This window comes from Euleptes europaea, chromosome 3 (genome assembly GCF_029931775.1).
Source record: "Euleptes europaea isolate rEulEur1 chromosome 3, rEulEur1.hap1, whole genome shotgun sequence".
Taxonomy (NCBI): domain Eukaryota; kingdom Metazoa; phylum Chordata; class Lepidosauria; order Squamata; family Sphaerodactylidae; genus Euleptes; species Euleptes europaea.
In genome coordinates, this window is record NC_079314.1 from 36,193,904 (window position 1) to 36,308,890 (window position 114,987).

Consider the following 114,987-nt stretch of genomic DNA (forward strand, 5'->3'; position numbering starts at 1 on the left):
TGTTAGTTCACGAAATGGTTGTGGATATAAACAGTCTTTTTGTTGTGGATATAAGTTAACCAATTCAACTTTTGAAATTTTTCTTGAAGTTTAATCATGGTCTTGATTTCTCCCGTGGGTTCTATCATATCATTGTAGGTAAAATGAACACCCGGTTTCAGTTTAACATTATCGTGATAAGCTTCAGTTGGTGACATTATGGGTGGCGGAGAAGGACTTATTCTCTTTTTGTATCTTTTCCACACTTTCAGTAACACTGTTTTGACATCGCAGTCTTCTAATACTTTGTCTTTTTGAATTTTTGATTTAGAGTCCCACAAAACTTTATGGAAACCTTGTCCCGAATCCGCCCGCTCTAAAATAACATGCCGGCTTTTAGGATGTTTTATCCATTCGGTTATCCAAGTTAGGCAGGCAGCGTGGTAGTATAATTTGAAATTAGGCAATGCTAGCCCTCCTCTTTTCTTTTCGTCCTGAAGGACTTTGAATCTGAATCTCAGTTTTTTCCCATTCCATGGACATCCCTTCTTGTAGCTTTTCAATTTGTTGTACACCTACGGTTGCCAGGTCCCTCTTCACCCCCGGCAGGAGGTTTTGGGGGCGGAGCCTGAGGAGGGAGGGGTTTGGGGAGGGACTTCAATGCCATAGAGTCCAATTGCCAAAACGGCCATTTTCTCCAGGTAAACTGATCTCTATCAGCTGGAGATCAGTTGTAATAGCAGATCTCCAGCTAGTACCTGGAGGTTGGCAACCCTGTGTACACCTCTTCCTCAGTTTTCCAGTATGCAAAAATATTAGAACTGCATTACCCAAACTTCTGATTAACTGAAGCGAGGTTCCTGCATATTAGTTGGAGCAGCATGGAGTTACATTGCAAGCATGTCCCAAAGAGTATAGTAAATTCAGATGTGGATCCTGTTAATTTTGAGAACCAGTGTGTTAAACTGTGGGACCAACCTCCCTTTTATCTCGTAGTCTCTTTTAAAACTTTTGCTTGTGCTAACATCTCAGTATTTAACCTTTTACTTGTGTTAGGTTAACAGAACACAAGAGTTGGCTCGGTTGGCCACTGTGTGAACAGACTGCTGGATTTGATGGACCTTGGTCTGATTCAGCACGGTCTTTCTTATGTTCTTAAATGTTTAGAAAGTTAAATGTCATTTTAAAAAAAATTAAGCCAACAATTAGTCACAAATAGGTTACAGAGATACTGGATAGGATCCAATTTTTTTTTCCTGCTAATGGAAGGGGAGATGTAATTACCTGCTGCAGACCCAATTTGCCCTTCATGTCATTCCTGAAAGTCTGCTTTTCCCCAGGAGCAGCACTTGGGTCAGACCAGTTAGTTCCAGCAGGAGTGGGAGAGGCAGGGAAGTTCTATTTGGCTTCCAGAAGTGCCTTCCGTTAGTGGAAATGAGACCAGGGCTCTGTGGATTTTGATGCAGTTCCTCAGGGCCTGCAAGAATGAGATGTTCCACCAGACCTATGGTTGAGGACAGCAACGGTTTCTTATAGAAACTTTCAGAGAAAGCAAGAGAGATCGAATTCATTGTTCAAACCCATGGGGGCTAAAGTTTTGAACAGATATATGAGGCGCATTTCATTCCTATGTAGAATCTTAGGGACATCCTCCAACTGAAATCTACATGGTTTGTATTGCCAAAGTGCGAAAAATGACAAATCTGAGTCAGAATGAATGCCCTTTCTCTAAAAAATGGCTCGTGAGTGGTGCCTCCAGGGTCCTAGCGCGAATCCTCGCTTTGTGCTCGCTAATACGTAATTTTAATTGGCGGCTCGTGGACCCGATGTACATAAGAAAACACGGGCAAATAATTCCGTACACAACATTTCTGGACGCACAATTCGTGAATTGTTGTAGTTTGTATTTAAGGTTAGAACTGGACGAGCTAACTTCTTTGATTTTTTGTTCTTGGAATTATATGCCTGGTGATGTAACCATTCTGATTTTCATGTAACATACCTTTGGAGTTGTCGTTGGTTGTTGGAATTATATGTCTGGTGATGTAACCACTATTGATTTTCATATAATATAATATACTTTTGGAGTTCAGTCGGTGTTGTATCCTTTCATGCTAATATATAGCAGGTTGGTGAGGATATAAGTGATTATTTGATAGATGTGTTACATTGAGCTGGTGCTGCACATTCTCTCAACCTCCAGGTAATAGCTGGAGATCTCCTGCTATTACAACTGATCTCCAGACTCCCACTGATAATATAATGCCCAGATATAAGGGCTTGTTTAGAACACTATGTATTCATACGCACACACATGGAAGCTTTGGGTACGTTGGCATCCACAACTATAAGAGGCCAACAAATTACATTGCTTGCCTGGTACGGCCTTTCACCAGTAGAGAAAACAGTGTCTTTGAATTACCTTCATCTTTAGGAATGTGGTTTCTAGTTACTAAGATCACAAGACCTAGCACTTGCTTAGAGACGCCTTCGGGCAATATCTATAGGCTATGCTAATTAGAGTGGAGTAGACACCTAATGTGCACTGGTGCTTTTGTGTATCAATCTGCTTGTCAGCAGCCATGGGCCTGCCCTATGCGAATGCATAAATAATTCTGAGCTTCCTTTGTTTCTCTGGTGAGTAACTCTGCATCTTATTTGTGGGTTATTTCACCCCAGGTCTGTGTTTAGCTAAATAAAGAACTGTTTTGCTTTTAACCTCCTCCTAGTTGTCTTTATTGGACTCTATAAGACAACCAGGCACTTCATTAAGAGATCACTTCACCTGGAGAAAATGGCTGCGTTGACAATTGGACTCTGACATTGAAGTCCCTCCCGCAAACCACGCCCTCCTCAGGCTTTACCCCAGAAACCTCCCACCAATGGCAAAGAAGGACCTGGCAACCCAATTTACGCCATCCTTGACCCCTCCTTGCTGGGATTGTTCCATTCTTACTCGGCTGGCAACTGCCACTAGAATGATTCAGGGCGCCAGAAATTTTTAAGATGTTGGAATTTTTAACTGGAAATGTATTTTTTAACGTGTTGAAATGTTGTGTGCCACCTCGAGCCTGGCATTGCTGGAGTGGAGCCTGAGGAGGGTAGGGTTTGGGAGGGGAAGGACTCAATAGGGTAAAATGGCATGGAGTCCCTCTTCCAAAGCAGCCATTTTCTCCAGGTGAACTGATCTGTATCGCCTGTAGATAGGGTTGCCAAGTCCCTCTTCACCACCGGTGGGAGGTTTTTGGGGTGAAGCCTGAGGGTGGGGTTTGAGGAGGGGGAGGGACATAGAGGAGAGGAATGCCATAGAGTCCAATGGCCAAAGCAGCCATTTTCTCCAAGAGAACTGATCTCTATCGGCTGGAGATCAGTTGTAATAGCAAGAGATCTCCAGCTACTATCTGGAGGTTGGCAACCTTACTGCTCAGAGGGGGACCGAAAGATGCAGAGTCACTTACCTTTCAAGACAGGCCAGAAAGACTTCTTCTGTAAGGGGCCACGCCTCCCAAGACATGCAGGTATCCAGCTCCGCAGCTCCGAAGACTTAGCGGCACATCAATCTTTGGAAGAGGGTGTGGCGATTTCCACCAAACCCCACCTCCCATTGCAGACCCCTATTTTGCCCTATATACTGTTCCTGAGGGTTTGCAAACAACCCCCTCCCCTGGAAAATTTTTTTGGGGCGGCCACTCAGAGGACTGCAGCAGGAAAGGCAAGTGGGAAACTCCCAGTCCACAAAGTCTGCAGCAGTTTGGATACACATCAATATTGTGGCAATGTGGACAGTGCTGATAAATTTTAACACAAAAGATCCAATGTAGTGAAATGGTTAAGAGGGTCTGACTAGTATCTGGGAGACCCTGGTTTGAATCCCCACTCTGCCATGGAAGCTTGCTGGGTGACCTTGGGCCAGTCACACTCTCTCAGCTTAACCTACCTCACAGGGTTGTTGTGATGTTAAAATGGAGGCAAGGAGAACAATGTTAGCCACTTTGGGGGGAAAGGCGGGGCACAAAGGAATGACGGTAAGTAAGTAAATAAGTCAGGGCAACCCTTACAACAGCCCTGTGAGGTAGGCTTGGCTGAGAAACGGCATGTGGCCCCAGCTCATGCACTGAGCTGAGAAGGGATATGAACCCAGGACTCTCCCACCCTCGTTTGACACTGCACCACTCTGGTGCTCATATCTCCCCCCCATAGGCCATGTTGCACTCTGCAATGTGACCCGTATATTGCATCGAATCTGCATTACCTTGGTGTAGAATTAAACACAGAAGGCTCACAGCTCTGCTCCATCTTCTTGGAAATTCAAGCAATATTGCAAAACATTTCTATTTTCTCATTTCTTCCATTCGGGGCTTTTTCTCTCTCTTTTGTACCCAAATTAAGCTGAGAGAGAGAAGAGATACTCTGGGATAGAGCATTTGTTTTGCTGTAGCTTTATGTGTTCGTGTGCATTTTCCTTCCACAAAGACAAAGTGCTTGCAGTCAGATACCAGCAACCTTCTTAACACCCCCTTCCTATTTTATCCATGCCTGTTTAGCATTGCTTCTGTACCCACCTTTTGTTATGGCAAGAGGAAAAATGGCATGCTATAATGTTATAAAAGGTACCTCTGAGCATGTACAGAGTGTGTTTCCTCTTCACTCAGCAAACTAGCAGAGTTCCCCAGAGAGAGAGCTTTCTTTAAAAATTAAACCATATTTCCCAAAAGAGCCATATTTTATCTCTTAAACTTTAGACCAGGGCTGTGTACCTAGCTTACTTCTTCCTAGTGGATGCCCAGCCTATTTTAAATATACCATTTTAAAAAGAGTCTTTGATTAGATTGTTATTTTGGATGGGTTTTTTTAAAGATGGGGGGGGTTTAGGAAGATAGAAAAAACCGATTTGGAGACTTTCAAATACGATCATATTAAAGGAAACTCTGTTTACTTGACTGCAAGTTGGTTATGAGACACTTTGTGGCAGTTTCCAACCTCTATATAAAAAAATGTAGGGTACTTGGCCAGGCCTGGTCCACCAAGTTTATAAAATTTATAAATGTGCTTCAAGGTTTGTAAAATTAAGCCTGGCCTAGTCAAAGTGGATACACACAACATTTTTCCCCTCTTCCACAACAACAGAACACCCAGTTAAGTGAGCGGGCTTCAGATTCAGGGTGGACAAAGGAAAATACTGCTTCAAATAATACATCACTGTCTTGTGGAACTCACTGCTACAGGATGCAATGAATGACCTTGCACCTAGATGTGATTTATGCATTTTAATCAAGTTTTATATTTTAACCGTACTGTTTCAATGTTTTTACATTTGCTGCCTTATGGATGCTTGATTGGGCAGAAAGCAAGAATGCAAACATTTAAAATAAATAAACAGCTGGCTTTCGGTAGGGGAGAGACATGGAGGATAGGTCCATCAATGGCTATAGGGTCACAAACCACCCAAACTGATAATTTTAAACCCCTAGAATTAGTGCAGTCAAAATTTCTAAGATCATTATTCAACACCCCAAGAGGTACACCAAATGCGGTCTTGAGACAGGAGGCGGACCTTGGCAGGGTAAGAACGGAAATATGGCCCCATACACTTTTCTATTGGTTGAAAATCCACCTTCATCCCTCTGGCTTAATTCCTAATCTGCTCGCTGCCAATCCCTCTTCTCAATGGGTTGTGAGAGCCACAGACAAATTAAGAGCTATAGGGTTAGATCCAGAACAACTTTTAGAAGAAGGATTAAAAAAAGCAAAAAGTATGGTCCATCAACGTCTTACTGATATTGAGTTACAAATAGAGCATGCCGCCTTACCCCCTTTCTATAAGCATTTGAAACCTAGATCGGCCTTGGCTCTAGTTCCATACCTAGACAATATTAGCAATCCAAACCACAGATGGGCCTTTTCAAGGGCAAGAATTGATGCCTTTCCCTCCTCGGTACTTTACGGTAGATTCCAACGAACTCCCCGGTCTATGAGACTTTGTCCCTGCTCAAATGATTCTGTAGAGACAGTCCCTCATGTTTTATTTTACTGTGCTTTGTATGTTGCTGAGAGAAAATGGTTAATCGAACCTTTATTACAGCGTTTTACCTTAGCCGGAAATTCCTTACACCAGTCTGAGAGCTTTTTCTTGAGATATCTCTTGGAAGACAAGAATATGGGGGTTTCACGTTCGGTAGCAAAATTTTTGTTCATTGCAATTACCATACGTAAGGCACTCACAAACAAACCAGGTTCCCCGCAGTCTGATAAACATTGAGACTTTTTTTTATCACAGTGTAAATTATAATGCATGGATTTTAATTGGTCTATCGTGTATAAGACCTACATAATGTTTATAATTAATTCTTACCTGTTTACATGCTTTGGATTACTTTATATTCCTCCTAAACTTAATATTTTTATCTTCTGTACATGTGGCGGATATTTTGACTGGTCATGGACCGTTTTAATAAACTGACTGACTGACACTGACAGAATGACTGACAATGGCTATTAACCACAACTGCTGAATGGAGCCTTAATGTTCAGAGGTAGGGGACCTCTGAATACCCCTTTAGTGGGGGAAACAAGTGCCTTAATGCAATCGCTCTCTTCCTTTGCCAAGGACAGCATTGATTCTGGATGTCAGGCAAGGAGCAAGCCCTGCCCAGAAACATCTGCCTCCATGTACCAGGGCTACTAGGGCTTCTGCCGCACAGCTTTTTCCCTCACAGACTTAACAATCATTATACCCCCTTCTAAGTCCACGGGGACTTAGAAGGGAGTAACTCTGCTTAGGACTGCACTGTTAACAGCAGTTAGAACTGTGGTTGACATCCTTGGCCCTCTTTTTATTCATTCTCATCTTCAACCAAAACGCTTGTATAATTATATAATCACCAGCATCAGTTCTGTATCTAACCCATAACTTTGTTAGCATTCTTCTAATTCTAAAAGAGTACCATTTTACTGTTCTTTAATGCTGGGCTATAATTAGCTAATAATTGCACTTTAATGATACAGTTTATATCTGACTAATATAAGTCATACTAATTTGCATTCCAGGCAATTAACTTTTTAACTATACTAATTGTTCTAGTCATCTGTTTTCTTGCCATTTTAACCATCTCTATGGTGATGTTTATTTCTCCTTTTCCCCACCATGTAGGGTTGCCAAGTGCCAGGTAGTAGCAGGAGATCTCCTGCTAATTCAACTGATCTCCAGCCGATAGAGATCAGATCACCTGGAGAAAACTAGCTGCTTTGGCAATTGAACACTAAGGCACTGAAGCCCCTCCCCTCCCAAACCCCGCTCTCCTCAGGCTCCGCCCCAAAAATCTCCCGCCGGTGGCGAAGAGGGACCTGACAATCCTACTACCATGGTTATTTAATGTTTCAAGTATTAATAGATTTTCCACAGGCTGAAACAAAAATCTATCACTGTTGATTTTGTATATACCCCACCAACTCGGTCTTTCTGATCCAGGATATGCAAGCCACACACACACACATACACACACACACACATGGTTGCTGAATTTCATATATCTTCAGTGCAAACCTATTTTAGATTACAAACCTGGAGGAAAGGACTGAGCTGAGTTAGTCAGCCTGAAGGTGTTGTAAGATAAATACTAAAATAGCGTTGTTCAGGGATCACCAGATTCATGCTACAATATTGCAGGTGAAGCTTCATACCCAATCGCCCCCAAATACACACACCATTCAAAAAATAAAGCAAAAGCCCACCGATATCTCTTTTTATTAGAGAGGTCATTCGGTATCCATCACTGTTCCAAAGTGGGGCAGTCCCTCAGCTTCTCCACAGGGGCAGCCCACAGTCCGGAGCGATGGCAAAGATCCATTCTCAACAGGCAGGCAGCTCCAGAGAAGACCGACGTGTGGTGGGTTTAGCATAGCCAGCCAGCATCCCGCCCCAATTCCCCTAGCACAAGCAAGTTCCAGCATTCCCCCCTCAGGGAACGGTGCAACGGTCTCCTCATCAGCTTCTGTGCCACATCTCCCACATGAGGGCAGCATTACCTAGAGCTTCTGGACACTTTTATGAGACACTAATTATTTTTAAAATGGCCTGGCTGAACAGCATGCCTCTTCTTTCCCTACTCATAAACTGAAGCAGCTCCGGCTGCACTGAATATTCTACTTTTGGTGCAGGGTTCAATTTCCTATTTTTAAAAAAACCCACACAGAACTAGGCATGGGTCACATTATGCAGAAGGTCACAAGCAACAATAAATTAAAAACTCAGAAAGCCATGAGGACTAGCAGCAGACACCTGCAAATGGGTTAAATTTAGCCGTGCTTATTACACCAGGGGGAGAAGGAAAAGGCCTTCACATTTTAAAAACAAACGCAGTGTAGGAGACATGGGAGAATTCAAGATCAGGGAAATTGTGTGCCCTTCAGAGTAAAGATAATTAAATTAAACCAAGTCATACAGAAGCATTTCTAAGTGGTCAATGGAGTTCTTTACCACACAGAGTGACATCGACCCACTGACGAAACAGATAAAAGTCCCAGCTGCCTTGAATTTGCTAGTGAAAGAGATCTTCTGTGCATTTTGTAACATTTCTGCAGCAAGTCTAAAGGGTCCCGGCATCTGAACCAAGCTGAACTCATTATGGCCACAGGTTGCCTAAAGCTGGAGCAGATCTTCTGCTTCAGGCAGCTCCATCTGAAGGAAACAGAGCGAATCCTGGCTCCAAATACGGCCAGACAGATGGCCTCTTCTCCAGCTACTCCTCCCAGGCGAGAGAAACACATCAACACAGCTCCCTGGAGATCGGCCGTCAGATCCTATTGCGATGGGACAAAAGGAGAGAGAAAAAACCATAGCCAGCAGAAGGAAAAATGGCTGCCCTACTTTACTGAGGCCTAATGTCTCCTGGTACTTTTCTCAGAATTGGAAACTATGCCTGGAAAACAAGACAAATATGAACTGGGAGTAACTTTAGAATGGCTAGATCCTAGAGATTAAGAAGTCTCCAACATTTGTGTGGAAAAAATTTTCCATGAATTTAGAGCAATTTAAAGTGGTTGCCCTCACTGAGTTCTAATATCTTGTGGTGTTTTTCACAGCACTGGAAACTATTCCCAGAAAACTAGGAAAGTAAATGCTTATATATGAATTTTTTCACTAAAATTAGAACACTTTAGACCTGTCAGCCTCTCATTTGCTTCGTTTTTGGTAGCAGTAGAATACAAAGGCGATAAGGTGGCTCATGTGCCTAAACTGTGTTACTGGAAGGCCACTGGAAGGTACACTGCCTCTGAACATGGAGGTTTTTATTTAGCCATCAAGCCCAAACACCGCCAGTGTTCAACAAACAACAATAATAATAATGCATGAATTCACAACTCACACATGGCACAGTGTAGAAAATTCATACTAAGCAGATGACATAAGCTATGGGAGGAAGAGCAACGGGTTCAAGAATGAAACCCATCACTTTTTAGAGCCAGTCATATGAGGTACACCCTGCAGATACTACTAGGATTAGCCAACTCCTTAAAATATAGAAACACAGACCTGGAAGAGACCCCAAGGGTCATGTAGTCCAGCCCACTCCACAATGCAGGAAATTCACAAATACCCACCCCACCCCCCAGCAGGATCCCTGGGCCAACCTGCCCTGGAGGAAAATGCCTTCCGGATCCCAAAGTGGCGATCGGCATTACCCTGGGCATATAAGAAAGAGCAATAAGAGCCTAGCACTGGCTCATCCTTTCCTGCCCTCCTTCTCACAATCTGCCTAAATTCATGAGTCACAAAATCAGCATTGCTGTCAGATAGCCATCTAGCCTCTGCTTAAAAACATCCAAAGAAAGAGAGCTCAGCACCTCCAAGAAGCCTGTTTCACTGAGGAACTGCTCTGTCAGGAAGTTCTTCCTAATGTTTAGCCAAATACTCTTTTGATTTAATTTCAGCCCATTGGTTCTGGTCTGACCTTCTGGGGCAACAGAAAACAATTCCGCTCCATCCTCTGTAATTGTCTATACTCTAATACATGAAGATGGCAATTATGTCACCTCTCAATCGTCTCTTCTCCAGGCTAAACATACACAGCTCCTTCAACTTTTCCTCATAAGACTTGGTCTCCAGATCCCTCACCATCTTGGTCGCCTCCTCTGGACACATTCCAGCTTATCAACATCCTTCTTAAACTATGGTGCCCCAAAATTGAGCACAGTACTTCAAGTGAGGTCTAACCAGAGCAGGGTAAAGTGATACTATCACTTTGTGTGATCTGGACACTATACTTCTGTTGATACAGTCCCAAACCGCATTTGCCTTTTTAGCTACTGCATCACATTGCCGACTCATGTTCAGTGTTTGGTCTACTAAGATCCCAAGATCCTGTTTGCACATACTACTGCTAAGACAAGTCTCCCACATCCTATAATTATGCATTTGAATTTTCCTACCTAAATGCAGAACTTCACATTTATCTCTGTTGAAATTCATGTTGTTAGTTTTAGCCCAGTTTCCCAGCTTGTCACGATCATCTTGAATCTTGATTCTGTCTTCTACTGTACTTGCTGCCCCTCTCAATTCAGTATCATCTGCAAATTTAATAAGCATCCCCTCTATTCCTTCATTCAAGTCATTTATAAAGATGTTGAACAAGGATTGATCCCTGAGGCACTCCGCTTGTCACCCCTCTCCAAGAGGATGGGGAACTATTTACAAGCACTCTTTGGGTATGATCTGTCAACCAGTTACAAATAGATCCTAACAGTAGTAGGATCCAGACCACATTTTAGCAACCTGCCAACAAGAGTATCATGTAGAACCTTATCAAAAGACTTACTGAAGTCAAGATAAACTATTTCCACAGCATTCCCCTGATCCAACAAAGTAGTAACTCTCTCAAGGAAGGAGATAAGAGGTTAGTTAACATGATTTGTTCTTGAGGAACCCATGCTGGTTCTTAGTAATCACAGACTGACTGAGGATTTGTTCTAAAACCTTACCAGTATGGATGTCAAGCTGATGGGTCGGTAGTTACCTGGATGCTCTCCCCCCCCCCTTTCTGGCACCTCCCCTGTTCTCCAAGAATTCTCAAAAATGATGGACAGGGGCTCCGAAATTATATCAGAAGTTCCATTAGTACCCTCAGATGTAATTCATCTGGCCCTGAGGACTTGGTTTCACTTTTAAAAGCTAGTGGTTTATGTAGCACCCCCATGCCTATCTTAGGCTGCAACTCCCATCCTTCATCATGTTCTCTTTTTGCCAGGTTGAGCACTGTTTCCCTTGCTTCCTCGCCCCGCAGTGGGCCTACCACTTCCTGTTCTTTTTCTTATTCTGAACATAACCAAAGTACCCTTTTTGTTGGGTTTAGCATCTCTCGCTCGCCTAAACTCATACTGAGCTTTAATTTTTCTAACACTCTCCCTACAAGCACAGGCTATTTGTTTATATTCATCCTTATTTATATGGCCTTCCTTCCATTTCCTAATTGAGTTTTTAAAAACTTTAATTCTTTATGTATCAATATCGTGGTCATCTTAGCCGCTCTCCCTCAACAAAAGCATGTGACAACACTCTGTTGTTTCAGGTGTGACATGGAAACACAGCCTCCTGGGAGAATTCAAGACAACAAAGAACCATGTTTAAAAGCCTACCATGAAAGGGAGGGGCAACCCCGTGGAAGAGCGCTCACATTATATACAGAAGGGGTCAGGATCAGTCCCCAGAATCTCTAATACCAGGGCTGGCAGTGAGAGCTGGTGCCAGTCAGAGAAGACCGTATGGGGCTGGGAGGACCAAGGAGATGTTCATGGAGGAGAGGGCTATCCATTGCTACTAGTCAAAATGGATACTAGTCATGCATACCTATTCTCTCCAGGATCAGAGGAGCGTGCCTATTATCTTAGGTGCTGTGGAACACAGACAGGATAATGCTGCTGCAGTCGTCTTGTTTGAGGGCTTCCTAGAGGCACCTGGTTGGCCACTGTGTGAACAGACTGCTGGACTTGATGGGCCTTGGTCTGATCCAGCAGGGCCTTTCTTATGTTCTTATGAGATCACCAACAGTGACAAGAGCAGCAGCCATCTGGGGCAGCTTTACCCTCACGGTCCCCACAGTGCTCTTCTCCGCTGTTCTGCCACCATGAGATGAACCAGAAGCCACACTCCAGCTGAAGCTGTCTCTCTTGCACTGTATTCATCCAGGTTGAGCTATGTTGGATACTATCAGTGGCCTAGTAGAAATCAGTGGTCTAGTAGACCAGGAAAACTGACCTAAAATGATCTGATTTGGTATAAGCCATCTGCTGTCCTCTGCCCTTACGTGGATAAGCCCAGGCTAGCTCAATCTCTTCAGCTCTCGGAAGCTAAGCAGGGTTAGTATTGGATGGGAGACCACCAAGAAAGTCCATGCAAAGGCAGGCAACGGCAAACCCCCTCTGAACATCTCTTGGCTTGAAAACCCCACGGAGTCGCCATAAGTCAGCTGTGACTTGACAGCAAAAAGAAAATCTACTCATGAGGCAGAAAGTGATTGCATAAACCATAGGGATCAGCAGAAGGACTTACCAACTGCTCCTTCACCACCCACTCCCTGCCCAATTGCCAGGGAAGCATTCAGAGAGGTGTAATGCATGGGATGAAGCATGTGGAAAGAGTGCTTGTTGACAATCCACCGGGAAGGGGCGCTTTCTTCAAAGTGTCTCTCCTGTTAAAACCATTCATTGTTTGGATGGGATGTGTTTAAGTTTCTAGCTGCAGGATTAAGCCCAGTGTTGCCCCCCCCGCCCCACCCTGAGCATCTGGACAGGAATGGTTAGAAGCTCCATGAAGTCACAGGTATTATGCATGGCAAGCATTGGGGACTCTTAATATTTATGGGTTTCAACAGTTTGTCATCATTCCTGGCCCCCCGTTATGATCATGGAAGAAGCACAGCAGAGGACTCACAGGCAAGTGGCAAGTTTCATCCTACTCAGGGGACTCCCAGAGCATGATTCTAAAGAAATATGACTCTAAACTAACCAAAAGATGATAATCCCCAAAGAGTCTGATGAGGACTGAGCAGGCTCTAAGGAGGCATAGCTCACTGAGAGCAACCAAGTGAAAAAAAGAGGGGAGGAAAAATAAGGATGCTCAATACCATGAAAGTTACAGAATCCTTGAGATTTCCAAAAGGTCGCCCCATCCAGTGAGTCTTTGCGGGGCTTGCTGCTATTACTGAAAAGCCCCTTGGAAGTTTTCAACCCAAAGTGTAAATTAATTAAGCCGTCAAGCAGCCATGGAATGACACCCAATTGTCTGAGCCCATCCTCCGTGTACTCCAACCCTCTACTTTTCTGGTTGAGTTGTTTTCCCCTTTTTTGTTTGTCTCCAACCAGGAGAGACCAGCTGTCCAGTTCTGGTCCTTGGCAGGGCCGCCAGATCCTCCTGGCCACGCCTGGAAAGATCTGGCACTTCTTTTCTCAGACGTCTTGCTAAGAGAGCCCCAAGATTGAGGCTGCGCTCCTGCACACAAGCCACGCTGCACAAGAACACACCCGACAGCGACAGGAGCCCTGGAGAAAATCAAACTCCCACAAGCTTTAATTACGAAATCGAAAGCGGAAATCACAGGTCTTTGCTCCATGCGGCACAGGGCACCCCGGCAGGCTCGCAAAACCACAAAAACCACGCAGCAAGAAGAGAGAGACACAGCAAGCACACACAGAATTCCTCAGCTGACTGGAGGAAAAACACACAGCTCGATAGCACCCTCTTCCGCATCACTCAAGGTGTATGTTTGTGGGATTTGGGCACAGAGGAGGACTATAGAGGTAAAAGGTGCCACTTCCAGAGGTTTTCAAGCTTCTACGGTCATCACATCCACCAGCTGATGAGCAAAGAAGTTGCTACTAGTCCTTTTTGTATATATAAATGCAAAGAGGTCATGGCCTACTTTCCCAAGGCTGGTCTAAACGAATAATTATTTAGGTTTATAGCCCTCTTTTTCTCCCCTGATGAGGACTCAAAGCACTTTACAAAGTCATTCTCCCCTCCGCCATTGTATCCCCACAACAGTCCTGGCAGGTAGGCGAGGCTGAGAGACTTCAGTTCACCTGAAGAAAATGGCCACTTTGGAAGGTGGGCTCTATGGCATTATACCCTATTGAAGTCCCTCCCCTGCCCAAATCCCGCCCTCCTCAGGCTCCACCCCCAAAATCTCCAGGTACTTCCCCAACCCAGAGCTGGCAACCCTAGTTTGAAGTCTTCTGCTGCTTGAGGGGTTTAAAAAAAATGCTTTGCTGCTCTGCCATAATGGGATGAGGATTGGGAAAACCCTGCTCTAGCCACGGATCACCCTGCAAGCTTCATGGCAGTGGCTCTCTCTCAGCTTAGCCTACCCCACAAGGCTGTGGTGAGAATAAACAGAAGGAGGAAGGAAGGATGGATGTTTGCTGCCCTGAGCTCTTTGGAGGAAGGGCGAGATAAAAATATTTGAAAGAAATGAAGGCCCTGACCTGGGCAGCCCAGGGTAGCCCAATCTTGTCAGATCTTGGAAGCTAAACAGGGTGGGCCCTGGTCAACATTTGGATGGGAGACCACTAAGGGAAACCCATGGTCGCTACATAGAGGCAGGCAATGGCAAACCACCTCTGCACCTCTCTTGCCTTGAAAACCCCACCAGGGGTTGCCATAAGTCAGCTGTGACTTGATGGCAAAAAAGAAAGAAAAATAAAGAAAGAAATGAGCTTTTCATAATGCTTGCAAATGATTTTACTTGTTGCTTTTGTGGCCTTTTAATTGTTCCTTCCTACCATTAAATACTTTAAAACTTACACTGTTGTTTTAACATGATGGGTGTTTTTTTTTTTTAACCTTGTCTGCATTTGGCTATTAGATTCTTGTTTTCATGTTTTCAGGGGTATAGACTGGTCTAATAAACATTAAACAGTTCTTGGTTTTTAAAAAAATACTTTATGTTGTTTTCTGTGCCTGTTAAAAGCCACCTTGAGAATGGAATAGGCTAGATGCAGAAGAGAAAGACTTTTGCAAATAACTTTCTAGCCCGCCCATCTCTCTTGGCTCCTTTGCTCGGGAAGCTTCAGAATTCTCACTGCGTAAGTTCTTGTGCGAGGGTGATGCTTCCATGCGCCGAGCATAAGTGGAAGGCAGGCACTCAGAGGGTGGAGAAACTGCCTACGTCTGGACAGCCAATTTTGACGACCTACTACTGCCCTCAGGAACACTTCAGGAGCAAACAAGGTTGCCTATTTGTGAGACTATTTGTGAGGCTGGGCAAACAGCAGCGGCTTTTTATGAAAATTAACAGCATTTTGTAGAAAGACATTCCTCCGCTAGGAAACAACCAGAGGGGATGGAAGAAGAGGGAGTGAAGTGGACTCCCCAGAGATAAGTCGAGAAAATGCATTCAGCAGGAAAGCTTTCTGCTGGATTTTATTACTCTAAGCTGCAGGGAAAAAATCTCAGTATTTTTGTCTACCCCTGAAAGTCCTTGCACAAAGACAATTAGCATGTTGTGGAATTCAGTGTAGTATCTCCCCAGCATGTTATTGCTCTGTGTGCAAGGAAGGTCTTTCTCCCCTGAGCATAAACATCCAAATTTGCACCCTTGCAGTTGACAGTTATATGAGCCCAAGAAAAACACAACCACACGTTGCCAGCAAACTGGCCCATTGCCAGGCTCTGAAGAAATACAACTTGAGAGCTGAATTAAGAAAAGGCGATACATTTTCCTTGCTCCAGAAACAGCCTGTTACATTTCCCCACATCTTGCTTTTTTCACACACGGCTACACCTACTGGTTCTCCTCTCTGGTGACAAGCAGCGTGCAAAGGAAATAAAAAGGGGGATGGGTGGGAATTGAGGACAGAACGTTAGAGACAATTAGAAAATCAGCTGGCCCCCATAAACATACCCCAATGCACACCTGTTTATGCTGGGGGTGGGTGGGAAGAAAGAAGATACCCTGCTGACTAAGGTGGAAGAAAGGCAGGGGCTAAATCACATTACACAGTGCGATTATGGGCTTTTCCACATTCCCTTTTTCCTCATCCTGAAGATCCTGTTTCTTTTGGGGAGAGGGTTAAAGTTCCGCACGTGTTTTGCTCTCTCTAGTGATCGATTGGACATAAATCAGGCTTAAACTGAATGTATTTCCGAGCAGTTTAAATCTGCAGGAAAATACCCATTATTCAAAGCTGTGTAATGTTGAATTGAGCCCTGACCTGGATGGCCCAGGCTAGCCTGATCTCGTCAGATCTCAGAAGCTAAGCAGGGTCAGCCCTGGTTAGTATTTGGATGGGGGACCACCAAGGAATACCAGGGTTGCTGTGCAGAGGAAGGCACTGGCAAACCACCTCTGTTAGTCTCTTGCCATGAAAACCCCAAAAAGGGGTCGCCATAAGTCGGCTGCGACTTGACCGCACTTTACACACACACACAATGTTGAATTGACCACTGGAGGGAGCAAAACACATGCAGAACTTTAAAAAACACACACAGAAAAAACAAGAACTTGAGAGGAGGAAAAAGAAAATGTGGAAAATCTCTGTGTCCTGTTTCCCCCCCCCCCCACTTCTGTCAATAGTTTTGCTCTGGAGGGTCTGTGCAGCTGGGCCATAGTAGGACCATGGTGCATGGGGAAAGGGGGCTTAAGCCCCCCTCCGGCCATTTTTCTGACTTGAAACAGTCCCAGGGAGCTGCCTGTTGCCCCATTAAATGAATCTGTATGCACCAATGAGCTGAACCAGATCCACACAAGTTTCCTCCAGTGAGTAAACATGGGCCATTTCAGTTTGGGAAAACAGCACAGCGCAGAGGAAGTTGAAGCGCAGATCTGAACTGGGCCTAGGGTTGCCAACCTCCAGGTGGTGGCTGTAGATCTCCTGGGATCACAACTGATCTCCAGGCAATAGGGATCAATTCCCCTGGAGAAAATGCCCACTTTGGAAGGTGGACTCTATGGCATTATACCCCACTGAAGTCCGTCCCCAAACCCCGCCCTCCTCAGGCTCCACTCCCCAAACCTCCAGGTTTTTCCCCAACCCGGAGCTGGCAACCCTAACTGGGCCTGGGAATTATGGTTTGTGCACAGGTCTCCCAGGGACACGTGTTTGGGTACGAGGAGACTTTATAACATGGGATAGGACCACTCACAGGGACAGAAGAACAGAAATGGGGGAAAGTGGTTAGTTCACACTTTGGGTCAGGGACCCGAGAGAAAATTTATGGGTGGAGTTACAGAAAAGAAGCTTAGAGCTGAGTGTATGGGGACCTACAGACTGCATCCTGGAGACAGAGATCACCCCCGAAAGGCAGAGTTTCTTGCCCCTTTTCAAGAACCTTGAAGGGAGCAAAATTCAGCCAGGGCTGCCCTCTCCCTAATGGGACATGCTGTGTCTGTGAAAGCACCTGCTTTCTTCAGGATCCTTAAGAGGACAAATGCATCATCCTGCTTGGAACATGGTCACCCCAGGGATAAGCCGGTCGTAGCAACTGAGAGCAAACTGGGGAGGCTTTTGGCCTGCTAGACAAGTAACAGAAACCGTCTCTATAGATGGGCACGGCACACAGCCGCTCTCCCTGCACTCCTGAATCAGCCTGGAAGCAAGCACATGCCATTATATCGGACACACAACAGCATGAGCACGTGCATGCAGTGACAATTTAGAGAGCGTGGTCAGGGTTTGCGTGCAGCTGCAATCCTGCCAGTTAAACCCAGAACCTGTCAGGCCCCAACTGCACAACTCATGGGATGATTTTGCCCAGCCGCCTTCAGTGAAGAGCCCTCTGCTCAAGGAGGTTTTAAAAAGCTGGAAAGGAAAACCCAGCAGGATTCCAATTCTGCTTCTCAGGCAATTCAAGGACCCCCCCCCCCCCCGCCATAATCCCTGATTTGGCCACTTGTGGTAAATTCCTCTCCTCCATTCCCCCAGACAAACTCCTCCCCAGGTTTTTAGCTGCCCCACGGCTGGCCCTAGATTAAGCAAGGAGCAACAAATCAATGGGAAGCAGCAGAAGGCAAAAATAGATGTGGCTCAGTGGAGTGGTAGAACATCTGCTTGGCATGCAGAAGGTCCCAGGTTCAATCCCCGGCATCTCCAGTTAAAGGGACTAGGCAAGTAGGTGATGTGAAAGACCTCTGCCTGAGACCCTGGAGAGCTGCTGCCAGTCTGAGTAGACAATACCAACTTTGATGGACCAAGGGTCTGATTCAGTATAAGACAGCTTCATGTGTTCATGTATTCATGTGCCCCTAAGACTGAGTTACGTGCAGTTTTTAAAAAGGCCCAAGGAAACCTCAGGCAGCCCAATTCAGATTTTTTTAAAAAACCACATCCAGCATGGCACAGAGTTCTGACAAATTCAAAACCCTGAACAGTGTCTTGCAATAGTCTGGTTGGGCCTCCATCACTTGGGTTTTGTTTTGGGCCAGCACAGCAATCAGTAACCACTGAACTACATACAAAACCAACGGGCAGAGAAGAGCTGATCGGAAGCCTGTTAAAAAGATGGTAAAAAAAAAGATGTTTAAAGAGAAAACCCTCAAGCCATCAAAGCCTGGATATTTTTTAGGTTCCAGAGTGAGCTTCGACTTGTGAGGATGGGTTGGAGGTGGGAAAGGAGGGCTGCCCCCTGGGAAAAGAGGAGAAAAGCAAAAGGAAACAAAAAGAGTTGCAAACCGGTTTGAGAAAGGAAGGGACCCGGCTTGTCCACGAGACAGCAAATACCTGCTTAGAGGAAATGAGTCTTAGAAGGGTCAGCGGTACGAGAGGGCAGGGCAGAAACTGTGCCAAGCTTTGTGGTGCCCACTGGCAGGCAGAACTGCTAGTTCTTGAACACAGCTGGTCATATGCACCTGCCATAAGAAAAAACTGTGCAAAAGGGCACTGAGGGAGTTGAAATTCTGAGCACAGGGACAAGAATTGTGTGTGCAGGCATGCTTGTCAAGAAATTCTCTCCATCCCCATGTTTTGGGCAAAGGGGCCTGATCTGCTTGGATCTCTCCCTCTCCCGTAGAACAGCAGCTGGGTGCAAAGGTATGTCCTGAGTGGATCTTCCCCACCAGCCTCTCCTCCCAGTGGCCCCGGTCGGGGAAACTTACAGTGTCTGATAGGTGCTGTCCTTTGATCGGAGGAACTTGATGACGAAGAAGACGACGGCTTGGATGCTGAGGACAAGAACAATCCCGCCTATGAAGCTCGCCGAGTCAAAGCCCGCTGGGTGGAACTTGGGGGGACCAGTTAGTGGAGGGCTGGCTGTCGTACCTTGAGGGAACAGAAGCTGGGGGTTACTGGCGAGATCTCCCCCTCTTCCTTCCTGTCTCTTCAGCAACATTTTCCCCTCCTCTTCCATTTTATCCTCACTTACAAAAAAGGATATTGCAGAGCTTGAGAAGGTGAAGAAAAAAGCAACCAAAATTATCAGGGGGCTAGAGCAACTGCCTTATGAGGAACGGGTAAAACGCTTAGGGCTGTTTAGCTTGGAAAGAAGGCGGTTAAGGGGAGAAATGATAGAGGTCTATAGAATTATGCATGGTATGGAGAGAGTGGACATGGAGAAGCTTTTCTCCCTCTCTCATCATACTAGAACGCGGGGTCATCTGCTGAAGCTGGAGGGTGAGACTCAAAACAGATAAAAGGAAGTATTTCTTCACACAACACATAGTTCAATTGTGGAACTCCCTGCCCCAAGATGGGGTGATGGCTGCCAACTTGGAAGGCTTTAAGAGGGGAATGGACATTTTCATGGAGGAGAGGGGTATTTATGGCTATTAGTAAAAATGGTTACCAGTCATGATGCATACCTGTTCTCTCCAGGATCAGAGGAGCATGCCTATTATATTAGGTGCTGTGGAACACAGGCAGGATGGTGCTGCTGCTGTCGTCTTGTTTGTGGGCTTCCTAGAAGCACCTGGTTGGCCACTGTGCGAACAGACTGCTGGACTTGATGGACCTTGGTCGGATCCATCAGGGCCTTTCTTATGTTCTTATGTACAATCCTGTAGTTTAGGCTAAGGAAGAATGAGCAAGGGTGGACTGAGAAGCCAACACAAGCCTGGGAAAGGGCCATGTCTCCTCCAACAGCTGTGCTCCCTTCGCCTGAGCCAGCCAGAGAGAAAGGAGGTGCCACCATGGTCCTCCTTGTCAGCTGCACCTCACACAAGCTCGCAGGGCAAAGATGGGCATTCTTTCCTCTCCTCTCCAGAAATGCCCCACCTCAACTAGCACAGGTTGAAGCCAGGCACTGCTGTGCCCATCCTCCTCCTCAGCAGCTGCACCATGCTTGGGCTGGCATTGGGGAGAAGCTGGGCATCACTGTGCCCCTACTGCTCCTCACAGGCCAAAGCCATGCGCCACTGCGCCTATGCTCCTGTTCACCAGCAACATTTTTCCTGTGACAGGAGAGGGTGAAGTCGAAGCCACTGTGCCCAGGCTGGCCTTGGCACAGTGGCGGAAGAAAAAAGAGGGGAATAAAACCCAACCTGAAAACAGAAGCTGGGTACCCAAGCTTGGGTAGAAATATATATATGTGTGTGTGTGTGTGTGTGTGTGTGTGTGTGTGTGTGTATTTTTATGTATGTATGTATTTATGTATATAAATACTGAAAATATAATTTATTCAAAGCGCTATGTAAAGGTTAAAAATATTTAAAAACATTAAAATAGCACAATGGCATTTCCTAGGGTTGATATCTGTAACCATATACCAAACGCGTTTCGGCCTATTGGGCCTTCATCAGTGGTTAATAAAAACCATGCTAAGCCTGCACACATTTACAGAAATAAATAAATAATATAATATACAAACAGTTCAAATCAAACCATGCATGTGTATAGATTGTAAAATCTATTACCAATTACTCAAACATCCGGTCAGATTGGTTCTAGTTGTAATACTGGTTTGTATATGTCTCTCATATATGATGTGTGCAGGTATCAACCTAGCAGAGCAGTAAACCTAGTAGGCACAGTGGGGCCATTGAGGAGGATGGGTGCCTTTGGCATAGGGTAAAGCCAGATGCCACTGTGCCTTCACTCCTCCTCACCAGGGGTGGGCAGAGAACAGGGCAACAGCCCTCCGGGATATTCCCCAGTGAAGTAAATGGCCACACCATCCCTGGAAGAATGAAGAAGTTGGTTTTTATATGCTGACTTTCTCTTACCACTTAAGGAAGAATCAAGCTTACAATCGCCTTCCCTTCCCCACAACAAACACCCTGTGAGGTAGGTGGGGCTGAGAGAGTGTGACTAGCCCAAGGTCACCCAGCTGGCTCATGTGGAGGAGTGGGGAAATAAACCCGGTTCTCCAGATCAGAATTCACCACTCCAAACCCCCACTTTTAACCACTACACCATGCTGGCTCTCCTGTGCGAGGAGAGGGTGAATGACTGGCCCAAGGTCAACCAGACAGCTTCCATGGCAGAGCGGGGATTCAACCCTGTGCCTCCCAGATCTTACCCTGGCGCTCTAACCACTCTTATCACACTGGCTCTAACTAAAGTTACTTTAAAAAAAAAAAACTATCCAAGCTTTCAGATAGCAGAAGGGATGGGGAGGGCAGGTTGCCAAAGTGGAAAGGGGTGACACAGAATTTCCTGACCAAACCATTCGTTTCACTTTGCAAGATGAAGAGGGCACTGTTCCTTCCTTTCCCTCCACCCTGCACTCACCAAGTCTATATGGCATCATGCAGGGGACCTGCAACCAAATGCCACTCGTGTTCACGCCCAAGTCAGCCCCGCCGCGTTCAGTGGAGATTTCTCACAGGAGGATGTGCATGGGATATTTAGTTTCTGGAATTTAACCCTGCCAATGCTCTATATGCCCAGCTAGGCCTTTCGGGTCAAAGGAGTAGCCACAGATTGGTAAAGGATTTGCTGCCAAAAGGGTATAAAACAAGTGACTGTGGGTGTGATGAACAGAGGAAGAGCTGAAGCAATTAAACGCAGGCAGGAGAACCAGCATGGAAGCAAACGGGGAGAAAAAACCTTCACTTGCAGAGATAAACGAGCCCACAGCTGCCCATTGGGAGCCTGCGCCGGATCAATAATTCACAAGGCTTCAAGATAGAGTTACTCGCTTTAATTAGCCCAAAGCTCTTTGGTTCCTGGGCTCCTTTTCGGCAGGAAGATTCATTCTCCCTACCAGCACGCAATCCATCTCCTCTGCCTGGTTTCTTTATTAACTGGCCCTTTCCTTTCTGTCTCCAGGCCTGGCTGGTTAAGCTTTGCTGTCTGAGCACCACTGGATTTAGGAGGAGAGTTCCCGGTACCTCTTTTGAGCAACAAAAGCCTAAGCAGCCCCAACATTCCTGCCTGCCTGCCTGCCTGAGAGAGACAGAATGTGTGTGTGTTAGGAAGGGGGGGGGGAAACAGGAGAAATCCGTGGTCATTGTAATTCCTGCTATAAGCCTACTCTGCCACAGAAGTTCACTAGGCAACCTTGGGCCAGTCACTCTCTACACAACCTACCTCTCAGGGTGAATGTGAAGGGGCTGTGGCTCAGGGGTAGAACATCTGCTTGGCATGCAGAAGGTCCCAGGTTCAATCCCCGGCATCTCCAGTTAAAGGGACTAGGCAAGTAGGTGATGTGAAAGACCCCTGCCTGAGACCCTGGAGAGCTGCTGCCGGTCTGAGTAGGCAATACTGACTTTGATGGACCATGGGTCTGATTCAGTATAAGGCAGCTTCATGTGTTCAAGATAAAACGGGGAAGGGAAAATGCACACTGCTTTGGATCCCCATTGGGGGAAAAGCCTGGTAAAAAATATCTAAATAAAAAAAAAACCCGAGGTTTGTGCATAAACTGGAAGATCAGGGTTCAATATATAAACAACAGTTTAAACAAACCATGGTGTATCATGACATGATCATGCAACCTTGATTTTTGGACAGGGTTTATTAGGGCCACCTTCAGATTATTTCAAAACCTCTTCTTGGGGCATTGCTGATTTGGAGCCAGCAGAATTAAAAGCGCAGATCCCACCTCTGCATGTAAACAGGGTACAGTTGCTGTGCATGAGTAATGGCTTTTGTTTAAGGGCATAGCAGGAATCTTGGCCACTGTGTGTTCTCCCCTCCCCCCTCCCCCTGCTCTGCTTTTGAAGCAAGCAAGATGAGTTCTTTGGGTGATTGATAGAACAAGCACACAAAACTAAAAAGAAAACGCTGAGAGGTAAAATGGAAATGTTTTAGTAAGTGCTAGAACAGTGCTGCAGAAGAAGGTCACAATCCTGGACTCTTTGGGGGAGCGAGGAAGGTTAAAAGGCAAAGGCGTATTCTCTCTCTGTTGCCTCTTGTACGTCCATAGAAGCTGTTAACCACCTTTGGTTCCAGCCCTTGCCTTCTGTCTGTCAGGCATACAGGTGCCTCTTACCAGGGGTGCGGATCTCTGGCTCCTTCGTGGATGGCTTTGGGGGCTCTTTAGTTGTTGGGTGCGGCGGCTCCTTGGTGGTCTTTTCTGCCGCTAGGATAAAGAGATTCAAAATCAGGAAACTATCCTTGGAATGGTTGGTACCCAGAAAGCCACATCTTGTTAGCCAAAATGCTCTTTAACTTGGGGAATTAGCAAGCAAGATGGCAAACTACAATATTTATAAAGTGGGAGCAACCTTTGTATACCAGAGCTGGTATTCTGTGACCTTTAAAATAAAGACAGACAAGGGATCTCCGAATTAAGAGAGTTTATGTTGTTTCTTTCATTCAGTGATGCAACACAAACATACAAAGGTTCTAAGAAATAAAGGTAGCAGACTACAGACAGCTGCTCATTTGGCAGGAATCGTTGATGGGGTAATATTTACCGTTCTTGAAGAGGAGTTGTTCAAGTTCCAGTAGACTAAGATAGCAGAAAATAAGAGCAAAGGAGTGGGCAAGGGGTTCCCGTAGACTTGGCCAGCAAGGCGGGAGGGAGCGTGGTCAGGCTGCGCAAAACCAAACCAACAGAGTAACGGCGTAGAAGCCAGGAAAGACCTAAGGTAACATTATGGGCTGGGGGCACTCTAGATATACTGTTTTTCTGGGGGCGAGGTGAGGGGATTTACCCCTCCTAGGTTCCCAGGTGACAAAAGGTGACACAAGGATTAATCTTCGGCTGCCGGGGTGGGGTAGTGAGAATTTGGAAATCTATTCTGATTCCAATGGCTTTTGCAACCCGGGAGGAACCGGGAGATCTCTGCTGAAGTGATTAACATTCTTAAACAAAAGGCACAATCTCTGCAAGCGTCTGGGGATCGCTGCTGCATAGCTGGAGGAACGACTCATCGCTGATATCAGGATCGCTGCTGATTGCCCATTAAGCTGCTGATGTTGCAATGGGAAAGGGGGGTGTTGGCACTGAGTACGTGACTGTCTGCTTTCCACGACATGGCTGCGGCTGGAACAGAGTTTGCACAGGAACATGGAGTCTCTCAGGTTCACTGGAGGTTGCCCTTGCTTCTGTTTCCTAGCTGCCGGCTGCACGGAGCTCACAGGACCGGCCGTGTCAGTTTCAACAGAATGCGCAGCGGCCGTCCCAGTAGCGTTTGGGGTGGGCACGCGGCTGGAATAGTAGTCGTGTGCCTGCATATCGGGTTGCCAGGTCCAGTCCGGGAGTTTGGGCAGCCCGTATGCTTACAATTTGCCCTCTAAATGTACTCTGATACTCAAGTCTATGCCTAGGCACTGAAGGCCCTTCACTTGAGACACCTTGCTAAGTCCCCGATTCTTATTGCACCAGACATTATCTCATTGTTTTTGCTGCAGGGAGAGACTTGGACCTCATTTACTTATTACCACTGTGCCGCAGGATTTCACTTTTGCACTGATGGACATTTCATCTCTCCGACATTAGCATTGGAATTAATTGCATGATCCCAAAATACTAGAAAACCAAGAAAATAAAATTCACTCTCTGCATTAGGTAGGTTAGTGAGTGCCATCACAATATGGCCACCATGAGAACAGTGCCATAACAACATAAGCAAACTGCTGGATCCTTCCCAGGAGGACACATTACAGCACTAAGCCCTCAGACAGGACACAGAAAGTCCAACATTTTTTAATATGGGAACCTTTTCCGTTTCGAATTGACCAATGAGGGCCTTCCCTGCCCCGGGAAATGTCCAACCACCGGGGGTGGGGGTGTTGCAAGCTAAACAGGAACTGTGCACGTCTCCCGCATTTTCTGTTTACATGGATGGATTTGTGTTGCACACAGTTTTGTCCCTGCTTTTCAAGGTAATGCGTACAGTTTCCCCCCAGCCCGGGTCAATTTGATCCTGGCTGAAACGGGGAATAAAGTGGGTTAAGGGAGCAAGCGTTTTTGGCCCAAGATTCCACAGCAAGCTTCCATGGCAGATTTGATGAGGATTCGAACCTTGGTCTCCCAGATCATAGTCCAACACAGTAAACACTACACTGACTCTACACCAAACTGACCCATCTCCCAGCGCAGAGAACAGCTTCTGCCATTGATTTTTTAAATAAAAACAATCCTCCTGCTAAACCAAGAGAGTAGCAAAAAAGTAGCACTGTGGCTAAATGAAACTGACAACCTCGTTTCTATGAAAAAATACATATTATATACAATACAAAAACACTCCTAAAAATACACTGAAAACATATACTGTCTCAGGAGTGTACAATGACAAAACTGAGCAGAAAACAATTCCTAACGTGCCAATCAAATTGATTTTTTAAAAGCAGCAACTGTTACCTTCACACATGGTGGTGATGTTGTAAAAGGAACACTTCTCCTTGGCCGGTTGTCCCTTCCCCACGCAGCTCCCAGTACCTAAAGTGGAGGAGAGGAAGAAAATGTGTAAATAGGTGTGTATGTGTGTGTAGCTGTTAAATAGAGGCCTGCTGAAAGCTTTTTTTCTTATTTGGGTCTACACAACCAGAAACAAAGACAGTCGCCACAGATGATAATTTAAAAACTGGAACACAAAAAGATTGTTTATTTAAGATTTCCAATTTTTTAAAAAATAATTAAAAACAACCCTCCAATATTAAAATGCTCTAAAACAACTGAACCCCAACCCCACAGTCAAATTCAATAAACCAGCACTAAGTTTAACTTTCAATAAGGAAGCTTAATACCAGAAACGAATACCATTGCATGCTAGGTGTGAATCAGTCGGTGGGGGGGGGGATTATGTAATGGGTGCCACCATGGAAAAGACCCTGTCTTGGGTAGGCAGCCACTTAACTGTTGACAGCAGGAACACTTGAAATGGGCCTTTTCAAAAAACATGCAATTAAAAAGCAGTTCCTGAACCCCTCCAGCCCCAATTCCTGTAAAAAAAAGCAACAGGGAAAGGTGGGAGTCTCCACTCTGTGCATACTTTAATGCACAGGAAGTAGGAAGTACTCTGCTGTGCGCATGCTCTAATTTAACTAATGCCAGGAAAAAGAGGTGGAAAGTCCCTGCTCTACCGAGGGGAATAGTAGGCTTTCTGTAGGGGACAAAGCATTCTCCAAAGCAGCTGGTCAGTGGAGAGAGATTTTAATGTATTTTTTTCACTGCACAATGCAATATATTCTGCATATATTCATTCTACAAGAGCAGTCAGTTTGTCCTGGAATTCGGCTTTCTGTTTAATATCCCATGGTGTACCATAAGGATAAGGTTTTTAAGCGCAGGGATTCCCCTGGAAGCAAAGCATGCTGAGCCCAAAACACAAGAGAAGCATTTTGCGATGAAGTAAGCTACGCTGTTCCACTTTACTGCAAATAAAAACCACCAGTCTTGCAGGCCACAGTGCCATTTGGCTGCGAATTGCAACATGACTACATTTGGAGGCTAGGAGCTCCTTCTGGGTGATCGAGTGATTTTTCATTTTGTTTCAACAGCCAATGTGTGGGACCCTGATCCAGAGCAAAGCTGTGGCTTGGGGGAAGGGATTGTCTTATACCCCCCCACACCCTTTCCTGACCTGATACCATGAGGCAGATCTGTTAGTTTATCCTAATTGGGGCACACAGCAGTTCCTTGGACACATTTCAGATCAGGAATACTACACTGGGGCAGGCTGACCCCCTCATCTTAGATCTGAATCAAGACCCTCCACAGCAACTATTTAAAAGGAAAAAATCAAACAAACAGAAACTTGGACTCTCTGAACATAGAACTCCCAGCTTTGCATCCATTGGTTGGAAAGGTAAGTTGCTTCAGGTCCCCACTGAAAAGAAAAGCATGATATAAATATCTGAAATAAAACAGAAATAGATTCTGCCCTCGGGGACATCCATTTCTGGAAGGCCTACTAAATTCTCAGCCTTCTTGCCTTTTTCGTTACATGCCTAGCTCCTCCACCTGCCCGTCGCTTCCGTATTTGCTGGTCGTGTTCCGACACCTGTCATTATTTATTGTATGCGGTTAAAACCCACAAGAGCATTCCATGATGCCACAGTAGCTCAGCCAATCCCAAGAGCAGGGACAATGGCAAATCAGACATACAGCAGATCTTGCCCGTTCTCATGGGCTTGGTCAAAAGAATATTTTTATAGTGATGCTCTAACCTCAGTTCTCCAAGTGCAGTCTCCACTCCCCTGCTGCAGACCCCGAGCCAGGGGTACACAGCAACCCCGAGCCAGGGGTACACAGGCAGAGAGGGAGCAAGTGCACTGGCTCCGCCCCTTCCCACCCCTCGTCTGCAGGGGCAACTGTACGGAGGAACTGGGGACGCAAACCTCAATGATCAGTGACATTCCAGAACCAGGGTAGCTGAGCAGGGGAGGGAGAATTCACACAGCCACTTCCTTAGGGTTGCCAGGTCCCCCTTTGCCACTGGCGGGAGGTTTTTGGGGTGCAGCCTGAGGAGGGCGGGGTTTGGGGAGAAGAGGAACTTCAATGTCATAGAGTCCAATTGCCAAAACGGCCATTTTCTCCAGGTGAACTGATCTCGATTAGCTGGAGATCAGTTGTAATAGCAGGAGATCTTGGAGGTTGGCAACCCTATACTTCCTCCATGTGGTCACCCCGCAGGTGACCATGCGATTGTGCAGAGGTGAGGGATGGGGCCAGTGCACTCACACCCACTCTTCCTCCCCACCCATCCCGTCAACGCATGGGGCTGTCGTGTGCACTTAACTATACGCTCTCCTCTGTGATGTACGAGGAAAAAGCTTCTGCTGCTGCCCCTTCCCAATTCAGTTGTGAAGATATGGGGAGGGTTTTTTTTCTGGGTTGCAATCTGGCAGCCCCAAATCTAAATTATAAATGACAGAGGTGGCACTAAACAACACTGTTCCCATAACGACAAAGCGTGGGAAGACACCCTGCAGCAAAAGAGAGAAGAGTATAAAAAAAAACCCATTCATGGCAGCCACATGTCCCAGAATCAGGTCCTTTCCTCCACAGCAATGTTTTTATGGGGGAAAGTGCTTCTTAGCAAACCCCGGCAACTCTTTCTCAGTGCCCAGACAAAGCATGCCAGCCAGCAGCTGCTGGGACAACTCCACCCTAGGGGAGTTTGTTTCTCTGCCTGCAAAAAAAGCTGCTCCTTCCCTGCTCCGAGCGCTCCCCTGGGACGGTAGTCATGGCAACGAACCAGGTGCCGATCAACAGTGAAGCAGCGCTTGAGAGGCATCTTAGCATTGTGGCCTGAAAAAGTCTGCTTCCTACCTTTCTATCCTTGTGTAACTTTCGTAACATCCGGCTTGATGAAGAGTTCTGCTGAGCTCAAAACTTTGCACAACGTTTTGTGTCAATCAGGTTGGTCCAAACAAAAAGTGGTACACGGACTTCGTTCTTGTCCTCAGGTTCTGTGCGGACCAACCTGACTGCGCCACTTGTTCTATCTCAGCCCAGAGACGCAGCTCTCTCTGGTGACAACGAGGAAGGAACTTCTGAGCATTAGCCAGCGCACTGACTCTTAACGCACCAACGATGTTTTACTCGTACTTTTGAACTGGGCCACACAAAACATACAAAAAAATCTTAGGGGCAAAAATCCTCGACAGGGCAGTGGCCAAAAGTACATATAGGACACAGACCATGGCTCAGTGGTGGAGCTGCTTTGCACGCAGAAGATCCTAGGTTCAACCCTTAGCATCTCCTATTAAAGGAGACTAGCATAGCTAAGATCACCTCTGTTTGGATTTGGGGGATTGCAGCCTGCCAGAGCAGACAGCATTGATCTGACTCAGCATATATCTTAGGATGTCAAAAAGCTTCAGCAGCGTCTTTGGTAGCAGGCAACGTTCTGTTGGACAATTTGAGCTCTTTGCAAGGGTCAGTGGAAACCAACTCTGTGACAAATGCATTCAGGATTTTGCTAAAGGCACGCAGCTTCTGCTAGGGAAAAGAAGTCAACCTTTGCCTTCGCTATTATCAAATCCTAACCAGACCCTGAAGTTCAGAAACAGTTGTTGTTCAAAGTAGCAAGGAGCGCTTCCCACCAGATTCCCAGGTCTGAACGCTACAAGCCTTCTCACGCATCCAGGCTGCAGTGTGCTCTGCGTGGGGCTCCCCTTGAAGGCTGTTCACAGGCAACATACAACGTACAACAAGATGGCACTCATTCAGAGCATGTCAGATACTGAAGACTGATCGATAGGGTTGCCAGTTCTGGGTTGGGAAATACCTGAAGATTTTGGGAGCAGAGCCTGAGGATGGCAGGGTTCGGAGAGGGGAGGGACTTGTACTGGCAGTCAGGGAGGGGAGGGCCCATGTTATCTAGAATCATTGGGAGCTGGATGGTGGTCTGTTTGCCCCAGACCACCCCATCGTCCCTGGGGAGACCCAGGCTAAACAACCAATGCAGAACAGAAATGGGCAGACGGGAAAGTGGGGTGAGACCCCAATTACACCCACTCTCCAGCATCCATACCAAGACCCCTACTGCTATCCAGACACTGGTTTTAGCCTGTACATATGCAGAGGATGAACATCTCTCTCTAAGAATTCAGAAACTCAACCTGTGGAATTAAAACTCTCTTTGAGGCCATGTGCATAGTTTCAAGGGACCGCCACCTATCTATTTTTAATTTTTTAACATGCTACCCTGTCTTTAAGCAGCTCAGGCACACACAGTCCTCCCTTAATTCTCCCAACCCTGCGAAGTAGGTTGGGCTGGGCTTCACAGCTAAGCCTAGATCTGAACCTGGGTCTCCCCAGGGACGATGGGGTGGTCTGGGGCAAACAGATAACATGGGCCCTCCCCTCCCTGACTGCCAGTACAAGGCTACTGAAAGAAGCACCTTGCCCCTAGGGAGGGAGAAAAAAAGACAGTAGTCCGTGGTCAAATAACTTGATTGAGAACAACATCGTCACAACAGGTGAGAGCCCATCATTAATTCTGCAACTAGCCAGAGACAAACAAGGGAAGCAGCTACTACAAAACAGTTTCAGTATCCCAGAAATCTACATGAGTCTTTTATTTGAGATCTCCTTGGGCAATTTTTTTAAGTGGAGAGGTGATTCATTAATATAACGAAGGCCATCAAAATGGCCAAATTATCTCCAGCTGCCTTGGAATTTTAAAAAGCAAACATTGTATAATGAACACCTAATACAAACAACCTCCTCTAACCTTCCCGGCTTGAACAACAACTCATTATTAGCTTAAGAGACCAATGGTCTCTGTATTGTTTTATTTGAGTTTTATTCAATTCGCTCCATTTACTCTCTCCTTCCTGCATTTCATAGTCATTTGACACTATGGTGTGGGGTGTTTGTTCATACTTTCTACTCAAAATGTCTGCTTAGTGAAGATCCACTCTTACCAGCTGAAGAAGTAGACTCCAGTCTCCAAACCAAAGGCTAAAGTAAGATCTTGTTAGCCACAAGATTCCTGTTAATTTGTTTTTTTGCTGCAGACTAACACAGCTACCATTCTGCCTTATAGAGAGAGTCAGCCACTGGCCCATCTAGCTCAGAACTGTCCCCTCTGATCTCCAGAGAAAAGCCCGTCCTAACTCCTGTGGCCCTTTAAACTGGAGATAACAGGGACCGAACCTGGGACTTTCTGCATGCAAAGCGGTCATTCTACCACTGAGCCAGATCTACCATCTGCCACCTTATATATCAAGAGAAACTCCAGTGCAGCTCTACACAACTACCTACCCCCCTTTGGTAACCGCTGGCTGGCTTGCTGTAGGCTCTGCCCCTTAACTCTATGCTTTCTCTCCCTCTTGTACTCCCCCTCCCCCTGTGAGAAATGCCCTCTATCCAAGAATTCTTCCCAAATAGCTCAATCATTTTGACAGTGTGAGAGTTAGAAGCCAGCTGCAAACTAGGAGCTGGCAGGAAGGAGGGGGCCAGGGGATCAGCCATCCAGCTCCAACAATAGCGAGTTTTAGGGTTTGCATATGCTAATGGCTCTGGCAAAAGTAGGACAAAGGTATACCATTGCACACCTTGCGAGAATGTCATGCCTAAAAGGGACAGAGACCACTAAAAACCAAACTTGATAAACCCTTCTTGAAGCATGAAGGGCTGAATGACCCCAGAGGGGGTGTACTCTCCCCCGGAGATGATATTCTCCACACATAGAGAAGAAATCTCTCTTCTGTTCTGAGTAGCTCTTTGAATGGGTACAAGCCATAAGGACTAAGCCTTTACCATAGGGCTCCGCCTTGCCCACATAGCAAGGGACAATGGGGAGAAGGTCCAACCCAGAGAAGTAAGGAAATGCCGAACTTTAAACTACTGTAACTGCAAGTAATACTAGCTTGTCCTAATTAAATACCACTTAGAATAAGTACCAAGCGCAGGGAAAGGGGGCTGCTTGTTTTCACCTTTTCTTTGTGCCCTTGCTCAGCTCAAATACTTGAACAGACCATGTCTGTTCTTTTTATTTATTTATTAAACATTCTTATATTTTGAACGCTGTACGCCTTATCTCTGGAAATTCACCAGGCCTATTTGGTCTTGCTAGCTGAAGTGTGGTAGCAGGGAAGGGCAGCAGGGAAACGCTCCATCCCCCCCTTTTTTTGCTGTCAAGTAACTGCTGACTTACAGCAACCCCATAGGGTTTTCAAAGCAAGAGACATTCAGAGGTGGTTTGCCATTACCTGCCTCCGAGTCACAACCATGGTATTCCTTGGAGGTCTCCCATCCAAATACTAGCCAGTCAGGACTGAGGGTGTGTCACTGGCCCATGGTCACCCAGCAACCTACCATGGCATGAGTGGGGATTTGAACCTGGGTTTCCCAGATCTTAGTCCGACACCTTAACCACTACACCACTCTGGCTCTCTCTCCATCCCTAGAGCACGATAATTCAAAACTGTGAAGTTGTGATAGATCATCCCCATGCTAGCTTGTAGGAGAGAAGTGGGAGGCAGGACCCCTAGACAGCAGTGCACGTATAGAGTGCGCGCCTTGCAAATCCATTTAGCAGGAGATACTCTCCAATTCACTGGTGGCAGGGGGAGTTACCCAGTTTGTGTTTGGCAGACCGGGGGAGCGAGGGGAAGCGTCGGCATCACTGAGTGGAGACTTGGGACAGCAGTGGGGATGTCCAACCTCCCGGGGAACCATCCTGAAGGAACACGGAGGGCTTGCAAGTGCTCCCTTCACACACCCCGCACTGCTTCTTCTCTGAGAATAGGCATCTAACTCTTGACTCACAAAAGTTTACGCTGGAATAAATTTTGTTAGTGTCTGAAGATGTCACAAGACTCCTTTTGGCATTTTGCAAGGACCCAGAGACTGCTTGCAACGAGAAAAGGGAACCCAGGGAACAGACAGAAATGTGCTCATTTTGCATGAACGTAGAGTTCTTTGCAACGGGAGGTCTTCCTCACTCACCATGCTTCTCCTTGGATTCTCTGCAGAGCATCCACACGCAGTCAGTAATGTTCAAGGATGCTGCTCCTTCAATGCATTTCTCGCAGGACTCCAGATCTTTGCATTCTCCTGTGGGAAAAAAGAGAGGGAGATTTTTTCAAGGCATCAGATGCGAATCCTGAATTTGCATTTTGGGTGGGGAAGAGAAGAAGGAAGTTACACAACAAAGCTATTAACAATAAATAAAACTTATGCCAGGATTCACAGCTACTTGCTACTGACCATGTCATGCTCCTTCTTTTAGACCCAAAGGGTTTACATTATTCTTACATCAGACTCACTGGGTAGCCTTGGACCAGTCATACACGCTAAGCCTAACCTACCTCACAGGGTTGTCGTGAGGATAAAATGAGGATGGAAGAACAATGTGAGACACTTTGGGTCCCCATTGGGGGGGGGAAATAAATGTGTGTGTGTGTGTGTGTGTGTTAAGTCCCATCAAGTTGCTTTTGACTTATGAAAACCCTATGAATTAATGACCTCCCAAGCACCCTATCGTTAACAGCTTTGCTCAGGGGTCTTGCACACTGAATGCCGTGGCTTCCTTGATTAAGTCAGTCCATCTCATGCTGGGTCTACCTCATGCTGGCACTACCAGCACGGTGTAGTGGTTAAGAGCGGTGGACTCTGATCTGGAGAACTGGGTTTGATTCCCCTCTCCTCCACCCGAGTGGCGGACACTAATCTGGTGAACTGGATTTGTTTCGCCACTCCTACACACATGAAGCCAGCTGGGTAACCTTGGACTAGTCACACTATCTCAGCCCCACCTACCTCAGAAGAGTGGCTGTTGTGGGGAAGGGAAGGTAACTGTTAGCCGGTTTGATTCTTCCTTAAGTGGTAAAGAAAGTTGTCATATACAAACCAACTCTTCGTCTTCTTTTCCTACTGCCTTCCAACTTTCCCTAGCATTATTGTCTTTCTTCGTGAGTCTTGTCTCGACATGACCAAAGTACAATAGCCTCAGTTCAGTCATAAATAAATACATTTTACTCATGCCAACCCTTGCGGAAGGACCCATGGCTCAGGGCAGAGCATCTAATGTGCATGCGGAAGGTTGCATGTTCCAATCCCTGGCATCTCCACTTAACAGGATCAGGTAAGAAGTGACCTGAAGGACCTCTACCACTAAGACCCTGGAGAGCAGCTGCTAGTCAGAGTAGCCAATGATGTCCTTGGCAGACCAAGGGTCTGACTCAGTATCAGGCAGTGCCATGCATTCGTGTGTGTTTACATCTGACAGCCACCACATGATAACCTTCTTGAAATTGCTCCATGGGGCAGCTGCCATTACAGAGCAAGCCTTGTTTGTACAATGGGTCACCTCCTTGAACCAGGCAAACGCGTTGCATCACTGCATATGTCCAAAGAGAGAAGGGGAGCATATACAGCAGCACAAAGGAAATAATCCAATCTCCTGCACATGGATGAGTCAGGCCCCAAGAGGTTTCAGCCACACGCACGGAGATTCAAAGAGGCATCAGCATGACAGCGGTAATGACAGTTTAAACACTTTTTTGGGATGGAACTCTTTTGTGCAAAGGGATAAAAGCAAACAAACCTGCAGAAGAATCCTGGGGTACTGAATTCTGACTTTAAGGACATAATACCAATTATTTCTTTAGAGCCCTGCTGGGTCAGACCAAAGGCCCATCTAATTCAGTTCAGACACAGCAGAAAACCATAGTTTATATGGACTATGGTTAGTATGGGAAAGCAGGAGTCAGCTCCTGGACAATCATTCGAACCTTGGCTTGATGCAATAAATGCTGGTTTTGCTGTTTTTTCTCTATAGTTTGGGAGGATGTTGCTGGAAACTATCTAGAATTCGTCCGAGATGTTTGTGTTTGTACATCATGCAAAGCCACGGTTAATAATCCAGTGCCAGCTCCTGGCTCAGTAAACTAACTGAGCAGTCAACGGTGTGGCCTTCATTCACACAACCGCCCTAACCCTAGTTATACTATGATTTCATGCAATGTCTGAATTGAGCCTCTGTTTCCAGCTGCAACCAGTCAGGTGTCTCTGAAAGCTCACAAATTGTGAAAGCAATGGGCCCTCCCCTATTCTTTCAGCCTGAGACAGGACTGTCGCTCAAGACACTCTGCCTCTGAATATGGAGTTTCTGCGTAGTTATGGACAGACCACAGATCTATAGATGGCCTCCACTCCAAGAATCTTTGAATTCAGTTAATAGTCTAATTATATCTGTAAGAACGTTACCCACAGGGTTGCCAACCTCCAGGTACTAGCTGGAGATCTCCTGCTATTACAACTGATCTCCAACCGATAGAGATCAGTTCACCTGGAGAAAATGGCCGCTTTGGCAATTGGACTCTATGGCACTGAAGTCCCTCCCCTCCCCAAACCCCACCCTCCTCAGGCTCCACCCAAAAAACCTCCCACCGCTGGCAAAGAGGGACCTGGCAACCCTAGTTTCCCATTGCAACAAGTTTGGTCTATTTGCCAGGACTTTTGATGGGATATGAAAAGCAGGCAACTTTTGGGGGTGGGGGTTGTTGTAATGTTTTAATTACATACTACTTGTAAGCTGCTTTGAGCCAAGAGCAAAGGCAGAGTGTAAATGTTTTAATAAAGACAAAAACTGAGGCAATTCTGTTGAAGTAGTACCACTTATAGTCCGAAGAATATTGGACTTGTGTCCCCAAAGGAGCTTAAAGAATGTTCCTATGCATGCAGGATAAACTCGAGCCAAGCTCATTCCTTCCCGGGCTGTGCTGAACTGCAAATGTTGGCACTGCCAGGACTCCGCCCAGGCTGAAGCCCAGATAAGGTTGTGGTGCCTATTCAACATTTATAGGTTTAATAAATGTTGGATTACAGTTGCCCATCACAGCATTTTATGCTCAACAAGGCAGCTGCCTGGGAGAATGAGGCACCAGAAGAACAAAAACACCACATGCCCTTGTTTCATTCATGCCAGCCTCTGCTCCCCCTTCCCGTTCAATAAAATGAGATGTTAAATTATTCCTTTTAAAAAGTATTCCTTCTTGCTCCTGTTTTTTAAGCACACACTTCTGTTGTATGCTAACCCATAGACCCTCTCACCTATGAATAGGGTTGCCAGTTCCCTTTTCTCCACAGGTGGGAGGTGTTTGGGGCAGAGCCTGAGGAGGGCGGGGTTTGGGGAGGGACTTCAATGCCATAGAATCCAATTGCCAAAGTGGCCATTTTCTCCAGGGGGACTGATCTCTGTCGGCTGAAGATCAGTTGTAATAGCAGGAGATCTCCAGCCATTACCTGGAGGTTGGCAACCCTACCTATGTTTTTTATATAAAATTTGTATTGCTTTTTTATAATTAAACAAAAAAATAATCAAAAATAAAACCATAATACAATACAAACAAACAAAAAACATAAAAAATACAAAATCACACAAAGAGCACTATTACATCCAGTACAAATACAATGTATATTTTCCTTCGTAAAATATATAGTGCCCAAATCTCCACCACCCACCAACAACCCTACCTATGAAAGAGGCATAGAGTTGCCAGCTCCAGGTTGGGAAATTCTGGGAGATTTTGAGGGTGGAGTCTGGGGTTTGGGGAGGGGCCTCAGCCTAGAGTCCACCCTCTAAAGCAGCCATTTGCTCCAGTGGAAAATGACAAAATAGTAGTACCTATAATAAAATACATATGTGTATATATTCAAAACATAAATAACCGTTGGTTTACACAGTATACATATTTTCAGTGTTTAACAGAATTTCCATTAGTATCCACTGTTCAAAAAATAGCTGTTGATTTTTACAATATAAAGGTTTCCAGTGTCTAACAGTTTGTTAATATAGATACAACGTATATATTTCTTTAAACCCATCATACATCTTTTTGTTAGTTATACAAAAGAAAATGCAAAATACAAAGTAAAGCCTAACAGCATTCAAATTCAAAACAATATATTCTCTTATTGGCTTGAAATTTCTAATCAGACTGAAATCTTATCAGCTAAATTAATCAGGTAGTTAATTCATCAGTTAAGAGTTCAGAAAGGTCAAAATGCTATATTTTCTTTTTCAGCTTAAACACTGTATTATTCCTAATAATCTATTATAAGGTTGAAATCTGTGTCTGCTGTCTACTTCAGGTAGTGAAATCATCAGGTAAAGTGAACTTCAGGTAGTGAGATCACCAGGTAAAGAAAAGTTCCCGGGTTTCACTTGTTTCATTACTTCATCAGTGAATTACTATCTATTCCTTACTAAGAACATAACTAGGTGTGTTAATAGGGTAATTACTGCTCTGTAATTCGTTAGAGTTAACAACCTTCTTAAGGATGAATTTTCTCAGGTAACAAAGTTAGTGGCCAAGTTTTGTAGAACAGTATTTAATTACAGGAAATCTAAATAGAAATGAAAAGTTGTAGAGTGGATTGATGGTTTAATTTTATATTGCTGACCAGTTTTTAAAGACAGTAGTATTTTTTATAGTGTTTTAACCAAAAGAAATTGTTTTATACTGCCGGTTTGGATAAGGCAATGTACCTGCAAACATTTTATGTTTGGTCAAAGGACCATAAAACTGAATAAACTAAACTGCTCTGTAATTCTTTCATAAACATTGCTATCTGAAGTTATATTGCATGCTTCTATAGCGTCTCTCATGCAGTACCATCCTTCTTATCTCATTCTTTCTTCCCTCCCACCTCAAAACAGGCAAATTCTGTCTTTGTTTCTCAATGTTGGGGCCCATGTGAAGCATTAAAAGCATCTCTGAAGCCCTGAACAAGGAGGAGACTTGAGGCCCAACTGCCCTTGGTCCTGTCAAATAGATAAATGCTGGGATCTCCCCGCTGAAACTTAGATTTGGGGTGGGGGGAATTCAGATTGGGACGGGGGCACATAGGGAGAGAGGACATAAGAACCTCCTAAACATGTCACTGTCCCAACCTGAACACAGGAAGCTGCCTTATACTGAATCAGATTCTTGGTCCATTAAAGTCAGTGTTGTCTGCACAGACCAGCAGTGGCTCTCCAGGGTCTCAGGTGTCTATGCACATCACCGACTTGCCTATTCCCTTTAACTGGAGATGCCAGGGATTGAACCTGGGACCTTCTACATGCCAAGCAGATGCTCTACCACTGAGCCACAGCCCCTCCACCTGCATAACACACACTCTGTTTTCTAGGAAGCGGGGACACGGACCCTCTGCTTCAGAAGAGGTCAGAATCCGCTTCCTCCTCCCCTCCTCCACAGCAGCCAGAAAGTTCCTTGGAACTGATAGGTGAGCCTACAAAATGAGGGGGCACCAAGGAGGTACAGTCTTTAAGGCAGTTGTCAGAGTTATTTCCAGTATGTACCTGAAATAGGGTTGCCAACCTCCAGGTACTAGCTGGAGATCTCTTGCTATTACAACTGATCTCCAGCCGATAGGAATCAGTTCCCCTGGAGAAAATGGCCACTTTGGCAATTGGACTCTATAGCATAGAAGTCCCTCCCCTCCCCAAACCCCGCCCTCCTCAGGCTCCACCCCAAAAACCTCCCACTGGTGGCAAAGAGGGACCTGGCAACCCTAACCTGAAATGGTTTTCACTCTAGTTTCTTTTGCAAAGGATTTGAGAGAGAGAGAGAAAGAGAATTAACAAACAGTAGCCAATGGGGTTTTTCAGTCAAACACCAGATGTTCAGATTTTGTGTGCTGCTGGTCTCCATTTCTATGAGTAGGCATCCTAAGCAGAGTTATACCTGTCTAAGCCCACTAACTGCAATGGACTTAGAAAGGTTCAACCTGTTTAGGATTGGCCTGTGTGTTGGGACTTTTTGAGTTACAGCCCTCTAGAATTAGTGACCCTCAGAAATGCAAGGACGTGTAGAAATAATCAAAACATCCCCCCCCCCTGAATTTGCTTTTAAAGTGCAGCTGATCATGGTCTCACTGTATTGTTTTGAGGGCACAAGGGTGCTAAAGTTTCAGAACTGCAACACTATACCCAACTTCTGGACTTATCAATTTCATCCCCGAGGTAAACTTGGATGGAAAATGTTGATTGAAGATGAACTAAAATAAAGATGAACTAAAATAAAGTTCTAAAAAAAAAGCTAAGGAGACATTCTTGGAAAGAATTCTACAAGAGTTTACTGTGTTATGCAGTTGCTGCAAACAGGAAAGCTGCATTCAGACAACCAAACGAACTATTATTCATTAGGCACATCAACAGACCTCAGTCCTCGACTTGTACGGTCCCTTCCTTCACTTGGCACAGCAACACTGTGGGTAGTTTTAAACCAGGTAGCTTCTCATGGTTATCTGAACTGGTTCTTTAAAAATGCTGCAGATCATTCCTTGCTTACCAACCAGAATTAAGATGTCATGCTGCATCCTGGTTTTTAGACATGGAACAAGCTGTGATTTCTTCAAGCACCCCCCACACAATTCCGACATCACAATAAACTGCAGTTAGTTTTAAAGGAAGACGTTTATATATCAAAGTACGTGAATCTGCCACAGGGACTCGCAGCCATATTGGAGTTATTTAAAATTGCAATGGGGCCCCCCATTTGGATTGGGACTATGGTGAGTGGTGGTGATCCTGCCTTCCACCTCATGTCCGCTCCTCCCAATCCAAATGCCCCCCATGTTGCTTTTAATGTTGATGTTTTAAATGGAGCTCATACCAAGACCTCCCGGTTACAATATGATTGCGAATTAGTGTTGCCAGGCCTTGTTGGCACCCTGGTGAGAGAATAGGGTTGCCAACCTCCAGGTACAGGTGTTTCTCCAGGTACAGGTGTTTCTCATTATTGTAGTAACCTCCAGGTACTAGCTGGAGATCTCTGCTATTACAACTGATCTCCAGCCGATAGAGATCAGTTCACCTGGAGAAAATGGCTGCTTTGGCCATTGGACTCTATGGCATTGAAATCCCTCCCAAACCCCACCCTCTTCTGGCTCCGTCCCAAAAACCTTCCACCGGTTGCAAAGAGGGGCCTGGCAACTCTATGGGAGAATTCAGGGGGCAGGGACAAGTGGCCTGTCAAACCATAGAGTTTGGGGGGAATCCTAGAGTGTAGCACAGATGTAATTTCTGGTTTACACTGGAAGCAATAGCCAAGCATTGGCATGATGCCATATCACCACCACCCCGTCACGTGGTATCAGGGAATAGGAAGGCTCAGGACAGGAAAGCCTATGGTGAGTCCCTGTGGTGAACTTACATACCTTGTAACGTGTAGTTTGGCCCTAAATAGTGCAAGCCAGTTTTTGATTGACAGCTCTCTTCTGCACAAAAGTGCCAGTGAAGTAGCACCTGGGGGAGAATGAGGCCAGCTGCAAACCTGCCCACTTTTTATACCTGGTAGGTGTTAATCTCAAGGCCACTTCTAAATCACAAAGAATTTACAAACTAAACAACATAGCTTAGCATTCCAGCCTCACTGGTATGAACTGCCCTTCCAGCAGGCTCATTAAAGCTTTAAATTCATGGGTGGGGGGACCACACAGAATGAGCGCATTGGCCTTCCCTGCATTCCCACCACCCATCCAGGCATGCATTAATGCTCAATACTAGAACCGTGGGACTTTTTCTCTCTGTGACAGCCCTGCTTCCCCCCCCCCACATCCATTTGCTGACTCTCAATATTTAAACAAAAAAATGAGTCACTGCTTATTAATAGCAAATCCTGAGCTTTGTTTTATTAAATCTGCCTAGATAATTTTTTCACTCCCCCACCCGAGATTATGCTTTTAACTAGAAATTGCAGAACACCAATAAAGCGGGATTTAGGAGGCAGCCTCATGAGAGCCGCTGCCTCCCAATAAAATCCCATGCCCTTAGGGTGCCATTGGCCACTATAATTTGCAAACAGAAACCGATTCATTCATTTATTTTAGGAAATATGTATGCCATCTCTCCAGACCTGCTTGAGAAGACTCGCAATTAAAACACAGCTGCTGCTTGTGCCCAATCCATCCAAGACTTGGACAGCGGGCTTTCAACAACAGCTCCCGTCCATCTTGCACAAAGCATGGGCCACCCTTTGCTTTGCCCCGGCTGGGGAGGTGCTGGCAGAGGGACCCTACCGAGGGATGGCTGTGATTCTAGGGCCCCATCCTGGACTTTTGTCCTGGGATCACTGAGACTGCTCCGGCATGGAGGATCGAAGATGCAGACAGAAATCAGGACATGAATATTTGCTGCGGACGTGAACAGTGTCTGTGTGTACACTCAACTCATGCATTGGGGCTGGATTGGGGGGAAAATGTAGTTTTGGCCGAGCCATGCATACCACACGTTTTCAAAATGCCAAAGGAGGTATTAGTTTGATCGATACTAATTAAACCAACATATTAGTATTCATAATAATGGTAATAATAGCATTGAGAGGTGATATGATAACCATCTTCAAGTACTTGAAGGGCTGTCATATAGAGCAGTGGTTCCCAACCTTTTTTTGACCAGGGACCACTAGGACTTTTTTGTTCAGTGCAGGGACCCCAAGGTCCAAAATAAAAATTCTGAGAATTTGAAAATAAACTTTAATCATAACTGTTCATTAAACGTTAAACTTAGAATAATATTTGAATATATATATTTTATAATAGAAAACTTTTAATTGAAAATATTAATTTATTATGGGTTTATAACTTTGTTTCGCGGACCTTAATTCAGTTCTTGCGGACCCCTGGGGGTCCATGGACCCCCGGTTGGGAACCAGTGATATAGAGGATGGTGCAGAGTTGCCTTCTGTTGCCCCAGAAGGTCAGACCAGAACCAACGGGTTGAAATTAAACCAAAAGAGTTTTCGGCTAAATATTAGGAAGAACTTCCTGACAGAGCAGTTCTTCAGTGGAACAGGCTTCCTCAGGAGGTGGTGGGCTCTCCTTTGGGGGTTTTAAAGCAGAGGCGAGATGGCCATCTGTCAGCAGTGCTGATTCTGTGAACTTAGCCAGATCATGAGAGGGAGGGCAGGAAGGGTTGTGTCAGTGTTTGGCTCTCGTGGCCCTTTCTTACATGCCCAGGGTATGTTGATCACCACTTTGGGTTCAGGAAGCAATTTTCTTCCAGGCCAGATTGGCTAGGGACCCTGGAGGGTGGTGTTTTTTTTTTTTTTTTTTTGCTATCTTCTGGGCATAGAGTAGGGGTCATTGGGGGTGTGGGAGGGAAGTAGTTGTGAATTTCCCTTGTTGTGCAGGGGGTTGGACTAATGTACTAAGAGCATATTAATTCAGGTTAGCAACATAACTGGTATTTAATTAATGTGATACTCTACTTACAGTATCCAGCGACAACCAGGGTTCATACCCCCCACTCTGCCATGAACCTTCCCAGGTGGTTTTGGACCAGTCACTCTCTGTCTAGTTATGCTTGCAGGGTTGTTGTGGGGGTAATATGCAAAGATGGGACTATGTACAGCACTGTGAACTCCTGGGAGAAGAGGCAGGCTAAACAAGCTTGGTCAGTTTTGTTCAAAGGAGTTCATCCAGAGAACAGTAAATGAAGTCAAGATCAGCTATTTCTTACAGGCCTATAGATGCCATATGATATTATGATGTTGTGTCAGTTCCCTGGGGGTCAGCCTTGGAGGTCACACAACTGAATTGGATGTGTTACGCTGAATATGCAAACCTGAAGCTATAAAACAAGACAACAGTAATGATATATGTTGGTGTACAAAGTAGATTTTTTAAAAAAGTAGATTTTTGAAAAAAGATAGCAAAAGTTGAGTGAAATTGTGTTAAGTCAAACAAGATTACAGCAGAAATGCCAGTTAGGCATTATAATTTTAAATGTGTAACTCAGAAATATTATATAATATCACAGTGCAAATAGAATAGAAGAACTACATAACTATTAAGGTGACCATGCTTTGGGAATATAAGAATTGTTGAACATTAACCCTGGAAGAAGCCCAATTTATGCGTGAATGGAATGTATACAGTGTATGTTGTGTTATGTTATTGTAAAAAACAACAACTGTGATCTATCACTCAAAAGGGACAACTACTCATATTCACTTGGAGCAACCTCACCAATACCCCGTCCCTCCAAATTCCTAAATTCAGGATTCCTATGAAGCAGATGGTTTGCACAGATTTAAAGTCAGCTACCGGTACATCAGATTACAACTCCAAAGAGGTCAACTTTATATTGTCACATGCTGGTTGGTTGCCATAGGACTGGGATGTAGGGTTGCCAACCTCCAGGTAATAGCTGGAGATCAGTTCACCTGGAGAAAATGGCCATTTTGGCAATTGGACTCTATGGCATTGAAGTCCCTCCCCTCCCCAAACCCTGCTCTCCTCAGGCTCCACCTCAAAAACCTCCCACCAGTGGTGAAGAGGGACCTATTGGGAAGACATTAACCCAGGCTGGACCCAGCTGCAGAGGGAAAGCAAAGAGTTAAAGTGCAAAGCTGCAAAGGAGAACCTTTGGTCCTCTGTAATTGCACCTTGACTGAAGAACAGCCTGATCTTATGCATGTCTACTTCAGAACAAACAAGCTCTCCTGCATTCAACAGGGCTTGCTCCCAGTCAAGAGTCCACAGGCCTGGGTTTCGGTTGTGTTGCAAGCTTTAAATGTCGTCTTCCTCTTACAAAGAAGATGGCAGCAAGATAGCTGGATTGCACACTTGTAATGCATACCTAAAAATAAGCCGGGGATTTTGGTTTGCAAATCATGAATCTTTATATCTAACAGCCAATATCTAACACCCCTTGAGGATCAAAAAATCGAAACAACAGGGCTAGCTACAGATATGGTTTAGGATTCTGTCAATATGCCCCCCTCCCCATTTGCAACACAACCCAACCCAAAGATAAGTGATATCTCAACAGGACTGGGGAGGAAACCCTGAAGTTTGGATAGAATTCTGCATTGCCATAGCAACTCCCCAAATATTGCACAGCTCTGAGGCAGCCATGCTGGCCCCAAGCCCCTATGAGGCAATGGTAGCAAAGATAAGCGAGGGAAACAGAATTGAAGGGGAGATGAACAGTTTCTGTGGGGTGGGGGTGGGGGTGGATTTTCTCACCCTGCAAGTCCTTTTAGGTCCCTACTCGTATGAAAGCTCGGGATGAATGCAAACAGTGTGGTTTTGTGTATGTAACCCCAAAGATAGTAGGGTTCTCCAGCCGATATAGATCAGTTCACCTGGAGAAAATGGCCGCTTTGGCAATTGGACTCTATGGCATTGAAGTAGGATTGCCAACCTCCAGGTAGTGGCTGGAGATCTGCTGTTACAACTGATCTCCAGCCGACAGAGATCAGTTCCCCTGGAGAAAATGGCCTCTTTGGAAATTGAACTCTATGGCATTGAAGTTAGGGTTGCCAGGTCCCTCTTTGCCACTGGCGGGAGATTTTTGGGGCGGAGCCTGAGGAGTGTGGGGTTTGGGGAGGGGAGGGACTTCAATGTCCTAGACTTCAATTTCCAAAGCGGCCATTGTTCTCCAGGTGATCTGATCTCTATCGGCTGGAGATCAGTTGAATTAGCAGGACATCTCCTGCTACTACCTGGCAGTTGGCAACCCTAATTGAAGTCCCTCCCCAAACCCCATCCTCCTCAGGCTCCACCCCAAAAACCTCCTGCCAGTGGCGAAGAAGGACCTGGCAACACTAAAAGAGAGGAGAAAGCTATTATTTCTGGGCAGCAGGAAGCTTTGGTTTATTAGGGGACTAGAGCAACTGTCCCATGGGGAGCGGTTAAGACGCTTAGGGCTGTTTAGCTTGGAAAGAAGGCGGCTGAGAGGAGACATGATAGAGGTCTATAAAATTATGCATGGTTTGGAGAGAGTGGACAGGGAGAAGTTTTTCTCCCTCTCCCATAATACTAGAACACGGGGTCATCTGCTAAAGCTGGAGGGTGAGAGATTCAAAACAGATAAAAGGAAGTATTTTTTCACACAACGCATAGTTAAATTGTGGAACTTCCTGCCCCAGGATGTGATGATGGCTGCCAGCTTGGAGGGCTTTAAGAGGGGAGTGGACATATTCATGGAGGAGAGGGGTATTCATGGCTGTTAGTTAGAATGGATACTAGTCATGCTGCTTACCTATTCTTTCTAGTATCAGAGGAGCATGCCTATTATTTTGGGTGCAGTGGAACACAGGTCGGATGGTGCTGCTGCACTCGTCTTGTTAGCGGCTTCCTAGAGGCACCTGGTTGGCCACTGTGCGAACAGACTGCTGGACTTGATGGGCCTTGGTCTGATCCAGCAGGGCCTTTCTTATGTTCTTATGTTCTTATTACACTAACAGAAGAAAAGTGAAGGTTTTTTTTTTTAATGGTTTTGAGCGCAGCTTGGATTGTTTGTGAGAGCCATGTGGGCCTGCTGCTGTGCAGAGGCCTCCTGCAGTGAACCTATAGCCACAACTGAGGAATGGATCTCAGGAGAGGGCTCATGTGCCTTCTTTTGCTGCCTGGCTACTGTGTGGAACTGTAAAATACACCAAGAAGCATAAAATGAAAGGCAAAAACACAGAGCATGGGGGAACAGACTCTCATTGAATATAGGCTGATGTAACAGGACTCATTCTGATATAAGCACACTTTTTTGCTGCTAAAGTCAAGCATGTTCATCAAATGTTCTAACTGGATAACAAAAACTTTTTTTCACTCTCTGTCCAGGAACTGCAGAGCGACCCAGTAAATTCTGAGTGTGTAGTGAGATAAACACTACCAGCCGCACATGCACAGAAAGTAGCATGCACTCACATAATGTAGAAGACTTTTAAAAATATATTTACATATTTATATCCCATTTTTCTCCTCAACAGGGACACAAAGCGTTTGCAACAACCATCCTGTGAGGTAGGTTAAGTTGAGATTATGATTAGGGTTGCCAGCTCCAAGTTGGGAAATACCTGCAGATTTCTGGGGCGGAGCCTGAGGAGGTAGGGGTTTGGGAGGGGAGGGACTTCAATGCCATAGAGTCCAATTGCCAAAGCGGCCATTTTCTCCAGGTGAACTGATCTCTATTGGCTGGAGATCAGTTGTAATACCTACCTTCCTTTATCCCTTAGCAGCTCTTTGATCCATTGATCTTGAGCAGCTTAAATCTAATGTTTGAGGGATATAAGGACTGAAATAAATCCTGCCCCTGACAATGTAGCCTTGGGATAGTTGTAATACTGAAAGATCTCCAGCCACCACCTGGAGGTTGGCAACCCTAATTATGATGACTCTAGGTCATCCAGTGAGCTTCGAAGGTAGAGTGTTCATGCTAGTGTGACTAACCGCTACACAAGCCGTCTACAGCAACTCTGGAGATACATAACCCTGGCAGAGCACTAAATTGGGAGACTGCATCAACAGTGGCTGCCCATTTAAATGTCACATTAAGTGGTACTAACTGTGCATGTCCAAAAATCACTCAAATTTCTGCTCACTATGAATGGTGAAATTATAGCAGTTGTACAGGATGCTAGACTCAAGAGGAAAAGGGCCCCGGCAGGGTGGGTGGGGAGACATGTGCAAAATTCTAGGGCCCCTTGACACTTTGGGGGCCCAGTGAACCTACAAACTGGAGAGGGAGGTGCGAAGCTGCCCGGCCTTGCCAGCAGGATCAATTAGATTTTTTAAATGTCTTACTTGCTGTTCCCGACAAGACCAGAAAGGGGGAGACTCTTCTGGGAAAGCCAAGCATAGACTGCTCAGGATTCCTGCTCCCCTTCCCACCCCCACCCACCCCCAAATATTAAATCGCTCTCAGTCTCACCCTGTCATATCTATTCAGCATATGCTAGTTTCCCCTAAGAGTGCTTCACTACATATTCTTCATAATCCCTACAAAAGGCTACAGGAAAGATCAGTAGGATTATCCCAGACAGGGGATTACAAACAGGAGCAAGAGAATGTCAAGGCCCCCAGGGAGTCCCAACAGCTCACCCAAGACCGCAAAGGCAGGTTTGCATCTTCTTATGGCTCTTGCCCTAAAAAGAAACTCTGTTGAGCTGCTGTACAGAATCACACCTATGAACCCCTCTGCAATTATAAATCAACTCTACACACCTTCTTGCTCTTCGGTTTATAGCCATATTAGGGACATCCATAGGATGAGCAAGAGACCATTTTACATCAAACGACCAGCAGTTTTCTAGTCTTTAAAAAAAAGTTAAAGGATATCCTAACATCGAATAGCAGTGAGTTCTATAGGTCAAATTTAAACCTATTCTCTCCATGAGCAGAGGAGCATGCCAAATATATTAGGTGCTGTGGAACACAGGCAGGATGGTGCTGCTGCAGTTGTCTTGTTTGGGGGCTTCCTAGAGGCACCTGGTTGGCCACTGTGTGAACAGACTGCTGGACTTGATGGGCCTTGGTCTGATCCAGCATGGCTTTTCTTATGTTCTTATGTACTACATTTGGCTTTGCTAATTGGGCAATGCATGAGATTCCGGCCACTGGGTGGACCATCAAATTAAAGCACAAACATTTTCTTTCTGCTGGACACCAGCAGTTAAATGACCCCCCAGAGCACAGAAGTCTTCCGGAGTGTCCCTGCCATTGCGAGCAGCTCTGGGTGAGCAGGAAGTAGATGAGGATGCCCCCTCCACCCCCTGACTTTAATCAGGCATAGGGAGGATCCTTCCTTCTATTTTGCAAGGAACTGGACAGAATCTGCCCTCTAGCCTCGCTCATTCAGAAGCACGCCCCAGAGAATTCAATTTGTGACTTGCTCCTGAGTAACCATGCACACGATTGCAGCCCCAAGGAGGAATTTGGGAGCGGGATGCAACCGTCAGCAGACAACTCCCACTCGCTCTGAGCCAGCCTGTCAATAAAGCAAGTATCCGACCTAGCGTGGGAGTCTCTTCTGTTAAAACGAACCTTTACAACAACAAAAAAGTTAACCAATTACCTTTCCGTGGTGGAAAGTTGAAAAGCTGATGGGCCCATCGCCATGGAGACAGTGTCCGGCTACGGCACTTCTCCGCTTAGCGGTGAGGGACTGGTACAGTAACCAATGACAAAGTAGTACTTTGCTCTCCAGATTTCTGGCAGGTTTTTATGAGTCGAGTTATTTTTACTGCTGTAAGAGCACAGATGCTCGCCAATCAGTCACTTTCCTCAACGCCTCCAAACCCTGTCAGGCTGCATCGGACCACAGGGTAAATAAGCATTAGAACCCCTATAAATCTGTTTCAGCCACCCCACAGATGGGGCCTGGTTCGTATGCAACAAAGTGGGATGCAATAAACTCCCCCCATCACATGCAAGCCTCCCCCACTTGCCTGTCTCACCCCTATCCTACCCCCAAATCCACAAGCTGATGCACACACACTTCATAGCACATCTAATGGGATAAGATAAGCATCCTGAATGCTTGTTTGAAATGCATGTTACCAACGAAAGGGGACCCACCCACAAGACCATTAAATTCACAGCCTCAATTATGCCACTGAAATGTGGTTTAACTCTGTACCTTTGGTCTTTTTCCCCAGCTGAGGCAAGCATCTACTGGCTTCCCCTCCCTCCAAGAGAGGGAACCATTATTATGCCCCACCTCCACCCTCACACCTCCACGATCTTAACTGACCCTCAACCACCAAAGCAAGACCCAAAAGCAGCCTCAAGCAACTGCAATTTTCACTCAGGTTTTTCTTCCCTTTTCTGGAACCAGAAACATCCCATCAGGGCATCTGGGCCCTACGGGGCAGGCAGGCAGGTAAGCCAGACACCTGCCTGGAGTCACGGTGACCACAAACAATTCTCTCCCTCCCTGGTACACAGTTGCAAACCCACGGAGGGATGCTTGCAAATCTGCCATCTAGCGATACAACAGAATTCCTCTCAGTTCGAGCCAACACATACTACAGCCCTGTTTTCTTCCTGAAAGACTCGCTAGCAATTAAGAACAGCCAACAGAGATCAGAGGGCTAGTATGACCAGCTGCGCTGAAAGATCATAGTGCTGGTAAAAGGACTTTGGTACTTCTAACAGTTGTATAGAACAAGGAGTTTTGGAGAGTAAAGCTTCTCTCATCCAACAGGACTATACACCTGCCAGAATTCCTCCTCCTTATAATTGTGGACCCTGAGCTCTTAAAACGCATCTAGCCACTCTGAATTTCACCCCTGGCTTGGTTTCTGATGAGGGAGGATATATTCCCACTGCCTTAAAGTCATTCATTTAGTAAGCAAGAAGATCCAGTGGAAAGGTCACTAGAATTGGGGAAATTACTTCCAAATAAACTTGCAGAGATAACAATGGAAGTCCCACTGAATTCATGGGGGCTTACTTGGGAGTAAGTATGCCTTGGGCTGTAGCCTTGGGTTCAAATCCTTAGTCAGCTCCAAACTCACTGAGCGACCATGGACAAGCCACCATCTTTCAGCCCCTAAAAAAACAGGGACTATGACCTGGATGGACCAGGCTAGCCTGATCTAGTCAGATCTCAGAAGCTAAGCAGGGTCAGCCCTGGTTAGTATTTGGATGGGAGACCACCAAGGGAATACCAGGGTTGCTGTGCAGAGGAAGGCACTGGCAAACCACCTCTGTTAGTCTCTTGCCATGAAAACCCCAAAAGGGGTCGCCATAAGTTGGCTGCGACTTGAAGGCACTTTACACACACATAGCAGCCTCCCTCACAGGGGTGTTGGGAAGATAAGTGAAGGGAGGGCCTGTAACTCAGCAGATTATCTGCTCTGTGTGCAGAAGGTCTCAGGTTCAATCCCCAGCAACTTCAATTAAAACGAACAGGTAGTAGGCAATGTGAAAGAATCAGACCCTGGAGAGCAGCTACACATGAACACATGAAGCTGCCTTATACTGAATCAGACCCTTGGTCCATCAAAGTCAGTATTGTCTACTCAGACTGGCAGCGGCTCTCCAGGGTCTCAGGCAGAGGTCTGTCACATCACCTACTTGCCTAGTCCCTTTAACTGGAGATGCCGGGGATTGAACCTGGGACCTTCTGCATGCCAAGCAGATGCTCTACCACTGAGCCACAGCCCCTCCACAGCTACCAGTCAGAGGAGACAAGACTGACTGTGATAGACCATGGGTCTGACTCAGCAGAAGTTAGCTTTATGTGCTCAGTAAGAAGCACCTTATGGCTTATAGTATATTTCAAAAAAGCAGTGGAGTGGCATGGTATGGGTCAAAGGACTTTCTGGGAGATCCAGGTTCAAATTCCCTCTGCCAAGAAAACTTGCTGTCTCTCACACTCTTGTCTTTCAGCCTGACCCTCTGCACTGACAGGGCTGTTCGAGGCTAACATGGAGGAGCGGAAGACCAAGTGTACTGCTCCTGAGCTATGTGGAGGAAGGGTGGGATAAAAAGGTACTAAATAAACACATTGGAATTTATTTTAAGCTTGAGCTGGAGGGCATATCTGAAGGCAAACTATGCAACCCCCAAAAAACAACTGTGTAAATCAGAGCAAGGAGTTCTTTCCCAGCTCTGGGGCACTGTTGTCCACCTGCCCCAAAGCATACTGGGAGGGCGGGTTGGGGAGTGAATCTATTTCAAGACACTCGAGAGTTTTTATGGCACTTCTTGTACTTTACTTTAAAACACTTCAAATTACAGGGAGAGGCAATTTATGTACCATCGTTCCTTCCCTGCCCTGTTCAAGGACTCTGGTTACACTCAAGAATTCATACTCTTGTTAAACAACTCCAGGGCATCTAGGCACAGAGATGGGGACACATCCCAAGCCCAAACCCAGATCTCCTTTGTACCTACAAAATTGCATCAACCTGCCTGCCAGTCAAGACCAGCATCCAAAGCCCTGCTCTGCATGCCCCAACCTTTGGGCAGGGCCTTCTCTGTGGTGGCACCTCAGATGTGAGTGCTCTCCCATAGCAATCTGTCCAGAGCTTAGGGTGAGGTTTTAGGCACCAGACAAAATCCTATTTCTTTGACCAGGCCCTCTGTTAATATTGTTTGGGATTTATTCTCAACTGTCCCCTCTGGGATTGTTTTATTGCTAAAGTTCTTTCAGTGTTTTTTTTTTAACTACCCCATTTGAAATTTTCTAGTGTTCCAAAAGTCGACACATAGTAGATTATTCACACAACCCAATGGATTTTGCTGTAGAATGGCTCAAATCACCCACCCGTCATAGGAGAAAAGCAATGGTATGACTCAACTTGTGCAAATATTGATCTCAAATTGCAACATTGCTTTAAAGGGGAGAAAAAGCCCCCAAAGGTCTCTAATTCTTTAAGTACCTTGACTGAATGCTGATTGGAGCAGTGAGGGGAAGGGGGACCTCAGAGTTAACTGGTAATGACAACAGCATTCACAAAGCAATAACAAAAGAAAAGTCCGAACTGATCCGTGATAACTTAATGGAGGGCGTCACACGAGCGAGTTAGGAAACCACTTGCATGCAAATGAGGTGAATAATCAACTGGGTGGAATTTATCTTGTGGGGTGCCACGGGGTTCTGCTCTCTCACCCATGCATGCTCTCTAACATATTTATGAAGCTGCTGAAATTGTCTAGAGCTTTGGGGTTGGGTGTCACCAATATGCAGATGACACCCAGCCCTATATTTCATTATCGAAGCCTCTAGATGCGTCTGTCTCGGTTCTGAACTGGTGCTTCAAGGCTGTGCTCAGATGGCTAAGGCAGAACAAGATGAAGCCTGACAAGATAGAGGTAATGCTGGTTCAGGAGGCTGATATTCTAGAGGGACTGAATCCACTTGTTCTAGATTAAGTGACGTTGGCTATTTCAGAGCAGGTTAAGAACTGAGGGAATGCTCATAGACCTTGCCTTGCTGCTTGAAAAGTAGGTTGGCATAGGGGCCAGGAGTGCCTTCTATCAGCTGCATCTGATTTGCCAACTCAGCCAATCTGGCCACTCTGATCCATGCTTCTATAACCATATGGTTAGATTACTGCAACGTACTCTATGTGGGGCTGCCCTTGAACACAACCCAGAAACGACAACCGGTCGAGAATGTAGCAGCCTGACCATTGTCAGCCACCAGGAACATACATTGCCAATTTTGAAACAGCTACATTGGCTGCCAGTTTGTTTCCAAGTTCAATTAAAGGTGATTGTTATGACTAAAGCTCACGACCTGGGACCCACATATTTGAAGGACCATCACCTTCCATATATCCCTGTGCACCCACTACGGTAATCAGACAGACATCTGCTGGCTATCTCACCACTCAGGGTGGCCTGTTTGGCATTGACCACAGCCCAGGCCTTTTCCATCGTGGTTTCAACTCTGTGGAATGGGGTCCCTGAACAGGTCAGCCCCCCTCCCCTCCTTGGAGATCTTCAGGAGGCATAGCAAGGCCTGCCTGCTTGCCAGGGCATTTGAGAGGGTTTGAATGGCAGGCATCTTTTAAGAGGAGAAGGTGGGGGAGATTTGGGGTTTGCTATTTTATTTTTGGTTTTAACTGAAAACGTTTTTAACTATTATTGTAAGCTGCTTTGAACCACGAGGAAAAGAGGGATATAAATGTTTTAATAAACAAACGCTACAGACTTACAGCTTATATTGTGGGGCAATCACACACACACACACAGCAGCCAATCCCAGCTATGAAGAAGAAGAGTTGTTTCTTATTTTCCGACTTTCTCTACCACTTAAGAAAGAATCAAACCGACTTATAATCACCTCCCCTCCCCACAACAGACACCCTGTGAGGTAGGTGGGGCTGAGAGAATGTGACTAGCCCAAGGTCACCCAGCTGGCTTGGTGTGTAGGAGTGGGGAAACAAATCCAGTTCACTAGATTAGCCTCCGCTGCTCATGTGGAGGAGTGGGGAATCAAACCTGGTTCTCCAGATCAGACTCCACTGCTCCAAACCACTACACCACACTGGCTCTACATGAAGCATGTATATGTAAAGAAGTGCCGTGGTTTCATAAGGCTGATGTCATGCAACTTACAACTCTTGGTTCCTCTGCACTCCAGACAGATTCTGACATTTTGTTCAGCGCTAAGGTCTAATGAATGGTGGCGAACTCTGGCCCCGTGCCTTGGGAATGTGCTCCCCCACCACCAAACAGTGAGTTCATGTGCATGCCAACCACTTACATGTACTAATGTAGGCACAACCACCATCCCCAAGATCCACATTGTTTCCTCCTCCCCACAGGGGTTGTAGACATACTGTACAGTGGTTAGAATGTCAGATCTAGGAGACCCAGGTTTTAATCCCCACGCTGCCGTAGAAGCTTGCTGGGCAACCTTGGGCCAGCCACACATGCTCACCCCTATCCTACTTGACAGGTTGTTGTACAACTAAAATGGAGAAGGGGACTGAAATAGTGAAATGTCTAACGGTTGGAATGGAGGTTGATATTCCATGTAAACCGCTAAAGATCAACTTTGTATGGTGTTACATATGATAACTGTGGCTAGAACAGCCTTTGCTAGTCACTGGAAACAAAAATCAACTGCAAAGATAGAGGAATGGCTGGTTAAAGTTAAAGAAATATATGTTTTAATTAAGCTAACAGCATATCAGAAAAACAGAGATACAATAAGATTGGATGCGGTATGGTCATATACAATAAGTAAAATAGAGAATTTCATAAATAAGGGCGGGAAAGAGGAATGCATTGCACTCAGGACGTAATGATGAATATGAAGACATAGAAATAAGCTGTAGCATGGGAGACTTGATCTCATTTTATTATGTGTGTGTGTGTGTAGTATTTTAAATTATGAAGACTATCAGTAATTCTGCTTTTTTTAGTTGTTATTGTCATTGGTTTTTTTCTAATAATAAAATAAAATAAAATGGAGAAGGGAAAAATGGCATAAGGTACTTTGGGACCCCACAGGGGAGAAAAGTGGGGTGTAAATGAACGATATGAATAAATACATTTAGCACCTGATTTGCATTTTCTAAGCATTCATAAACTGCCATTCACCCAGAAAATGAGCATCACAAGGAGAAAAGTAGCTTTCTCTTGAGCTCTTTGCCAGCCTTAGGATCAAGACAGACAAGACCCCGGTAGATCCACAATCAGGTCTTCACAGCATTTTTAAGAACATAAGAAAGGCCATGCGGGATCAGACCAAGGTCCATCTTCCAGCAGTCTGTTCACACAGTGGCCAACCAGGTGCCTCTAGGAAGCCCATGAACAAGACCCATCCTGCCTGCGTTCCACAGCACCTGATATAACAGGCATGCTCCTCTGATACTAGAGAGAATAGATATGCATTATGACTAGTACCCATTTTTACTAGTAGCCACGAATACTTTTCTTATGTTCTTACGACAGCACGCTTGGTAAACTCTCCATCTTCCCCCTTTCTGTTGTCTGAAGCTTTGAGTGAAAAATACATCTTGCTAGCAGAGGAACCCTTCACGCACCTGAAGAAGTGAGCTTTGACTCACAAAAGCTTACGCGGGCATAAGCGTCGCGCGCCTTTTAAGGTGCCACGGGACCCCCGTGTTATTGCAGCGGCACTTCCGAGGCCCCCAGAATCTACGCCGCCCACTGGACTCCTGTTTTTTTTTTTTAATTATTATTATTTTGCTGCCCCCAAAGCCTCAGCCCCAACCCCATCCCTCGCCAGAACGTCCAGCTCACAAGTCAGGCTCTGGACGAGCGACCCCGAAAACCGGACCCGGCGCTCCAAGCGCCTCCCCTCCCTCCCGATCTTGCACCCCGGGGACCTGGGGCCAGCCCACCCACCCACCCTCCGCATCAGCCCGCTCTCACCCACCTGCCTGGCTCGGGACCGCGCCGAGCGCGCAAAGCAGGGCGCAGCAGAGCAGCGCCCAGGCGCCACCCGCCGGCATGGCTCCTCTTTTTGCACTCGGGGCGCCGCGATCCGCCGGCCACTGGACGCAGCTCCCAGCTCCCCAGGAGCCCAGCCAGCCAGCACAAGCGCGCAGGGAGGCAGGGAGGGAGCCGGCCAGGGGCGGGGCAGGCAGGTGGGCCGGGGCGGGGCCCCAGTCGCTCCGCCTTCGGGGCGTGGCCTCCGTCTGGCTCCCTCGCAGCTTTTGCAAGCGCCGGTTTAGCTCTTGGGAGGTCCGGGAGGCGCCGGTCCTGCGGCCAGATCGGCTTGCGGGAGAGCGTTTCTCGAAAGCCGCTCAGAGATACGGACCCAGAGTCTTAGAGGCATTGCCAATGGGGTTGCCGACCTTCTGGTACTGCAAACAAAAATTAGGAGAAGTCAAAAAGGGCAAGAGTCCAGTAGCACCTTAAAGACTAACAAAAATATTTTCTGGTAGGGGATGAGCTTTCGTGAGCCACAGCTCACTTCTTCAGTTCTGAAGAAGTGAGCTGTTCTGAAGAAGTGAGCAGTTCTGAAGAAGTGAGCTGTGGCTCACGAAAGCTCATACCCTACCAGAAAATATTTTTGTTAGTCTTTAAGGTGCTACTGGACTCTGGCCCTTTTTGACTACTGCAAACAGACTAACACGGCTACCCACTGTGAAAAATTAGGAGAGGCACTGTCCTTCAGTGTTACTCCTCTGAAGATGCCTGCCACAGCTGCGGGCGAAACGTCAGGAAAGGAAACACCAAGGCCACGGTCGCACAGCCCGGATAACCCACAAGAACCAATGAACTCTGAACGTGAAAGCCTTCGACAATAGCGTGCTGTAAGTTAAGCTAGTAAACAACAAGCCAGCAGTATGCTGCGAATAACGCAATTGATCCACAATAAAGAGAATATAGAATCCGTTGTACAGAAATTGACTAGGAAAGTGTCCTTTTCTTCCTAGTCAATTTCCTAGGACTGACAATGATTCCTTTTCGTGGCAATTGTGAATGTTTTTGAGTTGGACATTGTCCGTTTTTGCACTATCTGTACAACGGATTCTATATTCTCTTTATTGTGGATCAATTACGTTATTTGCAGTATACTGCTGGTTTGTTGTTTACTAACCACCTGGTACTAGCTGGAGATCTCCTGCTATTACAACTGATCTCCAGCCGATAGAGATCCGTCCACCTGGAGAAAACGGTCGCTTTGGCCATTGGACTCTATGGCATTGAAGTCCCTCCCCAAACCCCACCTCCTCAGGCTCCACCCCCAAAACCTGTCACCGATGGCAAAGAGGGACCTGGCAACCCTAACCCCCCCAAATCTTCAGGTATTTCCCAACCTGGAGGTGGCAACCCTTTCCATCAACGGCTCAGGCAGGTGGGTCCACAGCTGCCACAGTAGTACCTTCTCTAAGTTGCCAACCTCCAAGTACTAGCTGGCTATTACGTCTGATCTGCAGCTGACAGAGATCAGTTCACCTGGAGAAAACGGCCACTTTGGCCGTTGGACTCTGGCATTGAATTCCCTCCCCTCCTCAAAACCTCCTCAGGCTCCGCCCCAAAAACCTCCCGCCAGTGGTGAAGAGGGACCTAGCAACCCTGATTGCAAAGAATGGGCTACAGATCCTAGGAGTCGAAACCAGACGTGGAATGGGAGCTCTGCTACATGTCTGTGAGACTGCATATGTGTATTTTGCAAATGTAAGGAGGGGGGATCAAAGAAGCCGTAAGAAGTCAACAACAGATTGTTTCCTGGCCTAGAGCAACAACCTCAGCTTCATACCATGAAATTCTTGACCTGGGGCAGATCAAGGAGAGCCAGTGGGGTGCACTGGTTAAGAACAGTGGACTCGAATTTGGAGAACCAGATTTCATTCCCTGCTCTTCCACATGAGCAGCGGACTCTAATCTGGTGAGATGGGTTGGTTTCCCCACTCCTACATGAAGCCAACTGGGTGACCTTGGGCTAGTCACAGTTCTCTCCGAACTCTCTCAGCCTCACCTACCTCACAAGGTGTCTCTGGTGGGGAGAGGAAGGGAAGGCGATTGTAAGCCGGTTTGATTCTCCTTAAAAGATAGAGAAAAATCCGCACATAAAAACCAACTCTTCTCTTATTTTTTAAAACCAATCCCCTCTCCTCCAAGTTGGCCAGCAACATGGAAGACTTTAAAAGAGGAGTGGACATGTTCATGGAGGATGGGGATATCCATGGATACTAGTCGTGATCAGAGGAGCATGCCTATTATATTAGGTGCTGTGGAACACAGGCAGGATGGTGCTGCTGCAGTCCTCTTGTTTGTGGGCTTCCTAGAGACACCTGGTTGGCCACTGTGTGAACAGACTGCTGGACTTGATGGGCCTTGGCCTGATCCAGCAGGGACTTCCTTATGTTCTTATCAGCTCAAGACAGCTTGCAACACATCAGAAGAGCCCTACTGCTGGATCAGACCAGAGGTTCACCAAGTCCGGCACCTGGTTTCATCATGTAGTGGCCAACCAGTTGCCCTGGTGGGCCAACCAACAGAGCATTGGGTGTGAAATCACAATAGTAACTCAAACACTAGTTAAATGAAACGGTATGGACCTTGAAACGCAAGCGAAATCAACAACTACATATGCCAAAAAATATATATATATACCCTGCAAAATTCACAGTGCCAAAGCCTTACTGATGGGTGACGGGATGAGGCAACTAATAAATCTGATAGTCATCCATCTCCTTGCAGATTTCCTACTGTTCCCCAAAAACGCTTCCTATGTCACGGCTCAGCCACATTCAGAGCCTCCCACCAATCCCCAAAGCTGCTGCATGGATGCGGGAAAGCAGGGCAGGTCCAGAGTCCCCTTATTGAAACACAAAATGAGTATCTTATCTCAAGGGAAGGCTTAGAGCTGCAGGCAATACAGAGGGAGCCCCTCTCTAGCTTTAATAGAAGCTGGCCTGGAGCAACAGCTTCAGCTTCATACCATGACATTCTTGACCTGGTGCAGGGCAAGGAGCAGGCTGCTTTTTGTTAGTTCATTTCCCCCTGTCCAGTTGGCAGACCTGCAAGACCCCATTGGTCAGTATGAACCCTTTGGTCTTGTATTACCTTTAATGCTAAATCCATAAATGAGGAAGTACAATCTTCAATGAACCATCTATGGAGCCAGCATGGTGTAGAGGTTAAGAGCTGTGGTTTGGAGTGGTGGACTCTGATCTGGAGAACTGGGTTTGATTCCCCACTCCTCCACGTGAGCAGCGGAGGCTAATCTGGTGAACTGGATTTGTTTTCCTACTCCTACACATGAAGCCAGCTGGGTGACCTTGGGCGAGTTACAGTTCTGATAGAGCACTCTCAGCCCCACCTACCTCACAGGGTGTCTGTTGTGGGGAGGGGAAGGGAAGGTGATTATAAGCCGGTTTGAGTCTTCCTTAAGTGGTGGAGAAAGTCAGCATATAAAAACCAACTCTTCTTCTTCTGGCATACCAATGCTGGTGGGTTAGGCCTGAGAATCTTATCCCTGCTGCTGTGGACTGCAGTGTTTTCTTATGTTTCTTGATGTGAAGTCGGCATATAAAAACCAGCTCTTCTTCTATTTATAGCATTTGATCAGAAATGATTCAGGAGCAGAAAATGTAAATCCTTCTTAAAGTAGCTTTGGGACCCATAGATTTCTAATCTCCCTTGGGCTGATAAAAACTTATTTTACTCCCAGGTGGAAGGTCAGAAGAGCCTTCTTTTTGAAGGAGGGAGAACTAGACACTGGCCACCTGCTCCAAAGCAGATGTACACAGTCTCACTGGGACTTATTCCCAGTGAAGTGTGAAGAGGACTGCAGACGTACATGCCTTGGTCTCAGTGGAACTGACTTCCGATGGATGATGGCGTTGTTGTGAGAACCTGTTTATTTGCGAGGTTGAAAAAGTGGCCCCTAAGAAGAAGAAGAGTTGGTTTTATATGCCGACTTTCTATACTACTTAAGGCAGAATCAAACTAGCTTACAATCACCTTCTTTTCCCCTCCCCACAACAGACACCCTGTGAGGGAGGTGGGGCTGAGAGAGTGTGACTAGCCCAAGGTCACCCAGCTGGCTTCTTGTGTAGAAGTGGGGAAACCAACCCGGTTCACCAGATTAGCCTCTGCTGCTCACGTGGAGGAGTGGGGACTCAAACCCGGTTCTCCAGATCAGAGTCCACCACTCCAAACCACCATTCTTAACCACTACACCACGCTGGCTCTCTAAGCAGGCAAGTTTCAAAGCCACACCAGACTCCCAACAAAACTAAAAAAGACTTGACCAGATGAGAAGCTAAAATCACAGGAATGCACTGCCAGCTTGATCACTGAAATATGATTATCAGTACAAGGCCAGAAAGGTAGCGGTGTCTTTCTGTCAGAGCAAAAACAAAGAAATACAAACAAATCCACCACATGCATCTGATGAGGTGGGTTAAACTGATGCTAGCATACAAACTTGCTAACCTTTAGGGTGCTACAAGACTCCAGGGTTTTTACAAAATATACCGTAAATACAACATATAATCAAACAGGAAAACAATTTAATGTTTGTAGAACCACACAAGTTAAAGGTAAAGGAAGTCCCCTGTGCAAGCACTGGGTCACCCATGGGGTGACGTCATATCCCAACGTTTACTAGGCAGGCTGTGTTTACCGGGTGGTTTGCCAGTGCCTTCCCCAGTTGTCTATACTTTACTCCCAGCAAGCTGGGTACTCATTTTACTGACCCCGGAAGGATGGAAGGCTGCGTCAACCTTGAGCCGGCCACCTGAACCTGACTTCCATAGGGGTCAAACTCTTGAGTTTTTGACTGTAGTACTGCAGCTTACCACTCTGCACCACGGGGCTCCTTACAAGTTAAGCTTTGCAAATCCAAATACATATGTGCTGCCCTTTCTTCCAATGCACTTCTCCATTTTATCCTCTCAACAACCTTGTGAGGTAGGGCGGACAGGGGGAAAGCAGCAGGGCTGGTGTCACTTACAATGCAAGCCTAAGCCTGTTTACTCTACAGTAAGCCCCACTGAGTTCAATTAGTCTTCTTCCTTAATAAGTATGTTTAAGATTTGTTCAAACTCTTAACCTTAGAACTCTTGAGTTGGGATTTGAATTCAGGTCTTCACAGTCCCCTGTGACCTCTACACTATGCTGTCTCTCCAATGTGTTTTTTAAACCTACAACAAAAATTTCTTCTAGGAAAAATCTCCTGGCAGCCCTCCGCACACTGGATGCGACTGACATTCTGCTAGGTGAACGGGCATGACGATACATTAGATGCCTTTCAAAAAGAGCAGCTAAATTATGCCACAGGGCAGAACTCATCATGGTCCTATCTGAGAAAGAGGAGAAGACCCTTGATGCCTACCACGGCGTATGTGTATGTATCTACAACAGACCAAGTGAAAAACATCCTGCCCCTTTAAGAGAGGCTTACTGATGTTATTTACCAGGTGATGTTATCTACCTCCATGCCATAAAAAGCTTCAACTGCCCATTTCCACAATTTAAGCCTTTAATAAAGGGACAGGACATTTCCCCCCCAAGCTTATTGGCAACCCTACATGTAGATACACACAAATTCCCAGAGAAACACAATTGTGCTCTCTTCACATTACAGGGCAGGTGCTTTTTTCAATATCCGTGTTCTGAACTTCCCTCTAGAAAACCTATCCTGGAAGCCCCTAAACAGATCCCTGTATTAACAATGTTGGCTACTATCGCCCTCTAGTGTGAGACTGAGATATAACACATCCAGAAATGCTCTCCCTATGTTTTCCTAAGTGTAGGCTGTTCCCTCATAATAGAAATTTTTTTCTGTGAGCCGCAAGTAGCCTAGTTAGGACACAGAACAGTAAACCAAAAATACCCACTTAAAATCTTGCCTCTCCTTTAAAGAAGAAGAAGAGTTGTTTTTTGTGTGCCGACTTTCTCTACCACTTAAGGAAGAATCAAACCGGCTTACAATCACCTTCCCTTCCCCTCCCCACAACAGACACCCTTTGAGGTAGGTGAGGCTGAGAGAGTGGGACTAGCCCAAGGTCACCCAGCTGGCTTCCTGTGTAGGAATGGGGAAACAAATCCAGTTCACCGGATTAGCCTCCGCAGCTCATGTGGAGGAGTGGGGAATCAAACCCAGTTCTCCAGATCAGACTCCACCACTCCAAACCACCGCTCTTTACTACTATACTACATTGCTCTCTTTGAACTCCCAGGTGACCTTCGGCAAGTTTCTAAGCCTAAAATTCCTTTCCATAAAATGTCTACCTAAACATTACCTCAAAGTCCAGTTGGCACAAGAGGTTTAAGAATCGGTGTACAGTGGCCCAATCTGGATCAGGACCATGGCATGAAGGGACAGAGGACTTAAGCCTCCCCCATACACATAGGGTTGCCAACCTCCAGGTACTAGCTGTAGATCTCCTGCTATTACAACTGATCTCCAGCCGATAGAGATCAGTTCACCTGGAGAAAATGCCTGCCTTGGCAATAGGACTCTATGATACTGAAGTCCCTCCCCAGGCTCCACCCCAAGAACCTCCCACCGGTGGCGAAGAGGGACCTGGCAACCCTATACACACCATTTTCCTGACTTGAAATGGCCCTGGGGAGCTGCTTTTTCCTCCACTGGGGAAATTTACTTGTTAAATTTCAGTTATTTTAGTTATTTCATTTATACTCCACTTTTCTCCCCAATAGGAACCCAGAGTGGCTTCCAGCATTCTCCATTTTATCCTCACAAGAGTCCTGTGAGGTAGGTTGGGCTGAGGGTGTGAGATTGGCCCAAGGTCTCCCAACAAGCGTCCATGGCATAGTGGGGATTTGAACTTGGGACTTTCAGATCCTACTCCAACACTCTAATCACTACACCACAGTGGCTCTTGTGATCTACTGCATGACTGAAGAATTCCCAGCTTTCTTTTTTTTTCAAAGTCTCTAGCCCATTTCACTCAACAGATATAGGAGGAAAGATATATTTCTACAACAAAAAAGGGCTAGAGACTTTAAAAAATAACCTGGACATTAAGAAGAACAGTAGATTGTGGCAATGGCTTGTTATATATCTAATTCTGAAGTGTGTCCCCTGCCTGCAGATACTTAAACCCGCAGATGGAGGGCACACTCACCGCAACAGGTTTTTCTGCAGACTTAGGGGACCAGGTTCATCCACTCAGATGGCCAATGCCAGGGCAACAGAGCTAAAGGGTCAGCTGGTAAGTGATGTGAAAGACCTCTGCCCGAAACCTTGGAGAGCAGCTGCCAGTATGCAACGCTGACCCCGGCAACCCAAGGGTTTGACTCCTTATATAGCAACTTCATGTGGATCGGTGGAGGAATGAAGGTTAGGAGCAGGGCTGTGTTGGCAAAAGGGCAGAGAGGGAAGAGGAGGACAAAGTCATGGAGGGTTTGATGTTAAGAACCTGGAGTTTGTGTTGGACCTGGGGGAACTGACAGGAAGCCGGTGTAGGGATCACAGGAGCAAAGTAAACCACAGTGCCTCTTGAGAGATGCTGTTTTCACTTTGGAATAGTCTCCCTGAAGCAGGAGAGGACTTGCTGACTGGAAGAGGAAGAGGAAGAAGAAGAAGAAGAAGAAGAAGAGGAAGTAGTAGTAGTAGTTTGTATATGCCAACTTTCTCTAACCGGCTTACAATCACCTTCCCTTCCCCTCCCCACAACAGACACCCTGTGAGGTAGTTGGGGCTGAGAGTGTGTGACTAGCCCAAGGTCACCCAGCTGGCTTCATGTGGAGGAGTGGGGGAATCAACCCAGTTCACCAGATTAGCCTCTGCCACTCATGTGGAGGAGTGGAGAATCAAACCCGATTCTTCAGATCAGAGCCCACTGCTCCAAACCATTGTTCTTAACCACTGCACCACGTTGGGTCTCATGGTGTCCCCATCTGCTAGGGTAGCCAGCTCCAGGTTGGGAAATTTCTGGAGATTCATGGCTGGAGCCTGGTGAGGGCGGGCCCTTAGCAGGGTATAAGCCCACCCTCCAAAGATTCAGCCTCAGATTCTGCGCGTGGGCTCCTCGAGCCCTTGTCGTCCCTGGTTTGGGGAAAATCCTCTGCAGCAGGCAGGCAACAACAGGGTATTTTCCCCAAATGCCAACTCTGCTGTGACAGCTCATTGGGTGGGGGAGGGGGCATGCAGAATCCTAATCAAAGCTGGCAGCGGTCCTTAGAGAATGAGATGTGCTTTGTGGTGTGACTCAGGGAGGAGTGGGAGGGTGAGTCTTCCAGAGGCTGATCTCAAAGCTGGGAGTGGGGTAAAGGATGGACAGCTCTCTGCTCCGGAGCCAACAGGCAAGCGTCATTTGCCAGGCCAGTTCAGTTCAAGCAACCCACGGCAGCTGCTTTGGGCACTAAATCAGCACAGGGCCCAAGTCACACCTATGGCCACCAGCCAGTCTAGGGTTGCCAACCTCCAGGTGGTGGCAGGAGATCTCCTGCTATTACAACTGGTCTCCAGCCGATAGAGATCAGTTCACCTGGATAAAATGGCTGCTTTGGCAATTGGATTCTATGGTATTTAAGTCCCTCCCCTCCCCAAACCCCGCCCTCCTCAGGCTCTGCCCCAAAAAACTCCTGCCGGTGGCAAAGAGGGACCTGGCAACATTCAAAAACAGCTACAAACCTTATTCCTTCTGCCACAGTCAAGAATGAAAAAGTGAAAAAGAAACATTGCAAACCTGGCAGGGCTGAGACTGGAGCAAACACACCACTGTCTGACAACATCTAACTAAATCTCCCGCCTTGAGCGCAAAGATCTCAGCAGGAGTACTTTGCAGCTTCTCCAGGTAGGTGCCTAGAATATTAATCAGCACTTTAATGGGGTTGCTCTGATTCCCTTATTTATGGCTTCGGGAAATTAACGAAGTAATGAAGATTTCCTCAAGGGTGGAAAGCAGCAACGAAGTTCACAGCCAGAAAAAGGGAACTTCTGGATGCGCATGTATTTTTTGGGATCTGCACAACAACACCCCAGTACTGTTAGGTTCAGGGAGCGCCTGCAACAGTTTTGGGATTGGGCGCAGAGGGGGGAGTTCCTTCTGCTTTGATTGGGGTTCTGGAAAAAACATGCTCTAAAGATCCAGGGCTTGGATATTTCTTTGACATCACCTGATGAACCCGCTCTCCACAAAGTTTGCAGCCTCCTGACCCACAAAGTTCAGCTTGACACTTTTAAACCTGCGGGCCTAGAGGCTGTTTTGAACAAGAGGGGGGTGAGTGATGGACCGCTTTTGACTCAAGCATTCCCTTGAAATTATTTTCTGTTATCTGAACAGGGAGTCAGCCAGCCCCATGGGGAGGGGAGACCACTTTGAAGTCTGAGAGGGGAGAGAGAGAACCCCTCATATCTAGGGAGGGCTGCCAACAGGCCTGGAGGAAAATGCCCAATCCCTTTAATAAAAGCTCATTGGGATGTTGTTTACTAGGTACTGTTTATTTATCTCCATGGCAAGAAAAGCTTCAGCTACCTATTTCCACCCATTAAACCTCTGTGGAAAAAAACAAGGCCTTTTCCCCCTCCAGGCACTTGGCAACCCTGTATCTAGGGCAGAGGTGTGATGGGGGCTCGAGGGGAGAACAACACATGAGATGGTATGCCGGCTGGGGTACAAACAAGCTTCCAGTTTCCCCACATTTTGGTCACATTGGGATCCAAAGCGAGGTGTGGGGCAGTGGTTAGGACTGAGTTCTTGTCTACGCTCCACTGTGACACTCACTGGGGGGTGTTGGGCTACTCACTGCCTCTCAACCTAACCTACCTAGCAGGGAAGTTGTGAGGACTCAATGAGGGTTACAAAAGCCATGCTTGCCTCCCCAAGTTCTTTGGAGGGACGCATAATTAATGCATCCATCTTCTTACAACCAGCTATTGGGATAAGGCTAACAGCCTCAGACGCATTTGATCCCTTCAGCCTCCCAGCAGACCATTTTCTCTTGTTGGGAGGGACTGGAAGGAAGGGAAAATGTCACAGTTGCTAAGCAACCAAAGATGATGTTTTACATTCACCTGTAAGTGATGCCGGATGCCCCGACATGTGCCTGAGTCTGCTAATGTCTGGCCTCAGAGAGGCAGAAAAACTTGTCAAGAGCCATACTGGTCCAGGCAGAATCCAAAAACAAGAACAACATTCATGTAATGCCTTTTTATTACCACCAACCAAATGGATACAAAGCATTGTGCATGCTTTTGAGCTCACTAGAACTTTTCATCAGGTTGGATGTTAGAAAAAGTTTTAAAAGATGGAGGGGTAGGAAGGAGAATTTTATTCTATTGATTTATTATATTTATATCCCGCCCTCCCCCTGTCTAGCAGGGCTTATGGCAGCTAACAACAGCACAATAGAACAACAATACATTCAAACAATTAAAACCACAACAATCAATCTGATACGTTACATCTAACCATAAAAGATGGTGCAAGAAAATCAACACCCTAGAGTAATTCAAATGATGACCCTACAGAAAACTGGAGTACAGTGGTTAGTGGCAGCCCAGATGATACCGGGAGGACTGGTTGGTGGAGAGACAGGGTGGCAGAACAACGGAGGGGAGTCCCCCGATCCAGGGCAGTAGACAATGTTAGCCACATAAACCTCAACTATGAACTCTGCTTCATAGGAAAGCATAGTGTACAAGCAAAACACTACTTGAATAAAAGGATTATTTGTCTGTGTGATGTGGTGGTGAAGAGTGATGGACTCTAATCTGGAGAACTGGGTTTGATTCCCTGCTCCTCCACATGAGCAGCAGACTCTAATCTAGAGAACCGGGTTTGTTTCCCCAATGCGTGCAGCCTGCTGAGTGACCTTGGGTTAGTCACAGTTCTCTCAGAACTCTCTCAGCCCCACCTACCTCACAAGGTGCCTGCTGTGGTGTGGGGGGGAGGGAAGGCGATTGTAAGCCGCTTTGAGACTCCTTTCAGTAGAGAAAAGTTGGGCTGTAAAAACTAACTCTTCTTTTTCTTCTTCCTGAGCAATCCTAAACAGAGCTATACCCTTCTAACCCCATGAATGGACATCCCGCTTCAAAAGTGGACAAAGAACTCCCGTCTCCTCCCCTGGCCATTGCAGCTCACAGAGTACAGCCAAGGGGAAGGCCATAGATGGCCATCTGTAATTATTCCTTTGTCTGTTACCAAGCCCAGAACAACCCCTTAGCCAGAAAAGCACCTGACTTGTTTACTGCACACGGTGCCCCGCTAGGAGCATGCTGGGCTTCTCTGCAGGGTCAAGACACGGTCAGAAGCCAGTCACGCCAGGCAGCCCCATCTTGCCCTCCGACACAACCGCCTCATCAAAGCCATTTTCTCCGTTGCTATGGAACCGCACACAAGCTCCCTGGCTGATCAGACCTTGGCAGAATAGCCTGTCGCTGAACCGCACGGGTACTGAGGCCCAGAGCAGCTCAGCTTGCAGATCTCAAGGCAGATCAGCCCCAAACATGGCCATGAGGAAAGAGGCACCGATTTAAAAATGAATAAATAAACGAGGGAGGGGGGAGCTTGATCCTAACCCCGCTTTCCGTCTGTCCTCAGCTGTGTAGGCTGCCCTGTAATCAAGAACAGCAGCATTTTATGCTGTTGTATGCCCTCGGTTTGTTTTTACTGACTTGTAAAACTGGAGACCAAGTCCTATGAGGAAAGGTTAAAGGAGCTGGGTATGTTTAGCCTGAAGAGGAGAAGACTGAGAGGGGATATGATAACCATCTTCAAGTACTTGAAGGGCTGTCATATAGAGGATGGTGCCGAGTTGTTTTCTGTTGCCCAAGAAGGTCGGACCAAAACCAACGGGTTGAAATTAAATCAAAAGAGTTTCCGTCTAGACATTAGGAAGAATTTCCTAACAGTTAGAGCGGTTCCTCGGTGGAACAGACTTCCTCGGGAGGTGGTAAGCTCTCCTTCCTTGGAGGTTTTTAAGAAGAGGTTAGATGGCCATCTGTCAGCAATGCTGATTCTGTGACCTTAGGCAGATGATGAGAGGGAGGAGGGCACCTTGGCCATCTTCTGGTCACTGGGTGTGTGTGTGTGGGAGAGGTAGTTGTGAATTTCCTGCATTGTGCAGGGGGTTGGACTTGATGGCCCTGGTGGTCCCTTCCAACTCTATGATTCTATGTTTTGCTTTTATATTGATAATAAATGGTGTTTTATATGATTTTGTTTTATATCATTTTTGCCTGTAAGCTGTTTTATATCATTTTTGCCTGTAAGCCACCTGGAGCAGGCCTCTGGAGAGGATAAATTTCCTAAAGAAATAAAATGGCTCAGTTTCCAGCAGCTGCAAGCCAGGTGCTTCTATGCACTCAAAAACAAGGCACAATCATAATTGCCAGTGCCTTATAATCTCATCCTTTCAGGTATACTGTCTCTTTACATGGAGAGTCTGTTTAGTTTTCAAGACCTATTTCCCATGAATTCTGGCAGGTGTCATAATGATCCTCTGGCTACATTAATAAGAATGTTTTATTATAAGAGTTCCTACCACAGAGGGTCATATCTATGCCACAGAGTCAAATAGTCATGCCTTGTCTCTGAGGAACTCTGGGAACAATCGTTCTGTGGTGGTGGAGGCCAGGGATCGCCCAAGGAAAAAGTTCAGCACCTTTGCTAAACGCTGTTTCCTAGGAGTCTTTGGGCGAAGGTATGACTGGTATAAGGCTGGTACAAGTTTGGAATAAAGATGCACTCCAAGAGTGACCTCACTGGAATAAAGATCCTACATATAAAATGAACAGACTTATTTATTATTCATTTCATTTGTACTTCACTTTTCTTCCAAATGGAGACCCAAAGTAGCTTATCATATTCTCCCTTTCTCCATTTTACCCTCTAACCCTTACTAGGTTAGACTGAGAGTGCGTGAACAAGCTTCCATGACATGAGTGGGAATTTGAATCAGTCTCCTATGAGGAAAGATTGAAGGAGCTGGTATGTTTAGTCTGAAGAGGAGAAGACTGAGAGGGGATATGATAACCATCTTCAAGTACTTGAAGGGCTGTCATATAGAGGATGGTGCCGAGTTGTTTTCTGTTGCCCCAGAAGGTCGGACCAGAACCAACGGGTTGAAATTAAATCAAAAGAGTTTCCGTCTAGACATTAGGAAGAATTTTCTAACAGAGCAGTTCCTCAGTGGGACAGGCTTCCTTGGGAGGTGGTAAGCTCTCCTTCCCTGGAGGTTTTTAAGCAGAGGGTAGATGGCCATCTGTCAGCAATGCTGATTCTATGACCTTAGGCAGTTCATGAGAGGGAAGGCATCTTGGGCATCTTCTGGGCATGGAGTAGGGGGTCACTGGGGTTGTGGGGGGGAGGTAGTTGTGAATTTCCTGCATTGTGCAGGGGGTTGGACTAGATGACCCTGGTGGTCCCTTCCGACTCTATGATTCTATGATTCCCAGACCCTAGTCCAGTACTCTGACTACTACACAATGCTGCCTTCAATGGGTCTCATCAGAGTTTGGTTTAAAAAGGGACAGGGGTTACATCTTGGGATCACTAATGTGCCTCAGTTTCTTGGGTCCCAAGATCTGCCACCTTCTTGCTATATTTCCTTATACTGCCAGTTTGGGGCAATGATTAGATTAGGAACTGGGAGACCCCAGTTCAAATCCCTCACTCTGCCATGGAAGTTCACTGGGTGCTGTTGGGCCTGTCACAACTCTGAGTGTAACCTACCTCACAGGGTCATTGTTCAGAGGAGTAGAGAACAATATTTATAAAACACTTTGTGTCCCGTTTCGGGAGTAAAGCAGGGTACAAATATCTCAGTAAATAAAATAATCACTCTTGCTATACCTTTATGCTCATGAACATACATATTTGTGCAACAACCACATTGCTTTCAACATTGCATAGAATCACAGGCACATGAAGAAGCATAAGAAAACACTGCAGTTGACAGCAGCACGGTTAAGATTCTCAGGCCTAACCCAGCAGCATTGGTATGTCAGAAGAATAAGCAGAAGAGTTGGTTTTTATATGCTGACTTTCTCTACCACTTAAGGAAGACTCAAACCGGCTTATAATCACCTTCCCTTTCCCTCCCCACAACAGACCCCTGTGAGGTAGGTGGGGCTGAGACAGTGTGACTAGCCCAAGGTCACCCAGCTGGTTTCATGTGTGGGAGTGGGGAAACCAAACCGGTTCACCAAATTAGCCTCCGCAGCTCATGTGGAGGAGTGGGGAATCAAACCCGGTTCTTAAGAGTCCCCCGCTCCAAACCATTGCTCTTAACCACTACACCACACTGGCTCTCAGACCTTAATCCGGGCAGTTCTCACTAAAGCAAAGAGTAAAAGTGGTTAGTTGCCCTCCTAATCACAAAAACAGGCTTCCCACAGACAAAAATGGAGTTTCTACATACCCAAGGGACTCCTCAGTTATGTAGATAAGCAGGATTTTGTAAACAGGCTATGAAATCAAAAGAAATACTGCCCTCCCCACACACACAGATGGGCCAGTGGTTGGAGAAAGAGAATTAACGTTAAGGAAACCAAAACAGCCTGAGGAGAACTGAACATGCGTCAGGAAGCTTAAAATGCTAAGGGCTATTTCAAGCAAAATGGGAGGCAGAAGGGGAAATTAGTCTGCTCAGTTCTTTGTGAGTTTAAAAAAATCAAAGGTAGATGAAGGGACCAGGAATGGAGTTCCAATTGCTTACAGTGCACAAACGCTTTCTTATAGGGGCCCCAAGTTTTTATTCTTGGACCCTGCCCTTCCTCCATGGCACTAAGGATTTCTGGTGTGTTTCTCCTCTACATCTCAGGGATGTTGTGGTTGCAGCCACTCTCCTTTCATGGCAGAAACTGGAAATGGTTCCACGTGGTTCCATGTGGTCTCATGACCCTGTGAGAGCTGATCCCTGCACAGAATGGCCCATCCCATCAACCGAATCCCTTCCCCATGTTAACTGCCACATGTGGCATTTCTGTGGAGATTCTCCCTGGGGTGAAAAAAACAGAATCCACCAGGCAAGTGGTTTTCTGGCAAGGAGAAAGACTGCCCCAGGTGGCAACCCAAATTAAGAACAAGCCATACTTTTAAAAGCCTTTGCCTTCTTTATCTCTCCCCAAGGAACTGATCTACACCTCTTGCAGAATTACTAGATGTGTGATTTCCTGGGCTGCCCCACATCAGCATGCCAGTGTGGGCATTTTTGGCTTTAATCGGCTATCCTGTGAGGGAAACAATACCTCCTTGCACACAGAAATCTAGTAAGACCCATGTTCCAGACAAGAATGTATTCCCACATGCTAGCATTCTAAAGACGGGTAATTAAACAACAACGGAGTGAGCATTTGAAATAATAAGAAATACTTTTAACTAATAAGAGTCTATAATTTGGTTCTGCTGCACCTGTAGATAGAGTCTGAAAAGGGGAAGGGTTTGGGAACTACCCTGGGATGCACATTGAAATAAACCCCACAGAAGATGCCTCTCGTTATCATTTATGCATGGGAGGTTTTGCCTGGGATTTGCCGCTCTCTAGATGCACATTTTCCCCATCCGAATTCTCAAAACTCAGCAGCCGTTTATGCTTGGTAAATAGCAGCGAGTTCCAGGCTGAAGTGCCCTGCATATTTTTTTGATTTCTTCACCCTGAACCATCACTTCACTGCGAAGCAGGCACATACCTGCTTCGCATTTTTAAGAGCCCCTTTAACGAGACCTTTAGTGTTTAATCCGCCCCTGCATTGAAGCATTCACTGAAGGAAGCGTGCAAAATCCCAGCCGCGGCTTAGCTTTGCAAACGACTATTGCTAATGGCTATGCAAACGAACGAACGAAGGAGCAGGCGAGTGTGTGTGTGTGTGTGTGTGTGGGGGGGTGGAATTAGTTTGACTTTCTCCTCTTGCATCGGGACCGTGAATAATCATTTTAAAGGTCGGGTTTTTAAAAAAAAAACAAAAAACCCAGCATTGAGCGAGGAGAAAAATCGACCCTGCATAAATGTTGAACAATAAACCCCTCATGCAGAGTTTTGAGTATTCGGATGGGGGGAAATGTGCATCTAGAGAGCGGCAAATCCCCTCTTGCCCACTCGATGGAGGAAGAGAGGGAGACCCGCCGAGGACGCCCTGGAAGGGTCAAGACAGGCGTGAAGTCAAGCGTCGATGGCTGGCGAGAGCCTTCGCGCTCCCGGGGACATCCGAGCGACAAGGTCTCCGCAGAGTGTTGAGTCACAGCCGGCTCGCTCTGATTCACGGATTACGCCAAAGCAGCCTCGCTTGTCATAACCCAGGCATGCGCTTTCCATGCGCTCGCTCCCCTCGGCTGGCTGCCGCACATGTGCACACACACCCCCCCCCCACTACCCCCGCAGCACTCTCAGCCTTAACAGCCAACCGGGGAGCACTTCGGCCAGGCAGCCCTAATGAGTAAACAGCCCTGGCCTGGGGGGGGGGGGGGGGAGGCATCCATCCATCGAGGGATACCGTCACGTCGAAACCCCCAGAAGTGCTGCGATGTCTCACGCACACCCACCTGCAGGTGGGACTTAATCTTCTCCATCCCGGCGATTCATCTTCTGCAGTGAGTTACGTTTAATCGCCGGGGCGAAGGGCACTTCTGCAAGACCGCAGCGGGGGGGGGGGGGCTCATGAATGCCCTTTCCTTCGGAGCGTGAAACGCACCTGAGCCATGAGCCTGGCAAGAGCCGCGCAATTTCCCCTCCCGCTTAAATACCAAAGGGGAACATCGTTTTGCCGCAGGATAGTGGGGGGCAGCGATGAGACAGATGGCAATGGAAAGGAGGGAAGGGGCCGGATGTATTTGTTGTATTTACTGATATGGTCTGTTTGACCAGCCAAAAGTTGATACATAAAATGATCTGACTTAATAGAACTGGAAAACTAACGTACATTACAAAATTAGATAAAAGACTAATGATATTAAAATGTAAAATATTAAAACGTATCATGAGAATTAACTTAAAGTCTTAATATTTCTAAAAGTATAGCAAGGTTTAATCTTTTTTTTTTCTTCCTATTTTTGCGAGTTTTGATTGCCATGGCACAAAATTTGGCAGTTGGGAGTGAAAAGTGTGGAGTTTCACCCATTAGGAGCCTCTTAATCAGGAACTCTACTGGCTTATCTGGGAATCCACTGATCAGGGGAGCAATTAATTTAATACGGGCCTCATGATAACAACAGACAGATGAACAATACATTTTTGGTGGTTTCGATGTCTCCTGACCTGCAAGGGCATAGCCTTTCTGATCTTGGATCATGACATCTGGCTAGACTAGTGTAGCCCTTCCTATAGTTGATAAATTCCAAATGGGAGAAATAAGCTGCAGGGGTAACTAGGTATCTAGATTTTTCTGGAGCCAAGAAGAAGGGTGATTTCCCCAGAAGGGGCCAGATGAATGCTCCAGCACAAACATCTGATCAGATAATGCTTGGAACCCGGGGGCTCTTGCGGCATAAAGAAGTTTGTATATAGGAGCTGCAGTGTAAAGTGGGGCTGGGGGGCAGAGCACTGAACTTGGGCTGAGGAGACCCGCCTTCAGACCCCCCCTCCCAACTAGGCAACTTGCCCACTAGCCTTTTGCAAGTCTTTCTGCCGCCCCAACCAACCTCCCAAGACTTTGGGGGATTCTTTTTGTGAGCACCCACATGGAGGCTTTGCTCCACCTTAGCTTCCAAACTGGAGTACTTTTTGGGAGGAACATCCAGCTGACATCAACCCCTGTCCTGTTTCAAGGTTGCCCCCCTACTTTGCTCTGATCTTTCCCAAACCTGCTTTGCTTCCTTTCCCCCTCCCCGAAAGTCCAAGTGTTGCATGCTTGCAGGATGAGAAAGTTTGCCTTTTCAAAGGTCCTGCCCACATCAGCCTCATTTTCCTGCCCTTTGCAGTTGCCCTTTCCCTCTCTTCAACAATGGAGGGCTTTTTTTGGGGTGGGGGGAGATCAATAATTGCCCTAGCACTGTAAGGATATTGCAGTCCCCAGTCTTTTAAGAAGCCCCTCCAATGGGGAAAAAGGCAGGGGGAATGTGGCTGGTGCAGGAAAGCATGGAGAAAACTCCCATGCAGATCCTCTATTGCCAATAAGAATGCTTCTGCAGCTTGAGATGTGGCATATCCATTCCCTTTTTGCAATGCCTCAGTGTTACTGTACATGGGGCTACCTCTTAAAACAACACACGCACACTTAGAAATGTTGGCACAGAGTGCCAGCTGCCTGCCTCAAGAAAGTAAGTGCTTAATTGCAGGAGGAGTTAGCTGTTACTATTTTCAGAAGCAAAACAGTTGTTAAGAGATTTAAAGGGGGGGAATAAAGCAGGGCTTACTTCTCCCCAGGGTCTTTGATTAATTCACAGGCAGTGGGGGGAATAGCAACAGAGAAGGAAAAGTTCTTTAAAATAGGAAAAGGTGACATCAGCCTATAATCAGAGGAAACATTAAGTGCAATTTATGACCGAGAAACAAGTGGCTGCGGATTGTGCACCAGTTGAACCATTTCTGCGATCCAAATATCTTATGCAACACAAGCACTTTTACTTATACTTGCTTACTTCATTTGTACTTCACCTTTCTCCCCAAAACAGCTTAACATCATTCTCCTGTGCTCTATTTTATCCTCACAACCACCCTTGGAAGTAGTTTAGGCTGAGAATATATGATTAACTCAAGATCATCTTCCAGGGCAGAGTGGGCATTTGAACCCGGGTCTTCTAGATCTCAGGGTTTGACACTCTATTACACCACATTGGCTTATATATTTTGCATAAGTTATTCCAACTGTACTAGCATGGGGGAGAAGGGACTGAGAATATGAAATTTCTGATACCCTGCCTTACATTGTGCACAAACAATAAGAACATAAGGAAGGCCCTGCTGGATCAGACCAAGGCCCATCAAGTCCAGCAGTCTGTTCACACAGTGGCCAACCAGGTGCCTCTAGGAAGCCCACAAACAAGACGACTGCAGTGCAGCAGCATTGCCCTGCGTGCGTTTCATAGCACCTAATATAATAGGCATGCTCCTCTGATACTAGAGAGAATAGGTATGCAGCATGACTAGTATCCATTCTAACAGCCATGAATACCCCTCTCTTCCATGAATATGTCCACTCCCCTCTTAAAGCCCTCCAAGCTGGCAGCCATCACCACATCCTGGGGCAGAGAGTTCCACAATTTAACTATGTGTTGTGTGAAAAAATGCTTCCTTTTATCTGTTTTGAATCTCTCACCCTCCAGCTTTAGCAGATGACCCCGTGTTCTAGTATTATGGGAGAGGGAGAAAAACTTCTCCCTGTCCACTCTCTCCAAACCATGCATAATTTTATAGACCTCTATCATGTCTTCCCTCAGCAGCCTTCTTTCCAAGCTAAACAGCCCTAAGCGTCTTAACCGCTCCCCATAGGACAGTTGCTCTAGTCCCCTAATCATTTTGGTTGCTCTTTTCTGCACCTTCTCAAGCTCTGTAATATCCTTTTTTAGGTGTGGTAACCAGAACTGTACACAGTATTCCAAGTGTGGTCTCACCATAGATTTGCTGATGATATCAGCAGTTTTATTCTCTATTCCTCATCTAATTATGGCCAGCATGGAATTTGCCTTTTTTACTGCAGCCGCACACTGGGTTGACATCTTCATTGAGCTATCCACTACCACCCCAAGATCCCTTTCTTGGTCTGTCACTGCCAGCACAGATCCCATCTGTGAATATGTGAAGTTGGGATTTTTTGCCCCAATATGCATCACTTTACACTTGCTCACATTGAATCTCATTTGCCATTTTAATGCCCATTCTTCCAGTATGTAGAGATCCTTCTGGACCTCTTCACAGTCCGATTTTGTTTTAACCACCCTAAATAATTTGGTGTCATCTGCAAACTTGGCTTCTTCACTGTTTAACCCCAACTCCAGGTCATTGATGAACAGGTTGAAAAGCACCGGTCCCAACACAGATCCCTGAGGCACCCCACTGCTCACATCCCGCCATTGTGAGAACTGACCATTGATTCCTACTCTCTGTTTCCTATTTTTCAGCCAGCTCTCAATCCATAAGAGAACTTGTCCTCTTATCCCATGACTATGAAGTTTGCTTAGCAGACTTTGGTGGGGGACTTTGTCAAAAGCTTTTTGGAAATCCAAATACACAATATCCACAGGCTTATTCCTGTCCACATGCTTATTGACGCTTTCAAAAAACTCTAATAGGTTAGTGAGACAGGACCTACCCTTACAGAAGCCATGTTGGGTTTTGCCCAGCAGACCTTGCTCTTCTATATGCTTGACAATAGCAGCTGGCTGTTCTATCTCAATATGTATTTTTTACCCTCTAAGGAGCTTAGCGTGGTGTAGTGGTTAAGAGCAGTGGTTTGGAGCAGTGGACTCTAATCTGGAGAACCGGGTTTGATTCCCCACTCCTCCACATGAGCGGCGGATGCTAATCTGGTGAACTGGGTTGGTTTCCCTACTCCTACACATGAAGCCAGCTGAGTGACCTTGGGCTAGCCACAGCTCTCTTAGAGTTCTCTCAGCACCACCTACTTCACAGGGTGTCTGTTTTGGGGAGGAGAAGGGAAGGTGATTGTAAGCCGGTTTGAGTCTCCTTTAAGTGGTAGAGAAATTCGGCATGTAAAAACCAACTCTTCTTCTTTTTAGGGCAACACACGTGTGTCTCTCCTCCATTTTATCCTCACAACAAGCACTCTGTGAGATAAGTCAACTTGACAGCATATGACCCAAGAACACCCTGTGAGTTTTGTGGCAGAATATAGACTGGAACTCAGGTCACCGAGATACTAGCTTAGCCCTCTGTGTATCTCTGCAGCCCCAGTTACTGCAGTGGCCAAAGCTGTCTTTCTTCACCCACATATGGTGGGATAGCTGGGTTAGTGATCATCATTCATGACTTTTGTAACTTCAAAGTAAGATGACTGCCATTTGCTCTACCAGGGGCTGCCCCTGATACTGTTGAGAAGCATCAGTGGGATTTGAAGATCTTTGGATGGGGAAAGGGAAGAGTTTGTGGGAATAGATAGCATTTGCACTGGCTTCCTAGAGACTTCCAGACACAATTCAAATTGCTATTTTGGCTTCTTCTTTTTTTATGCCAGTGTGATGCAGTGGTTAGAGCATCAGACTAGGATCTAAGTGACCCCAGATCAAATTTCCACTCCACTATAGGGAGGCATGGACTAATTATTGTAAAAATGAATTTAAATGTGATATTAACAAATGTATTTTGATCTATTTCAGAACGGATATATTGGATATTGACGGTTTTTGTTATAACTGAATTAGAAAAACAATACAAAGAGAAAAAAAATGTTAACTAAAAGATCAGAGGAGGGGGGAGGGGAAGTTAAAGAACTATACTTTTTAAAATGTGTAATGGAATGTATAATGATTATTTGGAAAAAAAATAAAAAATTTATTAAAAAAAAAATCTCCACTCCACTATGAAGCTTCCTCGATGATTGTGGGCTAGTTATTCTAGCTCAGCCTTACCTATCTAACACGGTGGGTAAAATGGAGGAAAGGAGAACTGGATAAGTCTATGAAGATAATTCAAAGTGGGTAGCCGTGTTAGTCTGTTTGTAGTAGTCAAAAAGGGCAAGAGTCCAGTAGCACCTTAAAGACTAACAAAAATATTTTCTGGTAGGGTATGAGCTTTCGTGAGCCACAGCTCACTTCTTCAGAACTGAAGAAGTGAGCTGTGGCTCACGAAAGCTCATACCCTACCAGAAAATATTTTTGTTAGTCTTTAAGGTACTACTGGACTCTTGCCCTTTTTGGATAAGTCTAGACTTTGATGGAGGAAGGTTATTAACAAAGCTGAGAAAATGTTTCCCCCCACAAAATCTTTCAGCGGTACCCTTCCACACCACAATGCTCTAGTAAGACTGAGCGATGTGTCCAGCAAAATCATGGGAGTGGCATATTCTCTGAGGCACAGTGGGGAGGGAATCCTGCTTCCACTTCACCCATCTGTCCTGCTTCGTAACCAACTCACAGGAGGGCCAGGCAGCTTGGACAACAGGTCTCTTGATTGCCTATACAAGGAAAGGAAAACAAAGCAAAGCCATCAAGAGTAAAGGCTTTTTGGCTTTGCCCAGTTTTCTATGTTCAGGGACTTTTTCCCTTTTTTAATATGGGGGCATTTTCAGAAATCCAGTCTCTTGCTAGCAGTTGGAAATAGTATGGTCTGGAGAGGATTCTACCATGTGAGGCTTTTTGCTGGGTAAAATAAAACAAAACTCCAGAGGCACATGTGTGTGTAAAGTGTGTGTAAAGTGCCGTCAAGTTGCAGCCGACATATGGCAACCCAGTAGGGTTTCCAAGGCAAGAGACTCACAGAGGTGGTTTCCATTGCCTTCTTCTGCATAATGACCCTGTTATTCCTTGGTGGCCTCCCATCCAATTACTGACCGGCCCTGCTTAGCTTCTGAGATCTGAGAAGATCAGGCTAGCCTGAGCCATCCAGGTCAGGGCACCTTAAAGACTAAACAATAATTTCAATATGAACTTTTGTGAGTCACAGCTCACCTCCTCAGATGTGGGTTACAACACAGACAGAGGTATCCTTCTTCAGCAGCCCATGCACTTACCTGAACCAGCAAGCTAGGTTGTCCCAGAGCGATCATCCCACCACACCTACACAATACAGAACTGCCAACACCATGTGGCTGAGCACAGATGCTCTTTCTTCCATTTTTTTCTGGAGCAGCAAATTCACTAACAAGATGGGCAGTTTAAAACTGGGGGGGGAGTTAACAGGGGCACCAGTGTGATTCAAAGAAGCCCCCCCCCCACCAACCACTTTTCCTTTCTCTGTATGTTTCATATTTGAGCCCAACACAGCCTTAGTAATGTAGGAACTATAGGAATTTCAGATACCACTGGAGAGTTAGCTTCCATCTCCCACATTAGAAAAACGGTGATAATGAGTTTATCCCTGCAGGTCCATCATCCCCAGTGGATCTTCAACAGTCTTTGGAGAGAGGGAGGGAATGTTTAGTTGGAGAAAGGCAGAGGGAGTTGGGAATGTTCATTCTGGAGAAGAGGAGGTTGAAGGGGGACATGATTGCTCTCAAGTATTTGAAGGGCTGTCAGAGGAGGGCAGGGAGATGTTCCTGTTGGCAACAGAGGACAGGACTTGAAATAATGGGTTTAAATTGCAAGCAAAAAGGTACCAGCTGGATATTATGAAAATATTTTTTACAGTGAGAGTTGTTCAACAGTGGAATCAGCTACCTAGGGAGGTGGTGAGCTCCCTCTCACTGGCAGTCTTTAAGCAGAGGCTGGACAAACATTAATCAGGGATGCTCTATGATCCTGCATTAAGCAGGGAGTTGGACTAGATGTCCTGTATGGCCCCTCCCAACTCTGTGTTTCTATGATTCTGTTGTGCTTATGGCATTGACACAGGCTCAATGGTGCTCTGATGCATGGTTCAGTCAAGTCCAGAGAGCATAGAGCACATTGTGACCGTAGCCAAATAACAGCATCACAGTGTGCAGGGACGGTCAGAAATGGGGATGTTCTGAATGGGAACATGTGCTGTCCTTTTGTGGTGAGAAAAGGAGGCACAGAGAAATCAGGGCTGGGAGAACAAATCAGAGAGTACCGATTGGCCTCCTGTCAAGGGTGCTTGCCACACACCGCAATCTCACATGTCAGTGTGGGAGCCAGTGTGGTGTAGAGTCAAAGGAGCATTGGGCTTACGCCTGTCCAGTTCTCTGCCTGGCAAGCAGGGCAGCAAGGCTTAAGAGGAAAACAAGCAGGGGGGGGCACTTAACCCTTCCCTCCCCCCACCCCACTCACTATTTCTCCCCTTCTAAATTGCAGGGTTTAAAACACTTGATGGCAAGGAGAACGACTCAAGCAATGGGATTGTGCTGAATTTCTTCTTGTATCTTGCTCTCAGTCTGTTTATTTACAATGTTTGTTTTTTATTGTATCGTTATGCCACTTTTACTTACGTGTTAGAAATGGTCAGGGTTGAAGGCCTTTGAAGAGAGGGGAACAATGGCCAGCACCACCTCCCCAAAATCTTTCTCTCCGGGATTCTATGTGCTCCTTGGGGCACATGCAGGCTTATTTCTCCCTCCCACCCTCTCTTTTCCCCCTTCAACATGTACTCTTGAGGGTTTCCCCAACAGACCTTTAGACCATTTTGGGTCAAACAAAATGGTGCAGAGGAGCGGGTTGTCATGATCTGAATTGGGCACTATATGCCCAGCAATTGAAAACCGTGACTGATGCATCTCTGTTATCCAGGACATGGGGTGGAGAGGGACCCTGGACCCAACCTGTGTTCTCCATAATGGCTGAATTGGCAGCTGCTCTGAACATGCAGTACCACTTGAAGCATTCCCAGTCCTCACCAGCCAGTTCCCCCTTTTGTTTAATTTACAAAGCCTGGCTGTGTAGAGACTCCTGTCTGATCTGGTGCGGCCTGGATTTGCTGCTGTTGTGATTGGCATAGAGTGGGAACCACTTTACTGTTAAAGTAATTTTTTGCCCCCTGTGCTGCAGATTTCTTGTTTTTTTAGTCTCCTTGAGAGCTAAACAACTGGAAAGTGCAAAATAAACACAACAATGGCTGCAAACTGAAACAGCAGTGTATACCATCTCCCCCCAATTCTATGCTAATTGAAACCTCATGCTTGTGTTACCTTCCTGTTCTTACATACACAAATACACACTCCACTTCCAACTGAGAGCAACACCAATAAATGCACCATGGGGAGGATCCATAGTGGTGTTGATGGCTATTTGATCTCGCTGGACCTCACTATTCTCCCCTTCCAAGGGTCTCCTTCACTGCACTTGGTTCCTGAGCCTCAGAGATTCCTGATTCTATTGCCTTGAAAACCCTAAGGGGTTGCCATAAGCCAGCCGTGACTTGACAGCACACACATACACACTCAGTATTTTCCATACCACCTTCTTGTTCGCTCTTGTTTTTAATGGTAAAGGTAGTCCCCTGTGCAAGCACCAGGTCATTACTGACCCATGGGGGTGATGTCACATCCCGACAAGGAGGAGGAGGAGAAGAAGAAGAGTTGGTTTTTATATGCCAACTTCCTCTACCACTTAAGGGAGACTCAAACCAGCTTACAATCACCTTCCCTTCCCCTCCCCACAACAGACACCCTGTGAGGTAGGTGGGACTGGGAGAGCTGTGACTTGCCCAAGGTCACCCAGCTGGCTTCATGTGTAGGAGTGAGGAACCAACCTGGTTCACCAGATTAGCCTCCGCCACTCATGTGGTAGAATGAGGAATCAAGCCCGGTTCTCCAGATCAGACTCCACTGCTCCAAACCACTACTCTTAACCACTACACTACGCTGGCTTCCACACTAGGCAGACTATATTTACGGGGTGGTTTGCCAGTGCCTTCCCCAGTCATCTTCCCTTTACCCCCAGCAAGCTGGGTACTCATTTTTCCGACCTCAGAAGGATGGAAGGCTAAGTCGACCTTGTGCCAGGTACCTGAAACCGACTTCCGTTGGGATCCAACTCTTGTTTTTAGGCTGTATATAATTGTGCATAATTCATAAAGAAAAGATTACATACCAATTTTCCTTTGACAGGAGGTTGAAAATTGAAATACCTAGGGGAACAAGGTCTGCTTGCTGCATTTCAGCCACAGTAGGGGGGGTGAGATTGGGGCAGGAGGAGAATGCCCTCCCCTCTGAAATTTACCAACCAAAGCCATTGCTTCAAGGTAAGGTCACTCCTGGGGCTGTTGAGGCCTTCGGTCCAGCATGCAGACTCAGGGAAAGATATTCAGCACCACAGACAGCTCCTCGCTCTCCAGCCATTCCGGTGCAATCAAAAACTTCAGCGCTCCAACTAGGGAAGAGCTGCTAGTTGCTGGTGCCTTTGTAAATAGATCTGTGATACCACCTACAACTGGATCAAGCACAGAGCCCTGGTGTCATTTCAAGGCAAAAATGTATCTATTATGCATACGGGAGAGTTCTAAATGTCGTTCCCGAAACACTTCAAAGGGTGATCCTTTCCACTGCCTGCCTACATTCTCTGGTGGGATCTAATTACGCATGTATGGCTTGCAGTCGGCTATTATATAACTTGTACTGTTTGATATTCCGCTGGCAAAAGCTACGTGCTATAGCTAGGGAAGAGAATTGCATTTCATTTGCTAAAGTGGTACAGTCACAGTCGTGTGTGTATACGCACGGGGCCAGTGATGTATCACAAACAAAATTAGGATACTTCAATTTTGAAAGATCTCCCCCTCCCAACCCCCAGAGGAGTTATTTTAAACAGATGATCGTATGTTGCGCACACACAGAATTCAGCTCTTATTATCTTTGTAATAAGAGAAGAGCCCCATGGCACAGAGTGGTAAGCTGCAGTATTGCAGTCCAAGCTCTGCTCATGACCTGAGTTTGATCCCGACGGAAGTTGGTTTCAAGTAGCCGGCTCAAGGATGACTCAGCCTTCCATCCTTCCGAGGTTGGTAAAATGAGTACCCAGCTTGCTGGGAGTAAAGGGAAGATGACTGGGGAAGGCAACGGCAAACCACCCCGTAAACAAAAGTCTGCCTAGTAAACATTGGGATGTGATGTCAACCCATGGGTCAGGAATGACCCGGTGCTTGCACAGGGGACCTTTACCTTTTTAATAAGAGAAACTGGCTGACACTGAAGATCTATGGAAGAGTGCACAAGAGGACTAACTCCAGGGTTCTGGCCTTCAGAAAGTAAATTAAAGGCAGTGATAAAAGGGTTGTGTAGTGACGTTTGGCAGCTGTTGTATTAATGGTGTGTGAGAGAGAGCACCAGAGGCAGTGTAGCAGCTAAAGTATTGGACTAGGATCCAGGAGACCAAGGTTCAAATTCCACTCTGCCATGGAAGCTTGCTGGGTGACCTTGGGCCAGTCAGACATTTTCACACTAGCCTACCTCACAGGGTTGTTGTTGTTGTGGGGATAAAATGGAGGAGGGGAGAATGATGCATGCCACTTTGGTTCCCCATCGAGGAGAGCTGTGGTGTATAAATTAAGTGAATAAGAGTTGGAGGCAAAAAGGCTCTGATAATCCCTGGGATGCAATCACTGACCAGCGCCACAGAGACCTCTCTCTGTGTAGTAAATTTTTATTCCACCCTTCCACCAAGAAGCTCAAGCCAGTCTACCTTGTTCTCTCTTTTATTCTCACAACAACCCTGTGAGGTAGGTGAGGCTGAGAAAATGGGCCAAAGGAGCTTCATGGCTATGCAGGGATTTGGATCCAGGCCTTCCTGGGCCTAATCTGACAGTTTCATCGCTAGACCACCCTGGCTTCCTATAAATAAATGTGAGCCAGGCAATCAGGCTTCCACAGGAGCACTTCCCAACTGACTTATTTATTTTGTTTATACCCTTTTTCTGTCTCCCAGGGGGATCTAAAATGGCTTACTTTACTCTCTGCTCCATTTTATTCCCCCAACAACCCTGTGAGCTAAGTTAGGCTGAAGGCTGGTGACTGGCCAAAGTCACCCTGCAAGCTTCCATGGCAGAGGGTGGATCTGAACTTGGATCTCCCAGATCCCAGCCTGACCATTTGAGGTTTCTGCTTCAGGTTTCACAATGCCTTGGGTCAGCCCTTCCAGAACATTATACTAGTACTCCAAAAGCCCTTTGCCGCTACATTTTGTATGGGAGTACAGACACCAGATTACAAAAACAGGCAGACTTCTTGCCAAGTCAAAGGGGCACTCATCCAGTACCCTTCCTGATCCTTTCAGCTGGAGATGTCATAAACTGAACGTGGGACCGTCCACATGCAAAACAAATGCTCTGCCACTGACCCACATCCCCTTCCTATGAACAGGAATACACGAAGTTGCCTTATCCTGAGTCAGATGTTTGGTCTACCAAGGTCAGCCCTGTCTACTGTGACTGTGGCAGAGGGTTTCCAAGGTCTCAGGCTTTCACATCACCTGCTACCTGGTCTTTCTAACTGGAAATGCCATGGGTTGAACCTGGGACCTTTTGGATGAAAAGCAGATGCTCTGACAATAAGCCACAACTCCTCCCCTTTCAGGTGTTTTGCATATACATTACCAGTAGGGGTTCCCCCCCACACACTGTTTATGAAGTATTAACTCCAGACTAGTAGATTTTTAGATTTTCGCATGCCCTGAGCTTTTCCACCATCCCTTTTCTCTTTTCATTATAGCCAGGGAAAGAAAGCACACAACACCGTGGTAGATTCCAGCTGCCAGGTTCCCTCTTTCATAGCATAGATGATGTAATGCAAATGAAGGCGGGTGCAAACAGGGAGCAAATTGTGTTGGCAAATAGGTAGCAATGGCTGAGAAAGGCAAACAACACATCAGCCAAGAGTGACTGGTTACACAATAACTAATTATAGCTTTGGCAACAAAAAGCTAATAATAATATCACCTCCAAATGAATAAAATGCGAATCAAAGGCTTTCCTGATGCAAACCTGCAAGGGTGTTATAAATAGCAGCCAAAAGCTCTAAAATCTAAACGGCAACATGACAGCGCAACCAAAGCCCCAAAGGGACCTAGTTGTCATCTTCAAGAAGAAAGTGCAGAGGTACTTTTCTCCCCACATCAGCACAGCAGTGAGTACCAGAAAATAAGGTGGGTGTGGCCTACCCATCCTATAATAGTTTTGCCCCAGTTCCTGTCAGCAAGATGGACCAGTTGGAACTAAAGCATAAGAACATCAGGAAAGACCTGCAGGATTAAACCAGTGGTCCATGGAATCTGGCATCCAGAATCCTATTTCACACAGTGGCCAACCAGTTACCTTGGAGGGTAAACAAGCAGGGCATAGAGGCCAAGGCATTCCCCCAATGTTGCCTCCTAGCACAGGAATTCAGAGGTTGTCTCCCCCTGAATATGGAGGATCTGTTTACTAACCTCTCTGCCATGAATCTGTCTAATCCTCTTTTAAAGCCACCTACGCTCATGGCCATGACTATGTCCACTGGGAGCGAATTCCACAATTTTAATTACTCATCGAGTAAAGAAATATTTCCTTCTGTCTGGCCTGAATCTATTCCCCCTCAATTTCATCAGGTGGGCACCTCCCAATTATGGTCCTGTTTCCCTCATTGGTGTGCATGTGAGAAAAGTACATTTGCAGTTTTAAATGTGCTTGTACACCTTTGAAAAATAGAAAGGTGCTTTCAAATGTGCTTGTGAGAAACGGAAGGGCTATATTAAATGCATGTGTTAAAATGGAGAAAACAGTTGGAAATGTGCTTGTGCCAGCTTTCTGGGAAGGATTGACAGTCACATGAACTTCAGTGGTATCTCAGCCACCCTGAGCTTGCTATGCTCATGTGAGTTCTGTCGAAGGGAACAAAGGAGACTGTTGCATTATTCCCCTCTCTCTACAATAATATATAAACCAGATATTTGATGACATTTGATGGGGGAAGGACAAACCATGCACCCTGCCTGAGCACCGTGGAGGAAGGTTGGGATAAAAATGCACTAGGCCAGAGGTCTGCAGCCAACAGAACTAGAGCCAAGTGTGGCTCTGTATGAACAAAATATGGCTTTTAAAAAATGCATTCTTAAAGTTAAGGTCAAGTGGAGGGGCTGGTGAGATGCTAGAATAACCAGGATGTAAAGGGAAAGACAGGAAAAGATTTTGTGGGGCTAAAGGGCTTCTCGGATGCTTCACAGAAATAGAAATAATAGCAGGGAATCCAAGAATGAAACATGCACAGATTTATGCCTGTGTATATTTATGGTCCCCATGAGTTGGAATCGACTTGAGGGCACTTAACACTTGTGTATTTATGACTTACTGTAAGACCTTGTGTGTGCCACTTCCTGATAAAGGACTCACAACCACCTGCGTTTGGGCTGTGGAAACCGTATGGATTACTTACTAATCAACATGACAATTAGAACGTAAGAACGTGAGATTATCAGTAATGTTACAGGCTTTTTTAATGGGCTTTTAAATACTGGCTCTTTGTTGCCCTGAATTTTGATGTTGTAAGAGCCCCATGGCACAGAGTGGTAAGCTGCAGTACTGCAGTCAAAAGCTCTGCTCATGACCTGAGTTCGATCCCGACAGAAGTTGGTTTCAGGTAGCCGGCTCAAGGTTGACTTGGCCTTCCATCCTTCCGAGGATGGTAAAATGAGTACACAGCTTGCTGGGGGTAAATGGAATATGACTGGGGAAGGCACTGGCAAACCACCCTGTAAACAAAGTCTGCCTAGTAAACGTCATGATGTGACCTTACCCCACGATCTGGTTGCTTGCACCTTTACCATTTTGGCACGTTAATTCTTATTATTTGGTTACTTCATTTATACCCCGCCTACAAATGTGTGGTGTAGTGGTTAAGAGTGGTGGACTCTGATCTGGAGAACCGGGTTTGATTCCCCACTCCTCCACATGAAGCCAGATGGGTGACCTTGGGCAAGTTAGAGCTCTCTCAGCCCCACCTACCTCACAGGGTGTCTGTTGTGGGGAGGGGAAGGTGATTGTCAGCCGGTTTGAGTCTCCCATAAGTGGTAGAGAAAGTTGGCATATAAAACCAACTCTTCTTTTTCTTCTTCTTCCTCTCCTCCATTTTATCCTCACAACAACCTTGAGAGTGTGTGACTTGCCCAAGATTACCCAGCAAGCTTGCGGGGCAGAGTGAGGATTTGAACTCGGGTCTCCCGGACCTGAGTCCGACCCTCTAACCGGCGCCACGCATTGACTGCTGACGCCTACACTAGGTAGTCAGGACCCTCCTCTGACCCCTGTGGGTCCCGTCACCACCCCCACCCTGCCTCCCGGACCCCACCCTTCTAGAAAGGTCTGCCTGCCCGCATCAAAAGCCAACCGAGCATCTCCACCGCGTCCTTGGCGCTTGATGCGCCCTTCTTGGGGAATCCGGAGGCGCAGCAGGGAGCTCTTCCTCCGCCGGCCCCCTCCCGCCTCCATCCCTTTTCTCCGCAGAGGATTTTGGGCGGGCGGAAGACGGCACCTGACGGATGCACATCAAAGGCCGCCTCGCGCTTCTCCCCCCCCCCGCCTTTTTTTATGAATGGAAATCTCCAGTCCCTTATTACTATGCCGCACCGCGCGCTTGTCCAGGTCCCGCCAGGTGATTGGCTCCCGCCTCCCATTGACGTCACCCGGGAGCGAAGACCAACCAAAGGCGGAGGAGCCGCCCGAGCCCAGACTTGCGCGTGAGTCACCCTCCAAAAAGGGAGCTTCGCTATAACTCCGCAGCCGCCGCTGGAAACGCGCCTTCCAGCCCGCAGTCCTGGGAAGCGGCAGGATCCGGGGCCAGGCGGACTCCGCGACCACCCGGGCGGAGGCGCAGGCAGACCCCCCCCCCCGGCCCAAACAGACAGCTGGATTGAATGTGCAGCGACCCCTTCTGGAGGATCACACGGGGTGAGTCCCCCCCCCCCCGCGCGCCGCGGATGTCTTGGACATCCCACGCCTTCCCTGCATCAGAGACCATTTATGCATGAGAGGTTTTACCTTGGAATTGGTGCTCTCTAGATGCCCATTTTTCCCATCCGAATTCTCCAAACTCAACAATGAGCCCCCCTGCAGGGTTTTGAGGATTCAGATGGGGGAAATGTGCATCTAGAGAGCGGCGAATCCAAGGCAAAATCTCCCACGCATAAGTGGCCAAAGTCCCTCTTGCAGTGCAGAAGAAGAAAGGGGGAGGGGGAGCCAAATTGGGGGCGTTGCTCCAGAAGCAGGGCCTGAGATCTTTCAGGAAAAGAGAGGAAGGGGCTTGGAAGCATGAAGGATTCCCGCCCCCCTCCATTCTTTTGCTTCCCCCACTGGGGGTTTTCAAGCAAGAGCTCAGAAGCCTGGCTCGGCTCAGTTCATTGGAGGCATCCCTTCCCTACAGATCAGTGCCTGCATTTTTATAAGGCACAGCATTTGTGTGTGTGTGTGTGTGTGTGTGTGTGTGTGTGTGTGTGTGTGAATATGTAGATGCTGGTTGAAAAATCAGGAAGGAAAGCAAGCCCCGAGAGGATGGTTTGTTTTTTTGCAACCATCCATTCCATAGTGAACGCCGAGGGTCAGCTAGCAGATCCCAACCTTTCAAGACCTGCAAATGATCTTTCTTGTTACCTAAACTGCAGTTAGGTGAATCAGATTTCCGGTCCCCATCCCCATTTCACAGGCTTCATTCATCTCTTGCGCTCCCAGTCAGCTGTGGAAAAGTCAGTGGGTTTAAGCGTGTTGGAGGGGGTGTGCTAGTGAGGAGTGTTATGAAAGCATGACACTCCCGCTACGAAATCATGAGGTCATGGGGGGGGGAGAGTATACGCCGACTAGCGATAACAGCGTTAGTGGGTTTACTATCCTGTATCTTGATGGCTTTTATTGGAAACAGTGCAAACAAAAGGCAGTGGGGAAGCAGAAATATCCCACCCGGGGACCACTGATAACAGACATGTAGCAATCACATGCAAAGCAGATGTGAAATCTACCTGTGCTGGTTCCCTTGTACAGCATCACTGAGCCATTCAGACACTCATCTCAATAACATCCCCCCCCCAAGTTTTATAGGACAGGTTGTCTCAATTCTATCACTAGAAAAGCTGGAAGCAGTCCAGAGATTTCCCCCCCACACCCATATGCACCTGCCCCCCCCCACTTACAAATGCATGGGTTAATATGTTAAACACATTAAGTTTATCTGTATTGGTGGATGATGTGTCCTATGATTATTTTTAGAATGTTACCATTTTTGTATTTTTGTTGTATTTGCTGGTCGGGGACCATAATAAATACCTTGCTTGCTTGCTACAAATGCATTCTGATTTCCATCCTGGTGTGCCTGAAGCTAATGGGGTGTTTTTCTGCTGTGGCAGGTCACAGGGAGACACCATGAAAGAGGACCTGCTCTCCAATGTCACTGAAGATCAGCAAGGGTGGTTTGTGCCCGGCAATGCCAGCGACGACTCCTTGTATCTCTCAGGGGCTCCTCCTCTTCCCTTGAATCCTTGGGATGTGGTGCTTTGCGTCTCTGGCACCATCATCTCCTGCGAGAATGCCGTGGTGGTGGCCATCATATTTTACACCCCTGCCTTCCGAACACCGACGTTCCTGCTGATCGGGAGCTTGGCCACCGCCGACCTCTTAGCCGGCCTGGGCCTCATTTTCCATTTCGCCTTCATTTACTGCATCCAGTCCCAGGTGGTGAATCTCATCACGGTGGGACTCCTGGTGAGCTCCTTCATGGCCAGCGTGGGTAGCCTGTTGGCCATCACCATTGACCGCTACCTGTCCCTTTATAACGCCCTGACCTACTATTCCGAAAGGACTGTCGCCAGGACGTATGTGATGGTCATCCTCACCTGGGGCATCTCCATTGCCTTCGGGCTCTTGCCGGTCATGGGCTGGAACTGCCTGAAGGAGGTCTCCGACTGCAGCGTGGTCAAGCCCTTGACCAAGAACAATCTCATCATCCTCTCCATTTCGTTCTTCATGGTCTTTGCAGTCATGTTGCAACTCTACGTGCAGATCTGCAAGATCGTCTGTAGGCACGCCCAGCAGATCGCCCTCCAGAGACACTTCCTGGCTACATCGCACTACGTCACCACCAGGAAAGGCATCTCCACCTTAGCTGTCATCCTGGGGACCTTCGCTTCCTGCTGGTTGCCCTTTGCCATTTACTGCCTGCTGGGAGATTACACCTACCCAGCGTTCTATACCTATATGACAGTTCTCCCTGCCACTTACAACTCTATGATCAACCCTGTGATCTATGCTTTCAGGAACCAGGAGATCCAAAAAGTATTGTGGACGATTTGCTGTGGGTGTGTCTCGCCCACCATGCCTTTCCGGTCCAGATCTCCCAGTGATGTCTGAGTCGCTCTTGTCCCTTCCCAGCCTTCTTTGCAAATGGCCTCTCCTCTTTAGCCTCCCTCTCTGTTTTGGCACAATCTGGTAGCATTGGGGAGACATCAAATACCCTAGATTCCTGAAAGGAAGACTACAGTTTTCCCCACATGTGCCATCAAGAAGGGAATGTCTTAAATTTGTGTACAAGTTATGGTTATGTACAATAATTAAACAAAAAAAACTTTTGTGTATAACCTTTTTGTCGGGGGATCATCTTACCTCCAGGGACATCTTCCTTTCAAGTAAATACGGTGTGCAGCATCCCTTTCTAAATTTCTTCTCTCCTAATAAGAGTGTGTGAAGTTGCTGTTGTTTTATTTTTTTCATCTATGGAAAAAAAATCACACTTATTTTTTTATCCATATATTTTTTTTAAACAGTGTATGTGCTTTGCCTATGTGTGTATGTGCGTGTGGGTGTCTTACATGTCAGAAAGCTGATATAATATTTCATTTGAAATATATATAAAATATTATTTTCTTACAAGAGAAAAGGAAAGAAACCTCAGAACCTTTGACTTTGCTTTTGAGTTTCTACAGCCTTAAATTACCTCAGACCCTCAGAAAAAAAATAGTTTTCTACATTTAAAGAAAAAGAATCCATTATATCCCCCAAATCATTTCCATCTTTTATTTCTCCGCTTTTGGAAGGAGATGGTCTAGATATATGCCAGCTAAGAAGAATGTATGCATTTATTTATGTATCTGTATTTATCAGGGTTCTGGGGGGAGGAATGAGATTCCCCCCTGCATCCTGTTTTGTATTTTGTTGCCCTCTGGTGTTCAGTCTATTTAGTATACACCAAATCTAAAGAACTGAGGGAGGCAAAGGAATTTTTTGTTTTTGTATGTTGATTGAAACCAAGGCAGTATTAATAAATGGAATGTATTGCATATAGGCACCTTGAGTGGAAAAGAGATTATTGAAATACTAAAGGCTCTCAGTGATACTACTTCAGAGTAAGTTATTTCAGGATCACAGCCTCAACCATTGCACTAGGAACAATCTAATTAAGTTAGATTTCTGATCATGGAGATACAAACGACACACCCTCGGTCAAAAATTGTACTCCTCCCCTTTATTCGAATTTGCACAGTTCTGATCAGGAAACTAATGTAAAAGCACTTTGGAAGACTGGAATTTTTTTATTACTGTGTTGCAGAGAGACTATAAAATGTTCTGTTGTAGTTGATAAGTACTGTATACTTTTGTTTACAACCATCAGAAAAAAATAAAAGATAATTTGTGATATACGCAGCTGTGTGGAGGTTTTGTGCATGGGGGATATAAGTTGGGTGGCTCCGGGCTGGAGCATTTTTCTTCGCATGCCCCAAGTGCCAGGTTTTTTTTTTAATTTAAGTATTTTTTTTGTATTATCTCAAACAACAGCATAACAAAACATACAACATACACTCCATATTCGTGAACATAGCTACATATTTGAAACATATCTAAAACAAGATCTTCGTGAGTCTCCCCTCCCCCTCAGTGGAGGTACCATACTTTACATTATTGAATCCCCCCTCATACAAAATTGACCATATAAAGCTTAACTAATATTAAAGCTTAACTTATATTACTTAACTAATATTAGTACCCAGCTTGCTGGGGGTAAAGGGAAGATGACTGGGGAAGGCACTGGCAAACCACCCTGTAAACAAAGTCTGCCTAGTAAACGTCGGGATGTGATGTCATCCCATGGGTCAGGAATGACCCGGTGCTTGCACAGGAGACCTTTACCTTTTTAATATTACTTACAGTAATAACATCTACTACATCATCTGCTATTATGTCTAACAAGTGGATGTTTGTGTAAATTTAATACTCTTGTACATTATCTCTGCTTTCCCCCTTGAGAACTACAATTAATATCCCAGGTGCCAGTTTTGATCCCTGGTTAAAAAGGTTCAGGTAGTAAGTGATATGAAAGACCTGTGATTGAAACCCATCAGAGCAGCCGCCAGGCAGAATAAACAATACTGACCTTAATGGACCCAGTAGAAAGGAGCTTCACTTTGTGGGGTGGGGCTGTAGCTCTGTGGCAGAACATCTATTTGCATCACCAACTAACAAAGAAGAGAAAGTAAGTGATGTGTAAGATCCCCAACAGCAACTGCCAATCAGAACAGACAGTACTGACAGGGATAAACCAATGGTGTGACTCAGTACAAGGCAATTCAATAAATATATTATTCAGGTTGAGCCAGAGCAGAGCTTCCCCTCCAGTACCCTCCAAGACACTGCAAGAAATCCTGGGTGAGGCTGGAGGTTGCATGCTACTCCCATGAGATTGCTTAGTTAGGTTAGAATGTAATCTCCTTGGGGCCAGGGGACTATTTTTAACTGTAAGGCAACCCAGTTGGTGCTGGGTTGTTGGGAGGAGGTGCCGCTGTCCCACCTTTGGGCCAACGGGCTGCCTTGGTATACTTCTATTCTTTGACTCACACGTATATGTGAAGCTGCAAACCTGATACCAAGTCACCACATGTAGTGGAAACTGCGGAAGACCATTGTACTACGAGGAGGTAGATGGTGGTCAATGCAGCCCTTCCCCATGTGAGAGCAATCTCAGGTCATTAGGGAGTTAACTTTCACACAGCACTGTAAATGATGAGCACCTGGTGATGGGGGAAAAGGTTAGTTTTCACTCTCTGTTAAAAGAAGGGGAGGGCTTCAGATAAGGAGCCAGCCAGGAGGAGGGCGTCTGGAGAACCAGGACGGCTGCCAGAGAAGAAGTGGCTTGCTTGCCTCCCAGGAGACAACTTCCCATCCTTATTTCAGACTCAGCCTGGATAAAAGGTTATTTTTGTTGAAAGGTTACTTAGCTTGGGTAAAAGGGTGTATTTTTTGTTTAATAAAACTGCTTACTTTGTTTTCCCCAACACTTGCCTGTTGGAATCATTTCTTTACCGAACCATGGGTAATACACCACAATCTACTTCACAGGGATGCTGTGAAGATCTCCATGCACCTGAGCTCCTTGGAGGAAGGGCCGGGTTTAAAAATAATAATCAATAAATTGGATCCTAGGACTCCATGCTGCTAACAATGAAACTTTCCTCTGGCCCAAGAAGCCTTTTGCACCGATGAAGCGTTGTCAAACCCTTTCTTTTTAGCACTGGGGCGGTGCCATTTGGTTGCTGAAGCTGCTCCAGGTGATCATTGACTCTCAAGGTGGCCACAAAGTAAAAATCACCCCATAAAACCATCCAAGACAGCAGCATAAAGACGTGTGTTTGCAGCAATACCCTGACACACAAGAGGAGAAGTGAGCTGTGGCTCACGAAAGCTCATACCCTGCCAAAAAATATTTTTGTTAGTCTTTAAGGTGCTACTGGACTCTTGCTCTTTTCTACTACTACAGAAGAGGAGAGTCCTCCAGAAACAGAATGAAGGAATGCACATTTGACAAAGAGGAGGGGCTACGAGTCTACAAATTCAGAGGCATTTGCAGTGGTAATAGAGCATCCACCCATGGGTAGATGTTTTCACTGGTATCTTCTCACCCACACCATCCCCTCCCATGGTGTTGGATGGCTTTTTGCAGATTTAAAAAATCAGTAGCAGTAGTAGAAGAAGAGTGGCTTTTATACCCCACTTTTCTCTACCTTTATGGAGTCTCAAAGCAGCTTACAATCGCCTTCCCTTCCCCTCCCCACAACAGACACAGAGATTTCTGAGAAAACTGTGACTAGCCCAAGGTCACCCAGCAGGTTTCATGTGGAGGAAAGGGGAAGCCAACCCTGTTCACCAACATAGTCCACTGCTCATGTGGAAGAGTGGGTAATCGAACCCAGTTCTCCAGATTAGAGTCTGCTGCTCTTAACCACTACACCATGCTGGCTCCCATGAGATATAGCTATAGCATTATAGTGCTCTAGTAACTACTGGTGTTTTTTTTTTTTAAGGTAGCAAAAAGGCCACACATAGCAGGGAGAAAAAGACTGGCATGAGGGACAGAAAGGGAAAATGGCACCAACGTGGGGAGAAATTGGAGAAATCCATGTGTACTCTCATGGATCTCTGCAATGGACCAAACTGCAACCCCCCTGGACCATTTCAGCTCAGGAAATGGTGCAGGAAGAAAAGCTGAAGCCTGGTCTCCTCACACGCTACAGTCATGATCCTAATCGGCCACCGCACGGGTGGGAATCGAGAAGAACCTGCCACTCACGTCTGACTGTGTGGATCCTGGACCCAACCCATGCGCTTTATGGTGTGGATCAGGTTAGCACTTTATATAAAGAAAACATGTCCCTAAGAACCACCACAAAACTGCACATAACATGTACTTTGGCTCTGAAGAACTTAGGGAACTTGTGTGCACACCTGCCCCCTTCCCGATTATTCCATAAGTGAAATTGCCAGAAAAGCTGAAAATCCAGGAAAGGGGTTTTGGATATCTGCGAGGAAATCCCTAAAGATCGCCCTTCCTCTGGTCTAACTAAACAGAGCTTACAAAGGCCCCTGAAGTGGGGAGGGGGGAAACACATAACTATCTTTGAATTGCAGTCCCAACCATGCAACACATTAGAAATACTCCACAGTAATGGAGGAAATAAATGAAAGGGTACTGTTTCCTGCTAAGAGATGCCACTCAGACTTCTGAGTGGAAGGTTCACAGCCTTGGCCTGCTTTAGACAGTAAAGGCAACCAGGCTCCCCATCTCTCTGGGGGGAAAGGGGGCACTGAAGATTCAAGAGCAGAGCCAGCTCTGTGTGATGATACCTAACACGTTAAACCAGGGGTCCCCAACGTTAAACCAGGGGTGCCCATACTTTGTCAGCAGTAACTGCCGCCATAGCTCAAGGATCTTTGCTGTATGGCTGGAGGTAAGCTGTATGTATGCCAGAAAAATATTTTTTAAACAATATGTTAATTTGAAAAGGCATCCTGTTAAACAGAGCTTCTGCCTGAAATGCTGCAGAGTGACTATTAGTTGCGCACAATCAAACTCCCTGACATTTTATGGTTGGCTCCGCCTCCCGCAGCAGCCAGTTTTGTGATTGTGCCCAACTGCAAAGGTGCCCGCAGGTTCGAAAAGGTTGGGGACCCTGAGTTAAACAAATAGAAGAAAAGGTTAAAAGCTTCACCGATTTATGCTTGCACACTGTCTCTCTCAGATGCTTCCACGAAGTTAGCCTGTTGTGCAAACAGAACAGAGGATCTTCTCTCTCCTTCCAGATTTTTGCAGAACTCGACAGCCCATCAGGAGCAATAAGTGCCTTTTTATTTGACAAGGATGGCTGTTCTTTATTTCAAGCACACGGAACGTGAGTTGCACCACCCACATTCGCTATTTATTTGTACGGCATTTATTAATCAACAGCTACTCATGAAATGAAAAAAATAAATATGCACAGGCCCCAATTCAGTTCTATTCATACAGTATTAGTCACACATCCCCGTTCAGGTGCCTGACGGAGACGCCAATCTGCATCAAATCACAGCATCCAGCTAATTCACTGCTTTAGAGCTTATGCCATGTGTGATGTTTGCCTCGCTAGAAACACCTCTGGTTAGATTTAGTAGTTTTTTGCTCTGAGTTGTTCAGAATTTAAACTGTTGGGGATCAAAGCCGTGCATGTCTTTATGGTAATTTCAAATGACATATGACACACCCCCTCCGGGTTGCAAGGAAATCTGTCATTCAAGTTATACTTCCAGTTGATGCACACTTAATTTTCTCCCATCGCCTATTAGACAGCACACTGGCCAAATTGCAAACAGTTTGGGGAGAAGTCCTGGTCATTCAGTCACATGTTTTGCTGGAAAAGGTCAGCTTTGTGCATGAGCAATGTGACAGCCAGCGTGGTGTAGTGGTCAAGAGCGGTGGACTCTAGAGAACCAAGTTTGATTTCCCACTCCTACACATGCAGCCTGCTGGGTGACCTTGGGCTAGTCACAGTTCTCTCCGAACTCTCTTAGCCTCACCTACTGCACAAGGTGTCTGTTGTGGGGAGGGGAAAGGAAGGTGATTGTAAGCTAGTTTGAGACTCCTTAAAGGTTGAGAAATTCAGGATATAAAAAACAACTCTTCTCCTTCTTCAGTTATTGTTTTGTGGGACAATCTGTCCTTAAGCAGATGATGAGAGGGAGGGCATCTTAGCCATCTTCTGGGCATGGAATAGGGGTCACTGGGGTGTGTGTGCGGGAGGTAGTTGTGAATTACCTGCATTGTGCAGGAGGTTGGACTAGATGACCCTGGTGGTCCCTTCCAACTATATGATTCTAGTCTCTTTTGCAGGTGTGATAAAGGAAAGATACTGAACTTAAAACAACCCTGTGAGGGCTGATGCCTCCAAAAATGGTATCCCTATATTTCTCCCATCCTGCAAAGCCATCACTCCCCTCACCTTTACTGGCCCCACCTACCCAAAGCCCCTCCTATCAGCCATGTTAACTAAACAGAACCTCCTGGTTCAGGAGCAGTCTATCCCTGCCTAGGACAACAGTAAGGGGGATACTGTAGCCTTCGTGCTCTGCTTGCAAATTTCCCTGAGACATTTCATTAACTGCTGATAGAAACAGGATGTGGGGTAAAATGGAGCTGAAGGAACTTGCCTAATTTCCCAAACCCAACACAAGGCAGAGGCTGAACCTCAAGCACCAAATCCCTCCTTGCCCCCCACATTTGCTTCCAAGGTGTAACATCCTTTTTTAAAGAGGCAAACTGAAAAGGCAGACATACATGTGACTTGCCCAAGGTCAAACACTGAAGGCAGAAGTGGATCTGCACCCCAAAACCACAGCACCAAATCAATGTTGCTTCCTTAGTGCCCAACCCAAATATTCAAAACCACTCCAATTTTCCACTTGGATCCTCGCCAAAACCAATACCCCCCCATTCATTTTCTTGTTGCTCCCTAGTCTCCAAAAGACCCCCCCCCCCAATATTTCTTTTCCCTCTCCTGTTTGACACATTTTAATCCCATCCTTTCTCTAAAGAGCTCAGGGTGGCACATACCCTCCTTCCCTCTCGCCTAGGGTTGCCAGGTCCCCCTTGGCCACTGGCAGGGGATGGGTCCTGCCCATGACAGTCCAATTCTATTTAGATAATTATACCCCACTTTCCTCCCCATTGAGGACCCAAAGCAATTCTCCCCTCCTCCATATTGTCCTCACAACAACAGTCCTTTGAGGTAGGTAAGAGAGAATGTGACTGGCCCCAGGTCACTGAACAAGAATCCATGGCAGAGTGGGAATTCATACCAGATTCTAGTCCAACATATTGACTGCTACACTATGTTGGCTGTCTCTGATCTTCTCCCTCCCTCCAGTAAAGAGACATCTGATTAAAAGTCCCTGTGGCAAACTCCCATAAAATATACCATGTCGTTATGCCCTTGGAACTACACGCGTTCCCATGTACCATGTGGTGCAATTTCTAATGGTGTGCTGAGGTAGTACCATTTTATACTGGTTTTAATGTTGTAAATTTCCTGCATTGTGCAGGAGGTTGGACTAGATGACCTTGGTGGTCCCTTCCAAATCAAAAGAGTAATAACTAAGTGAAATCATTAGAATCATAGAATCATATTCTATGATTCTAATGGTTTCACTTAGTCATTACTCTTTTGATTGGACTGGAAGGTTGGATTTCTGTACATTTTATTGTCATAAAGTGCCTTGGGCATTACTGGGGTTAGAAAGGCTAACAGAGTGTGTGTGTGTATAATAGTTAGAATCAGGACCTGGGGTTACCCAAGTTCAAATCTTCACATACCACAATACTGACTGGCCTTCGTCCAGTCACTTTTTTTTATCCTAATCCACCTCATGGCATGGCGTAGTGGTAAGAGCGTCAGACAAGGATCTGGGAGACTCAGATTCAAATCCCTGCTCTGCCATGATGAAGGTTGCTGGGCGACCTCGGGTCAGTTTTCTCTCTCTCAGCCTAATCCACCTCATAGGGTTGTTGTTGTGAAGATACAATGGAGGAAGGGCAAACTAAGTATGTAGCTCTGAGCTCCTCAGAGGATGGATGGGTTAAAAACCCACTGAATAAAAATAAATAATAAAAGTCGCTCTTAATGCACATTAAGGATCCAAATTAATCAACAATCAGAGGGGAAAGAACTTCTTCCTGGCATGGCCAAGTCCATATTAAGCTTGAGTCAAAGGAATTTGCCCTACACCGAGAAGAAATTGGAGTAAGATATGAAGGCATGTTTGAAAAAAGGGAATCCTGAGAGGGAAATAAAGGTTAGGCGTCTAGAGGGTATAATCAGCAGTTCCCTTCTGACCTCTAGTGGTGACAGCAGGGAAAAGCAGTTTGTCGCAAAGGTTTATTTTGGTAAGGAAAAAAAGCTCTGAAAGAGAGGAACGATTTCCTCACAGAGACTGGGCAAGGACCATTTGAACCACCCTAAGCTCCTTGGAACAAGTGTGTATTATGTGCCTTCAAAGTCACTTACAACTTATGGTGACCATATTAATTAACAACCTCCCAAATGGCCCATCATTAACAGCCTTGTTCGGGGCGTGCAAACCGCAGGCCATGGCTTCCTAGTGAATCAATCCATGGGTAGGCTGACCATACTTCCTTGAGACAAAAACGGGACATTGGGATGGCAAAAACGGGACAGGGGTTATGTAATATTAGTGTAACCTGGTTGGAGCATTTTTTCTATGAGAATTTACCCAGCCATGCCTGCATGCAGCATAAGAAATGTCAGAACTGAAGGAAACAAACATTGGAAGTGTAATGAGGTGCAAAATGGGACAAAATTGACATTTTAATTAAAAAGACAGGACGGCCAGGAAATATGATAAAAACGGGACTGTCCTGTTCAAAACGGTACGTATGGTCAGCCTATCCATGGGATCAAAAACAATAAAACCCTGTTTTGAAACATCATTCACATTGGTTCTTGTGGGTTATCCGGGCTGTGTGACCGTGGTCTTGGTATTTTCTTTCCTGACGTTTCGCCAGCAGCTGTGGCCGGCATCTTCAGAGGAGTAACACTGAAGGACAGTGTCTCTCAGTGTCAAGTGTGTAGGAAGAGTAATATATAGTCAGAAAGGGGTTGGGTTGAGCTGAATCATTGTCCTGCAAAAAGTATCAAAGGTAATGTGCTAATCATTGTCCTGTAAGTATCAAGATAATGTGCTAATGAGGGTGTGGCATGTTAATATGGAACCATTGTATCCTGAAGTGATCTATTAATGTGTGAAATCCAAAGCTAATCTGCATGGCTATTGTTGACTGTAGTCTTTGTTAGTCTGGAGGCTTTTCAGGACAGGAAGCCTAGCCTTATTCATTCAAACTCTCTTTTCTGTTAAAGTTGTGCTGATGTTTATGAATTTCAATGGCTTCTCTGTGCAATCTGACAAAATAGTTGGTAGAATTGTCCAGTCTTTCAGTGTCTTGGAATAAGACCCTGTGTCCTGTTTGTGTCAGTCCATGTTCAGCCACTGCTGATTTCTCAGGTTGGCCAAGTCTGCAGTATCTTTCATGTTCTTTTATCCTTGTTTGTATGCTGCGTTTTGTGGTCCCGATGTAAACTTGTCCACAGCTGCAAGGTATACTATATACTCCTGCAGAGGCGAGGGGGTCTCTTTTGTCTTTTGCTGATCGTAGCATCTGTTGTATTTTCTTGGTGGGTTTAAACACTGTTTGTAGGTTATGTTTTTTCAAAAGTTTCTCAATCCTATCAGTGACTCCTTTAATAAATGGCAAGAATACCTTTCCTATGGGAGAGTGTTTTTCCTGAGTTTTCTGATTTTTGTTTGGTTTAATGGCCCTTCTGATTTCATTTCTGGAATAGCCGTTTGCTAGCAGTGCGTGATTTAGATGATTAGTTTCTTCCTTGAGAAACTGTGCAAGAAAGTAATCATCTAAATCACGCACTGCTAGCAAACTGCTAGCATTACTCTTCCTACACACTTGACACTGAGAGACACTGTCCTTCAGTGTTACTCCTCTGAAGATGCCTGCCACAGCTGCTGGCGAAACGTCAGGAAAGAAAATACCAAGACCACGGTTACACAGCCCGGATAACCCACAAGAACCAATGAATTCTGACCGTGAAAGCCTTCGACAATCATTCACATTGTCTGCCTCTAACTTCCTGCTGGCCCTAAATGGACTGGAAACAAGAAAAATGGGGAGGGGGCGTGGCTCAGTGAAAGAGCATGTGCTTGGCATGCAGAAGGTCCCAGGTTCAAAGCCACTTTGGCAATTGGACTCTATGGCATTGAAGTCCCCCCCTCCTCAAACCCCGCCTTTCTCAGGCTCCACCTCAAAAACCTCCTGCTGGTGGGGAAGAGGGAACGGGCAACCCTACCAGCACCCCCTGGCAACTCAGGAAACAACATAGAGCCTATGACTAGGAGTCATTCCTTTGAACTGCAAGGGTGCAGTCAGAATATTAATACATGGTCTGAAGAAGCTAATTATACACAACGCGAAACAAGAGGCAACCGGGATCTTGTTACATCTTTGTATGCTGTATATGAATATTGAATGGATCCACATTCAAAATACACAGCTTTTTACAGCCAAAAGAGAAACACTGGCAGGAACGAGATTCCATCATTGTGATTGGACCAGTCCACATCACCTGACCGCGGAAGTGGTGCGGAGTACAGCGTTCCTCACAACATTGTCTTTATATTGCTTACTTGCAAGTAAGGACTTAGCTGCCGGCATTTCGTTGTTCCCGAGGAGTACTCATTTATGTTAAAGATTCTGAGAAGGTATTAAGTATAATGAAGTAATTGTACAGTGAAGTTAAACTGTATTGGAACTTATAACCTTGTTGTTGTATAAATTGTTAAGACAAGTTAAGAAACTTTGGAAAGGAAAGAAAAAGAGAGAGAAATATATTTGAAAGGAAAGTTGTGGCAGTGTACTGAGATTTTTTTCTTAGGATTGCACAACCTCCAGGTACTAGCTGGAGACCTCCTGCTATTACAACTGATCTCCAGCCGATAGAGATCAGTCCACCTGGAGAAAAGGGCCGCTTTAGCAATTGGACTCTATGGCATTGAAGTCCCTCCCCTCCCCAAACCCTGCCCTCCTCAGGCTCCGCCTCAAAAACCTCCCGCCAGTGGTGAAGAGGGACCGGGCAACCCTAACCAGGCCCCTCTCAGCGGGCCAAAAGGCCACACCCCAGCCTGTCAACCAAGCCTGGCCCGCTTTGAGGAGCGGCGAGGGGAAAGTATTGCAGGCTCGCTTTATTGCTGCTCTACCAGATCGATTTGGCCCTTTTTGTTTGGAAGGAGAGTCTTAAGCCTGCCGCACAGAGGAATTGGCCTTTGTCGAGCTGTTGAGCCCTGAGCCCAAGCCAGAGGGGCTGTCAGACAGCAGAAATCCCAAATTCATTTTTCTCTGGCAGCCCAGTGGTTATTTGCAAGCAGTGTGAGTTGGGGAGGGGAGGAGAAAATTTAGAAGCAAAGCAGACCGCGGCCTAAAGGGCACTTCTGCTTCTGACTCAGCTGTGGAGTCGACAGTAAAAATGTCAGCCATTTCTAAAGAAGCACAGCCAAGATTGCCTCGAACGCTCGCAAACTCACAACCTGGCAGGAAGCGAGGATTTGGGAAGGCACAAAAGCCACCCGGAGCCTTTGGAACCGACAGATAAGGCTCCTGGCAGCCTGGCACCCAAGGAGAGCGAATAAATCCAGCCAAGATGACACACTGGCAAAACCCACACGTGGGGAAGGCTCCCCCATTAACGCTGATTGCAGGTGGCATCCCCTTCCCTCGACTCAATCCCAGAGGGAGAATTAAAGGGGGGGGGGAGAGAACATGACGTCAACCCTGCAAAGGAGAAGACGAGCCCTACAGTTGTCCGAGCCAGGCAGCAGCTTTGCCTGAGCATCGCTAACGCCACCTTGGAAAAGAGAAAATTAAACCGGTCTTTGGAGAGCAGAGTTCCTGTGAAAACGGCAGCCAGAGACAATAACAGGCTCACCTCCAAGGCTATAGACCTGGCCAGAACGGCAAGGTCTGCTGCGTTCCCCCCTTCCCCCACAGCCGTGAGCACTGTCTCCCTAAGAGATCCTGGCTAATGGAAAGAAAATTTGGGAACATGTTAACACAAGCAGGCAATTAGGTCTTCCCTTGGGTCCCCCTGGCACAGGTAAGCAGGTGCAGCGAGAGCAGCCTCCAGCAGGAGATGGTGTGGAAGCCATTGCTTGTTAGAACAAACAACGGTGTGCTGGGGGTGGGGGGGAACCTTTCTTTGTCTCATGTGCATCTCAGGGGGACACGATTTGTGACCTGCCAGCCATGTGCAGGCAAGGAGGAATCAAGCCTTGAATTTACCAGGAAACTTCCCGGCAGGCTGCGGATGGAAGCAAACTAAGTCCCAGCTATACTGGCAGTGACCACTTGGCTCTGGTTTGGCCCTTGGCAAAGACTGGGATTGCCTTCTCCAGTGCTGCTGCAGCTGGCTGGGTCTGAGGCTAGGCCGTCTTACTAGGGTTGCCAGGTCCAGGCTTGGAAATACCTGGAGATTTTTTGGGGGCGAAGCCTGAGGGTGGGGTTTAGAGAGGGGAGGGACTTCAATGACATAGAGCTCACTTGCCAAAGCAGCCATTTTCTCCAGGTGCACATATATTGGCTGGAGATGAGTTATAATAGTGGGAGATCTCCAGCCACCCCCTGGAGGTTGGCAACCCTATGTCTTACTCCTGGGCTGTTTGAACTTTCAAAGCTGCCCCTGATTGCAGGCAGGACCAGAGTTGGTGGTTGTTGTGGTCAGGTGCTAATGGTAGGGTTGCCAGCTTTGAGTTGGGAATTACCTGGAGATTTCGGGGGTGGAGCCTAAGGAGGGCAGTGTTTGGAGAGGGGAGGGACTTCAATGCCATAGAGTCCAATGGCCAAAGCAGCCATTTTCTCCAGGGGAACTGATTTCTATCTCCTGGAGATCAGTTGTAATAGCAGGAGATCTCCAGCCACCACCTGGAGGTTGGCAACCCTAGCTAATGGGAGAGCTTGACCTGCTTGCTCACCACCCCTTTCCCTTGGGGTCCAATCCCTACTGCTGCTCTGTGAACCAAGGCCCTGCCCTCTTCCTAGTTGCTGCCCATATTAAGGATGAGAGGGGAAGGACAAAAATCCTTGTATTAACAATGCTGGAGATGCTGCTGTTTCACTCTTTGTAGAAAGCTGTGTGCATCACTTCAGAATACGCATTAGAAATGTGATCAATTTTTAATAGGGCTGTAAGCTTCAATTGGTTTAATCAGTTGATTAATGAATTCAGCCTTCAGTTCACCAATTGACAAGGCTCTCCGTTTAATGGCACGCTTGTTTATGTTTTGGCTTGAGTGTATCGTTGTAAAAGAAGGCTATTTTCCTTCTGACAATAACTCGCAACTTAAAAATAAGAACTTCGTTTTTATATCCCTGCACACTTTCAGGGAGTAAAGGGACAGGGTATTTGTAAAATGCATGTGGGGAAAAATATATAGGCATAACATGAAAGGGCTTAATTGGGCATCTTAAACCCAATGGCCATTTATGCAGGGGTATTTAGCTCACGATCCCTGCTGGACTGCTCCGAGGCTTGCTTTGCATTATTCATGATTTTACCAACCTTTAGAAGTCACTTCGCTCCCGCCTCGTTCCGCAGTTCTAGGATGCCATTTTTATAACAAATTTAAATTCTGCTTCGAGGCAAGAGTGAGGCAAATCCCCACCCTTTCCATGCATAGCCCTAATTTTGGGTTTCTCCCCCCACACCCATTCTGGCTTCTCCCTCCCACATGTCTGTCCCTCCCATCCAACCCCTTCCCTCAAAGCGAAGCACAAGAGAGGGAGTGTAACCTTCATGAAATGTGCAGGTAGACACCAACCGAAGAGAGGCTGGAAGGCAGCTCCTGGCAGGGAGCTGTTGAAGAAAGGAGGGGAGAAATACCCAGCTTTGCAAAAGCACATGCACAGACAGGGAGCAGTCCCTTTAAGAGCTGGCCCACCCCCTCCAAGTAAATTGCAGCAAAGCTGTGTTTTCAGGGGGAGGGATTCAGAAGGTACTCCTGGAATTTCTTTGGGGAGGGGGAAAGCCCTCATGCATATGATGTTTGAGAATTCGGATCAGAAAACTGCAGCAAACCAAACACAAGCTTCCCCTGCATAAATGACCAATGTGTAAGAAAGCTATCCAAATGTATGTTCTTCCTTTTTACATGCCAATAAAGGCGTGTGTTGTTGTGTGTAATAAAGCAGACTAGCAGAGTGGTTGGAGTGCTGGACTAGAACCAGGAAGACATGGGTTAAAATCCCCAGTCACAACACTCACTAGATGACCCTTAGGCCAGTCATTTTCACTCAGCCTAACCTACCTCACAAGGGCGTGGCAAAGATAAACTGGGTAGGGTAGAGATCTATGAGTTCCCTGGTGAAAAAGAAGAACACACTGTTGTGCCGCAACAGACTCATTGTGATCCCATCCACGGGGCGCTCCAGGCATGAGATAAGCAGTGGTGGCTTGCCGCCTTCCTCCACGTAGCAACCCGTCTCCCTTGGTTGGTCTCCCAAGTAGTGACTGTGGCCAACCCTGCTTAGCTCCCCAAGTCCTGAAGTGCTCTGGACACGTGAACACACATGAAGCTGCCTTATACTGAATCAGACCCTCGGTCCATCAAAGTCAGCATTGTCTACTCAGACCGGCAGTGGCTCTCCAGGGTCTCAGGCAAGAGGTCTTTCACGTCACCTACTTGCCTGGTCCCTTTAACTGGAGATGCCGGGGATTGAAATTGGGACCTTCTGCATGCCAAGCAGATGCTCTACCACTGAGCCACGGACCATCCCCTCTGGCTAATCTGGGCTAATTATGCTGCTCCCTGGAGAAAAGGCAGGATAAAAACTCTTGGATAGGTAACACCCCATTGAGAGCACAATAGTTTCAACATATTTTGGAGGAAAAGGCAGAGGAGACAGGAAGATTCTGCACAGCAAACAGAGCCCCCCCCCCCCAGGTGCCACATGCAGGAGTGGGGTCATTCTGGCATTCCCTATCTTGAGGCCAAGAGCTGTCCTCCTTTGCCCTTGGAGAGAGAAGCTTCAATGTTTCAGTTTCTAAAAACAGTCTTGCATCTCCATTGGTAGCACAAGCCATACAAATATAAGAGCCCTGATCAGACCAAAGATTTGTATGGCCCAGCTTGTTTCACATCATGCCCAACAAAGAGTCCCGGATAACCTGCAAGCAGGGCCTGGAGTCCAAAACCTCCCCATATTGCTGCTCCCCCACAATTTGTATTGAGGTATACTGCCTCAGAATTTGGAGGCTCCATTTAGCCGTCTCGACTAACAGCCATCGCTGAACCTCTCTTCCATGACTGTACCCCATCTTCTCATTCAGCTCCTCTGCTTATGCACAAAGGTTGCTGTGTTGCCAACCAGGCTTAATTCCTCTAGCCTCACAACTGACTTCACTATCTTGCAGGAGTCTTGAATGCAGTCTTTATATTGGGGAAGGGAAGGGAATGTCCCAAATGAAGTCATAGAATCATAGAGTTGGAAAGGACCACCAGGGTCATCTAGTCCAACCCCCTGCAAAATGCAGGAAACTCACAACTACCTCCCCAATCCACACCCCCAGTGACCCCTACTCCATGCCCAGAAGGAGGCCAAGATGCCCTCCCTCTCATTATCTGCCTAAGGTCATAGAATCAGCATTGCTGACAGTTGGCCATCTAGCCTTTGCTTAAAAACCTCAAAGGAAGGAGTGCTTACCACCTCCCAAGGAAGCCTGTTCCACTGAGGAACCACTCTGTTAGAAATTCTTCCTAATGTCTAGACAGAAACTCTTTTGATTTAATTTCAACCCATTGGTTCTGGGGCAACAGAAAACAATTCTGCACCATCCTCTATATGACAGTCCTTCAAGTACTTGAAGATGGTTATCATATCCCCTCCCCTCTTAGTCTTCTCTTGTTCAGACTAAACATACCCAGCTCCTTCAACCTTTCCTCATAGGACTTGGTCTCCAGACCCCTCACCATCTTTGTTGCCCTTCTCTGGACACGTTCCATCTTGTCTACATCCTTCTTAAATTGCGGGGCCCAAAACTGAACACAGTACTCTAGGTGAGGTCTAACCCGCAGCAGAGTAAAGCGATACCATCACTTCACGTGACCTGGACACAATACTTCTGTTGATGCAGCCCAAGATCCCATTTGCCTTGGAGTCCTTGGAGGGTAGCGTCCATTTTAAAGCCAATGAGCTGGAGAGAGGCTTTTGTTTATTCAAATGAAATCTTACCTTACCTTTCTTTTGATTGCTCAGAAAGGCATTGTGGGACACTTCTTTTTTTGGCCAACTCATGGCAATCCTGAAGGATTTTCAAGGCAAGAGACAAACAGAGGTAGTTTCCTGTTGCCTGCCTCTGCATAGCAACCCTGGTCTCTCTTGGTGGTCTCCCATCCAAGTATTCAAACCAGGGGCCAACTCTGCATAGCTTCCAAGATCTGACAAGATCTGGCTAGCCTGGGCAACCCAGGTCAGGCGTGAGATATCCTATAATCCAGCATTGGCTTTTAACCTGTCTACTGCCTTGCAGACCACCTATGTTTCCTATTACAATGTTGTGTAATTTACAAGTGCTAGTAACACGTATGGCCACCCTGATACAAATTTGGTTTTTTTCTAATAATAAGCTGCCTCAAGTTTGTTAGTCCCCCCCCTTTCCCCCAAGAAACCAAAATATTTCTTCACTAGTAGCATTTACACTCAGAGGTAAGCATGGAAGATTCAAATCCAGACACAATTTAGGATACAAATGGTAAAGGTTTGTTCTTAGGAAATCACCTGGAATTCAATACATTAAAATAAATAGATATCAGATCAAACTAAAACAGAAACTTTTGTCCCAATAGGTTTTAAAAGGACAGCAGATAAGCACGGTTGTCACCCAAAAATACACATAATTATCAATGGAGTCCAAAGTTAGATCCAGAACCCAAGGAGCTAAAAGGACAAATGCCATCCCTTCCTGCCATTTTCCCAAAATGTACATGAGCACTCCTAGAACAAAATCAAATTGACCCCACACATGAAGCTACCTTCTACTGAATCAGACCATTGGTCCATCAAGGTCAGTCTTGACTCCTCAGCCTGGCTCCAGGGTCTCAGGAGGTGGTCTTTCATATCCCCTACCACCTGGTCTTTAAAAAAAACTGAACATGACAGGAATTGAACCTGGGACCTTCTGCATGCAAAGCAGAGGCTCTGCTCCTGAGCCACAGTCTTTCCCATGAGCCCTCCCCCCACACACACACACTGAAGAAGCTTTATGCATAGCCAATAACAACTACCAGGTTGCTTTCGGTCTCAATATCTATTGAGATTGGAGAGAGGCAGCTGTGTAGATGGGAGAGTCTGGGGTTTCCTGGTTCTGTCCGCATTGGCACCATTTCCCCTGCCCCCCCCCCCCCGCGGCCATTTCCTCCAAACAGCAGAGGGCTGCTTTTTTTAAAATCTCCATATTGTTATCATGATCCTTCTTTGCAGGTCTCTGAATTCTCTGCTTTCAGTGAAGAACCAAGAATAAGCCTCTATTCTTTTTCCTTTCCTTTATTATCCCTTTCCTTAATTTCCTTAACAAAAGGGACTAGAGACACAGGATTTTAAAAAATGAAATCTGGGAAGTCAGAAATTGACAGAGAGTGCTACAACAATGTCAATTACTGATTAAAAAAAAAACTACTGAAAAAGCCCTCGGTGGCTTGTGGAAAATGGCTGTTCGGTGACGTGAGGCAGGGAAAATGTGGGGAAACCTGCCATGTGGACACCCCATTTACATTGTGCTGTCTCAGTAAACAAGGAAACCACATCACCCATCCCTGTTCAGAAAAAAAATACGGAGTATTTGTCAAGAAACTGAGTTCTTTAGTGGTTTCTTGTTCTCTTACACATTGGTTCAGGCTTCATGCCTACAACAGAAAAGTTTAAGTTGGAAAATAACCATGCTGTTGCTTGAGATTCAGCAAGCTGTGACCTTTCACAACTGAGATAAGAGTCCAGCTGCTGGGAGGAGGCAGTTTCTAACAGAGCAGTTCCTCAGTGGAACAGGCTTGATCAGGAGGTTTTTATGAGGAGGTTAGATGGCCATCCATCAGGAATGCTGATTCTGTGACCTTAGGCAGATGATGATAAGGAAAGGCATCTTGGCCATCTTCTGGTCACTGGGTGTGTGTGCGGGGGGGGGAGGTAGGTGTGAGTTTCCTGCATTGTGAAGGGTTGGACTAGATGACCCTGGTGGTCCCTTCCAACTCTTATTCTATTCTATTGGGTTATGTAGTTGATTGACACCAGCCACGGATCTGATTGGTCAAATCAGCTCAGGCCAACTCAGACCCTTGGCCATAAAGTTTGGCATTTTCAGTCTAGTTGATCCAACCGTGGATCTTTTGATTTCATACCTGCTTTATGGGTCAGACAGGCTGTCTGTCCATGCTGACTATTGGCAAGAGTGAACTTTGAATGCTGGAGCATTTTAGCTGGAAGGGTGACATCTGGCAGTCCAAACTAATGTTATTACCGTGTAGTTACTCCTTTTGATCTAGCCTTTGTTATTTTAATCCCCCACTGTACTTTTTAAGAAATATTCTTGCACAATTTTAATAAATCACTTTAATTATATCTTGTGGGGTTTTGTCTTCAGGTGGCTTCAATCTAATTCCAATACCTAGGCCAACGTGGCTACACCTACCAGGTTACTTGTTTTGTGAAACTCACGCTGCAAGTAGTCTACCTTGCTTTCTTGACTTTAATCCCTGGAAGGCTGGAAGCTTGCCCCTTGGTTTCTAGCTGTTCTGGTAGTGAAAAGGAGCTGGCGGCAGCTACTAAGACTGAGGTGTGAGGACTCATACCCCAAGGTTTTGTAATTTTGTGGGTCACTGGCCCATCCTGAGAATCCCTTGGACTAGGGGTTCTTGACAGTACCGAATTCAAATCAACCACTGGTACTGAAAATGCAGGCCTCGTTTTAAGATACCTTCCTGATTTGTTTTTCAGAAGCCCTGCCTCTTGTAGTCTCTAAGCACTGAATCATTCATAAGTCTAGGAAGAACAGATTTTTCTATCTAGGCTAAGCTGGCAAAACAACCAGATAAGTTCCTCTAGAGCAGAATATGAAAACAGGTGGCCATCTGATGTAGAAAGGACAGGAAAGAGCCCCCGCCCCCTTGCTGTCCAAGCAACCTAAAGCATGAAACAAGCAGAACTGGCTGCTTTGCGATCTCTCACAATGCAGCTGGGTGCTCTTAAATTGTTATCCCATCACATCAAGCAGATTTAGGATCATCAGTAGCACCTACCTTGAGGTGCTGGCAGCAGATAAACATCGTTCAGTGTAACAAATTAAAAAGGCAGGCGATTCAATCAAATATAATTTATTAATAATTAAAAGGCCTCAATCAATTCCCATTTCACCAGTCAGCATCAATACAGTTTAGAACTAATTGGTAATTTAGAGTCCAGAAGATGTGTACATTTCTGATTTTTGGAGAAGCGGATCCAGCGTGGTGTAGTGGTTAAGAGCGGGGGTTTGGAGCGGTGGACTCTGATCTGGAGAACCGGGTTTGATCCCCCACTCCTCCACATGAGCAGCGGAGGCTAATCTGGTGAACTGGATTTGTTTCCCCACTCCTACACATGAAGCCAGCTCTCTCAGCCCCACCTATCTCACAGGGTGTCTTTTGTGGGGAGGGGAAGGGAAGGTGATTGTAAGCCGGTTTGATTCTCCCTTAAGTGGCAGAGAAAAGTCGGCATATAAAAACCAACTCTTCTTCTTCCTCCTCCCTCATGTTCAGAAGAATTAATGATTTCACAGCCTAGCAGCTTTGCTTGAAAAGAAAAAAAGGCAGCAAACTCCAGAGAGAGAAGCCACAGATGTGATATTTCTGCATGCCAAGAGCTGCCCTTGGCAAGAGCTTCACCATTATAGCACCAGCCGAAGCTGTGCATTGCTCAGACAAACTTGTTTCCAGGTCCAAGGGCATTCATAAAGCAGGATTTAACTAAGCATTCCTCTTCCTCCCAAAATCTTCTGGTTCTAGCCTTCTTTCGTCTTACAGATTATCAGCCATCAAGCTTGTTAAGAAACCTTGAACCTCTCCAGCCCAACCTACCTCCCAGGGTTGTTGTGAGGAGAAAATGGAAGGACAGCATGTACAGTGCTCTTGGAGGAAGAACAGGGCAAAAGCTTCATAAAGGCAAATAAATCATCCTGAGATGGGGCTGTTAAACCTTATCATTTGACCCAAAGTTTCAGGGTCTTCAAGAGAAAGCGTTAAATGGGAGGGGCAAAGGCAATATCTCTACTCCCCCCCTGCACCCATATTTACTGTTTTTATTTAGAACAGCTGTTTCTCCAGAGACTGGTACCTTACTCCTAATATGATAAAGAAGATGAATAAAAAAGATAAAACGAGTCAAGCGGCTTGTTGGAGATGTAATGCATTAGATGGTTCTTATTACCATGTATGGTGGACCTGTTTGAAATTACAGACATATTGGGAGAACCATCCACCAGGAACTCCAAAAGATGTTTCAGCAAAAATTTCCCCTTGACGTTAAGAATATGTTAGGCATTATGCCATCAGAACTTCCTCTGCAACTCAGAGATTTATTCAAATATGTCATGATTGCCATCAGGGTGGTTTTAGCGAGGAAATGGAAGCAATCGCTTCTCCCAGACAAAGAATGGAAGGACAAATGGAATATGCCATTATGGCAAAAATGTCCAATATGATAAACACAAGTAATGATATGACTTTTGAGCAGCATTATGAGAAATGGAAATTATTTTATAATTATGTTGAGGCTCATGGCTAACAAATACAAAATGAAAAATTAGATAGTATTTAGTGGTATTGTAATGTAACTTTAATTTTACATTTAGAAAATTATTTGGTTTGTTGACATACTAACTAGACATAAATGGTGACCACTTATCAATTATGTTATTTGTATAACCTGCCCAAATATTGAACAGCAAAGTAATGTTGTTTGCTTGATTAGCATCAGAATTTTTTATTTTTGCTTTTTCAATGGTATGTTATCTTTATTCTTCCCCTTTCCCCGTTTTCCTTTTGTATTCCTTTGTTATATAACAGATATTTTTAAAAAAAGACTTAATATGTTTCTCTCTCTGTGGCAAAGAGTAACAGAGAAGCAGACAATAACAGAAGCATGGTGCATTTTAGAAAGACTTGGGGACAAAGCCAGTAATTCTGCACCTCAAAACTGCGGGGAGAAATCTGAGATCTGGCTCCACCAGTTCTGCTCTGTGCTCAGACAGGGGCCATCCTTAAACTCCCCGGCTCTGCCCCTAGGATATGCCTGGCAACTATCCCTTGGAATGCTTTATACACAGGCATGCTTTTCAATGCTCTTCAGTCAAGGAATCCTTGTAACGTCAGAGGATTTCCTGCAGTCAGAGCCAAACCAAGGATTTTTGGCACCCTAGTCTGTTGACTTTGCAGCTGCCACCATTGTCCCCTCACAACCACTGATACCACTCTCAATGGGGCTGTGATTAAGGTTGGGACCTACCCATGTGGCATCCCCTAAAATCATGACATCACCTCCAGCATGAACCAGAAGTGACATCAATGTGTTGGGGCAGTGCTCTAGCATATGCCTGAAGATCTATGGGTTTACTGGAAGCGACATCTTGACATGGGGGGGAGGTTGATTCCCCCCCACTGCCCTAGCAATTAGTGTGTGTGTGTGTGGGGGGGGAATTTGCTGCCAGCAGGAGACCTGGTATACCTAGTTGTGGCTTGCCACAGGGCCACACTGACCAACAGAGGCAGATTTGGAGATGAAGAGAGCCCTGCGCTGCCCCCCAATGGAGGAGTGCAGGGAAAGATGGCCTGCCCACACAGAAGGAGGGAGGGAGGGACGGAGTAGGCTTGCTGCAGGGCACCTACTGGAGCCAGTAGTGCCACCTGGGGCAGCCATTTGCCAGCACAGGCCTTGATGCCATGAGCAGGATGGTGGGATTGCAACAGGGCTACTTCGGCACCCCTTTGTCTTTGGTGACCTTGGCAATTGCCTACGCGTGCCTAAATGGCCTTGCCTACCGAATCTCGCCTCCTCTCCTTGCCCCCCCCCCGTAACTGCACAGATGACAGGCAATTGATAGGCAAAGTCAACAAAAAGCTCTGAATGCAGAGGGATATGATTTAGTAGGCATTACAGAGACTTGGTGGGATTATTCCCATGACTGGAACGTAGTAGTGGACGGATGTGAGTTGTTCTCTTCAAGACCTCTTGGAGGACAGGAGATGTCCCACAAGACTGGAGTGGGATGAACGTTATTCCAATCTTCAAAAAAGGGAGGAGGGATGACCCAGGAAACTACAGGCCAGTTAGTCTGACCTCTGTCCCAGGGAAGATACTAGAGAAGGATTGTAAAGGGGTCAATCTGTGAGCATGTGAAGGACAACTTTGTCCCCAACAGGTCCTGTCAGACCAACCTAATTTCCTTCTTTGATTGAGTGATGAGCTGTCACATTGTTTACCTGGATTTCAGTAAAGCTTTTGACAGGGTTCCCCAAGATGTTCTGATGGGTAAACTGGAGCATTGCAGACTAGACTCTATGATAGTTAGGTGGATAGGGAGCTGGTTGGAGAACAGCACCCAAAGAGTAGCTGTCAAAGGCATTTCATCTGAGGGAGGTGTCCACTGAGGTACCACAGGGCTCGGTTCAGGGCCTGATACTTTTTAATATTTTATAAATGATCTGGATGAGAGGGTGGAGGGATTACTCATTAAATTTGCAGATGACACCAAATTGGGGGTAGAAAGATCTGAACAAACTGGAAAAGTGGGCAGATGTGAACAAGACGCAGTTCGACAAGGATAAATGCAGAGCTCTATGTCTGGGTAACAAAAATGAGAGGCACGCATGTTGGATAGGGGACACACTTCTGGGTGGCAGTGTGTGTGAACAAGATCTTGGGGGTTACTGGGAAACATTAAGCTAAATATGAGCAGTTAGTGTGATGCAGCAGCAAAAAAGGCTAATGTGGTCTTGGGTTGTACCAACAGAGGCATAACACCCAAAACACAAGATGTCATAGTCCTACTACTCACTACATTGGTCAGGCTGCATCTGGAGTACTGTGCAGAAAAACAAGAGTCTAGCTTATTTTCCCTTTCATTGACAAAAAAGCCCAAACTCTGCTCAGGAGGAGAATGAATTGGCCCTTCAAATCCTTGGGACTGTTACACCTTGGAGCTTCTGTTGAATCTTGCAGCGGCCATAACCCAAGTGAAGGAATGACCGCTAAGGCAGGGCAAGCCCCAAAGAGTCATTTTCCAGCAGTGCTGCAAACCACAAGTTAACGCGTAGAACAGAAACAGCTCCCTTTCACCCAACCCCTCCTTTGCGAACGAGACCACTTATTCTCTGAGAATTGTTTGATAGGTGATGGGTTGGATCCAGATGCTATTATGGATCAGTATTGTCTACTGACTGGCAGGAGCTCTCCAGGGTCTCAAACAGAAGTTTTTCACATCACCTTTTCCTACCTGGTCCTTTTAGCTGAAGGATTGAACTCAGGGTCTTCTGCATGCAAATCAGATGCTCTACCATTGAGTCTTGGTCCTTCTCATAACAAATCTACCAATAGTTATTGGCCTAGTACTAGAATTGGGCTCCATTTAGCTACTGTATTTTTATCCTACCCTAAGGAGCACAGGACAGTATACACTGTCCTTTCATCCTCACTCTCAGCTTAACCTCCATCACAGGCTTGTAACTTGCCCCCAAGGTTGCCTTGTGAACTTCCTGGCTGAGTGGGATTTGAACTTGGGTGTACTCCCTGGTGCTAGGCAACTCTTAAGCTCTACACAATACCGCACCTATATGATCGGGCACAGTATTGTTTAGTTGTTATTGAGACCAACAGAAGTTGTTGTTGAGACCAACAGGTACCAGGTTTGCTTACTTCCTGAACACAATTAGCAGAAGGATGCAGGACCAGACGCACCATTGGTCCGATCCAGCGGCAGCTTCTTGTATTCTGATGTTCTCACAGCAACAGGTTTCTCCTTCAGAAACCCAGTGTTGGAAAGACCAAAGGCCACGTTCTTCTCTCCAAGAATACACAAGGCTGGCAAAGAAGATGCAAAAAGAAATATTTTTTGGGGGGATGTTCATTGCTTAGCTTTAAACTACTGTATTTTTTAATGCTAAAAAATAAACCCCCATTTTTTTAAAAAACAACAACAACAACTTATGAGTGCTACAGTTCTTAACTCATCTTTAAACAACTGGCGTCCAAAGTTCCCCACAAGCCTATCTTGGAGAAAGCTAACAACAAAGAGATGGTAAAACCATGCAATAAAGGAGGCATTCGTGTTCCACCCACTAACTTCTGCAAAGGATGAACGATTAATGGGAATATGTGCAGGACGGGCATCCTCCCATTACTGCTGCTCATAAAAGTTAAGCTGTCTTAGAATGGGCCCCCTAGCATGTCAAGGCTACAGTGTTGTTCAGTAAAAGGCAGCTTTATAGCAACTGCTTCAGGACAAGGTGGTTGTTTCCCTCAATCTGCTGGCATCTGAAACAAACCATTAAAAAAAAGGATTAGGCAGATGCACGGAAGGCACTTCTAATGTCCACTGATCAAAATGCCAAGCTGAATCGAGCCTCAGTGATTGACAGAGACAGAGAACAGGGCATAGCTATTGCATCATGAACTTCTCTGACTGTCCTCTGTTGGAGACAGGATGCTTAACTGAACATGAAAACAGAAGAAGAGCCCTACTGGATCAGACCAGTTGTTCATGTATTCTACCACCCTGTCTCCCACAGTGGCTAACCAATTACTCTGCAGGACGGCAAGACATAGAGGTTGCCTCCTAGCACTGGCATTTAGAGGTTTGCTGCCTCTGAATGTGGAACTTCCTTTAGTCATCATGACCCTTTTAAAGCAATCTATGTTTGTGGCCATCACTACATCCTCTGGGAGCAAATTCCATGTTTTCATCAGTCGTTGAGTTAAGGAATTATCTCCTTTTGTCCACCCCGACTCCACTGCCCAGCAACGTCATTGGATGCCCTCAAGTTCTAGTATTTGGGGAGAGGGAGAAAAAGTTATCTCTTTACACTGTCTCTGCCCCATGCATAAGTTTATAAACCTCTATCACATCCCCCCCCTTAGTTGTCTCTTTTCGAAACTGAAAAGTCCCAGACTCTTCAGCCTTCAGGAAAGGTGCTCCAACCCACTAAACATCTTGGCTGCCCTCTTCTGTAGTTTTTCTAGCTCTACAACTGGGTGCCCTTGATCTGATCCATCCGGACAATTCTTATGATCTTACAGATAGTTTGCCTGAAACTGATGCTCTTTGTTGAAAGCAATACTCAGTCATAAAGGCAGTTGACCCTTATCTCCTTCCATGGAGATTTGTGGTGAGTTACTGCCCTGGAGGTCCATTGGGCTGAGCTGTCCCCACGCCCCGCGCTACTGTCTCCAGGCTGTTTTAACAGCCCAATCCACCCCCATTGAGAACAAAGCTTTTATTGACAAGGATTTGCACAAACCAAAGAGATACTTAAAAATCTGCAGTGAAGATGGGTTCCAATCCTCAGCCTTGGCAAAAAAACCCACGCAGGATGAAGATTAACCTTTCACTTTTATCCAACTGTATGCCACCCTCACTAAAATTTCCAAGTAAAACACACAACTGTCAATTGGCTAGAAAGAATTTATGATTGCTTTGAAGTTTACACAGTAAAAAGGACCCTTAAAAAAACAAAACACACACACACACACATTACAAACGGTCCCTCGAGAAAAAGAGAGACAGAACGACCAATCAAAGAGTTTACAAAAGCCACATTAAAAATTTGGATTAAAAACTGCAACTATCAATAGATGTTAAAAAAAACCGAGCAAAGGCTGCCAAATTCTGAAGGAGGGTAACTTTACAGATGGTCAATGACATTAAGCTCCCTCCTTCCCCATTACAATTTGGCACCTGACAAGACAACCAGGTTGATCAGAAACATACATGCTACTGGCCTTGGTGCTGAACAAGGGTAGGGTCACTGTAGCATTTATTGATAAAATGGAACTTTCTACTTTGGGATCCAACCTTAGGACCAATTCATGCTGTCTGAGTCTATAGTGACAGTCAATCACTGGGCATACTGTATGTGCAAACAGACAGTAATACGTGCCTCATCTCCAGCAAACATGTGAAAACATGTTTGTCAATCTGGGAGATCACAGCATTGGCCAAGAGCAGGTGTGAACCAGGTTCTTGGTCCAATAGTCTTTCCCACCGCTAAGTTTCAAGGAACTCCAGCCGTAACTGTTTTCCCCAACAATACCAAGGCTCATCTGATGGGTCTACTGGAATGATATCACCCCATCAGAGTGAAAGCACAGATAAGCCCTTCTAAGTCTGCTGAAGTCATGGGCTTAGAAGGGTGAACCTCTGCTTAGGATGGCATTGTAAATCAACCATTGGGGCGGGGGGATTAAAAAAAAGGAGGCTTTCGGTAGCAGTCGATCTTCATCCTCTATGATACATTTGCAATAATTACTCATAAATATATTTATGACATATGAAATAAGGCACTTAACAAAAATCACCTATCATTCTAGACAGGAAGGAAAATATTGGTTAGTATTTTAAATCAATTAAACGAATCATGTTAAGAGCTGAAAATAAAAATAAATCAGGTCCCCAATCCCCACTCTTCTAAGTCCACCTGCAGAATTGGTGGGGGGGAAATTGCATACAAAAGAAAATCAAAGA

General features: G+C 46.1%; 2 protein-coding genes across 2 annotated transcripts; one reads left to right on the forward strand and one right to left on the reverse strand.

Annotated features, from left to right (window-relative positions):
* Positions 1 to 8,674: 8,674 nt before the first annotated feature.
* On the reverse strand, positions 8,675 to 70,917 carry CD164L2 (CD164 molecule like 2). Its single transcript, XM_056846446.1, has 7 exons — positions 70,842 to 70,917; positions 54,351 to 54,719; positions 32,699 to 32,806; positions 25,655 to 25,732; positions 23,336 to 23,425; positions 19,062 to 19,224; positions 8,675 to 8,778 (listed from the first exon to the last, which is right to left on the reverse strand). The coding sequence occupies exons 1-7, from the start codon at positions 70,915 to 70,917 to the stop codon at positions 8,772 to 8,774; spliced, it is 891 nt and encodes a 296-aa protein (XP_056702424.1). The 3' UTR covers positions 8,675 to 8,771.
* A 16,300-nt stretch (positions 70,918 to 87,217) lies between these two features.
* GPR3 (G protein-coupled receptor 3) lies at positions 87,218 to 88,210 on the forward strand. Its single transcript, XM_056847103.1, has one exon. The coding sequence runs from the start codon at positions 87,227 to 87,229 to the stop codon at positions 88,208 to 88,210; it is 984 nt and encodes a 327-aa protein (XP_056703081.1). The 5' UTR covers positions 87,218 to 87,226.
* The last annotated feature ends 26,777 nt before the right edge of the window (positions 88,211 to 114,987 follow it).

Coding starts and splice junctions, on each gene's coding strand:
- CD164L2 (XM_056846446.1), bottom strand. CDS start 70,917: ATGGAGAAGATTAAGTCCCACCTGCAGGTGGGTGTGCGTGAGACATCG. Junction 54,720..70,841: donor CTGGGGGTTTCGACGTGACG/GTATCCCTCGAT, acceptor CGTATCTCTGAG/CGGCTTTCGAGAAACGCTCT. Junction 23,426..25,654: donor CATCACCACCATGTGTGAAG/GTAACAGTTGCT, acceptor TCTTTATCCTAG/CGGCAGAAAAGACCACCAAG.
- GPR3 (XM_056847103.1), top strand. CDS start 87,227: ATGAAAGAGGACCTGCTCTCCAATGTCACTGAAGATCAGCAAGGGTGG.